The sequence below is a fragment of the Haemaphysalis longicornis genome, unplaced genomic scaffold (assembly GCF_048455015.1).
Source record: "Haemaphysalis longicornis isolate Haplotype H1 unplaced genomic scaffold, Haemaphysalis longicornis Haplotype H1 scaffold_10, whole genome shotgun sequence".
NCBI lineage: Eukaryota > Metazoa > Arthropoda > Arachnida > Ixodida > Ixodidae > Haemaphysalis > Haemaphysalis longicornis.
The window spans coordinates 7,575,316-7,719,494 of NW_027526204.1; positions in this window are offsets into that span (position 1 = coordinate 7,575,316).

The following is a 144,179-nucleotide window of genomic DNA, read 5'->3' on the forward strand; positions in this document are numbered from 1 at the left end:
ATCTTATGTTTAAAAACGGTGTGTTTCCGGAGGAACTTAAGCGAGGAAAAATTATTCTAGTCTTTAAGAACGGTAATCAATCGTTGCTTCCTAACTACAGGCCCAAATGCATATTACCATTTTTCAGTGGAATAATTGAAAAACTAATTGCAACCCGTCTAACAAACTATTTAAATAAATTTAATATCCTTTCTTCATGCCAATTTGGTTTCTGTCCTGGTTATTCCACTGATCTAGCCCTCGTTTCCCTTACCGACAAGCTAAAATCCTTTATTGACGATGGCTTCTACACTGGTTCAGTTTTATCGATCTGGCTAAAGCATTTGACAAATCACTTTATCCTTTTTACTAAACTTGAATTGCTTGGAATTTGTGGTCCAGCATTATTACTCATTAAAAATTACTTACGAGATAGAATTCAGGTTGTTTCCGTTGGTGACGTCTACTCGCAAGCTAGAACAACTAGCATTGGCGTACCCCAAGGTTTTATATTGGGGCCACTACTTTTTTTGTTATACATTAATTATTCACCGAATTGCCTTGCCTCTTCCAAATGTGTATTATATGCAGACGATATCACTCTCTACAACTATGACAGTACTGTTTCGTCACTAACGTCTAAACTAAATGTAGCTCTTCGTAACGTGTTACAGTGGTGTAATCTTAATAAGTTAAAAATTAATACTTCTAATACAAAGTTCGTTGTCTTCCATTCCCACCAGAGGGCCATAGCATCCACACCATCTGTCACCATTGACAATCAGCTAATTTTCGCTAGTGAATACTCCTTATTTTTAGGCGTCCTACTTGACTCCAACTTAAAGTATCATCATCATATTGCTAACGTAAAGAGGAAAATGGCTTATGGCATGCGAATCCTCATTAAAGCAATATCTTTCTTCAGTCATTCAATGCTAATATCACTATACTATTCATTTATTCATCCACATTTTACATACTGCATCTCATGCTGGGGCAATACATACGACACTCACCTTAACCCATTACAAATAATACAAAATCAAGCTATTCGAATTATCTCTTCAAGCACGTATGGCGCGAATTCTCATTCATTGCTTTGTTCAAATAATATTTTGTCTGTTTCCAAACTGGTGAGTTATAAGTTGGTATTTTTTTGTTTAAGGTGCTTTGCAATGAGTTTCCGTGGTTCTCTTTTTTGGCCGCTAGTCTTGTTAATACTAACACCACTAGGTTTGCTTTTAAACATAATTTCTATTTAGCGAAAGTGAAAACTAACTACGGCAAACAGACAGCGCAATTCTCCGCTATATGTCTCTGGAATTCTATGCCACCCGCCATTAAAGGAGCCATGAAGAGAAAACAAAAGTTTGTTTTATTCGAAAGATTAGGTGTTTCATAGTACCCCAAGCGCTTTCCCGGAAGCAAATGATGCTTTATTCACTGAGAAATAAGGCAATTTAAGCCAAAATTTTAAATCTCCCGCTAAAATTGAACATTCCGTGACGTGTACAATGGCGTCATAGAGCCGGTCCATGAAACAGATACTTAGTATGTCGACTCCATATAGCACCCACACGCGGGAGTCGATCGAGACGGCGGCCATTTTAAAAATACTAGTAAAACCTAGTGCACCCGCAGCCCTAGTCATGGAATCGCCTGATCCGGAGAACAAAACTCTCGCCGAGGAGCTCGGGCTTGCATTTAACAACCTCACACCACAAAAACGCTCAATGCTTCTAAGTGCACGAGCGGCAAGAGTTGTGGGATACGCGGTGGACGGGAAAGCGACCATTCCGCGATAGCCACAACAGACGAACGCCCAGCCGTCGGCACCGCTGCCTCGTCAGCGCCGTCGCGACGGACGAATATAGACTGGTACGTATGTGCCGTATTTTGATTACGGTTAATAATAGTTCAATTTCAGTAGCAGTATCACTTATGCCAGTTGGCCGGTGTCGTGTATGGAAAGCCGTTCGCGCGAGCTCTCTGCTTCGACCAGAAAGATACGAGCGTCAATGCCCGGTGTTTACAGCATTTTTTTCCCCAAGGTCAGAGCGATTTGACGAAGTCGGCTACGAGCGCCAGCATGTCCCAGGAGTGAGCTAACGTAAGGGTCCCTGCCGTAACTGAACAAACTGAAGTTTTCAGTGGTTGTAAACTGGAAACGAGCTTGTAACGACAGCAGCAAGCCAACACCATTCGAAACTTACGCGACGACTGGCACTATCTCGTCGCTTCTTGCTGTTCCTTACTCCCCTCGTTTCTATTTTTACCTTTGCTGGTTGGCGATATGACGGCCAACCTCCTGTGAAGGGATTACGATACGAAGCAAGGTCGCGGCTGTGCGTGCTGGAACGGTTCGTTGGCCTCGAAGAGCCTCGAACCCGAAAATTCGTCTGCGCGACGGCGAGATGTCGAGCTCGGCCGGCGCGCTAGTTTCGTACGCATTGGCGCACACGCTTGCGAGTTCGTTCGGACCTTCAACCGTTTACTCAACCGTTCTTTGTCATAAAATGAATTTGCAGTATGTTTCACGGGCATTTAGCTCGCTATGCAAGCTGTAAGCCCTGCCTAACATGCGTTTGCTTTTGCCAGCCTCCGCCAATCGCAGAGCTTAGCCCATGTGACGGCATAGGTTCTGTTGCGGGAAATGAGCTGGTGGGTCGCATGACCATTCCCGTTTTTCCTAATTATGTAGCTTATTTGAGCGAAGTTTGCGTTATAAGTGGTGTCGTTATGGTTCTAACGAGGCAATCTTTCGAATGAACCAAACTTGTGTTTTCTCTTCATGGCTCCTTTAAGTCTTCTAACACATTCCACAAAATCAAAAAAGAATTAGAATGCTACCTCATGTTCCTGCCTCAGACGTAACCAAGATTGTTTCTGATGCTTTGTTTTTCAGCTTTTTTCTTTTCGAAGTTGATTGTGTATAGTTATTGCTACCATGTAATTTACTTATTGACTCTGCTTTACATCATTCGCGTACACATCCCTCGTTTCCTTTGCTGCTATTATTCAGTGTATTTTAAAGGGGCCCTGAAAGGCGTTTTTAGCACACTAAATTGACTAGCGCAATCGTTAGATTGGGTCGTCAACATCATCTGTGCCAAGTATTACTCTTTTACGCGCAGCGGAAAGCTCACACTTTTGTTGCAAAGTTTGTCGCTTTTTTCTCACCCTTCCCTTCGTGTTTTTGGACGCCGCCATCTTCACATGTCTACGTCACGGATTCCCAGATGTTCGTCATGAGCTAGACATCCTGCTATTGGGCGGCTTTTTCACGCACTTCCGGCAAAGAGATGAGTCGTCTGCTCAGCGTCGGCCCGCCGGCTGATCTGCCAGCGGAGTGCCGGAGTGCTTGGACATTTTACGACAAACGAAACAAGTGTAAACAAACGCTTAACCGTTTGTATTGAATGCAACAGGGCCATAACACGACATGGATATTCTCTTGAGTACGTACCATAAAGAAAGCGTTGAAGCCCCATGGCACTTCTTTCTTACAATCGCAGAGGCCCTGAGCCGAATGCCCGGGTTTGACGCATACATTTTATTCAACTTCCAAACAATCCAGAGATGCGTTTCGAACGAACACAACGTCACAACATGCATTGCAAGTCCAAACCGCGATTGACAGACGATGGGTTGCCTCCTCCTGCCCCTCGTAAATTCGGCACTCACCTCGCGCGCGGTTTGCGGGGACGAACAGCAAGTCACTTAATTCTGGCGCACAAGCCGAGATGGCTTTCAGCCACGCACACTGCACATACCCCATGCCAGGTTGAGTCGTACGCCGCTCGAGAAAGATAATCCAGACCATGGGAAGCACTATCCACCCGCAGAAGCACAACGTCGCATTTCATCGCGAAACAAAGGCGTCCACAACACACACACAATCGCCTCCTGTAATGTCAAACGCATCTCGCACTTCAAAATGGGAGTGAGTAGTATGCCTGCAGTGCCCACATGTCGCGAGGTGGGGCCCCGAGCTGAACCGGGATCACGCAACCGTAACTGACTTCTAGAGCGGTTTGTGCTTTGTTGCCAGGGCAACCAATGTTTGATATTGTCAAAGAAATGGCGCTCGCTCCAGCGCTAGAAAGCTCAGAGCCGCGCCGGAGCACGTTTTGCCAACGTTGCCGCTCTCCACCACGCGTCGCCCCAAGCTGAACTGGCGTTTTGTGCACAGGTTCTGTATCGGTTTAAAATGTCTTCTTCACATGCCTCCGGCAGGGATGACCACCGCCACAAAATAAGACCCGGCACCAGCGGGGCCACCAGCGGGGCCACGCAGCGCAATAGCGGAAGTACGTCACCGCCGAGGCGCGCAGCATCATGGGAGGGAAGGCTCACTCGCCGTCAACAGCGGAGAGTAAGTTGAAAGGAGGAGGAAACGCGGCGCGACGATAAAGCGCGGTTTTTGATTTACGATTTCTCAGCTAATACTCATCGCTTTAACACAATTCTTGCGGGAGGAGATTGCTAATACATTGCTTTATTTGGTTACATGTACATCCACGCATCGGCGGAAGGTATTTCAGAACCCCGTTAAGTTATTCTGTACAGGAGGTCCCGCTAGTCTCCGACCTTGGGACCTCCTTCTGTATATTACCTTCATGTATCATTTTAAGATATTAATAAATTGATTGATCGATTGATTGATTTACTGATTGATTGACTGGCGGGAGAGGAGGGCAATACGTTTCCGGAGTTTCTTGTTGTGCCTTTGGTGCTTTCACCGTTTGGTAAGGCTTCTGCGGGCTTCCCAGATGTGAAGTAGGTGTGTGTCGGCTGCAGGATGATCACCGGTTAAAGTCGTCTTTAGTGTGTTGTTGTGCTTTTTTGTTCTAGGGCCTCTGTCCAAGCGGCGAGATTTTCAAGAATGGGTGGCAGTGCAGCTTTATCTTTCCGGAAGGATGGCCAGTCAGTCAGTTTGGCCGTTCCTCGGCGTGCAGGTCTCTTGCGCATGGGAAGTTGCAGCGTGATGAAGTAGTGGTCACTGCCGAGATTTTCTGAGTGGCAGGTCCACGTCGCATTTGGACAGTGCCGAGTCCAGGTCAGGTCGGGTATTGTGTCTCTTGTCACGCTGTTACCAGTTCGTGTGGGGAACGAGAGATCATTTTAAAGTACTAGGTTGTGGTTGTGAGTTGCTCTTAGGAGGGCAGTGCCCTTTTTGGTGTCCCTTGCGTACCCCCATGCTGGCTGCGGAGCGTTAAAGTCTCCCAGCACGATGAGAGGGCCCTGTTTTGAATGCCGAGTGGCCGCATGTAGCAATGCGTCAATTGCCTGGAGGCTGTTGCTGGGTGGGCTGTCGATACTGAGGGTGTAGGTGCTGGGATTACAAGGCTGCTGGGGTAGGAGCTCCACGAATGTGTTCGGTATATCTTGGCTCAGAGGATGGGGCTGCGCCTGTAGGGAATTACGTATCAGGATAGCCGTCCGGTGAAGTTGGTCGTGCGTATATGGCGCGTAACCCGAGAGGGTTGCATTAGGTGTATCCGTTTCCTGCAGCGCCATAACTTCCGGGGTAGTTGCAGTGAGATAGAGAGCCAGCTGGTTGCGTTTGCTATAGAAGGAGCGGCAGTTCCATTGCAACACAGTAAACCGACCGTTGGGGCGTTTAATCATAGCATGGATGGTGTTTGGGTTCCTTGGTTTCGTAGATGTTATGTATGAATTTCTCGAGTTTGTTCTGTCTGTCTGTCAGGCCTTGAAGTTCTTTGTATAAGGGAGCTATGGTTGCTGCCTGGGAGTCAGTGATAAGCTTGACAGTTTGTGAGAGCTTGTCTTCTAGGATTGCGTGTATGCTGTCTAGTTTTAGAGGTGCCGGTGGGCTAAGGAAGAGAGGAGACGAGACAATAGCATTGATTTTCTCAGTGATTTGGCGTTCGAACTCGGTTTGTTCTTGTTGAAGCTGAGCTATGGCTTCTATGTAAGGGGGCGTTTGTTGGTGGTGGATAGGGAGGAGATTGAGTGATCGTTGGTGGGGGGAGGGGAAACGGACGGAGCAGCGGGAGAGCGAGAAGCATTTGCTGACCAGCTCAACAGACGGTTGGCAGTCTTGGGGTCCCGCGGGGGGCGAGGCCCCGTAGTCTGCGGCAGGGCCGGGAAGTCTTCAGCTGTTGGATGAGGGCATCGTTTCTGTTGATGGTGGGCCGGTGGCTGTCGGTGTTTAGGAGCGTCAGGAAAGTGGCGTCTCGGGCACTCCTTCCCGGCCGTGATATGAGGCTCGTTCCAGAGTTCGCACTGAGTCCTGCCGTTTGGTAGTTTAGTACTTTAGTCGTCTACCATGCCGGATAAACTTTAAGGCCATTTGAAAGCCTAGCATTAAGAGAATTAGTTCCGAAGAATCTTGCGGGATGTTTTATGTTGGTAATCAGTATATAGTGCACAAATACCAAATGGTGTTATTCCAGAAGTTTCGCCAACCATCTGCTCCTGCAGGACAGAATGGCTCAGTATTTTGTAGATAATTAGTGCACTTCACTGTAATAGTCTGCTAATAGTCGTTCTGCTCTGTCAACGAAGGAGAAATTACAGTTAAGAGTTAAGATCTTTCTTCGAAGCGCAGTGAGGCCTTCAAGGAGCAGTTGCCGATTGTGCCTCTTCCACCAGAGCCCGTTGTTACACCTTCAGGAACTCGGCTGAGGGCGGAAACGTACGACAAAAACACTCACGTGGTATTAAAAGCTTTGCAGTTGACAAAAGCGCCGTAGGCCAATGTATTTGCACCACCGTACACTACACCCTGACACGGCACATTCGCGAGTTTATTTCGCATTCTTAGCTGAAAGAATTACACCAGCTGACAGTTTTGGTGCCACTCTAAGAATGCCGAGCTCATTTGGGAGGTCCAGGATTGATTCGCCACCATCCCCAAAGGACCGGTCGCTTAAGCCTGTCTGAAATGAAATTCCTGGATTCCCTGTGCTGAAATAACTGCCGAAGGGTCTGAGCAGCAAACATTCTGATATTCCAGGTGGAATCAGGTCATGGAGCGTCCCGAAGTGCAAGCACGCTCCTCCAACTGAGTGGACGTCGAGCGTTGTTTTTTCGCGCACAATTATGGACTTAAAGGAGGTACAACTTCAAGCCGCAAATCATTGAGATTGGTATGGTTGATCAATGCTTTCAAGCCTTTTTTTTTTTTTGGTGCCGAATTGCCGTAAATTGCACGTAAAAGTTAAAATAGCTACACTTGTGCGGCTCATTTTCCCGAAGAAAATAAAATTACTTTCCCCCAGCACACGATTTGTCCTTTTCATTGCATATTGGAGACGCCTAAAACCTCGATGTTTGGCGCCTTAAGTTCCGGTCTCTAGTTTTAACATTCCTCAGAAACGTTCCAAACAAACGATGTGAGTATTCACAGGTTTCCCAAGCAAACAAACATCATATTAAGGAAAACAGAAGCTCTTTGCGCACATTTTATGAATATGGCTATACGCGATCTTTGTTAAATCTACCACAAAGCCACAAAGGCTGGGCAAAATTTCCGGCCGTTGCCCACCCTCATAAAAATTTTTACCAACATTGAGTTCAATGTTTGTTGACAAAAGTCGACAAAAGCTACCAACATTGAGTAGACTGTCTACTTACTGTCTATAGACTTCCTAGCAACAACCTACCAACTTTTTGTCAACCATTGGCCACCGTGTTTGAACTGAAACGTTTCTGTAGACTTTCTACAGAAAGTTTTTTGTAGACTTTATACTCAATCGCTGTTGCTAACCGAAGCGTTTCTGACAGGATATTCGAAACGTGATGCAGTGAGAAAAGCCGGCCATTCCTAGACCGTGGTGTCAATACAGCTTAATGGAACGTCGTCATTATTGCCCTTTAAAAGATCGTTTAGTGGGAGCAAAAATGAAAAAAAAAAAAAGGAAGCAGAAACAGATTAGGCCTCGGGAACCTCGTCTGCGAGGGTTCACATTTTGCGGAGCCACACATCCACACGCGCACTTTCTGAAACACAACACAACAAACAACACAACCCCAGCTCACAAACGTACTACATCCGAAAAACCACAAGCGCTTGCAAGCAGGACACCGACACCGCACAAATGCTAGCAGTGCACTTCATGTATATATACCCGCCAGCCGCGGGATGCCGATGCCGCGGTGAGGCGCGCCTCTCATTGCATGTTTACAAAACTACGCGTTATTATTTCCAAAATATAATACCGCGAAACACTGGAACGTAAGCAATTGCACATATCTTCATGTTTACTTTATTGTTGCAAGCTGTAACTAAACAAACCGGAAATCTGGGATGGGTTAGCGCCGCGTTTCGGCTGCCTCCGGTGATTGACGCGTTTCTCCCGGAGGTACGCAAAGAGGGAGGGGCGCCGCTGGCGGTTGGCCGAGAGCGACCAAAACATCTGCGCCTTCCGTATTAGGTGGGCATAGCAGGCGATTTTAGATTATCGCCGTTGTTGGAGACACGTCCAGTAGTCTGTCGCGAAATATTTACTGGCATAATTCGTTCCTTTCAACCATGCATGGCACCAGAGTCCTTTGATGGCACTTAGCTTGCGCAAATCAAAACACAGTGACAAGCGGTTGCGCGTGGTTGATGCCGCTGGCTGGCGCTTGTTCGGAACCGCTGAATAGTCACGTTGATCACCGTGAAGAGTGAAAGCGAGCGGGTCGTGAAGTACCAACCCGTGCGGCTGAGGGACGAACTGGTTGTTCCGAGGGAGAAACTGCGCGGCTCGAGGTACGAACAGTGAAAGTTGCTCCTTTTTGCTACTTTTTTTTTCTCGGGCTGCACAAGTGTGAAGATACATGCAGAGAGAGAGGGAGATAGAAAGATACGTGTGTGTGTGTGTGTGTGTGTGTGTGTGTGTGAGAGAGAGAGAGAGTATGTGTGTCTGTGTGCGTACGTGCGTGCGTGCGTGCGTGCAGGCGCTCGGGCGCGCGTGTGTTTGTGTGTGTGTGTGTGTGTGTGTTTTAAAACCTGATTCAAACAAAGTAACGTAATTTGGTTAAAGTCAAGTAAATAGTTTGTCCCCAAATATTGTGAACCTGTCCTGGTATTTAGCAAAAACCAATATGAATTAATTGAAATCGGACTCCAGGACGAAGGAAAAAGATGTTTGCGTTAAATTCAACTTGAGACAAAGCGTGTCAAAACACTTTTAGTGGTCATCCTATAGAAGCTCGTCAACAGACAAATGTCAACAAAAATGAGGTAGACTTTCTATTTACAACCGTCAACAGACAAATGTCAACGTGAATTAAGTAGACTTTCTACATACAACAGTCAACAGACGGGTGTCAACATACATTCAGTAGACTTTTTACAGACGACTGTCAATAGAATGTAAGAGTATGTAGGATAGCAATAAAGTTGGTAGGATGTCAACAGAACGTCTACAGAATGTAAAAAAGCATTTTTGTAAGGGCAAAGCACACAGACATCGAGTAGGCGTACGGAAGAATGAAGATAAAGGTATATTAATATGTGAAGGGTCTTCCCCCGCGTTCGTTGCTGCCTTCGTCGTCAAACCAGCCTTGGGACGTGAAAAGTGACTCGAAAGCGCACTTGAATAAAATTGTGCGAGTTACTGTAAGTGCCACGGTCGAAGCTGTGGCGACTTAAATAGCACTGCGTGTGGTCGTTTGCTGGGTGAGCGGTTCTCTTATCACTGTGCCTTCGTCGTTTTTAAGTCTAACCCTGTCGGGAACCGGCGCTGCCCTGATGGAGGAAACACTCGTGGCATGCCATCCACAATTTGCAGGCAAAAGTTCCGACTTTGGCTTTTTCAGTCATCGTCGTCCCCAGTTCGCTTTGTTCCCAGACTTTTCTTCGCGCGGGCGGAAAACACGCCGTCCAACGCAAGCTGGTCGGCGACATCAAAGATGCGATGCAGCGGTCACTGTTGCACCCCGCGGCGAGTTGGCGAGGCTGTATCATCCACACTGCTCTTTGTGGTCGGCCAAGAGGCGGCACACGCTCGCAACAGGATCCATACTGCACGCCGAGTCACAGGCGACGGACACGCACCTTCCATTAGCGGAAGCGATAAGATCACCCCGGAGTCGTTCTCGAGATTCGGACCTCCTCCGCAGCATTCCTTCTTGCCGCCTCTCTGCTTCATTCAGCCGGGCTGTGAAAACAGTCCATTAGGCCAGCCCTCTCTCTCGTTCCCCCCGCCCACTCTTCCTGCTATTGTTCCTGCGTGCTTTCTCGGCAGAGCGCGATACAGGCGTAATCTCGCTTTGCCGCCAGGGCATGAGGCAGGTACAGTTCCGGTCGGAATGTGTGCCCGCGCACTCAGGACTCGACCGCGGGGTCGGCCCGCTCCGCTGAGGTGCACGGAAGCGGCAAAGTGTGCGGGCAAACAAATAAGAAGTGGCCAGTCCCAGGTGCGAAGCCGATCGTTGGAGTGGCTTCGCGGTGCTTGCAACCCACGCCTGACACTCGCATCCTAGTTGTTGACGTCTTACGCGCTTTCGCTACACGACGTTGCTCACGGGTCGGCGCTGCAGTTGCTTGGACCCCACACTAAGCGCAATCTTTCCCCGAATATTTGCAAGTGACCGTACAAGGCGCAGTATACATGTGTTTAGTTGTGGTTCCGCGTGCAAGCCGGTCGTCTGCACAGACATGGAAACGTTCTTATCATGCTCTCTGCATCTATACGCACGTCGCGTCTCAGGACCATGCGTCTTTGAGATGGGCACACCGCCGTTTCGGCAAAGTGGAGTCCACATTTCACGTCTCGGCACCGCTTCGAACACACTTTGCCGGCATTTTCCACCATGTACATGTAAGTGGGACGTAACGGCGACAGGCCGGACATAGATACCCTCGTGCCAATAAACAGAAACATACTACTGAAAGCTGACGAATAAAAACTTAACCCAAAAAAATCGCGCGCTATATTGGCGCTGCCTGCTATTTGTGAGTTCTAGAGAAAACGTCGTCTCTTTAACAGGCCCTGGCGCCGATATGACGAGGGATAGCGGTCGCGGCTTACTCGTGGATGGGCTTTTCTGCACAAGACGGTTCTGGAAAAAACACAGGTGTCACAAGCAGAATTCGGCGACTGCCACGTCCAAGTGGCTATCGGGAGGCAGGACGTAAGGCTGGAGGTGTGGAAGTAGAAAAGAGGAGGAAATGGAAAGGTTGTAAAATAAATCATGAGAGTTACCCAGACGCCGTTTTGACAGGTGGGTCGTACTGCCAGGCGAACAGCGCCGACGGAAGGAAATATGAGTAATTCGCAGACGTCGAAACATTCTCAACAGCTGTTCCTTTCCAGAATTGAGATTTAGCGCAGCAAAAGACACGGACGGTGAAAAAGACGGAACGGGCGTCCTTTTCAACATCCGTGTCTTTCGCTGCGCTAAATCTTAAAGGAGCACTGACACGAAAATTTTATGTTAAACTTTTATTGCTTTTATCGATACCTAATGGTCCGGCGAACCTGAAACAGCACTTCAAATACTTCAGCGCGCGAGAGGTAATTACATTGAACGGCCTAAAAATCATTTGTTTCAAATTCCCGCACTTTCATCCCGAACGGCGCATATGATATGACAGAATCCCGGCCTGACCTCAGCGCTTTGTGCGGAAGTCACCGGCGCCCGCTTGAGAGGGTGTTGCGCCCGCTCGCCGCTCGTGGGGCGTTAGGCGTTGGGGCTGCCGTGGCCGGGAATCAAACTCGCGTGCTAGAGAAGCACCAGCGCTTAACAACCACTGCAGGTAAAATATTTCAGCGCACGTACATACTCGTGGATTCAAATGCGGAGCAAAAAATTTTAGCAACACCCACTTGGGCCCGAGACAACCACTTGAAGTTGCCAAGAGTCTGGTCCTCAAAGGTGGTGGTGTCTAACGGACTAACGCCGATGCCCCGTTAGTCCTTTTTGGCTAGAAGTGTACACTCTTGAGTGTACATTCTTGAGTGTATAAAGATCAGACATCCTGCGATTTCAGCACGGAACGAAACAAGTAATGTGAAGCACTAAGTACACTCGAAGTGCACTTGAGAAGGACTTGCTGAGTTGGTGCGAACTTTGCGACATGGTTTTAGCGGAGCAAATAGACGAACACAAGAAAGAGGACGGGACAGACGCTACTAACAACTGGTCTTGTTGCCATGACGTGCAACGAAATGTATAGCAAAAGAAAGAAGCAAAAGAAAGAAAAGAAAGAAAGAAGAACCTATATATTTCGTTGCATGTCATGACAATAAAACCAGTTGTTTGTAGCGCCTCTCCCGTCCTCTTTCTTGTGTTCGTCCATTTGTAGCGTTAAAGCATGTCGCAAAATACACTCGAAGTGTTCTTATTCTTAATTTGCGTAAATTTTTGGTGTGGCTTTTTATTATTTCGTGTTTCGTTGTTTATTTTCCTTTTGCTCTAGTGACGTTTTACTTTTCCCTTTCCCTAGGGTGACGCGAGAGTATAACGTAGAAAAGAATACACCCGTCTAGAAGAACACTTAGCAGCGCTACACTGATAGGGATTGCGGAATTTGTTGGCGTTTCCTTTTATCGGTTGATGACACAAACGATCGGCAGGTGAATCAAAGGGGCCCATGTTTGAATAAGCCCCACTCGACAGTGTGCTGCACACCGTCGCTGCTTCCCCGGTGTCCTGTATCGTGTTCCCGGCCGCCCCACTTGTCGCTGCATTGGCGCCGACTGTTAATGCACGTCTATGGAGCTGTGATGTTGTACCCTGATCAGCCTGTATTTATGTTCACGACAGGAAAAAGGCCCGTGGATGTTTGACTGCGATTCGCATCGAACGGAAGCAGCATGCAGACAGGTAGTCGCCTTTTGCCTCGCTTATACCTTGGCAGCAGTGTGTATTTTCTTGTACTGTGACTGTAAACATTGTCTGCCAGAAATAAATTGAACTGAATCTAGCGCTACTTTGGGCTAGCTTGAACGAGAGCAGCAGTGGGAACAAAGGTACACGACACCCTGTTTGTGAATGCACATCCACCACTAAGGGGAATCGGGCCCCACGCCCGTCGCAGGATCAGTTCATCGCCCGCAGCCCTGACCCCGACGCCTGACCTCTCGTTCGTTTCGACCTCGATCTCCCGGCCGAGTCGATCATCGACACGGCGGGCGCGGCGGGGATGATAAAAGAGGGCATTTGCTAAACATGCTAGAAGCAGCTAAACACGCCGTCCCTAACAGCCGCTCACGAACTGCGTGCGCGTATGTACACATCGCTGCAGCATTAATGCGTCTGCAAGAACACCTCCATCACCCCAGCTGCCAGCGGCCGTGAATGATCGGCTGTTCCGCGGACGAACGCGCACGGAAGCGTGCATGATGGAGGCACTGTTCAGAATCGTCGGGCCAGTGCTGCGCAGGGGGGGCTGAATAGAAGCGACTATTAAAAGATGTACCCAAGGTACACAGAGGGCGCGGCGCGGACGTCGAAGTGGAAAGCGCTTGCGTCTGAGTCTTCCCCGTTTTCCTCGGCAAGAAACTGAAAGTGATCGATCTCGCCTTGGCGCTGTACGCGCACACGCGGCGCTGCCTCGGATGAAGCTCCGAACGGGACGGCACGTCCCGAAAAGTGGCTCCGCACGATACCGACGCCGGCTCACGCCTGACGGACCACGAAAGCAATAAACCGGGGAGAACTTCAACGCTCAGGACCCTCTCATGCATTCGGCGCTCAGTTTTCCGACGCGTCCTTCAGGGACTCTTGTTCCTCGCCACAGCTTGCGACATATCAGTGACATACCCTGCCATGGACTTACAGACCCTCTCACTTTTTTCGACTTTTTTTGAAATACACAATGCTTTCGGAATCTAGGAATCGTGCGTGCAAGAGAGAGAGAGAGAGAGATGACTTTAATGTTTTCCCAGGAAGGGGTTCGGGGGAGGGGGATGTAGCCATCGGCCAGAAGAGCCTGCTCCTTGGCAGCGGCCATCCGGATACCTTCACAGCGGGTGTTTCAGGTCAGCCCCTCTTGTGGTGTTTTTACATCTGTCGCTGTGCAGTTATGTATAGTAGTGACTGTACATACCGGGTCTGCAGTAGTCGCCACGCAACCGTTTCTTCTCTATCTTTTGAGTTGATCTGGGCGTTTTAGTCTGCTCAATGGACAACGATCTACGATCTCTCCGTAAGTGACCATACGTTCGCTACCGGTTCTCATAGGCGACGGCGGCTCTCAGGAGGAAAAGTTGGGCCCCTCCCCCTTCCTCTCGAAGTGAAGTGGCTCTCGTTCTGAGGACTACTCGCCTCAATCCCGTGCCGAATTTCGCTTCATTCCTCTCTCTCTCTCTCTCTCTCTCTCTCTCTCTCTCTCTCTCTCTCTTCTCGTCGTTTTTATTCCCTTCTTCATACAACGCTTCGTCTATTTTTCTCCTCTCGCTGTCCGCCCTTCGTTCTTCTGTATTTCTGTTCTCCCTTCTAGAAGAAGCAGTTGGACGTGACTAATGCTTTTCACACATGTTTTGGAAATTTGATAACTTTTACCCTTCTGTCAGAAGATTATAAGGATGAGTGAGCGATGATTTAGCGCTTCTCGGAGCCCATGACACTAACTGCTCACGCTGACCAACTAACTAAAGAAGTGCTAACTAGAGAATGGGCGGCTCGGTCCGCATGCGTGCGCGCCACGCTGATCGCTGGTGTTCAGCGGAACCCCTGGACGAGGATTGCGCCCACACAAAGCGCATCATGACAGAGCTACCCTCCGGTGTTCTGCCCGAGATTCCGTCATGATGGTCACGTGCTGCCGGGCGCATTCCGCGGGTGCTGAGGCTTCCGGAGTTTCGGAGACGGCAAACTTAAGCGTCGGTGTCGTTTCGCACACGCGGAGTGGTTCAAACAATTTTCCTGCACCGATAAGCGCCGTCGCGTGACTCCCGGCAGTAACGAAGGAAGCCCTAAACGGTGATAGCGCTGGGAGATCGCTTTCAATTCCCATGCCAGCTCACGCACGCAACACAAGGCGACGAGTTTATACATGCGTAGTCCTGCCTGCCCCCGAGGTGTCGCCTCCCGCCGAGACCAGCTGCAGCGGATAAGGGGGAGGGGAATAATGCCGCCTCAAGGGGCTTTCGAAACACCGCAGATAACGCCTCCATTTGCGATCTAAATGCGCCCTAATACCGGAGTAATCCGCTCGCGTGACAAGCAGCAGGAAAAACGGGTTGGAGCCATAAACGCGGCTACTCCTGCTGCAGTCTTTGGACGCACATGTACGCGTTTTCGCGCCCGGTTATCGGCGCTTCTGCGTAACGGCGGGGTCCGGTAGCGCACCGGCACCTGCGTGCAATACGGACGAGATTCTCGGCCGATGCCTGTTGGAATGCATCGGAAATGCGGCACATGCGACTCGGAGCAGGGGCAATAAATCGAAGCGCGGACTTAATTACACCCCTAATAAAAAAGGTCGTAAAAAGGTAGTAACGGCCGTATTTACTAACTCCTTACGAACCTTACTACCCCGCGATTTTGTACGAAGGCCCTGTCATTAACAACTGCATGGTTAGTAAATTAACTGAGTGTAGGAAGTAGTATGCACTAGATTAAGGTCGTGCTTGTGACTAGGTTGTGCTGGCCAGTTAGTAAACGCATGTAGCTCAGAAGAGTGCTATCGCTGGGACGTTACTAGTGGGGGTAGTGGTGCTTACTGCCTGCTTCGGTTAGTAATTCTGACAAGTGCTACATTTACTACCTCCAGTTACTAAGTACCTAGTGTATACTGGGACAAGTAACTTGTTTGTATTCCATTAGTGAATGCCCCGACCTTTTTTGTAAGTGGCCTTAGATTTTCCTACTAGCGTACTAGTCAGCGAAGTGTCGCATGTGCGCTTGTGCAGCGCATGTGTGAAGCGACCCGGACTTGAAGCTTGATACAGCGTGCAAACTAACAAACTAAACAAACGCACATTCTTCCATTCACAAATGTGTCGTGGCTTAATTTCAACTGAGCGAACGAATTGCGAGGACCCGTCGGCGGCTGGCGGACTAAACGGTGCACCATAAATGCTGGGCCGACTGACTCTGTCAGAAGGTCGGCGAGCCGTGCAGTAGCGCAGCCAAACCAAGTCATCTCTTGACGTCACACGAAAACGCCACAAAAAATGGGCGAGGATGCAGAGAAGAGGACAGCCTTTTCAAATTGATTTTTGTACTAAATAAATTCGCGGAAACGCACTCAGAAAGGTCGAAACATGGCCTGTGGTCTCCGTACTACCATTTTCGCTATAGCAATCCCGCAATGTTTACAAATCACTTCAGTGTCCCTTCAACGGAGACCGTGGCGTGTGCCAGTCTGCTTGCTGACGTAGTTCGCGCCTTAAGAAGAGGAAATGAAAGCGAAGAAAGCGACGATGATACGATGTGGCGGTAAAGAGGTTATTTTAAAAAGTTGAGCTGACATCTACGTTTAGGTCTTAAGACGTACGACGCGGTAGCGCTGCTTCTACGCCCAAGGAGCGTTTTGGAACGGAGTTGCTGCGTCTACAATGCCTGATTTCCATGAACCAAGCCCTACCTCAACAGTTTTAAATGACCGTGGAACCGGAAAGACGGATGCCATCTACGCTTCCCTTGCTTAAGATGTGAACTTGAAAGGTGTTGGTCAGTTTGAGCGAGAGAGCAATACTCATGTCCAAATGTTTTGATTTTTGCTTAGAGCGAGATAGAAATGGCATTTTTTTAGGAAGAAATTGTGGGAGTTTGGGCAGATGGAAAACCAAGCTCTGCAGAGCCTGGATACAGCAGCTCGTTCCCTGCCCTCAAAATCAACTCCATCTGTTTTTTACGTAACAAGCTGGGCAAGGCTGCCTCCCATTTCAGTATGTGAGTTCGCGTGCTTCTTAGTCGGCGGCCTCGATCCCTCACAGATCATGGCGTCCCGGCGCCCACGCAATTCGAACTGCCTTCATTGTGGATGCGAAAACCTTTCCTAAGCGTCTTAGGCATTCCGTTCGTAATGCTGCAATGCCAGTCTAGTTTTACTAATTGAATTGCCAGTGGGATGGCTCCAATTTCGTCTTTTTCCGTTGCTGCGTGTCGTGAGGGTCAGGGAGTCACAAAGATTCCGAAGGTAGCACACGGCGACGATTGCTGCTTTCGTACATTCCGGCGTCGGTGTTTCTTCGTATGGTTTTGGTATTCTAATCCGAGCAATTTTATACTGGCTTCTCGCCTGTCCCTGTGTAGGTTCCCTACTGAAATCCACTGATTTCAGTAGGGGAGAGTTTTTCCGAGGAGTCACCGAGTCGGTGGCATATGTACAACACGACGCCCTGTTCCTTTTCTGCGGGGCGCTTATCGTGCACACGATAGCCTGCCCCGAGTTTTTAAAAGCGAAGCCTTATAGTGTTCTCAGTGATGCGTCTGAAACACGAGAACACCCTGCAGGAAAGCCTCTGACGATGATTATTAATATCGCGGGTGACGCGAAAGAGAAAAGCGCTTGCGGCGGCCGGAATCGAACCCTGGCGTTATGAAGCATGCGTCTATCAGGTTACTCCATTTCTACAAGGTCGGAGCGGCTTTGAAAGCACAAACTACAGCCAAAGAGTCCACCACGAAAAAGCTTCGCGTTCAACCATCGTCGGCGTCTGATGAATGGGTGCATGACTTCCTCATTTTTTTTTTTTTTTTTTTTTTTACATCCGCTTCCTTTGCGTCGACAGAGTGGCTTTCCTGGTGTCTTCAAAGTTTGTTATAAAGACCCAATTTCGATTACCTTTACGGCCACCGTGAAAATTGGAAGGTTGAGGGCTGTCTTATACTGTAGGGTTGTTCGTTTTCGGGTAAAAACCGTATTCACTCTGTTTTGACTCCCCGAACACGTTTCAAGAGAATCGGGTTAAACCCGATTTCCGCCGACCCGGACCTTCTCAAAGTAGCCACCCGCACAGTCATGCGCTGACGTCCACCGTTCGCAACCAGACCTTGCAGGAAGCACGCCCGCCAAACAGAGCTTTCGAACTCATTGAGTATTGGCATGACTGTGGCTAGCTACCCCAGGCTGGCAACTGACCTTGCTGCGCCTGCAGGCGAACGGAAGCCGTGATGCCGAGAGAACCTTGGACTGGTCTGGAATGGAGAGTGACCTGTTGCGAATGCACATGATAAGTACGCAAACAAAGATGTGTGAAAAATTGACCACCAGATTTTTGTGCATAAAGTGCTTCATTTTGTAGAAGTTATCAATGTTCTGCACTGTCATCATTACTGATCTAGTTCCAAACAAACGCCACATTTTGGAGAGTATTTGCTAGAAAATCCTGATATCCCCCTTATCAGCAGCTTGAAACAACACGACTTTCAACGCGTTACAGTTGCGAATCTCGTGATACCTACTGATAAACTGAAACTGAATGCATTAGTACATCCGTGTACATTTAACCCGAAATATCCCGAGTTTCAGAATGGTTTTACGAAAAACCCGATTTCTCCCCGATTATCAGTTTGAAAAATAGCACGCGGTTTTTGCCCCTCGAATTATAAAGAAAATTTTCATAAAATGTGTCCTGATTGGGGGAGCATTTCGTTTTCTTTGGTGAGAGTAAATTGGCGGTACGGCAGGCTGTACGATATCCGGCTTACAATCTGTGCCTTCATGAGTATTGCCCTTTTCTCTTTCACTCTCGCTGCTGCCCGGGTTCGGAGATTTACAATGTGGCATAATTCGTTGTATATTTTCTGTATTTTGTGGACTGTGAAACCGGCGCTGGCGCTTCTCAGTGGGCACATGCCGGGGATTCTTGTGCGAGCGTTCTCTTGAATACTTTTGGACGATTCTTTAACTTGACCGCGTGGTTTCCACTCGTTTTTCCCACACACTTTGCAGCGGTGACCGAGCGCAGAAAATACAAAATGCAAATGAGAAAATATTAAAAATTCAGAATTTTATTTGTTACAACGAGACATTTTAGTTAGTTTTCTGCTCGTATACTATAGGCCTTCATAAGTTTTTAGAACACGGGCGATAATCGCGTGCCCCTTCTTAAAAGTTAGGTGACACGACGCTTGTGCCGGCTTTAGGTATACGGTGGGGTGCCGCTTTGGTGTGATGAAGGCAGTCTGCCGACCATTCTACCACCGGCCGCGCGTAGAGCAAGCTTTACTGGGGAGGCGCGGCGCCTGCTGTGTTCGTGGTTCTTTTTTTCGCCTCAGTATGATCATTGTCCTGCCCACTTTTCGGTAGCGCCGCGCGTATTCCAGGTTCAGGCTAGCCTTCGCATCTTCCCGCCTCAGCCGCAGCTTCCGGTTGGCAGCGGTGACGCATTTCCGCGGACGCTTGATGAGCACGACCGATAGCGGACGGATAGCTGGCACGGTAAAATCGAACAGTGATCCTAACAATTAACGCCATAGCGTTATTAAGCGTCGCCAGGCTTTCGCCTTCAAGCCGCGTGAACAGATTCAGGAGCCCAGAGGAATTCGAGTTAAAGCTGGATGTGACGAACCTCTGTGTAAGGAATTCCTGGATTTAACCAAGTTTTTCAATTCCCCATCGCCACCTCCTTTGTGTTTGCGACCTCCATGTAAGGAAGGCGTTGCCGTGGTTAACTGCTACGGACGTAACAAATGGATGAAGGCGTTATTTACAAGTCGTGCGGAGCCACAGGCAAGACGTGGTACCACAGATGGTCTTCATTGTAAGCGGTACGCTCATTCCTATTCCCTGCTCGAACCCAAGGCACCTGAGAGTGACTCTGGACGGCTTGCACTGTGCATTGGCGAAATACTGGGTCAGGAAGAGCGCACTGGTGAAAGCTTTTGTCACGGCACAAACCTTGCTGTGCGAGTTCTTCTCTAATGATGCGACGCACCACCGAAGCTATGTCCTCGGAAGTGGTCGAGCCGACGTCCACGCTGGCAACAGTAGTCACGTTTGCCAGGCGTCCAAACTTGGGGGTGATACGTCGCATTTTCAGGGTTTCGAACGCGCGGCAATGGCGAATCACATACAGAGCTGACGCCAGGTTTTCCTTAATTATGAGGTAGATATAAACATCCTCAGCGATACCTTTAAGCAGGTGACCTACTTTGTCCTCGTCTGGCATTGAAGGATTAACGAGGCTGCAGAGTTTGAGGACTTCTTCAATATATGTGGTGCAAGTTTCGCCCGGAACTTGAGCTCTCTGCGCAAGAGTCTGCTCTGCCGTCTTCTTTCGGGCAGCCGTGTCGCCGAAGCTCGCCCGAAATTGATTGACGAAACTGTCCCACGTATCAAATCTGTGCTCATGATTGTCATACCACACTAATGCAGTAAGGTCCAAGGAGAAGACCACGTTCTCGAGCTGTTCGCGAGCGTCCCACCTGTTATACTTGCTGACTCGCTGGTAGTGCTTCAGCCAGTCCTCCGTGTCTTCCTCGATAGTTCCATTAAACTTGCGTGGTTCTCTCTGATGAGGCCAGACACCGACCCTTCCAGAGGAGGTGGCACCCGTCGGCCCCGTTGGCATTGTCGCTTCTTCCGAAGGTAGCCCGGCAACACGCCTGCTGCGTAGAAAATAGGGTGGTTCCGCCTCGTCCAGGACGACGAATTACCCCGCACCTCCACCAGATGCTACGGACGTAACAAATGGATGAAGGCTTTATTTACAAGTCGTGCGGAGCCACAGACAAGACGTGGTACCACAGATGCCGGTCAGCAGTGAGCCGGGGAAAAACTCTTCTTCGCCCTCCTCTTCTACGTGCCAGCATACCCCCTGGATCCCGTTCCACTGGGACCTACCCTACCCAGGCGATTGACTGCCGACTAACGTAACAGACAACCTAGTGATTGTCCTGTACCTAACACTGTAACATTAACCTTGATGCAACGAAGTCGGTGAGCTAAGGAGTCATTGGTTCTTGCACTTCCGCTGAAGAATCAGCCGGAGAAATGAACGAACTTGGTGAAGATTAACCCCCTGTAAGGAGCAAGCCGCAACGGAAACGTCTAGAATCACCTAAAAACGAAATTCGTCGTACAGATGATGATGACGAATGGAGCGGCTGGATCCACCCCGTGGCCAACGTACACGCACTCCCTTCTCGTTTTGGCTGTGACTCCGCACCAGGCAGCAACCCTTGCCTTTTTTTCTGCCTCACTGGAAATACCGTGCGTTTCCGTGTGTGCGTGCGGTGTCGGTTCGAGACAATTTTTGATTTGCTAGGCCATCCTGTCGGCATGTACTCGCGCGTCTCCACTGCTATCTGTGGCATCGGTTGATGTGTTCTGCTGCCAGAAAACTCGAAACCTGCATTTAACGAAAAATTCCGAACTTTTGTCAACTTCGTTACATCCAGGTTTCTCTCTCTCCGCTCAGTGACCAATGACGGCAGCTGGATTGCAGATCATTGAAAATGTGTGTGTGCGTGTGCGTGTGGGGACGAAGGTCAATCATGCTCCACTTCTTTAGCGAACTGAAACTTCAAGCTTATTTTCAGGCTTCACCTTTTTTATATGCATACCTACTTCTTTAGTGTTCTCCCACAAAGCGGGGATTCTCCGAAACAGTAGAAAGAAAGGAAGAAAACTTTCGTCTTGGCTTGAACAGGCGAACTGTTGTGAAACGCCAGTTACGGCATCTACGCATGCTTCGAAAGCGCACGGACGACACATTTTTTTTCTCGCCTTGCTTTAATATCAAATCGGCCTCGTCCCGAGTTCTTTTATCCCCGCAGCCGGCTTCCTTCTTCGTTCCTCTCTGCAGCCGCCTTTCCCCACCCGCGGCTCCTTTGCCCCTGGAATCCGTTGAAAGTGTCCCAAAGATCGGGGAGGTAGGGCAGGAGGGGAACCCCGGCTGTGAGAGCCCGGCAACAGCGCGGATGCCGGTTCAAACTCCGCGCTGGAACGCGGGGTCGGGCATTGCTCACCTGTCGGCTGCTGCCCGGCCTGTGGGGGAAGCCGCACTCCCGATTTCATTCATGCCTCCCCGTCCACCGCGACAAGCGGCGTGAGTGGACCCGATTCTTGCGCAGCCCGAATGACCCGCCTATCGGTTCCCCCAATGAAACGGCCACCAACCCCCTCGAACCATCTGCCTTTTGCCTCCCCGCTTGTGTGCGGGAGAAAGCGGGGCCCCGTTTTATGTTCCCGCGCTGTGAACGAAAGGGCCCCGAATTTCCCACAGCAGGGACCGCCGCAGTTGCAAAGTGACGCGTAGCAGACAACACCGGTCGGGCAGGTTGTCCGCACTGGACGACCCGCGCGAGAGGGCGATGTTCGAAGAATTTGTTCGCCACCATGCATCGGGCTCGGGTTCCGCGCGGTCCACCCTCACTGCTTCCCTTATTGGCGCTGACTTCGTTTCGGCCTTTCCTTTATCTAGTTGGGGTTGCAATTTTACGCTAGCAAGCAGCCTTTACGCTCGCCCCTGGTCGTCTTGACATGTCTTGAAAATTACATTTTAAAGCGAAGCTTTCTTTGCCTCTCTGATGGTGACGTACGTAAAATTTCACTGCAGAAGAGTCAACCTTGCACAGTGGGACGATGGTACCTGAGAATGAAGGCGTTCCACGAGGGCGCATCACGCGCCTCAAAAGAAGAAAAAAGCGCTTCATGTGGCGGGAATCTAGCCTCTGTCCTTCGCATTTTGAAGCTGACGTCTGTCCGGTTGCGCCGTTCCGGCAGTTTCTCTTTTAATACACGGAAAACCACCCCGCAAAGATATAAAATCACAGGCTGTCTACAACAGCAGCACATTCACTAACATGCATTAACAACATATTTTCATCTGTTGTTGTATATGAATATATGTAATATAGATATTTTCATATTGACACATTTTCAAAAGTAAGGGAGACATACATACGCTTCGAGGGCGGGCAGCCAGTCCCGCGGTTGGTCGAAGCAGTTTGATCTCAAACTTTGACTTTCAGTGGCGGTGCGGACTTTCAGCATTGAGGCTTGGACTTCGATCGTTGGGATCTCGGACTTTGCTTTGACTAGGGTTGCATGCGAAGGAAGCTTCGCGTTCCAGCCACCTATGCCATTAGACGAGAGGGCGCTTGAATTTTCTTTTTTGCCTCCGTAGGTTCTGGCCCTAATCCGCCATTTAAGCAGTTTCTTTCTTCAGTGATTAGCTTTGAATTTGCTTTGGGGCAGCGTCTGCGTTGTTTGAGGATCTGCGATACATTAGCACATGCTGATGAACATGGACTCAGCTGTCTGCACATCGGGAGTCGGCTGCAAGCCGGCGGCAAGTGGTATCGCAGATCGCAAAAGACTCCAGTCCCTACACACAGTCAGGAAAAATATGATGAGTCCTATTTTCGAGAGTTTCCTTTATTGTGTACTCTACAGCTGAGGTTACCACTCTTGTCGGCTAGTGCACACCAATAAAGCATTACTGAAAGAAATGAACAAAATAAACACCCGAATTTGTTTTATTATTTCTGTTCCTGTGAGCAAAAACGTGGACGAATACTCATTGCTTGACTTATCGGCATCTGCAGAAAGCCCCACAAAGCTAAAAAAACGCGAGCTGAATGCTGCACGGTTTTACGCTGAATACTTTCCTGTCTTGTGTGGACTGCACTGCTGGGTGGTCAAGTGCGTGTTAGGGGTAGTGCAGTTCTGCCCAGTCGACTCACCAAAGTACACCATAAGAGATCGCCACCAACTGACAAAACAACTCAGCCGATTAAGCGAAGTTACCCAATCGCCTGCCAACACGGCGATTAAGAAACTTTGCCGACGACCGTGGGTGGCACTCGTATAATGATCGTAGCCGGGGTGTGCTCATCGTAATGCCCTGGCGTAACCTGTTACCGCAAAGTGAAAAGGAGCTCTCGCCTGGGAAGGGAGCGGCCACACACGCCGCCGACCGTGATTCCCGCCGTGTCTATTATTATTCGCTCACTGCTCTCCCTTTCGTATTTTCTTCAAGCGCGCCCCTGTCGATTCCCCCATGCGGCTTCTCTTTTCTGCCAGGTGTGCGGCAGAACCGCTCGGCGAGGGCCGTGACCCCCTGCGGGACGAGAAGGTGATCTTGGCCCAAATGGCGCCGCTCTCTCTCTCTCTCGATCGCTTTTTTGCTTGCTTAAATCCCAGCCGGTCCCTGGCTGAAGGGGGACGAAAAAAGAAACGCTGACTTTTTTGGCTTCCAGTGCAGCAGGAAAAGCCGGAAGTCGCCGAGAGGGTACCCATGCTGCCTGGTCGCGTGCACCAAATTTATTTTGCCGGACATCTACACCGCTAGAACCAGCTTTTCTAGGTTTTGTTTACGTCCCCTGATAGCCTGGTGCAACCTTCTGTGAATGTCGTTATGTCCCGCGAGTGAACATTTGGGATTACGCGAGGAGTGTCGGCTGAAGTTGCAGTCGTTGAAAGGAATTTGGCAGGACGTTGTTAGTTTTGGGGATGGATTGGCAGACACATGATGACTACTTTATTCTGAATCCCTCCTCCACTCCAGCTTCCGATCACAGAGACCCTTGATAGTGGTTTTCGCATGCAAAAGCACGGCGCTATAAATACACACCCTGCATACGCAGGCTGCCAGCTTGCTTCACGAGGTAGTGTTTGTCACGTGTCTCGACCGGCAGAGAAGAAGGACATGGGACAGCGATGCAAGCTTTTGAAAACGACATTTATCACAAGCGGAGCACATCCCTCAATAAACAAGCACAGCAAACAAAAGCACTCACACGCAAAAAGGACTACTAAAGAGAAAGTACAGTTGCGTCCCAAGTTTGATTAAATAGCCTCCTACTATTATCTACAAAGTCCTACACAAACCGTCCTTATATAAACACGCCTACCTAGAGACTGGCGCTGAAGTGAACCCGCAGAGTGGCTGTGGAGAGGTCGAAGAGGTAGCACCTTTGTCGTCACGATGTTGAGTGAGCGGCGGAGTGCGACTCGCTTCCGGAGCGTCGCCGTTGTGGGGGCCGTCGTATAGCGGACGACGACGATTCGATATTGCTGACCGAGAACACGCGCCCGTCGCCGCTGGAGCCGCCAAGGCGTGGGTTTGCGGGGCGTCGGGAGACCGGAGCCGAAGCGTGGTCGGCCAGCTCCCGCCCAGGCTTGTGTGGCGACGTCGGTGTCTTAGATCGCGTCTCCCCTGGCTGTTCCGGAACCCGGGATATTGGTTGGTTGGTAGGTTGGATCCTGAAGTCATGGCGCGTACCCACGCGGGGGATTGGCCAAGAAGCTGCCTGTAATGATAAAGCTGTGACCCGGTTTATTTTAGAGAGAGAGGGAAAAAAGGTAAGTACGAGAAAAATATTGAGCGAAGAAAAAGAAGTCTTTGGATAGAACAGGATCGTCAGGAAAAAAGATTGCGAATGAAGACACAGCCTGTCTAACAGGGCATCCGGCCTGTCGCCGCAACAAAGGAGGGAACGGCGATCACAACATCTCTGTGGCAATATCCTAGGACGGAAGCACCCAGGGAAAGAATAACGGTTAAAGGTAAAGGGAGATTCAGCCAATTAAACGTTGAGGCATAAAGTTGGGCTAGTTGGTTATCCTAGTGCCCTGTGTACTTCTTCTTCGTCCGTGTCTATTTTTCGCTAGTAAAATGCAGTCGATTAAACGTGTATTCGAGTTGCGTGTGTGGCATCGAGGAAAAGCTGCGGGAATTTAAAAGAAAGTGTTCTATAGTTTCGGGAGACTTGCAGAAAGGGCATTGAGGAGATAAAGCCTAACCAGCTTTGTGTAGATAAAAATTTAAAGGGGGGATTCTGCAGCGAAATTTTGTGATTGCCACCTCACATTTACGAAATTCGCAGAATTTAGGCTTCCATAAGTGAGAGAGGTGAATATAATCGGAGCATGAACGAAGGGCATCCTGCCGATTAATTTGTAAATCTTGAAGACGCCTGAACCTCGCCCCCAAAAGAAAACTGTCAATTCGGCAATTCCGACGGCAGGACCCCCAAGAGCCAAATTGGCTAATTGGCCTGCCAGTTCATTGAAGATTATCCCTGCGTGACCTGGGTCCCGCACTAACCGGATCTCACGAAGCTGGTAAGGAACGAATGAACGGAATGACCGGAGAAGGGAAGAATCTTTATTGTTTGGTAGAGCGGTGCACACGGGGAGCGAATCCGAATGGATAACCACCCCCGCAAATCTATGCTGTAGTTTATTAAGGGCTAAGATTATCGCCAATAATTCCGCCTGAAAAATCGGGGTATAGTCTGGCAGCCTGATTGAGAAGGACCAATCTAGAGACTGAAAATGCATTCCTACACCGGCCTTCTCATCACTTTGCGAGACATCTTGGTTGGTTGGTTGGTTCCTTATCTGTGGCAGGGACGGGGCCTCTTTCTCTCTTTCTCCTTTTCTTCCATCTTCTTCCTTGGGCGTCATTCCAGGGATTGACCTTGATTCATGACAGTGTTGCCGTGGCTACCTGGGCATTGTGGGGTGAATGGGAATGTGGTGGCGGACGAAACAGCTGGTGTGGCCCACACCCAATCTAGTGTCATCATCCCGATTCCTTTCTCTCGACGTGACGCCGCGACACTTGCGTACTCCGTGGCGCGGCAGTCACAACTCTCCATATGGACGGACGGAACAAAAAATTATCAGCCACTATACAGAATTGATCCCGCCTGCAGTTTCCGAGTGCCGTGTGGCCTGGGAAAGCGCGACGAAGCAGTCGTTCTCCGCATTCGCCTCAACGTCGCTTCTACCAGCCACTACTTGCACAAGACGCGCCGAGTTGCCTCCCCTCACTGTCAAGTATGCAGTGTCCGTGAGGACATAGAACATGTACTGTGTGTGTGTCCCCGTTATGACACACCGCGGCTAACCTGGAAGACAACTTTGGGACTGCGTGCTGATGCACCATTGAAGCTTTGTGACGCCATTGGTCCTTGGCACTCAACTGCCGCGGCAACACGGAGTACACGGGCTTTGGTGTCATTTTTCCGTGACTGCGGCTTGAACGAAACCCTGTGAACGTTTGCCTTAACTTCACTTCTGTTTGTGCGCCGTGGGCGTCTGTCAGTTTGTGTACTTATTTGCGTTTGTACTGTCTGTATGAGTTTTTGTGTCTTCGCTTCCTTTAACTTTCGCATATCTCATGTTCATGTGGAGTAGCAAGCCAACCTCGCTGCCAGGCTGACTTTTCTTCATCATTAAAGGCATTCCTCCTCCTCCTCCATGGCGCTATCCTCCACTGAGCGGGGTCGAGGAAACGCGTGGAGCGGAGGACGGAACACGACGATAAGGCACTCTTGTGAGTGTGATTACCAGGTGCCGCGCTCAAGGAGTAAATGTGCAAGCTGTTTGTCACCGTTGTCACACCGTCGTCATGCTGTTTTTCATTGCGCCATGCGTGCAACGGCGCGTTTTGCCAATTCCTAGGCGATAAAGACGCGTGCGAACAGACTGGTAGTCAAATCTCGTTACAACGAACCACACATTAACGAATTTCTCGCATTTACGAACATTTGCAAAATCCTGGTCAGACTGCCTATACTTTCAATGTAAAAATATTTCAGAACTACGCATTTCAGTATAGCGCGTATTTCAGAATAACGGACGTAATTTATTTTCTCCTTTACATTCGAGGAACATCAGTATTATGAATTCGGGTATTATGAATTCGGGCAACTCCCTCTTGAAACCTAAACCGCGGTTACCGTGTGTGTTCCCCCAAGTGTTCACCATCAATCATCCCCACCATGTTAAGTGCCAAATGACAGCGCCGCCACAGAGCTGTAGTTATTTGCCGCCTTTTCCCCTTTCTTCTCTCGTTGCTTTGTGTGTCAGTCGGTGGCCGGTCGGTGTTTCGTTTGTTTTGCACGCTATTCCCGTGTCAGGGCAGGTATCTCTTCGTTGTTGAGTTTGTGCGAGATCCAACGATGAATGCAGCTAGCGGCACAGCCAAGAAGAAGCGACAGTATACATCGTCCAACGCGAACGAAGACGTCTGTGGGTCACACAACACAGAAGAAGATGAGATAGTGTCAAAAATTGATGTTTCTCTGCCAACCAACGAAGCCTACACTTTCATGACTTGTTCTGAGGACGTACCGGATGAGTTATTGCGCAGAGTGGAATCTGTCCTGCGTGCTGCACTCGCCAGAAGAAAATAACTGATTTCTTCAAATACAGCTGCTTTGAAGTGGGTGCAACGTTTTGATTTGAGGGTTTGCTTGGCTGCACATTCGTATACTTCCAACGTTCGTCATGCCCACTCCTAGGTATGACCACTGCCTATAACCGCAAGTTTTTCATTACAACGATAATTCAAAATAACGAACGAATTTGGGCGCTCCCGCGTGATTCGTTCTTTTGGGATTCGACTGCAAATGCCACGCTTGCAGCAAGATAGCAGAACCTGTATAGGCGTTTAGCAAGCTGTAGGGCACGGGCCATGATTGGGAATGTTGCTGAGGAAATCATGCGGAGAATCTGCTCAGGATGCTCTTGTAAAAGGCAAGGAAACGCGAAAGAAGCCCGCGGGTCACACATAACGTTCCACATCAAATTTAGAAGAGGGCCCATAAAGCAGGCGTGCGAACCGTGTTTTCGGCCTCAGAGATCCAGGAAGCATGCATGCGTACGCTCCAGGGTCGTCGGGCATGCAGCCCGAGCAAAAGCCTGCGGAGCGCCGGGGCTCGAGGTGCTGATTGCGATTGTCCGCTTCAACGTCAGGGCTGTGAGGCGCGCCGTAGTGGAGGGCTGCTGATTAATTTTGACCACCTGCAGGGGATCTTGGACTTGCACGGTAATCTCGACACTCGGGCGTTTTCGCTTTTCGCTTCCACCAGAAAAGAGTCGAACCCGCTCCCTGTAGGGATCATCTGATGATCAGCAGCACAACGCCTCAGCCAATGCACGACGTGCTCCTATGAGATGCAGGTGCCGGAACGAGGGCCTGCTCCTGTCGAGCTGCCCCTAGAGCCAACCTGGCGGCACCACGACGTGAGCGGACGCGAATTTCTCGAAGCGGGGGGCGATAGAACAAGTCAGCGGACACTTAAGCACTTCTTAAGATGGTGAGTGCGAAAACGTGATTGTCCCGCAGAACGCCTCAAACGCATCCCTTTGCCTCGGGTCGTCGAAGGGCTTTGTTGGTACTGGGCCGCTTCCCAGGCTTTGCTTTGGGACCCGCCTAAAGGGGCCACGCAGACAAAATGCATGTTTGTTTTACTCGAAAGAGTTAGTGCCCCCAGTGCTTGTACGGCAGCAAACGATGTCGCATTCACTGAGAAATTAATCGGTTTAAGTAAAAATGCTTATTATCCAGCCAAATCGCGTGTTTTCGTGACCCGGTGCCATTAAGTCACAAGGACGGCTATTCAAACGAACTTTCAGTGCGTCACTAGGCTCTTCATCTTCAGCCTTGCTTACCCTCAGTCCTCCCAGATGGCTCTACCATATGGTGCCGCGGACTGTTGTCCGCCATTGCTTTGTTTTTTTACCGTATATGCACCTGGCTTGTTTTTGTTATGGTAGAAAGAAATCGTTTTCTTGAAAAATGGGGCATGCTCGACAAACAGGGTCACGTAAGACAACGTCGCTTAAGCCAATCGGAAAGTGTCGTGTAAAGCGGCGGTCTGCTGTGCAGCTAAAACAGGCATAGTGCGCCCAGAACCAACAGCAGTGCGCATGGGTACTTCTGTGTTTACGTGTATTTTCGTAACCTGATTATTTACCCCACATTCGTACTGCCGTAAAATGCAGTGCGCGTCGGTACTCCTATGTTTACGTGTATTTTAGTGACTTTAGTTGGTTACCCCCCGAGGTCAGCGGAATCACTCATGAGTTCACTCACTCATGAGTTCACTCACTCAGACGCGCTTACTCAACCTCAAACTCACACGTGAGTTTGAGGTTGAGTAAGCGTGAGGCTAGTGTGGCATGGTGGGTCTGAGCTTGAGTGAGTTTGAGCCCGACCGAGTTTGAGTACATCTTGAAAGAAACACACACAGCGCGAAAAACAACAGGACGAAAGACGGAGGGATGTACAACACAAGCGCTGCATCCCTCCGTCTTTCGTCCTGTTGTTTTTCGCGCTGTGTGTGTTTCTTTCAAGATGATTTACCAACTCGCCCAACTTTCGGTGTTACGTGAGTTTGAGTACTCCTGAGACCGAGTGAGTTATGAGTCCATTTTGAGTTTGAGTACATTTTGAGTACTGAGTACATTTTGAGCTTGAGTACATTTTGAGTACTGAGTACATTTTGAGTTTTGAGTACATTTTCGAGTACTGAGTACATTTTGAGTTTGAGTACATTTTGAGTACTGAGTACATTTTGAGCTTGAGTACATTTTGAGTACTGAGTACATTTTGAATTCTAAGTACATTTTGGGTTTTGAGTACATTTTGAGTACTGAGTAAATTTTGAGTTACGAGTACATTTTGAGTTCTAAGTACATTTTGGGTTTGAGTACATTTTGAGTTCTGAGTACATATGAGTAGCCTAGGAGGCAGCTATGGTTGGCGGTTAAGTTTCATGTGTCGCTTTGGGCTCGCAATTCAGGTTAGCTGTGGGTACGGCAGCATTCGCGATGCGCATGTTCGGTTGGCGGGGAGGAGGAGGCGGGGGGGGGGGGGGGTCTGATTTAGCGGCTGGGCGTTTGAATAATAATCGACTGGTGCGGTCATAAAAAAGGGTTATCGCACCTTTTCCTCTTGATGGAAACCGCTAAGAAGGTGGGAGAGGGTGGCGGGAAAGCACACGGCGCGCTTTCTTGCTGGTTGTTCGCCTGCTTCTCTTAACGGTTCGATTTGCTAGGGTAAAAAAGGAAGAGGGGAGCGCCGGGGGTAGGCGGCTGTCCCCTCCGCTGTTTCAAATTAGTTGCCAACTGAACTGATTGGGCGACGCCCATTTAGATAGAATAATAACCGCATTATGAGATAGATTGTGCGAAAATTGAAACAGATGTCGCTAAGGGCTGTAAGGTATTAAGTTAAATCCCAATAACGGAATCACGCGAGGTAAATTAGAAAAAATGCTCCCTGTGTATAGTCATCAGACAGTTATAATAAGTCATAGATTGGGTTAATATTCAAAGTGATGCCACGAGAACATCTGGGGAATCATATTCAAGGTTTAGATGAGGGAATCACGAGGGACAAAAATGCGTTATGGTTATATTATGACCTAGTCATGGCGAGTCATAGATTGGGTTAAAATTCAAATTCATAGCGCTAGGGTGTGTGGCGTATGAAAGTAAAGGTCTCGATGAGGGGAATCACGTGGGACAAATGCAGAAATGCTTCCTGATTATTATCATATGACGTAGTCATAATAGGTCATAAATTGGGTTAAAATTCAAAATGATGCCACTAGGGTGTGCGGGGCATGAAATTGAAGTTTGCGAGAGGAAAATCACATGGCACAAAAATGCGGTATGGCTATATCATGAAATATTCATCGTTAGTCATTGTTTGGGTTAGCATTCAACTTGATGCCACTAGAATGTGTTGGGTATCAAATTAATGGTCGCAATGAGTAGAATCACGTAGGACAAATACAAAAATGCTTCCTGGTTATAGTCATGCGATAGTCATGGCGAGTCATGTTGGGTTAAAATTCGAATTCACCTCGCTCGAGCGTGTAGGGTATCAAATTTGCGATCTTCATGAGGGGAATCACGTGGGACAAATAAAAAAATTCTTCGTAGTTCTAACCATGAGATAGTCATGGTGAGTCATAGATTCGGTTAAAATTCAAGGTTAGGCCGCTAAAGCAAACGGGGTATCAAATTCAGGGTTTCAATTAGGAGAATCACGTGGGGATATAAATAATGCGTCCTGCTTACAGTCATGAGAGTGATGGTTAGCCAGATTTGATTAAAATTCCAAATGATCCTGCTAGGGTGTGTGGGGTATCAAATTAAATGTCTCGTTGAGGGGAATCACGTGGCACAAATATAAAAATACTTCCTGGTTATAGTTATGAAGTAGTTGTGGTGAGTCATAGATTGAGTGAAAATTTAAAGTGACGCCAATAAGGCTTGTCTAGATGTCTAGATGTCTAGAAGCTAAAGGTCTAGATGAGGGAAATTGCGTGGAATAAATAAAGAAATGCCTCCTCCTTACCATCATCATATATTGCCATGGCCATAGAGTTTCTCACTAGCTCTATGGCCGTGGCTAGTCAATGATAGGGTTAAAATTCAAAGTGATGCCGATAGGGCGTGTAAGGTATCAAAATATTTGTCTCGGTGAAGGAAGGTGAGTCGGATGCAACCATCGGAAATCATGGCACTGAATAATGACCAGTTCAGTAAAAAAAGTCTTATTGAGTGCCGCATAGATATAATTGTGCTCGGTAATTGTTGGTACGCCATCTTGAAAGCGTGGTGGGTTCGACACATTGCAGCACTCAACATCCGCCAACAAGCCTGCGTCCCCGTGAAACAGCTTAGGAACTATTGGGCTGATATACCTCCTACGTATACGCTAAGAAGTAAGTGGGTTGGCGCAATCAGTGAATGCCTCCGATCGTGCGCGATAGTGCAAATTGCCAAGCATGGCTTGCTGCTGTCGGTGCGCGAAAGTGTTGACATTTAATACGCGCCCCCATACCTCATACTGAGTTGGTTGTTAAACAAGGCCATAAAATACACCTTTTAACTGTGCAGGTCGTAGACGTACATGCTCATAAAAGTAAAATATTTGCCGCCTCATGACACTATTGCCTGCTGCCAAACAGGGGCAACTTATTTGATACACCGAGATTTCACCGCCGTTTGTTTGCTTAAAAGAACTTTAGCATTTCAGCGGCGGATGGGAACCGCGAACAGCTATTTCTTGACACAAACCGGCGTTCGCCTTTATTTCGCTTTCGGCTCAACTTTTTCGTATACCCCAGCTGCAGCACAGGTCTCCGCTGATTTTTGTCGGCTTCCCGCCAATGAGATGAAGAAAACATACCTCCAGAAGGAATTGACCATTAGGGGGAATCAACAGTCCTTCCAGAAACAGCGTACCACCGTACGTATTTTGGCAAATTTGCTTGGTTCGAAGTCTTTTCGATTCAGCACGACGACCAAATTCGCTGCGCCGGCGGCACTCAAGGGGCGCAGGAAACTTGCTCAGCGAATAGATTCTGCACATGCAGGCACTTCTTTTGTAGACACACGTTTGTTGCATGAGCCCTTTGCCCTAACGCGGAATGTTGGTGCAGCCAACAATGGCGTAATCACGCCCGGACAAGTAGCTGCTGCACATTGCCAAGTAAAGGCAGTGAGGGAAACCTGCCCACAATTAAGAAAATAAACATCAATTGGGGATCAAAAGTCGGGTGTCCTGCTTGCACGGTTAAACGTAGCCTCACATGTAACCCCCGTCAGGATAAAGCACTTGTGGGGTGGCCCGCCGCCTTGGGGGGTTGGGGACGGAATTTATGGGCAAACCTGACAGCTCTCATACGCTTTGGACGTTCTCTTTAAAGCTCTTTAAACTTGTCGCTGCTGACGTACCGAATAAATGACACTTACCGATTTTGGGTGCCGCTTGGACGTCTGATATCCACGCGCGGCACGGAGCAACAGCGTGGGACTGACACGTCGTCTGCTCGCCCCGCAGTCCCTGAGAAATACCCGCCAGGTGGTGCCTCGATCGTTAGAAAAAGGCCGACCCGGCAAAGTTCTGGTCTATAGAAGTTATAGAAGCGCGGGACAGTGAGCAGTGGGTGGCTGCAGATGTTGACCCTTCCCGACATTAAAAAAAAAATGTTTCTCCGATTTCCATTTCCACCTTGCCCCTGTGGCTGTTCACCAGCGTTGTTTTGGTGGCTCCGCGGGCTTTTTTCCAGACATTGTGAGCCGGAGGGTGTCGACCAAGCCACGTTTTAAATATGGCCTGGTCAAATGCCGCACGCACGATTGATCCGTCGGAAGCAGCAGATAGGGTTTTTGAATATTGTAAGGGCATTGGGTACTCGGTGAAGTAGGGCGTTTATTCTACGACACAGCCGTCTCCAAACACGGGTCCAGAAACCTACGATGATGATGATCAGTCCAGAAGAAGACGAAGAGTTCCTCAAAGTGTTTGATGATGAGGATAATGAAGAAGTGAAATAAATGAATTTTCACGCCTCGAAGCTTCGCCCTTACAATATTGCCGTCATTCAAAACTGAACTTGCCATTACTAAGTAGCGTGTGTTCGCTTTAGCTACACGGGAATCCCGAAACGGAAACCAATAATTGTACAGCCCCGATGACATGAGCGTGCGACACAACTCCGAATTTTTACTTATGAAGTGAGTGCACATAATGATTTTACGATGCGGTCATTGCCTGGTTTAAAATTTCTCCCTCAAACCATTCCCTATGACCCCACAATTTCTTTTGTGCTACCGTTCTAGTATCTGCGATGAATTTGCTCAGTTTATCAACTTTTAACTAGTGATGATCAACGGGATGCCTTTTTTCTCTGTCCCACAGGATTTTATTCATCGAAACCTTTAATTTGACACCCAACACACTCTAGCGGAATTTCTTTGAATTTCAACCTAATTTATGACTTACCCCGACTATCCCATAGAATAACAAGGAAGCATCTCTTATTTGTCACAAGTGATTCCCCTCATCAAGACTTTCAATTTGATACCCCATACCTCGCGGCGGCATCACTTTGATTTTTAACCCAATCGAGGACTCACCATGACATGTCTTGATTATGACCAGGAGAAATTTTTATTTATGTCACGTGATTTCCCTCATTGAGACCTTCAATTTGACACCCCACATGCCCTAGCGCACATCACTTTGAATGTTAACCATATCTATCACTCACCGTGACTGTGTCACGATTAGAACCAGGAAGCATTTTTTGTCCCACGCGAATCCCCTCACCGAGATCTTCAATTCCATACTCCACAAACACTAGCGACATCCCAACGAATTTTAAACCATTGTATGTCCCACCGTGACTATATCTTGATTACGACCAGGATGTATTTCTTATTTGTCCAACAATATTTCCCTAATCGAAGCATTTAATTTGAGACCCCATACGCCTACGGGTCATAATTATGAAGTCCAACCTTAATTATGACTCACAATAACTAAGTCATGATTAGGACCACGAAACATTTTTTGTTTGTCCCACGTGATTTCCCTTCTCGAGACTTTCAATTTGATACCCCACATGCCCTAGCGGCCCATCACTTTGAATTTTAAGCCAATCTGTGACTATCCATGACTCCCGTGTTACACGGTTCGCCATGTTCGATATTTTTTCTTTATTATTTTCTTAGTTTTTTTTTTAATTTTATTTCATCGATTATCTACATTTACGCTTTTATAATGATTACAGGTGGAACTTCCGTGATATCTGCACTTTTGTGCAAATGCAGGGCGTTACACGATCCTGGCCAATGACGGGGAGGGGGTGCTCGGAAAAAATGCTCTGCATTAAAAAAGCAAACTTGCATATCAATGAACGTCTCGCGCTTCAGAGATTCATGGAGTTAGTTCGCTTTGACACAAGGTGTTTTTTTCAGGATGCAGAGCAAGAATGCACGGGGCCGTAACCCTAAACAGCTTCAACGTAAATGAACTGAGAAGTGAGCGCACGTCCCCTTGCCCAAGCTTGTTTGTTTCGCCCCAGGGCCACATCACACCATCGAGTCTGGACCGCCTCTGTCACGAACTCGAACACGGAGCCCCCATCAAGAGTTTGGTACCCAATATATACGTGCAATTGCTTGCAAGCAGAGCTAATCATCATGGCCACCAGGTATAGCTGTAATAAATCTGCAACGGAAATTGTTTCGACCTCACAGGACTTACGGTATCATGTCGTACCGAATCCAAGAGTTTGAGCTTGTAGTGGCGGTAACACCATCTGCGTTTAGCGCCACTATCATCATCATCCGCATCCTCCCGCAATCATCACCAGCGGTGCCTGGCCAGGTCCGCGGTTCCACGCGACACACAGACAGACAGAAGACAGACAGCGAACTTTATTGAGGTCCAGAAAATCTGTGGCAGTCTTAGTGACTGCGTCCTGCGGATGCGGGCCGCACTTGCGCAGGGGGCGGAAGTCCTTGTTCCTCCGCTCTCTTGCAAGCAATCTGGACAGCCCGGAGTTGAGTCTTGTACTCTTCACTTTGTAGGGCTTCTTCCCGCTCTTCTTCTGTTATAAAGTCACCGCACGGTAAAGCAGGGCATTGCCAAAGCATCTGGTTTAACGAGCATGTGGTGCTACTACATTTTGTGCAGTGCGGTTGGATGTCGTGTGTGAAGTGGCTAAATACGCTTCTCGAGGGGAATGTACCCGTTTGGAGCATTCTAAAGGCTGAAGTGATCGCTGAAGCTTGGTGTGCGGGAATGGATATTTCTTTCTCTCTAGCTTGTAGTGTGCCATGACCTCGTAGAAAGTTTGTAGCGGATCTCTATACTCTTCCCAGTCGCTGGTCGTTGAGCGTCCTACGCTGCCGCGGCGGGTGATTTGACGCGTGCAGTTGTGGGCCATCTCGTTGGTGTTGGGAATGTTCTCATGTATTTCATGTCCCATGTAGGCAGGGAAGCACGTAATGCAGTGATAGTCGTCCTCGCTTCTGTTGTTAATGATTCGCGCTGCTTCCTTGGCTATCGTTCCTTTGAGGAACGCACGGACTGCTGCCCTTGAGTCCGAGTAGATGTTCGGTCTCGAAGGGTCGGCCATAGCCAGGGCAATCGCCACTTGTTTGTGGAACACGACCGAGCGGGTTTGTGGAACACGACCGAGCTCCATGGGCGATCGCATGTCTACGCCACTCTGCATTTTCCGGCCGGGCCTTACGCACATTCACTGAATGTAGGAGAGCCACAGCGCATAACCGAGTCACGGCTCACTTTCCTACAAGCTCATTTATTTATTTATTTATTTATTTATTTATTTATTTATTTATTTATTTATTTATTTATTTATTTATTTATTTATTTATTTATTTATTTATTTGTGTTACCCTCAGGGCCCGAGGGCGTTACAGAGGGGAGTGGGAAATACACAATAATACAGACAAAAGCAGCAACAACAATAAACATTACAAATAACAGCTTGTTATGAAAACAGGTTGGTGATGGCTGAGCGAAAAGCAATCTCGTTGCCGACTTCAGCTACGGACCGAGGAAGGCGATTCCAACTTGCACAAGTGCTGGGGACAAAGGAATCCTGAAACAGGTTTGTGCGACCCGATGGAACGTGAACTTTGTGCTGGTGGTCGATCCGGGACGACATGTAAGATAGACTGGACAATAGCCTGCTTCTGAGGATGGGATTACAATGATAAATCTTATGTAACAAGCATAAACGAAACACTTTTCTGCGATTTTCAAGAAGAGGCAAAGATAGGCTTGCTTTCATAGATGTAACACTGGATGTGCGGTGATAATTTGAAAGTATGAAACGCGAAGCTCGATTTTGAACTCTTTCTAACTGAATATGCACCCGTAATATTTTTACCACGCGTGAAGTTTAGAACTTTGAATGCTAATGAAATCAGTGTCCACCTGAGCCCGGTAATTCAGTAAATTCCTAGCACGAGATAGTTGTGAGTCCATTTGAGTTCTGAATTCATTTTGAGTTCTGAGTTCATTTGGAGTTTTGAGTCCATTTTGAGTTTGAGTACATTTTGAGTTTTGATTACATTTTGAGTTTGAGTACATTTTGAGTTTGAGTACATTTTGAGTTCTGAGTACATTTTGAGTTCTGAGTACATTTTGAGTTTTGAGTCCGAGTGAGTTCTGAGTTTTGCGCTCCTGTGAGTTTGAGTTTGAGTGAGCGCAGATGTGCTGCTAAGCATTGAGTCTGAGTTTGAGTCAGTGGTGATTCGAAAACAAAATTTGTGAGCGAGTTTGAGTGAGCCGCGCCAACTTTGCCGAGGTATGGACTTACCCCACATTCTTACTGCTGTAAAATGAATACAGCTCGTTCGGCAAGCTGATAAGCCCGGCCTGATTTGCGTTCGCTTGTGCCGGCCTTAGCCAATCGCACAGCTGGGCCTACGACATCATAGGTTCCGTTGCGGGAAATGAGGTAGTTCGTCGCATGGCCATTCTTTTTTTCCCTCCTTTTTTCCCCTTATACAGCTTATTAGAGCAAAGTCTGCGCTAAAAGTGGTGTCAGTACAATTCTAACGAGGCAATCTTTCGAATAAAGCAAACTTGGGTTTTGTCTGCATGACGCCTTTAATGCTCCCGCATACACACCCGCTTTGCGACCTTTCTCGTTACTGCCGCCGTGTAAAGGGAGAGTTGAAAGCGACTATAAATTTGTGGGCTTTGTCCATTCATTCGTTCGGCTGCTTTCTGCCGCTCTCTCCATCTGCGGTACATGCGTAGACTTCTATACTCATACATACTAGAAGGAAATCTGGCGCCATGCACTGCCCAGACGAGCCGCGTTTCAGCGAGCGTTCCGTCTTGTACCGGGCAGGCACGCCCACTTGTCCTTGGCATGGCTCGTGAACAGGCTTGAAAGTTGCCTCTGGCTTTTGAAAAGCAACAATTTATTTAAAAAACATATGTAAGTGTGGTGACTTTATGTAGCAATGGAGTCCCAAAACATTTATTTGTCAACGATTACTTAGAAGGTTTATGCAGGGCGAAGAAGACGAAAGCTTTTTACCCTTCTTGGTTGATTTTGTCCTCAAGCGGGAAAAGAAGCCATGTGGGTACACTGTAATGTGGGTGGTCATCTTGTCAAGTGGGGAAGGGACATCACCCGCCGCTATGGCGGCGCCCACAGCGGCACGCGGCTGCAGCGACTGATTTCCCTCTGGTATGAAACTCTATGGGTACTGGCCTGGACGACCCCCTATACGGAATGTGTGGAAGCTCGCGGTGTGGAACGCCTCGTGGTACGCAAGGCTTCCGCATAAGGGAGTCGTTTCTTTTACGGACGCCGGCTTTGCTCAATGGGCCATTTAGGGCTTCCGCCTCTAAACCTCTCGAAGGCTGTTTCTGCACGCCCTTAGTTTCCCACCGCAAAAGTGAACCTAACTGGCTGGCTCGGGTGGCGATACTGATCCCGCACAAACCATTCACCTGATTGGCTTTCCTGTCGCCTTGGTAGCGACGTCATTGCCGTTTTCAGTGACTTTACATTATTACGGAGCAAAAGTGTGCGCGTGGACAAGGTGTTGAGAAAAAAGTCGTGTCGACAAAAATCAACCTTGCGGCAAAGCCAGCTTTCTGGTGAAAGCTATGTAACTCTCAGTCCATTGTAGGTACATTGTATACCATGGAAAAACTCATAGTGAAATACTCATAGTGGCCGCTAGGACGAGTTTGCCGTTTTTGCCGCTGCTTCCCACTGTCTTAAGTACGCTGTTGACAGCGAAGTTGGGGACGTTAAAGAATTCCCTGCTCTCTACGGAGTTGTTACAGAAAGCGGCCGTAGCTCATGTTTTATCGAAGCTCCAAAAACAAATAATATGACGATTAGTCGCTAAGGTGTAACATTCAGCCGAGTTTCATCTACTCGTCATTATTACGTAGTTCACGGTGAAGTGGTAAATATTGCGGAATTATCGTCCGAAATAACGAGGAAAACGGACAGCCCCATGCATGCCCGTAAGAATAAAATTCTACTGCGTTCAAGTTTCATTCAGCAAATTAACTAGCAAGAATGCTCAATCGCAAATGACAAACAACGTGTTTATTCCGTGCACCTCTTGGACTCCTCCCAGCTCCTCTGGACATCCTTCCCTTCCTGAATTCACCGAGCTACAAACAAGGAAGAACGCAAGACGAGACACACAGGCGTTGACTCTCAGCTCAACTAAGTTTATTGCGCTGCCGTCTGAGAGAAAGAGAGGGAGGGAGAGAGAGAGCCTTTTAATGAGAACTGTTGAGGTCAGCTCTGCTAGTGGCAGGGCTTGCTACGCCAGATGGGGGATGACTACAATTATCAGTGGTGAATGTTGAACATTAGGGGTACAGCCGGAAGAAGACAAATAGATGATGATGATTTGTGTTTATTGGCGCAAGGCCAGCTAGGGCAAAGAGCGCCAAAGACGTGGTTATTTATGATGCACTTGTAATACTAAACTGTTACAGTAAAGAAGACAAACAAGACACATTAGAAACGAGGAAAAAGGGAATACTGATATCAGAGTCCATAGGTAAAAAAAAAAATTGAAAAGGAAATTGTTAACGCAAACTCTGAATCCAAATACGAATTAAACGGTGTTAAAAGAAAAGGAAGTACACACGAACCCAAGAAAAAGAAATGGATAAACAGCAAAGCGCGGAACAGTGCATATCTTGAGACACTTGCGCTGTCTATGACCTAAAGAGATTTGTCCAGTTCAGAGTCTCGCAAGAACCGGAGCAGAACTTTTGTTACAAGTACTATCAGCACTATTGACCCAGGGCCCAAGAAAGTGACATAGTTCGAGCCTGCCCCCGTCCGTAACGTACACGAGTCAGGGAAGAATTGTGAATTCAAGAATATGGAAAACCAACATGCCCAAGCATCAACGCTGGCATCCTTGTTCACAGAGTGGCAGGAGACAGATTTTCTTCCTTCGTATTGACTCGCACCATGAAAGGTCTTCAGTCGTTCAGCGATAACGTTTGTCAGACTAATCGTGCCACTCTGCGTGTTGTTTTTGTGTGTGTGTGTGTGAGAATGTTGCATGTTGAGGTGCTAGGTCACGTCAAGACAGTGATCAGAGGACACGGAGGGGTACAATTTAGCTTTATCTTAGCCTGCGAAGAATTAATTAAGTAAAAGGGAGAAGTCTAAACAGTGCACAACAGTTTACTGTAAAGCTTTAGACAGACCACCAGACAGACATACCTAATCTTAATTGGCCACAGCCGGGGCGATTGGGCGGGCGACGTCTTCGCCGTCGTCCGTCGGGCAGCAGGGCCCCTTCTGGGCAGAGGTCCAGTGCCGTCGGCCAAGCGGGCCAGGTCTTGGGGGCTTGGGTCACGCAGGGCGGCCTCCCAGCGCTCCTCGCTGGTGATGGTAAAGAGAATGGGGTGGGATCGGTGCCTGGATAGAGGGATGCTATCACATGTAGGCCCATATGATGTGGGACGGCGATGCGTGAGGGGCAGAGCAATATGAACCATGCGTCTACGTTGGTGTCAGGCAATTTCGCAGACATGATGGCAGGAGTGGGGAAGGAGTGGGTCAGGAGCTGACGATAGATGACCGCGAAGGATCGGGATAGAGTTGGGTGAGGAGGTGGGACAATGGTACGCTCCAAACGGTAAGGGCCGAGGACATGTGCAGCCTGTCCCGTGGGGCGAATGTATCGCTATCAATGGCGACGCCGTCGAGTCCTTGGAAGATCAAATTTCGAGCAGCTCCGTGGCCCGCCGAGCTTCCAGGTAGCGCGGTATGGACGGTAGCCCAGACGAAAGTGATGTTCTGGGCCTTCAAAGGGACACATAAAGTCACTGGGGAAACTCCCCATAGATAAAATTTAGGATGGCAAATGTAGAGCCACTGATTGCTTAAGGTGGGGACTGTGTTCATAGCCAACGCGATGGCGATCTCTTCTGCCGCTGTGGGGGATGTCGTTGGTAAGGAGGCGGAAGCGATCTTGGCTTGTGTCGAGTGAACCACCGTGGCTGCAGCTGCCGCTCTGGTAGGATTGGCTGCTGCATCTGTGTATAGCATGGAGGGTACGCCTTTTCAAAGGCTTTTGCGGGAGGCAGTCCGCGGGAGAGGTTTGATTCGGATCGTCTGGATGATGGAAAGGGGATTGGAGGTGGGGGGTAGAAGGCCTATGGTAGTAAGCTTAGTGAGTCTCTCTAATTGGGTGGTGCGAACGATTTGGCGGTAATGGCGGAGATAGGCGCTGAATGGGACCATAATTACGGCAATCGGGAATGCTTCTTCTGTAGAAGGAACAGAGCACCGGCTGGCAGGAAATAGGCCGGTAAATCACTAGTACGCTCGCAGCCGGTCACAAATAAACCAAGCTTAGTTTTATACTGCAAAAATAACAACCCCTGCAGCAACGCTGAATAAGATCTAAACATGATATAAAATAAGATGGAACAATTATAAAATAATAATAATAATAATAATCAATCAATCAATCAATCAATCAACCTTTATTTTTGGTGCCCAGGAACAACCCTAGGGTCTTGGTACTGGTACACCATATACAAGCATTCATAAAAACAAACTAAAATCAAGACAACACAACACAGAAAACCGTATATATGAAAGAAACAATAAGATAAAAATAGTTACAGAGATCCCAGAAAGCAAAACAGCAAAACAGGAAAAAAAAAAAAAAAAGGAAGCCTAGTGTTAGAAGCCATGACACCCGGCCAGCAAAACGTTGAAGGCACGTGAAAAATTGAAAATACACAAGCAAATACTCAATGCACATGACGGAGATATATTATACACATAAAACAAAGGTTTTGTAACAAAATGTCAGGAAGTTTCAAAATGGAAAAACGAAGTTCAGCGTTACAAGCACTGACACTTAAACCGACAGAAATTCAAGCAACACAAAATCAGGAAAAGTGAAAAACAAACAAGCAAGATGATGATTTGCATAAAATAAATACGGAACAGAAATACGGCACATAAATGACATAAAGGCACTTAAGTTACAACAGTTTTCAATTCATTAGAGAACAAAGACAAAGAGCTCTGGAATATATCAAGACGATCGGAATATTCATTATATGCACATTGTATTCTGCAGATGGACGAGCATCGTTTACTTAAAGCATCTGTTCTGAAAGTTCGAAATCTTCGGAAAAGTTTGTTCGGCAAGTTGACATTGATAAGTGCAACCAAGTCATCACACAAAATATCACCATGAAGAAGTTTATAAAGAAAGATAATGTCAGCTCTCATTCGTCGACACCAAAGGGAAGGAATACTTTTGAGACAAGACGTGCTGCCGTTTGCGTCTTCTTGTACATGACGGAAACGGTGCCTAAAGATAGAAAGGAACTTATTTTGAACCCTTTCGATGCGGTCACTATTGGACTTGCAAGTTCCATTCCAAACAACAGAACCGTATTCGAGAAGAGGTAAGCACAGAGCCGAATACAACTTTAAGAAAGGAAGAGGACTTTTAAACTCTCTAGAATACCTGCAGACAGCACCCAGACATCGAAGAGAGCGTCCGGTAATTTGTGTAACGTGGGAAGAGAAAGTCAGTGAAGAATCAAATAGTACTCCCAAGTCCCGAATTTCGGTCACCCTCGGCAGTGCAGTGCTTGCTATTTTATAGGAGTATTGCAGCTGTTGAGTTTTCCTACTATAGGAAACAACTTTCGTTTTTGAGGGGTTCAAAATTAAGTAGTTTTTGGTGCACCAACGATGGAATGACACGATATCAGCCTGAAGAGAATTACAGTCCTGAACATTACGCACTTCTCTGAAGATTTTCACATCATCAGCATACAACAAAAAAGAAGAATTTTTAATGGCAGAAGCAACATCGTTAATGAAAATGGAAAAAAGAAGGGGGCCCAGAACGGAGCCCTGGGGTACACCACTGGTTGCTTTGTACCTAAATGATGTTTGATCATTAACACTTACATAGCAATATCGCTCCTGGAGATAGCAACGTATAAGACCCACTAAGGAAGCGTGAACATCTAACAGAATGAGCTTGGCAAGCAATAACGAGTGGTTGACTACATCAAAGGCCTTGCTCATGTCACAGTAGACCGCATCAAGCTGGCTTCTACCAATGACTGCTGGGACAGCCTGCTCCATGAAGCATGCGAGGTTTGTGGAAGTTGAGCGACCACGCATGAAGCCATGTTGATTAGGAATGAGGACGTGTTTAAGTGAGAAAGACAAGACCTTATGAAGAGATAACTCGAATATTTTAGAATAATAATAATAATAATAATAATAATAATAATAATAATAATAATAATAATAATAATATAATAATAATAATAATAATAATAATAATAATAATAATAATAATAATCAATCAATCAATCAACCTTTATTTTTGGTGCCCAGGAACAACCCTAGGGTCTTGGTACTGGTACACCATATACAAGCATTCATAAAAACAAACTAAAATCAAGACAACACAACACAGAAAACCATATATATGAAAGAAACAATAAGGTAAAAGTAGTTACAGAGATCCCAGAATGCAAAACAGCAAAAAAAAAAGGAAGCCTAGTGTTAGAAGCCATGACACCCGGCCAGCAAAAACGTTGAAGGCACATGAAAAATTGAAAATACACAAGCAAATACTCAATGAACATGACGGAGATAGATTATACACATAAAACAAAGGTTTTGTAACAAAATGTTAGGAAGTTTCAAAATGGAAAAACGAAATAATAATCAATCAATCAATCAATCAATCAATCAATCAATCAATCAATCAATCAATCAATCAATCAATCAATCAATGTTTATTATAGTGCCCAGGAACAGCGGAGGCCTTCGTGCTGGAGCACTCAGAGGGGAAAATGCAGCACTGTAGTACATCAACAATTTGCTAATAAACACTCAGTGAGCAAAAAAAAAAATAAAAGAAAGAAAGACCTACAAAAAACGGCAAAGAAGATTAGAAATAAAATAGTGCAATCCAACCGACTTTACACAATCAAGTCGTGCTGGCGCACAGAAAAGGTATAAGACAGCAATGAAATGCATCAACAGCTGGTAAAAGAACAGTGAGAGAGCAAAAAATAAGAAGAAACTACAAGTTCACAGAAGAGTAAAAATGCCATAGTGTAATTTTAGGCAACATTACACAATCAATAGAAACTGTAATGTCTGGTCAATTGCAAGAAGACATTTTACAATAAGCGTAACTATACGGAAGGGTGAGTGAAAAGAAGAAAGTTTTTACAAGATTCTGGAAGCGTACATTTTCAGTTTCAAATGGACGCATGAAGTGAATATGGCAACTTTTAATGATAAAAACGGCAGAAAAAGAAAAATTCTACGATAATTACAGTCGCAGTATCAGCACAATACATAAATAACCAGGAACAAGAACAAGCTCGGTGAAGTCAATGCACACGTTAGGACGATAAGTGAAGAAAAAGAGCACTGCCAAGATGAACCTAGTGTGTCAGAGCTGACAACCCGGCCAAAAACTCCCGAAGAGGACGCTGAAAGATATCGAGCTTCTCGGAGTGAACATTATGCAGATGCTGCATCCTTTGAAGAGGAGAACGTGTGCTGAGAGCTCCAGCTGCTTTAAAAGGGTGGGCGAGCCTTGTAGCTTTTTGTGGAACGCGAAAACTGATTGATTCAAGTAGTTCCGGGCATAAAATAATACCATGAAGCAATTTGTACATGAAAAGAAGGTCTGAGTGGGTCCGCCGGGAACTTAGAGAAACAGTTATAGGGATAGGCCCCGAAGGAAAACGATGCCTAAATATTGATGAAAATTTGGTTTGTACACGCTCTATACGTTGACAGTTGGAACTACAGGTTCCATTCCAAACGACAGAAGCATATTCTAGTTGCGGAATACAAAGCGTTCTGAATAGTTTTAGGAATGAAGAAGGAAACCGGAATTCTCGAGAAAACCTGCATACAGCCCCAAGAGAGCGTAGCGCCCGCCTAGTAAGTTGAGTGACATGAGGTGAGAAAAAATAATAATAATAATAATAATGCCTTTATCTTCCATCCACAATGATGTAGGAAGATAGGGAAAAAAAGCTAATCTAGTTAGCTTAACGGCGCTCCCTCCTCCTCGAATAATACATAGATAATTCAAGATGCACTCAGCAAAGCACAAAGCGCAAAAAAAGTAAGTAACAACATAAAAGCAACGGCGCTGTATTTACAGGCCTTCCGAAAAAAAAGAAACAGAAAAGACAAGGAAAATGGAAATCGGCCGCATAATTCACAAACGCTTTCTTTAACACTGGAAGAACTAGCAGGCTAGTAAAACAGCAAAGCAAAATAGAATAAGAAACAAACAACGAAAAACACCTTCAGAAAAAAAAAACTCCCTTTCGCACCGCAACGTAGGGCAGACACGAACAGTTCAAAACTATAACTAAACATAAACAAGAAAACACTTTTTGCTTGGCCACGCAGCGTTGATAGTAGACCAGCGCACGGTTCAGAAATATAAAAACAACACTTGCAACATTAAAAACGCTTTTTACACAGAAAACCACTTTTGACAGTAAGATAGCGAAAAGGAACGAACCATCGATTGCACTCAATACAACAAAAACAGAAATAGAGAACAGCCACGATTAGCTTTCGTTACGGCTGCAAATAAACACTCGTAAATCCCTTTTCTTCACAGTATACAAATTTATATTTGAATTTATGCAAAAGTTTAAAATCTCCGGAATTTTATGTCTCAACATTTCTTGTCCGTAGTTTGTTCTAAACGAGGGAATGTTCCAAACACCACGGCTGCGTGTTGCGAGTATTGCGGGTCGTTTCTGTAAAGCGGCTAAACTGTGAAAGAAATTACTTGGGCTTTTTATTGCCATTTTATAGCTCATGCACATACGGTAGGCATAAATATTATAGACAGTCATTATTTCGTATTTTCGAAATAACAAATGCGAAGGATAATCATACGAGACGTTTGCTACGTTTCTTAGCATTTTTTTTCTGTAAGACATGTAATTTCTGTAGATTGACAGCCCCCGTATGTCCCCAAATTAAGCAGCCGTAATTTAGGTGCGAAGCAAACAGGGAGTTATAAATAAGAAGCTTCACTCGAGTAGGGAGGATCTGTTTGTTAACGAAAGTAAGGCCAGTAATGCGACATAACTTCGATACGACATACTCTACGTGCTCGTTCCATTTCATGCCCTCTGAGAAAATTACACCCAGTGTTTTAAATGATCTGACTATTTCTATGTTCGCACCACATAGCTCAAAATTCATAACGCGGTTAAGTTGCGTATTCTTAGTGCGAAACACAATAGCTTTAGTTTTATTAGTATTTATTTTCAGTTCATTGAAATCTGCCCATTTTCCTAGTTCTACAAGACTTACTTGCTTTCAATTCTAGTTCATTTGCCGATGAAGCGGAAAATAGCAAAGTGGTGTCATCTGCATAAATGACCAATTTCTCTTGGTTATCAATCTGTGGGATATCGTTAACAACAATATTAAATAAAAATAGGCCTAATATGCTGCCTTGTGGCACACCTGATAGGATAGGTTTCACGGCGGACGTGTGCTCATTTATCTGAACGAACTGCATTCGGCTGCTTAAATAGGATTTTAGAAGCATCAAAGGCGTCCCCCGGAAGCCGTAGTATTCTAGCTTTTTTCAGTAAGAGTGAATGATTCAGATAGTCGAAAGCTTTGGTAAAATCCACGTATATAGCAACAGACAACTTTCTTTCTTCAAAAGCGTTTAAAATAAATTATTTTTGCTCTAAGAGTGCAAGCTCTGTTGAGCGGTGCTTCCTGAAACCGAATTAAGCGTCGGTCAGTAACTTCAGCTTATCGCAGAAGTGAGACATTCTAGATAAAATTACCTTTTCTAGTCCTTTTGAAAATACAGGCAGTATTGACACTGGCCTGTAGTTTCCGATATCGTTCCTGTCGCCTTTCTTGAACAAAACACTGACCCTGGCGAGTTGAATATGTTGCGGGAAAACACCTTGGGATAGGCAAAGATTAAATATATGTGTTAGGATCGGTAGTATAAGATCTAACACAAACTTTACGGGTTTTACTTTAATTCCATAGGCATCGCAGCTTCCGCTGTTGTTCAATTCTAGAAAAACTGATTTCACCTCGTTATCAACTACCAGGCGCAAAAAATGTCTCATCACTCCTGAATTTAAAAGTATTCAGTGCATTGCTACTAATACCTCCTTTTACTAAATTAACAAAATATTCATTGAAAGCGTTGGCCAGACAACAACTTGACAGCTCGTTTCCATCTTTATTAATCTTTGTTACCGAATTGAAATTTGGAGCACGGTTTAAAACTCCGTTCAGTTTTTTCCATGTAACACCCGTCCTTTTTTAAGTAGCGTTAAAGTATTCGCAAAAGTAATTGTTTCTTGCGGTTTTCAGTTCTTTCGTGACTTTGTTACGGAAAGACTTGTACATCTTAAACTCGTTGGGATCGCGAGATTTAATAAACTTTTTATACAGTTTATCTTTCGTTTTAATTTTATTAAGAAGCTCAGGGGTGATCCAGGGTTTGCGGATCTTACCAGATTGCCGAATGTTTTTGAACGGAAAACACTCCTTGTACAGAGCTAAAAAAGTATCAAAGAAGGAATTGTAGGCGCGTTCCACGTCCCCTATATTAAACACATGTCGCCAGTCACAAGTACGCACCTTATCTCGAAAAGCGCACAGATTAGCATCCGTTACTGCTTGATACAATATTGGTGGCACGGACTGTTTCTTTTTTAAACTGGTTTTATAAAGGCATAAGTAGATGCCATTGTGATCACTTATGTCGCTGATAATTACACCCGATTTTGGTTTTGTTGCATTCACATTTGTAACGAACAAGTCAAGTAAGGTAGCGGTTGTGCCGGCTTCACGTGTAGGAGCCACAATTACGTTTCTGCATCCAAGCGACTGTATAAGTTGTTCGAACTCATTTTTCATTGGAGTATCAGCAAGCATATTGAATTAAAATCACCCCCTAAAACAACATCACATCTCATTTCGTTTGCATAGGCTAGCAAAGATTCGACAAAAATGTAAAAAATTACACAGGTTGCCATCAGGAACCCGATACACGACGGAAATGATAATGTGATTTGATACTAGGGTTAGGACTTCATAGTCTTGATTCTGACAACAGTATTGCGATAGTATCTCGCACGAGATATGTTTCCGCACCATCAATGATACACCTCCCCCGCGGCCACTAGATCTATTCTGTATGAAATTGTCGTGCGTTGACAAACTGAACACATTGGTATTGTCAACGTACCAAGTTTCAGTTAACAAGATTATATCAAATACTACTTGAGATTTATTGAAGACCACTTCAAGTTCTGCGGTTTTATTTTTAGCCGATCGGGTGTTCAAGTGAAAGAAAGTTAATGAATGTGCTAGTTCCTTCCGACAAGCATTTTGAAAATCCCTTGGCAGTATGTATTCACTGTCCATTTTACTGGAAATCACTGCCAAAGACGCATGCGCGAAGACTTGGGCTAGCGAATCTAGATCCCGTTCATTGCATACAATGAAAGCATTATCACCGTCACAAGTATTTTGTTGTTCCTGTGCCAGGCATATCGGTAGCCGTTGTTCTGAGCCCAGGCCTTTGCCACTGGAAGCAAATGCCGGCTTCTCTTGGTCAAGTTTTCTAAAATGAAGAAATTGAATTTTGATCGATTCAGTTCAGTCTTTTTTTTTCAGAAATAAGTCCTTCACAGCGTGATTTGAAATTCGAACGATAATGCCTGGAATCTTATCTGTACTTGCCGGTAGCCTGTGCACAGATACAACGTCATTAGAAGTAAGATGAGGAACGTTGATTTTAGTAGCGACTTCATTCACTTTTGCCAACAAGTCCTCATCCTCTGCAACAGGAATTCCATGAAATTCCAAGTTTAACTTCTTACTTTGCCATTCCAGGTCATCAATCTCTTGCGCAATCTGTTCAGCCTCACATGCGTGCCCTCGCATTTCAATTCCTGATACCCTCTTTCTGAGTGCAGCTATTTATTTATCCTGATTGCTCAGCTGTTCGAGAATTTGGTCATGCTTGTCTGACATGACTTGCACCGACTGCTCGATTTTTTTCACCGTAGATTTGAGCCTCATAAGGCCGCCCAGCTTCGAGTGCAAGGCCGCAAATGAGGCAGCAAAATCAATGGGCTCTTCGTTTTTCCTACCGTTAGAGTTCACGTGCTTGCAAGAAGGGCAGCGCCATGCTTTGCGTCACGACTCTGCTTTGGATCTAAACGTTTTTTTGGAAACGCCAGAGCAGCTGCCGAAGTGGTACCTATCGCAACAACCCCCGCACCTCAAGCCCTCATCTTTGGCGCACACTTCACTACAGCACGGGCAATCATCCCCCTCTTCGGACGACACGGTTGCATTAAATTATACAAAAAACAAAAAAAAAAAACGATCAAAATGCACATTAACAACAGAACAGGTGCAACAGTTATGGCAGCATCAGCGGCTAGTATATTGCAAAGTGCAGTCCAAACAAGTCTTCAAAAACTAACCTGCAACAGTGCAGTGTCGTTGATTAGGTCACGCCGATGTGCTGCCGCTGCTGCCTACTGCATCGACGCGGACGATGTTCGGCTTTTTGTAGTGGTTTCACAGGAATAGGTACCGCCACAGTCGATGTGCGGCTGTTGCTGTTGACCAAGTATGCGCAGAAGAGTCCGATGATCTTTCGAAGAAATTTAGCGTGCCTCCATCCTGGAAGTATGGGCGGCTGGATCCATGCCTGGAACAGTGCGGTGTCGTTGATTAGGTCACGCCGATGTGCTGCCGCTGCTGCGTACTGCATATGAATACGTAACCCAGGCGTGATCACAACCCGGAATCTCCCGATAGCAGGATGATGTCCATATAATTGTTCTACACGGGAGGCTGTGTACCCACATTTTCTGATTTATCGAGGTTCTTGTAAATACTTATCGTGATAGCTGGAGCTGATACGGCAATCTGCGATGGACATTCTGTTTAACCCGCGGTCATAAAGTGAACAGACTGCGATGTATCGGAAGCATGTCCACGGGCCTGCAGCCCTCTCACGCTACCTGTGGCACCAATGCAGACAGATCGCGCAGTGCGTGTATAGCGTGTAATAATTAGCGCTCGCCCACGTCCGCGTCCTTCTACTGGCATGAATTCGCACTTGGTTGGCTTTATTCGTAGGGAAAAAACGTAACGCGCTCATTACTTATGCGATCCTGGTTTGATGCAACTCCAATCGCTCTCCCATGTTCCCCCTCCCTCCCAACCGCTAGAAAAACGAAAACAAAATTAAACTGCTTGAACAAACCAGCTCTAGCTAAGGTATAGCAGGTTTAAAGCCACTCAAACATAAATCTATAGGGGTGAACAAACACCCAAACTGCAGTTTTATAAAGCCAGTTAGTGGATTGGCATAAAACCATGCGGAGTACCAGGGTCTTTGGCTCGCATGAAGGCTCGCACCTGTTTAATGGCGGAGGCAAACAAAACAGGAAAAGAAGGAAAGAAAGCGCCCCGGGCGTGGGGAATAGCACAGATGAGAAAACACAAAATGTGAAACACAAATACATCTCCAGCACTTTAAAGAGTTCAAGAAGCTGTCAGGAAGTGCATAAGGGTCTGTGAAGGCCGCGCTCGCAGTTGGAGGTGTGAAGTTGCATTCTTCCAACAGCGCTAAGATGACGGGGACAAAGAAAGAAAGGCAAACGCAGGCGCTGGCCCCGTGTTTCTGTCTTTTCGTTGCTGTGAGGTTGCAACCACGAAGTGCAGCAACAGTAGCGCCTCGCAGGACACACGTGAATCTAAGCACTGAACACGTGCTTGCAGCAAAGCGTATCGGCCCTCAGTGTGGCACTTATCAGAGGAAAATGGCGTCGAACCGAAGTAACCATGACCCAGAACTGCTCGCACGTGTTCAATGCCCGGAGACACAATGTTTCTCGAGAGGAATTCGCTTTAAGATAAATACACCAGGCCAAGGCATTCGATTCAACTTTGGCCGTGAGCCTGAACGACTGCTACTCCGGCGGCGGCTTCGCTTCTGTTCGCTCTAATTGACTGCATCCAGCGCAGACACCTCGTGTCACTGATGACTGCGGGGCTTCCTGTAAGGCTGGCATAAAAATGTATTTCTGATGGAGGTTGAGCACAGAACAGTCAGTGTATGAAGCAGGCTGAAAAACTCCCAGTCCTTGAAAAGGAGTTCATCAGCGCCTATTTCACTAACGCTGGAATCTGAATACCCGAGTGTGTGCTTCGCGCCAACGCTCCTAAGCCGCTTCTGTTCACAAAGCTCACCTTCCCTCAAATTGCGATTAATTTTTCTTCTTCTCAGTCATGATTACCCCTCTGTGGGATATGACATGACAGGTGTTCCCGTCTTCCGTGCTGTACCTGACCGCTCGCTCGGAACGATCAATGCACAAACCTCAAATAAAAGAAAGCATCGTTTCTGTGCCTCCCACCTTTTTTTGACTGCAAATGCATCTCGCACGTTTGCGCAGTTACCATAAGATATTCTCATCCCCATCGTGCTTCTTTAAACATACACGCTGCTCATCCAGTTCTGGGGAGATAAACAACCGTTGGAACCGGTATCAGGCGGGACAAAACAGGCTTACGCATTACGCAGTCCGGCCCCGGATGTACTTTTTTTGTTCACAGATGCGGTTTTCTTGCCTGTGAAAACGTACGTAGTCCATGTAGTACGTACGCGGCGTTCGGAGGAGGGCGGGGGTAAACACCTTATTCCTGCAGCGGCAGATGGGCACAATTAGGATTACATTTATTTATTTATTTATTTATTTATTTGGTCAATACTGCCAGCAGCCTTTTAGCTGCCAAGGCAGGAGTGTACAAGGCAGTGAAATGGATCTTGGAAACTGCGAGCACAGAAGAGGAACAAGAGATAACTTAGACATATAACACAAATATGCTGAATATTCAAAGAACGATAAAACAAAAACAAAAAACAAATATTACTGAATTCTGTAATGTGTGAGGAACAAGTTCGTAACAGTACCATTTGGCATGTAATTGCAAAGTACACTCTGGAAAAAAGTGTAAGACAGGCGTAGCACTAGTTGTAGCTTATGCAGAACAGAAAAAGCCAATAAAGTCACATATAGGCCATAACTGCTTTCAATGGCGTCAACACAAAAAATACATGAGCAGGGGAAATACAGGCTTAGAAAAAACAGCAGAGACAACAGCCAACACGTCGGAATAGATATTATTGAACCCGCCGCGGTGGCTCAGTGGCTAAGGCGTTGCGCTGCTGAGCACGAGGTCGCGGGTTCGATTCCCGGCCGCGGCGGCCGCTTTTCTGATGGAGGCGAAAAGCAAAAACGCCCGTGTGTACGAGATTTCGGCGAACGTTAAAGATCCCCAGGTGGTCAAAATTAATCCGGAGCCCTCCACTACGGCGCGCCTCATCGCCTGCGTTGCGTCGGCGCGTTCAACCCCAACAATCAAGATATTATTGACTGGTTCAGCGACACTCAGATGTACGAAACCAGAGTAGTGAAGCAGTTGTCGGGTTTCAAATAACACATGCAGGTTGAGTTCTGTGTTCAAGGATTAGAACCGAGCGTAGCCAAAAAAGAATCCAAGGATGACGCATTTACCACTTCGTACGAAAGAACGTTCCAGTCCCTAATCGTCCTTGGAAAAAAAAGAGAAACGGTGGGCGTTTGTTTTACTACGAGGAACCAGAATTGTCTTATGATGCTTCCTTCGTGTCTCGCGCGCTGTGTCATATTGTACATAGTCATTGTACATAGTCATGATAGTTTAGTGTAGTGTGCCCATTGACAATGTTGAACAGGGTTTTGAGGCGGTGAACTTTGCGGCGTGATTCAAGCATTGGGAGCTCGGACCTGTTGCGTAATTCCGTGATAGAAACGTGCAAATGATAGAAACATGGCAAGCAAGCCGGCCAGACATGCGCAAGAGGGATGCGCGCCACTGCACGCGGCACGCGTTACGACAGCACGGGCTTGCCCAGACGGAACCTCCAGTGCGGGCACCGATCCATAACGCTGATTGGTTTTCCTGAATCGCGTATTTACTACTACTTACGTATAGTTGTGGTCGTATTCGTGGTAAATTCGAGATTTTTGCGGTAAACTTTTCGTAGCCAAGAGAAATAAGGGAGAGTCGGCGGATGGCCGAAGCATTACCACCGCTCGATTCAACGCCCAACCACATGCACGCGTAAAACCGACGTACTCGCGCAACACCGTAAACCGGCGTAAGCACGTAAGAACCGGCGTACTCTGGCGTACGCCGAATGCATTGCGCCCAAGTCGGAGCCAGTCAGACATCGACGCAAACTTTTGGACGCACGGTGTTGACTTAGACCTCCGGCGGTGATGATATCTGGCGGCCAGATCGCATAACAAGAAAGCTAATTGATAAATAATCTACCTTTACTATTTTATATATGCGATAAAACGAAGTAATTTGTAATATACGGAGAGCAAACAACGGGAGAAAACACGCGACGCAACGAGCAACCATGGGAGCGAGGGAGTTTACGCCAAATGTGGCGGAGGGTTTTGTGCCTGCAAGTACGCATACTAATACCTTAACGTTTTTCGTTGTCCCAAGAACTGTTTTAGTTGTTTCTGTAATAAATGTACGTACTTTTGCGAGTGTAGGCCTTAATTACTTTGTTTCAAATAAAATGTAGTTGAACTGGCCGCAACAGTTTGAGTCCGGGGTAGTCTCGCCATACTGCGCGGCGCATTGGACTATAGAGCGTGAGGTCATTGAAGTGACGAAGAGGCGGCTGGAGTTTTGGTGGAAAAACTGAGCGTTAGGGCGAAGACTGTGAGAAGGACTACAGGCCTGGGGCGCTGCTCTGTGGAGCGATGACGCAGAGAGCGACCTTTCTCTCTCTCTCCCCCCCCCCCTTTTTTTGTTTTTCTTTAGGTTTTTTTTTTTCGGGGGGCGGGGGGGGGGGAGAGGCTTGGTTGCGCATTGAGCAGGGACCGCCCGTTTCAAGGGGCACAGCCACCATCACCAGGGATTACGCTGGGATTACGCCCGCGTTGTTGCGCCTATGTGGTTACTCGCCCTCTCCGGCGTCGTCGGTCGGCGTGAAGGCAGCGGCGGATGTCGCCGCAGGCGTACGTCGTTGCGCGAGTACGTAGATTTTACGCGTGCCTGTGGTTGGGCCTTTGAAGTTTTATAAACACAGAAGCGTCACATGGAAATTAGCTTCAACACTTTGCAGGTATTGCAAAGAAAAATAGCTGGAACGTCAACGAGGTTTTTAATCAAAATGTTTTCTATGTTTGCCTGAAACGAATGGCGAATTCTAGTGGCCGAACTGTTTTCAGCTGCGGAATTCTCAATGGAACAACCAAATCTAACACAGAGTGACCGAATATATGTCAATGAGTGCTACACAATCATGGTGTGACCCAGAGCCCGACGGAAGCCGCAGAACGGGAGACCGCAAAATTGTTATATATATAAAATGAAGCCTTTTTGCTCAAAATTCCTACCGCTCAGGAGCCCAGTAAAATCGCTCCAAGGAGATTATATTCGCATAGAGCAAGCAGTCCCCATGGGCATGAACAGTGCAAAATACTTTGATTCGTTGTCAAAAGTTACTGCCCATACGTTTCGATCGCATAGTTTCCATAGCTCTAGAACCCGGTAGAAAGGAATCCTTAACTTGCAATTGCTCCCAACGGTAGGCTTTCTCCGTGCATATTAGCTGAGCGAAACGAGTTTACACTACCTAGAATAACTCCAGAGTTATCACTTTGGGAAGAACTGCGATGATCCGGAAAGCTGCACGCGGCAAGCTCAGTCAGTCAACGACCACGCAAAGGACGCAAGTGGGAGGCAATTACCGTATTTACCCGATTCTAACGCGCACTTTTTTTTCCGAAAAAATAGTCCGAAAATTCGCATGCGCGTTAGAATCGGATACAAAACCGAAACTGCCGAAACAGCGGAATTTTCGTCCCACCCATCGCCATCGCCTTCTCAAGATGGCGCCAAAGCTTTTAGCAACGATTTTTCGGACGCAGCAGGTGTTCTGCAGCAGCAAGCCTAGGCGCCTAGGCTTTTCTATCGGCGTTCACACAAATCGTCAAATCGTTTCCATTGCGCGCTTGATAACAGCAATGCAGCAGCGGCTCCCACGCCTTAAAAACGAGCGGTCGGCTGAAGCGTGTACCTCTGGAGAAGCTCTCGGGATGGGCGTGCGAGGCGTGGGCCATGATCCCATCGACCATAGTTGAACGTTCGTTCAGAAGTGTGGCATCGCGAACGCGCTTGAAGTCACCGAGGCAGAGATGTTGTGGTCACCGGATAGCGACGAGGAGTGAGATGAGTGAGTTACTTCGGGATATAAATCGTCCGTTTCTCTCGCATTCATTTGTCTTGGTCACAAAGTCCCGGCCGTGCGCGTCACAATCGGAGGTGCAAGTTTTTTTCGTTTTTTTTTTGCCAGGAAAATCGGGTGCGCGTTAGAATCGGGTAAATACGGTATGGCATCAAAAGCTCCCATTGCACATTTGATGCCCCACACATTTTATCCCCGCAAACTTCTTGATCTCATCTGACCATCTAACTTTCTTCCGCCTCTGCAACGCTTGCCTTCTGTAGGGATCCACTTTGTTCCCCTAATGACCAGCGGTTATCTTCCCTTCACATTACATGCCCTGCCCACGTCCATTTCTTTTTCTTAATTTCTACTAATATATTCTTAACCCACGTTTGATCCCTTACCCACTCGGCTCTCTTCTTGTCTCTTAATGTTACACCTATCATCTTCCGTTCCATTGCTCGCTGAGTTGTCTTCAATTTAAGTTGAACCCTCTTAGTGAGCCTCCAAGTTTCTGCCCCGGAATTGAGTACAGGTAAGATGCAGCTGTCATACACTTTCTTCTTCAGGGACAATGGTACGCTGTCATTCATTATCTGAGAATGCCTGCAGTATGCACTCCACCCCATTCTTATCCTTCTAATTATCTCTGCCTCATGGTTAGGATCCGGGGTCACAACTTGGCCTAAGTAGATATATTCGCTTACCACTTCCACTGCCTCGCCCCCTATCCCAAACTGCTGTGCTGTCCCGAGATTATTGATGATTACTTTGGTTGTCCGCATAATAATTTTGAAGCCCAAGGTTCTACTCTGTTTGTCCAGTGCGGTAAGCATGCTTTGCAATTCGTCCCCCGAGTTGCTTAACAAGGCAACGTCATCAGCAAATCTGAGGTTACTGAGGTATTCTCCATTAACCCTTACTCCCACCTGTTCCCAATCCAATGTTATGAATACTTCTTGTAAACATGCTGTGAATAACATTCGACAGATTGTGTCTCCTTGTCTGACGCCCTTTCTTATAGGTATTTTACTGCTCTCTTTATGGAGGATGATGGTAGCTGTGGACAAATTGTAAATACCCTCTAATATTCCTACATTATGCTCGTCTACACCCTGGTTCCGCAATACCTGAATGACTGCTGAGGTTTCGACGGAGTCAAATGCTTTCTCATAATCTATGGAGGCTGGGTTGTATATGCTCTGCGCACTTCTCTATAACCTGATTGAACGTGTGAATATGGCCTGTTGTTGAATAGCCTTTACGAAACCCTCCTTGTTCTTTAGGTTCACTGAAATTTAAGGTGGCGGAAATTCTGTTGGCAAATTACCTTGGTAAGTACCTTGTAGACGACTGACAGTAAGCTGATCGACCTGCAATTTTTCAAATCCTTCATGTCACCTTTCGTATGTATTCGGGTGATGTTCGCGTTCTTCCGAGATTCCAGTCATTCCAGTCCTTAGGCATTGCGTGTATAGGTTTACCAGTTTTTTTAGTACAATTTGCCCGCCATCCTTCAAGAGTTCTGCTGTTATCTATTTATTTATTTTATTTAATGATTTGAAATACTGAAAGACACTTCGGGACCTCTTTCTGTATTATCAATCACCATGCACTGTACCTTTCTTATCGGGTAAAATAAACTGAACTGAAACTAAACTGAACAGCCTCTTTTTGAGACCAAGGCAGGCGAGCATACAAGGGTGTATACGGGTGTAGCCCGAAACAACCCATTCCCGTTTGAACCCGTCCCGCTTGAACCCATTCCCGAAACGCCCTTCGCGTTTACCGCTTTCTGTTTCAACTTTGAACCCGTTCCCAAAACACCTTCCCGTTGCAACCCGCTCCCAAAACGCCCGCCTCAAATAGTTCAGATAACTTTCTGAGCTCGCGCGCTTTTACGCCTCCAGAACTGTGCTGGGCAAGGTAGTGTAGGTTACCGAGAAAGAACTACAACATATTTTACTAATTTCTTTCCTAAATATTTAGCGCCGGGGCAAATTCTATTTCACCTTGACTCTTACTCTACTCGGTAGATGGCGCCACCGGCACGTTTTCTTTTTAAAGCTCAACAGGTGATGGCTACAGTATTCTCGAACAACTACAATCATTATGAACGCTTCACCCGAAAAGTGAAATATCGAAGCTACTTTAAGCGAAAGCACATACATATGTGCAACAAAATTATGCGTGATTTGCTTTGGGACTCATTCATCAGATTTCGCTACTTGCGACGCGGCGGCCTGAATACGCAAACCGCAAACGGTGTGCTGAAACGTATCCTACCGTTTTCAGTGGCAAACGGAAACTCCGGATCTTGGTAACACGGTAAACGGTGACGCGAACACGGTAACGATATGCTAAAACTACCGAGTGTAGACGGATAACTTTTTGGATAACGGATAACGGATAAAAAGACGGATAACTAGCTTTTGCTTTTCACCGTACTGCGTGCCCGCCTATGCATTATCTGTAAAAAGTACACGCAAAAGAATACGCTTGTTGTGCTATTAACGCCTGGATGAAAAACGTGTGCGAATTATTTCCTCCAAGAAAAAATTTGAGCTTTAGACTTCAGTGGCCATTCCTTTACAGACATTTGCATATAAAGTGACCGTTAGCCACGCATTAAAATGGATCGTATTACTGGCTTGGCCCATAATAGTTACCGCTTTCATAAAATACTTTTTTTTTCTGTAGTTAGCTAGATTTGGTGATTACATTCCACAAAATATTTTACTTGCGTAGAAATAAAACAGTAGCCCTGTACTACCACCAATAAATTAATAGATGCATTCGGTAAAACACTGAACTTCATTTTCGGCAAGAGCTACGGACGCTACAAAATTGCACTGCGACCACGGAAAGGTTTTTTTGTTAATTCTCGCCCTTTCTTTTTTTGTGTGTGTGTTGCATATAAGTACATGTGCATTCGTATGTGCAACCGTAGGGAGTGGAACCATCACCGCTGCCGCGGAGTACGTATGCGAGCAACACGTCCCAGACCGCTCGACCAACGCAGAAGCAGACGGAAGAGTGTGGTTTCTGCAGTAATTCACCAACGCTGTACCGAGTCGGACGTAACGCAGAAACCTACATGTTGTTTTTTAATTGGCGCCGCGTATCGTAAAACAGGCAATTGCAATAAGGTTGCAGGTTAATAGGGCGTCTCCATACTTTGGCTCCGCCAGCCGTAACGTTTTTTACGGTGAAATACGTTTTACGTAACTTAAATTTAATTTTCAGGTTATGATGGACGCAAGTAATTTTTGACTTTCGGTTACGTTGGACGTAACTCAAAGCAAGAGGTGAAAATACAGACGGACGCAACTTTAATTTCAAAAATCGCACGCCTCGGTCCGAGTCACCCGAGTCGCAACGGGGTTCGTTATTCCCGGAAGGGGCTAAATGGGAAAATACGAAACGGGAAGGGCGTTTTGTACCGGGTTGAAGAATACGGCTCAGAGCGGAACCGTAAAAAAGAGTCACAAAACCATGAGTAAGCCAGTAATTACACTGCGGGAAGTTTGTGCATGTGGGTATATAGTATTTACTACAAAGCAAAAAATAAAATATAAAGAACATTGCGAAGCAATTCATGCATATTCAATTTTGCGAAAAAATACATTACAGAAAAGTTAGTACAGTCAAAATTTGCAGTGACTGAACTTGGTGCTACAGTCGGACACGGATATATCGAACACGGATATATCGAATTATTGTCTATATCGAACTGTCTGAACACCCCCTTGGAAATCCCTTGCAAAAGTATAGCGCTGTTGTACGCGTATATCGAACTCTCGATCACGGGCACATTCGATATATCGAACGCTGCGCTCCAAGTGCCCCTGCAAGTGGTGCGCTTCTCCTGATGGCGTGGATGTGATGAGGATGGTGACTTCTCCTGCCGCGCTCGGTTTGTGGCATTTTTTTCTGCATGCTGGAGCGGTTTTCAGTGGTTGATCGCGAAGGGGGACCCATGTGGCGTGTTACGTGTTTTTGTCCACGGCCCGCGTTTCGGAGCCATGGTCACGGAAAAACGGAAGACTTTGGATTTAGAACAGCCTTATGACGCAGCAGAAGCAAGCGAAGCTTACAGATTTTTTGTGTGTGTTAAATTGTCGTTATCGCAGCGGTGTGGCTTTGAATTTACCGTGCTCTGAGGAACAAATCGGTAAAGTACCGCTTGTAGCGACTTGGAAAAGCTCTCAGTGATGTGCGGAGTTTTCAGATACGCTTCAGATGGGCATATTTTATTTCGAATTATCGATATATCGAACTATTTCGTGACCCCCTCGTAGTTCGATATATCCGTGTTCGACTGTATACGTTATGCAGACGCTAGTTTAGGTGTCCTCACCGTGCAGTGTAGAGAATACATAACATTCGAATCCACACTTCATAAACATTAGAATTGCACGTTTTATTTTCCTGTAATTGGTAATGTTAGCGAATCTGGACAAAAATCAGTTAGTGAATCCGTGCTTAGTAAGGGATGGGTCCAAGCGATTCCATTCTCGGATAGCAAGCGGGAAGAAAGAATATTTGAAGGCGTCATTATTGCAAGGATATTCAGTCAAAGTGTGCGCGTATTTTTGCCTTGTTTGCCGGGATTCTGAACAGTGGATGAATTTATATGAGTCAATTTTATAATAACTGTGCAACAGTTTAAAGATATATTTTACACGGGCTTGTTTAGCTCTAAGCTCAAGTGTATGAAGTCCACAGTCCAATAGCATATTAGTTGGTGAGTCAGTACGTTTATATTTGTTGCAGAAAAATCTTACGGCTTGCCTCTGTACCTTTTCTAGTCTTTTTATGTTAGTGAGAGTGTAAGGGAACCATACTGTGCGGGCGTATTCTAATACTGGTCTGATAAATGCGCTGTAGGCTAAAAGCTTAGTTGATATAAGTGCGAGCCTCAGACACCTTCTAATATAAAATAATTCGCGCAACGCAATGGACGTAATGTGAACGATGTGTGAGTCCCATTTAAGGTCTGATGGTAAAATTACGACTGAATATTTGTGTTGATGTAGTTTCACCAGTTGCGTGCCGTTAATGTTGTAAGGATAATTCATGGGTACTTTCTTTCTCGTTACGGTCATACACACTGTTTTTCTGAGGTTAATCTTTATTTGCCCCTTAGTACACCAGTTATCAAGTTTGTTTAGAGATTCCTGTAGTGCGACCTGGTCTTTGGAGCTGTTGATTTCTTGGTACATAATGCAGTCGTCAGCAAAAGTTTGATACTACAGGAAATGTTTCTCGTGATGCCATTTATAAATATAAGGAAGAGGAGAGTACCAAGAACTGAGCCCTGGGGGATTCCGGATGTTACGGGCATGCTATCTGATTGTACGTTTTCAAAGATTACACATTGCGAGCGGCCGTATAAAAAGTCTTCTATCCAGCTTGTTAGGTTTCCGGTTCCGAGTATACTTTCTTAATTAATTTAATTATTATCAATTTTTATGTAATACTGAATCAAACGCTTTCGAAAAATCTCGCAGTATCAAGGCCTTCTGCGAGCGGTTATTAATAGAAAAAGCGAGGTCATGTACAACTTCAGTGAGCTGCGTTGGTAATCCGTGTTAGTAAGCTGATAAGGTGCTTTTTGTCTCTGGGAATAATGTTATGTACTTCAGAGTGATGTGTTCAAGTAATTTACATGATGTGCTAGTAAGTGAGATGGGTATGAAATCGGATTGGTCTTCGGTGTTGCCTGTTTTAGGTATCGCTGTTACCTTTGGTTATTTCCAATCACCCGGAAGCTTTGAAGAAGATATAGACTTACGGAAGACCAGTCCTATATATGCCGGCTGCACCATTCCGCGTTGCGTCTGGGAAAATTGTTGGGGATATCATCGGGCCCGCATGCTTTTTTAGTATCGACGGTCAGCAAGAGGTTCAGAATTCCCCCATCAGTGATAATCAAGGGGTCAATTAAAATACCGTCGGCGAAAGGGAGGTCTGGGGTTTTTCTGTTTTCTTTTGTGAATACAGACTGAAAAAAAATGATTGTAACCGTTACAATCATTTTTTTTTACAATCACTTTTTTTCTTCTGGCGAAAAATCCGGAGTGTCTGTTCTAGGAGGGCGGATGTGTTTCCAAAATCCACATGGGTTATCTTTTATTAATGAAGGGAGCGTTATTTCAAAGTAGTTCTCTTTTGCTTCTTTTAATTTGGACTAGAAGTTTGCGATTGCGCGACTCAGGTTAGGCGCATTAGGATAGCTCGCTTTGTTTTTCTTCAAACATTTTCGAAACCTATTGACCTTTCTTTTGGCATGTATAACTTCGCGTGTGATCCACGGATTGTTTTTGCGGGGCCGTGTTAATATCAGGGGAATGAAGTTGTTCTTATAATGTGACACGATGTTCTTAAATTGAAGCCGAGCGTATTGACGTGTGTGCCGGGCTTTCCAGCCGTTTGTGAGAATGTGGGGAATTCGTGCGCAAGGTAAGTTAATATGGAACCGTCATCCTCTTGACTGAAATTTGCTGCCGGCATTCCGGTAGATCACATGCACAGCTGACCAGGTTGCTTTGCCCCCTTGTATTTCTTTCCAAGCCTTGCTTACTTCTTCTGCTCTGTTCTTCTGTTCTGTCTTACTTCTTCTTCTGTTACTGGTGGGATGCCTATCTCCTCAGAACAACTTTCGGAGATGGCTAAGTAAAAACACAGCATACCGTAGTTATAGGAGACTTCAATGCTAAAGTAGGCACGAAACAGGCTGGAGACAAGGCAGTTGGGGACTATAGTCTGGGCTGTAGAAATAACAGAGGGGACCTACTAGTTGAGTTTGCAGAACGGAATAACCTACGTATTATGAATACCTTCTTCGGCAAACGGGAGAGCCGGAAGTGGACGTGGAGGAGCCAGAACGGGGAGCATAAAAATGAAATAGACTTCATAATTTGCGATAACCTGGCGTCGTCCAGGATGTGGAAGTGCTCGGAAGGGTAAGGGTAAGGTGTAGTGACCACCGTATGGTAAGATCTCGAATTAGGCCCATACTTGAGGAAGAACCGTCACAAGCTAGTACGGAAGAAGCCGATCAATGAGCTAACAGTAAGACGTAAAGTTGAAGAATTCAGGATCGCGCTGCAGAACCGATATTCAGCTCTAACAGAGGATGTAGAGTTTACGACACAGGAAGCCAGTGACAATCTCACACGCATTATCACGGAGTGTGCAGTAGAAGTCGGCGGCACAATGGCTAGACAGGATACTGGTAAACTTTCCTAGGAGACGAAAGATCCAGTTAGGAAACGGCAAACCATCACAATTTCCACTCCAGCTGACAGAATAGAACGAGGTTTTAAGTTTAAGCGTAATACAGCTGGCATACGGAAGTACAATATGGAAAGGATTCTTGTAGTTCTTGTAATTCCTTGACCTGATTGGTGTCATTTCAAAGAGAAGCTTTATATGGTGGCTCCATCATTACTCTGGTGGCCTCCATCATTACTCTGTAACACACTGCAAAAATAGCACGCTTAGAATCACTAATGATGATGAACGTTCCATTGTCGCATTGCGCCTCAAGAAGAAAAAGACGCTTCCCGTGGTCCACATCGAACCTGGGTCCCGGGTGTTACGAAGCCGCCGTCTATGCTATTGCGCCATTCCGACACTACAAACGTCGCATTCGCGTCGCTCGCCATTTTATTTGTGCTAGTTGCGTGGTCGTTGGCTAAGGAACTTTGGTGGTGGGGGGGTTGGAACTTGACTTTGGACTTTGCCACTGCGAATTTTGGACTCTGAATTCGACTGAGCCTGCATGGGAGAAAGCTTCGCGTTGTAACCACCTTTCTTTAAAGAGAGGGGCTTTCACTTCTCTCTATGTGTGTGTACGTGACGGGCTATGCAAATTGAGGGCAAAGGACCGGGCGTTCACCAAAGGGAGTCCTCTTTCCGATGCCCCCCTCCCGGGCCGACGTGGCGACACAAGAAGGTGTGGCACAATGGAGCTCGCTGGCGCTTTCTTTCGCCTTGCTCCGCTCCTAGGAAGCCCACTCTGCTGACAGCCGGCGCGCCGTTTCTTGCGCTTGAAGGAAGCAGTCGTGCCGTGCTTGCTACGGGCATGGAGCGCAGCAAAACCAACACGGAGGAAAGCGGTCGATTATCGGCCTCCGAACTTACACGCGTGCATGCAAGGATATTTTTGTGGGTTCGGTGACATTCAGCTCACGCTTTAAAGGCCTACCTCTGCTTTAAGACTTGTAGTGTGCTTATTTTAGCATACTGACAATCCTCGCATGTACTATTGGCTTGTGACGGTTCGCGGTTAATGTTTAAACCATTCTAAACTAAGCTGTTTGTGTCGTTCACTAACCGCATATCTCGCACTGAGACATCTTACTTCTTAATTGAAGAACCGAACTGTTAAGGTTGCAAGCAGGTAAAAGTCAGCGCTGAAGTAAACGGAACACGAAGGCGGTAGAATCGGGTAGAATAAATCAGCTTATTTGAGGGCGCTGCTTTATGTGCCGGGCGGGAGCGCCGTCACGTGGTATTGTTCATATTTCGCGGGGTTTCTTTTTTAAGATGGGCGTGCCATATATGGGTGTGCCGTATATTCCCGTCATACCAGGGTCACAGCTCTCAAACTTCGCGTATACTTGCCAATCGCATCGCTTCGACGTGCTATCACTGCTTCCTTCATGCTGATATTTTTCTTCATCCCCTGCCATTTATTCGCCGACGTGATCATGCTTTTAAGATAAAGCGCGTAATATACCTCACTTGTAGCTATTCGCAGTCATTCATACAGCGAACAGTTGTCGATCGGAATACGCTGTAATCTCATCTGGCAACAGACGCTGATGCTGTCTACTTTCGAGAACTAATACGCGCTGGCTTCGGTTTTAACTTGAAGAAATCGTTTGCAGCTGTGTATACGAGTGTCCTTTTCAGCTTTCAGTTGCATTTTGTATTCAGCTTAGCAGCAGCAATTTGTTTTAAGACGTAATGACACCTTTGTTTTGCCTCGTTTGCTTCTACAGTGCTTCCACCCAGGTTCGTCGGCAGGATTTTGTCGTGAAGGGACAAATCCCTTGCATCGCGGGGGGAGAGGGTAAGGGGGGCAAGCGCCCCTTCACACCCCTTGCAGACGCCCTTGCCCCCACACCGTACGTAATACACTCCCAACGAGGGCCTTCAGGGCTAAGTTTATAAAATTCAAATCATTTCTGACAGACAACTTTTCCGGTAATAGTACATTCAATATACGCCACAGAAATACACATTCCTTCCAAATACATATAAATATGTGCGGCAGGGATGCAAATAAACTACCTCGGAGCGTGAAATATAATAATGCGGGTTTTCACCTGCTTGCCTTAACTAATGGAGTGGGCGTGCGTATCAGCGATTTCTGGACCGTTTCCGGGTTACGGCACCTTAGAAAATACAAAGGGGATTCAAATCACTCGCTAAAACCAGCACTCAATTTTGCGTCAATTGAATGGCGAGAGCAAGTCTGATGCAAGCTTTAAGTGTATATATGCGGGAGAAGGAGGAGGACGCCGAATTTAAGTGCAACTTTCTGAACATGCATGGTTGTGTACCACTTTACTTCTCCTAGACGCTGCGAACACGGCAAAACTGATAACGCCAACTGATAACACTACATTTTGAACACATTCTACGAACTGTATGCTGTGTTGGACAGTGCATTGAACCCCACGTCGCTTAACGGGACAGGTGCTGCTGGCCAACTGGGACAAGTAGTTCGTAGAATGTGTTCAAAATGTAGTTTATAGAATTCCTTTGGCGTGCGGCGCGAGCTACGTGGGACAGACTGGCAGATGCCTCAATGAGCGTCTACGCGAGCATGCCAATAAGGTGCGCAATGGCAAGGAAGGTTTTTTGGCACAGCATGTCAGCACGTGCAGGGATTGCACTGCGCAGTTCTCTAGCACCACAGTTGTTGAGATAATCAAGGACAAGCAAGCACGCTTAATCAGTGAGGCAGCTCAGATGGCGCGGGAAAAAAACGACTGAGTTAGCAAACCGTCGGTTGCGTTATCTCACCGTGAACTACATTTTCTGCGATGTGATGCTATACGCGACAGGCCACTGTGATTGTGAAGATGTTTGGCGCGTGTTGGGTGTACTCGATCTTTCTTTGTCAGTATTTTTTTGTTTTTGTTGTTGTTTTGTTTTTGTTTCCTACGCCTTTTTTGTTTCTGCTGAGGCTAAGTATATATATTTGTCGTCTTGTGAATAAAGAATCAGTTGGAAGTGAGCGCTCGTCCGTGTGTATTCTTTCTGTCCCTTTTTTTTTTCTGCTGCGCTACATTTGTTCACTATAGCGTCTTTAAAGGTGTCAAAAAACCAGGTGGGGAAGCTTCAGCCAATCGTTGTCTGCTGAGTCGTTTGAATCGTCGGTACTCGTGTTGCCAGTTGGTAGTGGGTACGTCTCTCTGGGCGGGCGCAGCGCACTCAGTGACGACGGGGGGGACCAAGGGAGGATTTTGTACACACTCCCGGGCAGCATTATGTACCAACCCTCTGTAAAATTTTGCGTGAAGGCTTTGTTAAGCTCCCTGAGTGCCACGTAAGAGTCTGTTAAGACTCTGAATTTCCTTGTTTGTAGTTGTTCTGAGTGATTATGAATTCTTTGCAGAGCGCGTAATATTCCAACGAGTTCCGCTTCGTCGGTCAGTCTACACGTGTTAGTAATAGTGCAAGACCCATCCAGCTGAGGAAGTTCTGGGCTCTTCCATGCGATGGCTGCAGCAGTGTCAGTAACGGCAGCATCGTTAAAAAGATCAACTTCGCCTTCTTCCTTGTCGTTGGACAGTTTTTGCACATATCTTTCCCTGGCCTCCGGGTGTCGCCGAGAAATGGAGCGCCGACGAATGATGCCAAGAAAGGGTCTTTCCCATAATTCACTTTTTAGGAGATCCCACCTTTGTATGGCACGCCCCTGAGGAGTATGCTCGAGATGGTTTTGAAATAGTAGTTGTGTTTTTTCGACCAAGTTAATAACAGGTGGTAGAGAGACAGGTTGCTCAAGGATGTCCGTTCTTGTATGCCTTGGAAGTTCAGTAACCGTCCTGATTAGTGTCCGGTTCAGAATGCTGCGTTCGTGGATTTGTCTTGACTTGAACTCATACACAAACTGGATCAAAAGAGATTCCAGTTTGTTACGGTATACGTATGCTTCGGAGGAAGCTTTTTACTGTTGAGATGAAGGAAGATGGGGAAATGGTCGCTACCCCAAGTGGAGTCTTGAGTCTGCCATTTCTCGATTATGCCAGGTGTAGTTATCGTGCGGTCCAGTGTGGTATCCCGCTGAGAAGTGTGAAGCCCAACTCTGGTCTGTACAAATGGTTCATTTCTTTTATCAAGGGAGCTGAGTTCCAGGGCTTGTTCTAAGAGTTTTCCTCGTACATCGGAGTGAGAGTATCCCCATAGGCTACTTTTTGCAGTAAATTCTCCTCCAATAATTATTGGAACAGAAAAATTCAGCAAAAAGAGGTGAGTTATCCAGTCGTAGGTGTCTGTAGTTTTGGAATTGCATTGTGGCCTGTAGTAAACGGAGACGACAAGCATGGGTTTGCCTCCCGGAGGTTGGATTCGAACGACGATAACCTCCCTATTAGAGTTGCTAGTGGCATTCCACCTACGTTGAACGGCCTGGCAAGATTTATGAACCACTACCGCAGCTTGTCCAATGGCAGTTTTTGGCTTTGCCGGATCTTTGGAAGCATGAGCAATTTTCGGGTCCATAAAGGTAGTGTAGCCAGGAATTTTATACGGTCCCCTAGTTTCTTGTAAAAGTAAAGCAAGAGGCCGCGTCGTAGATATCTGATACTTAAGCAGAGGTCCATTTTGGTTGATGCTATGGTAATTCCATTGTATGATCAACCGATTGGCAGCGGGAAGTGACGAAAGCGTCATTTAGTGGGTCTGCTTCTTGCCCTAACAACCTCCGGGTCAACCATTTGGAGCAATTGGCGCATTTGTTCGGCTACCTGCTCCAAGTCATTTCTAAGACAGTTAAACTGTCCCTGTAATTCGCTGATGCCATTAAAAGCTTTCTGCCATTCTTTTGAATTCTAGAATTTGATTTTGGCATCACGTTGGACGAGCATCTGTTCCGTTATTGGTTGTGAGCAGGCCCCAGAAGACTGCGATTGAGGAGCCTTGTTCTTTTTTGTGCGTGACCTGCTCCGTCTATGAGACTCCTGTTGAGAGGCTGGCGAGACTGACCGTTTCGCACCGTTGGATTTGCGGATAAAGTTCAGTTCCCTACGCAGTAGATGAAGCTCTGTTCGAAGTTCCGAAGTTCCTGCAGCTCCTTTTTAAGCTGGGCGTTTTCAAGCATAATAGGGTGGTTTTCCGGAATAGACTCGGTGGCGGCTACATTTTTATCCTCGAAAGCTTCCTTTTCATGCCTTCCAACAGCAGAGGCCCATGAGACACCACTTGTGGCTTCAGGGCTCGCAGGCCGACTTCCATTGGCTTTGGTGCCCTCCTTCTGCGAATCCTTTTCATCTTTTTTCGGCAGCCTGTTAGGACACACTTTGCTGATAGCAAGCTGTCCGGTTTTTTGGCAGGCGATGCAAAAGATCGTTGAGTCACATTCATCAACCTCAGCGTGCGGCCTACCACAGTCTATGCACACACTGGGCGAAGGACAAAATTTGGCCATGTGTCCCAGGTTATGACAGTTGAAACATACGATTCTCTTTGGTCTGTATTCATTCGCTCATACCAGCTCCATGTAATATTTGACAACTTTCGGAAGCGTAGTTGAGTCGAATATAAGGATTGCCCGGTCGGATTTACTGATTTTTTGTACTGAAAGTACGCCTGCCTGTTCACATCTGATCCAGCCTAAGATTGTCTCGTTGCTTTCGTTTGGGTCAACCTGGATAACACCTCTAATCGTGTTTTTGGTTGATTGCTTTAGTTCAACGACAACTTCAAGGGTTTCAAGCTTGCCATTTTGTCGGAAAGTGAGGTGGTCAATTTCAGTTAACTTGGCGGCGTGATTTTCATCATACAATACGATATTTGCACTGTTTGTAGCATTATCAAAGGTTACCGCGGCCATTTCAGCCAATTCAGCGCTAGGGGCCGTGAGGCCAATAGCACTAGCGATCGCATGTCTGGGTATCTTTCGGATTTGAATCTTTGCTAGTTGTCTGAGTTGTAGCAAATGACGTGACCGACTCACCCTGTCAGTTCTAGTGGGCCGCTTCTTTCTTGAAAGAGGGACACGTTGCCACCCCTCTGAACCGGCGACTTCGTCGTCGGGGTCGTCCATTTTATGGGTGTCCGTTGGTGTTCTCGATGCAGGAATCACTTCGCCGTTCGGTAGGCCTTGTTGTAGCGTCGACACATGCATGCTATCTTTCCGTCCTTCTTCAAACAGCGTACGCAATGGCGCCGATGTAGCGCCCTCCGTCGCACTCGCAGCTGTGGCAGCAGCCGCCGCACAAGCAGCCGCCGCCACGCCGGCAGCTGTGTTCGTAGTGGGACGTGGCTTGCAGGGCTTTTGGCGGGTTAGGCCTAACCGTCGTTCCGGCGGTTCCCAGGTCGCCTTTCGGTGCTGTGATGTCCCAAGTGGCCTAATTTTCGCTTCCAGAGGGGCAGCACATACTCAAGAAGATGATGAAGCACTTTGAAGGGGATTCGCGTCGCGGAATTAAGCAATCACTAGCGAAATTCCAGAGCGCATGCGAAACCCGTCTTCACCGTCTTCACCCGTCTTCACTTGGTGGTGAACACGCGATGCTCACCGTTACAACCATGCGAGCGTAATAAAGAGGACTGGGCGAAATTCCGGGAGCGCGGAATTGCGACAAATTACGGGAACTGAGGAAGTGGAAGGTCGGGAAAACGGAGCAGCAGTGCAAGATTGCTTCCACATTGCTAGGTACTTTTCAGAATTCCTGAAGCTTTCATCTGCGATTTTAGATGCCAAGCATCTCATGCTCGGGGCTATGTCCCTCCCTCCGCCGTGCGGAGTCCACACCCCTACTGCACATGCTCGGCTTGCTGAACGCCCGGTGGTGTCTTACCCTTTAAGGGCTCCTGTAGCGACAGTGTTGCCGGTGTCATCCTGGGCCGGCACGAGACGAGCACGCTTCACGCGCCTTCGACGTTTCATCGTCGGCGGCGGCGGCGGCGTGCGTCGGCGAGTCTCGGCGGGCCGTGATTACAAGCAGCCCACAACCAACTGGGGAACGTGCATCGACCTCATCTTCAGCAACTTTAGGGTTCATTCACTACAATAGCCCTTGACTTTGCATTTCACAGACAGACCATAAGGCGGTCATAATCAAAGCGAAACGCCAACCACAGCTGGACGTCACCTACGTTGAATATGATGATGATAATGCCTAAATAAAGACAAACTCATACCACGCACAACGTCTCTCTCTCTCTCTCTCTCTCTCTCTCTCTCTTTTAATGCCTCTCAACTCTAACACCCCCCCCCCTTCAATAAAATTACACCATCTTCCCAAAGGGGAACCATGAGTAGTATGCGAAGCAGCCATGGGGTCAACGCAATTTCCCATTTCGTAGTTCCGGTAAGTGAAAAGTATGGTAGTTACCATGGAAACCAAACGGTAAATATAACGGTAGCTACGTACCTCAACCTAACGGAAACGACGAATTGAAAACTAATGGGCACTTGAATCGACCCCATGGCTGCTTCGCATACTACTCAGGGTTCCCCTACGGGAAGTTGGTGTAATTTTTTCCTGCAGTATTCTGTGCACTGGTTGAGTTGAGATGCTGGCGGTATCGGCGATCACGGCGATTCGAAGGTCAAGCATATTAACATCCATGACTTTTCAAGCGCATCAATGGCTTTTTTTTGTTTGTTTATCTCTGAGTTTACCAAACGATGAAAGACGGACACCAAAGGCGGCCGAGCGCAGCCAACAAGCGGCATACCGGGACTACGCGAGCGGACGCGCAGGCTATTCTCCTGGGCCCGTGTCGAATGAAGGTACGCTGTGTTTGCGTCCCTCTCTTTCCCCTCCCGTCTTTTGTGAGGCGCGTTTCCTTACGATGCCACTCCCCTACAAGTGCCAGACGCCGCTCTCTTTCCCCTCTCTCATTTCGACGCTGTTGCGCAGGGACGGCACGCGGGCGAGCCCAGAGGTGCGCCTTTGGGGACACCGGCAGCCGGACAGCGCCAAGTGGCGGCAGCTGCACCTCGGACGCTCGCCGAGCATGTGCCAGTTCTCATGACACACTTGGCGGGGAGCGCGAGAATCTGGGTCGCGTGCCAGGCGTCGCGGGAAAGTGCCCAAAAGGGATGCCGCCCCTCCCCACTGCGACGCGGTCCGGCCGAACGCGGGAGCGGCGCCACGTGAACGACGACGCCTGGGCGGGGAACCGCTTCCTCGGGTCGGAGCGAGGATTCCTCTCCCGCGGTCGACCGGCGCTGCTTCCCCGTCAGGTTGCCTTTAGGACCTATAAGGGGAGACAGCCGGCGGGCGAGGAGAGCCGATCTTGGCCCAAATACGTGGCCCGGTCACCCAATTTCCACCGCGGGCTCCCGGCCGGGGATCAGCCAGCCACGAGCTGTAAGGTGTGCCTTCAACTGCGGCCGCCGCAGGGTGGGCGGCCAAAGCGGGTTCGCGCCCTCTTCCGGCATACGCGCATGCCACTTTGTATTGTGATTGGGTGCTCTCCTTAATGCACATCTGCCAGTACGGTCACTCCTTTGGGCACCGTGGGAATGGAGCGTAGCGCTGCTCCGATTTAATCATCGGTGTGGAGGATGGTTTCCATATTCTCGGTGCGGGTATATTAGTGAAGAATTGTGCGGCACAGGAGGTCGCTCAGTCACTTATTGGACGGCGACGTATACGTCGTCCTCAAAAGAGGTGGTACGATAAGGAAGCTCTGATTTATACGTGTATTACATGTGTCGGTTAATATTCTCGATGAAGTGGGGCAAGTGCGTGTTGCTGAGAGTATACTACAGGAAGGGCGGACATGGGGAAGCGAGCGAGTCTCCTCCTCCCCCCTCTAATGCATACTGCAACTGTACTGGAGGAGTATAGCAGAGAGTATTACGTGCGCATGACTGCTGTCGTGCTCACTCGTTCGCAGCAACAACGTTGTGGCCTCCTCATCTTTACAATGAACATCAGCATTACTGCCAAGAACACGAAGGAGTCCTCTTTCTTGAAAGGTTTATACGTCATATAGAAAGAAAAAAATCAGGGAAGCGTGCACTCACGCGCAGGCTGGTGTGGGTGAGCACTGCCGGACACGCAGTTAAGTTTCAGCATCGTGATTTGTTTGCATTACTGCTGTGCTAGCAATCGTCGCCATATGCACCGAAGAGGTCGTCGCCCGTCTTCGCGGTGAGTGGTGGGTGCAAAGTCATCCTCAGTATTGTACACTTCCACCAGCTCTTCGTCATCGACTCGAGGCAGTGGTGGCGGGATCTGCGAGTTGTCTTGGGAAAAACTGACACACTCATAGCCATGTCTCCAATTATTCATATGGCTTACGGCTTCTAGAAAGTGCGGCGGCCGCAGCGACCTCTCTCAAGCAGGGTGTCTGTTCAACTTTAGCATTGGCGCTGAAGAGAGAGAGAGTTGACTTTATTTGATGCCCGAGATGGGTTCTGAAGGGTAGACGACTTGGACGGTCTCCTTCCTTCATCCGTCAGCCAGGATTCCTTGGATCCTCGCGGTGGCTTCGGCCATCCGGACTGCTGTCAGTTGTTCCTCCTGTGTGGAGCTGAGCAGAACAGTCTCCCATTGTTCTGCAGTCTTACTTTTGTACCGTCTAAGTGTATTTACATCGGATTTACTATTATAGCCAGTTTTTTTTTACTTGTGCTGTTGCGCTTGACGACAACGATGGAGCTTTTTTTAAGTGCGAATGCACTTTATAAGCGACCCCAAACCATCCACCGCCGGCGGCGGCGGCGGCGTCGGCGGCGGCGGCGTCCGCAGTGCTCCTCTATATTTAAAAAAGAAACAGCATCCGGCGCCACGTTTCGATCCGAGGACTTTGCGGCCGCAGCGCGACGCGCTACCGACCAAGCCACGGACGCGACGCTGATATCAGTGTTAGTGACGCGCCTTATATCTTTAACGCATTCACACTACGTCGTCAGCGGCGTGCGTTGGCGACTCAGCGGCGTTATAGCGGCTTGATAACTGCGTGGTGTACACGTGATACTACAAACCCGATGGAAGAGATGGAAGAGAAGGCGGCGAGGCGGTGGGCTGCGGGGGCCGAGCGCAAGCGCCGCAAGCGGGCCGACAACCGTGCATTCGCACTTTCACATTCTCCCCCTCGGGGAAATGCGGGGGAATTTTTTTTCGTTTTTGCTAGAGCCACTGCGCGAGCCGCGGACTCGGCGGTCGCCACGAGGCACGCGCTCACGAGCGCTCGTCATTTTCTCTGTATTTTTTTTCTGCAACGGCGAACTCACGGCTTGCACAAGAGCTCCGCTGTTAAAAAGCGCGGAATATGCGACGACGCTGAATAACGACACGCAGGACGGCGTGTGTCCTTGTTCTGCGTCGTCGTCGTCTATTCCGCGCTTTTTTTTTTTCAGGCGTATCGCCAAGCCACTCAACTTTCAATCGTGCTCAACCTAATTATGTAGTAAGAAGTGGGGTTACTCTGTGCTTTCGACCACACATCTACGTTGCTTTGTGGGAATCGAAGCAGAAACCTACGGCTTGGAGAACCAACGCTCGAGGTTCCCCCCTCGGGTGTGCTTACTTCTGACGGAGTTGCCACGTGCCGACTGCGGTGGACTAGAACAGTACTATAGCTGGGACTGAAAGGCCTGCGCTGCAGAGTCCCCTTGTCGAGTCTATTTTGGCCACCCGATCGGCCCGCTGCTAGAGGCCTACTGTCGTCTGGAGGAGCTTTTCCAGCCTGTGTTTCTGACCGCCAAACTCTTATAAACAGGTGGGAGATATTTCGGCGTGTTCAGTGCCTCCTTTTTGGGTGGAACAAGCAGGCACCATGTAATTTTTGAACCAGGAAACTGCACAGGAGAGGGAAAAAAGAAAGGGCGAACGCAGCCCCACGGCTGGTTTTATTTCAAAGATGTGAATACGTGCCCTTTCTTGCACACGCGCACAAAGGTAGCCACTTTTATCGGTGCAAACACGCGTACTGCAAGAAAGGTTTATCGCTCACCTACCGACTGAGTGACTGACACTGAGAAATTAGACGAACAGCAACTTGCTGACAGAATGAACGACTACTTCTTGTTTGTATATTCATAGTGAACGCGACACCAGTACCTTGATTGCATAAATATTTATATGTCGAACACCGCTTTCCTCACTTCGTGAGAGGAAGTGGGGAGAGAGAGAGAGAGACATATTTTATGGGCAGGCGCGGTCCGCCTGCAGGCTAGCCGCCCGACTTCCTACACCAGAAGGGGGTGAAGGTGAGATGAAAAGATATGAAAAGAACTCTCGCTCCCACAAGAGTGCTCAAACACACTCACGCAGGTGCCGTAGCTTTCAAGCGCACGGAAGTCACGGAACCTGCAGACGCATTCGGTAGGAAAGCACGAAGAGTTATGCATGTACGTCACAGGCATCATTTGTACAATTTAACTTATTTTTACAACTTAGATCTAGATACCGGTGTATTTATTTTGGAAAAAAGGGCGCAAGTGTACGTCTACATAAGGGACGCTAAATATGTCCTTAATTATAGGACTATCTCTATTTTGAAAGAAACACACACAGCGCGCAAAACAACGGAACCAAAGACGGAGGGATGTACAACACAAGCGCTGACTCTCAACTAGTTTTTATTAGAAACCCAAAGAATATATACACGCAAGTGTGCACATGCGCAGAGGAACAACATACGATTAAAGCGACACATCACACCGTAATACGCTACAAGATTAAATAACAAGCAGCAACTCCAACTAAAAAGACGCACGTGCCGAGTAACTGACATTTCACGCAAGTATATGCCCAACTATCTTTGCTTCCTTTTCGTGGAGCGTGATGGAAGTCTGGCTAACGCAGTCATCTTGATAGAGGTTAATGTAGAAGGCCTCTACTATTTCCCGAACCTTCTGATTTCTGTGCTCGAAGAGCACTTCGGCATCAGCGAAAAGAGGTTCACATCCACGCGGTTCACACTTTTAAGTGCAATGCACTTCTTAAGCGACCCTGAACCTGCGTCCACCGGCGATGTCCGCGCACGTGGAGATGGGCGCGCGCAGCCTGGGCGCTGACATAGCACATACCCACGTGGGGGATTGGCCAGGAATCTCCTCGTCTTCCTTGGCAACGGGGGGAGATGGGCGCGCGCTGCCTGGCCGCTGACATGGCACATGCCCACGTGGGGGATTGGCCAGGAATCGGGCGTGAGAAGGGCTAATGCACCCGCTTAAAGGAGTACTGACACGAAATTTCAAAGCTGAGATCCGCTCTAGCAGTCAAGTACAACGACAACACAAACAGGTGTCTGTGAATAAATGCATCTTTCTTTCTTTGTAGTTGTGTGTGTGTGTGTGATCTCTCTTTCGCGAACATTACCGAACCGCGCAAATTCAACTCGTGCATTCGCACTTTCACATTCTTCCCCTCAGGGAAATGCGGGGAATTTTTTTAAAATGTGCGGGCAGATTTGCATGCGTGCAGTTTCTCATTGCAGTTTCTCATCACGCTCCACGGAAAGGAAGCAAAGATAGTTGGGCATATGCTTGCGTGAAATGTCAGTTACTCGGCACGTGCGTCTCTTAAGTTGGAGTGTGTGCTTGTTATTTAATCTTTTAGCGTATTACGGTGTGATGTGCCGCTTTAATCGTATGTTGTTCCTCTGCGCATGTGCACACTTGTGTGTATATATTCTTTGGGTTTCTAATAAAGACTAGTTGAGAGTCAGCGCTTGTGTTTTACATCCCTCCGTCTTTCGTCCCGTTGTTTTGCGCGCTGTGTGTGTTTCTTTCAAGATGATTTACCAACTCGCCCAACTTTCGGTGTTACTTCAGTCTATCTCTATTTTGCCGGTATTTGCTAAGGGCTTTGTACGACTGTACATTATTTTGTACGATTACTAATTTCCTTAAGCAATGAAATGTATTTACCAAAAACATTTGTCAGCATAGAATTCATCAGCCCCCAAGTTGCACTGCTAAAACGAAAAGAACTGTCTCTCGCGAACTTGGAATACAAGCTGATCACATTAGGGTTCTTTTCAGAGATTTCGAAAGCCTTTGACAGAATAAATCCTAGCCGTAGAACCTCTTTGAACACAGCCGCATCGCCATCGACCTATAGGCCTTGTGCAGCCAGGCATAGTCGGTAGTGAACTGAGGTCAGTCTCCCTTGGCTGGCGTCGTCGTCGTGTCTCACGCTGCCTAGCGCACGCTTTGCTTCTTCCTCTTCCCTCGATTGCCACTCGACGTTCCATTAAACACGGACCTCCCCCCTGACGCTCGGGTCTTGTCGTTGGGGGTCGACGGATCCCAAAAGAGTATTTATCGCTTAGAAATTTCAGTATATGGCATCAACTTAATTTTCATTACCTAACTAATCACGTGCAGCGTGGATAATTTTCCATGTGCTTACAAACCTCCCGAACAGGGGGTTCCTCACGGAAGCTTTCCAGTTCCTTTGCTCTTCTAGTGTCCGCTTTCAAGTGTCTACTGTCCTGGTTTCTCTATTTGTGGTAGATCAATGAATCCCGCCGGGCGACACGAGGTTCTTGGTTAGATACTGCGCACCCTTTGCTTACATACCAAGAGATAACGGAGTACTATAAGTACCAAGGAATGATCTATCCCCCACTCACGAATCTCTAAACAAATGGCGGAAGCACTGCCTCAGGCTATTCCAAACGAACACCTTTCCTCATCCGGCAAAGCTCCACTTGCTTCATCCAACGCAGTATTCCCCGCTGTGCAAATTTTGCGCTGCCCCGGGCAGCCTGTATCATATGGTATGGGAGTGTTCGGCAAACCTCAAAATTCGAAGAATCGCGCACCCTTCCCGTGAGCAGTGGAAGAAGGAGCTGTCCAGCTCCGGTCCCGATTCCCAGCTTAGGCATGGTGGAAAGGGCCGTGGCGGCCGGGGTCTGCAATAGGGTCCTGGACTGAGGACCCCACACCACATTACGGTGCTCTTAATAAAGTTTATTCTCTCTCTCTATGTCTAATGAAAACAAATAATGGTGTTGAGCACGTAATATATGCAGACGACAGGAGGTTTTTTAGTTGGTCTTAGTGTCTTAAACAGAACTCAAGGTCTACCAAAAATTCTATTTCGGCTAACTCAAATAAAACAAACGGCGAGTATCGCCAGGCTTTCGCCTTCAAAGCACGTAAGCAGGCTTAAGTTCCTCGAAAAATCCGCGTCATGGCACATAATGCAGTCACACTATTATGGCGGACATTCGACATGGGTCTTCGCTTCGTGCACAGTCCAGGTGGTTAGGCTGACTGTGTTTTCTCAACTTCTCCGAGACACTGCAACTCGCGGGAGTAACTATATATTGCAGTTTGACCACATCGAATGTGGTATTTTTTCTATTAGTGCACGCGCAGCCTTTCCGTCGTTTTTTTAACATGTCAGGCTGGATAGAGTTATTGTTGTATTTAAAAAGGGAAAGATAATTCCGGCCCCACCCTAAATCTTATTCGCATTTAAGGTTCATACGGACGTAAAACCGCCATGAGAACCCGATTAACCACCATTTAAATCACATTGAGTGACTCTTCCAGCAAGTACACGCCGTACTCTATAGATGCTCTTGCGACCCGTCGAACGCAGTCGATACATAGTCACTATCCGTACATGGGGCGACCTCGGGCTTTGCTTTTGCACTTTTGCTTATTTTTACCGACACGTACAAGCACTATTTGAAACGGAGTGTATGCAAACGAGATACTTTCGGTCATCCTAATCGAAAATTTGAGCCTAATGAGAGCCTAGAGCCGACAAAATAATTTTCTCACGGGTACAAAACTCACGTTTCTTTTTTTAAGTCAGGCGTCGAGTGCATCCACAATTTCTCGGACCATGGCAGAGTTACTTCGCAGCCTCCTATACCCGAAAAAATTTTCTAACGAGTGGAGCCGCAGCCGCTGCCAAGTGTAGACGTCTTGTAATATGCCACTTTGCGCCTCCGTGCACCGTGGCCTGGGCACACTGCCCGACATGCTGCGCATGTGACCGAAGTTGAAGCACAGACTACCCGCAGCGATACACAGTTACAACTCAAATACGCGCGAGGTGCTATCACAGCAGGTGCAAAAAATTTGGATTCAATACACGGCGCCTTCGGTGCGCGTCTTTCGGCGTGCCTTTTCGGCGAAGCGGAGTGCTCGAGCCTGACTGCAGCTGTTGGGAAGACGTCACCGGGCCGGACGTGGCTCACCTCGTGGCTCGGCGGAAACAGTCCCGAGACGAGCGATCATCGAGGCCGCTTTTCCGGAACGGAAACCAGCGGCCGCCGCCGCAGAAGGGGTCCAGGAAACCGAGCTCTCGTCTAACGAAAGCATGCCGCGTCAGCAGGAGCGGGCGTGGGAGCGCGGGCAGACACCACGCTTCTATTAGAGAGTTATAGCAGACCGAAGAACCAATCCCGGTACGGTACCCGGTACATCTGCGCATGCGCACAACCAGTTTTTCATACACTGCGCACGCGCAGTAGTGCCGATCGCCTACAGGGCGCCGTACCGGGGCTGTTTCTCCGATCTGCTATTATTGATTTCTGATACTGTTAGCCCTTACGGGCTGTTACAGGAGTGGGCAAGTACATCATAAACAACACTCACACGCACAAAAACTGCTCAAGTCACAGTGCAAATTTCGAAGTACAAGAAAAGAACTCATATCATTTTAGAAATATTTCCAAGTGTTTCACAAAGCTATCAGTGGTATTTGGCTCCACAAACACTCGCGGGTCAAGGTTATTCCAGTCTACAATAGTTTGACAAGAAAGGAATGCTTAAAAATATCAACCCTTGGAGAATAAGGCAAAACAACATACGGATGATTGATGCGAGGAGAGACTCGTGTGGGAATTTGCAGATATAACTCAGAACGTAAGTTTAGTTTGCCGTTGTACAGTTCGTGAAAGAATTTAAGTCTTGCCATTTTTCTACGCGAGGCCAGTAACGGAAGTTCTGCCTTGGCAAGTAAGGCCGTCACCGACTGATTTCTGCGATATTCTGCATAAATAAACCTGGCAGCTATTTGTTGATGTCGCTCAAGCTTATTTATTTGATACTGCTGATACGGGACCCAAATTATACTTCCATATTCGAGAGTTGGCCGCACGAACGTTTTGTATGCCATCAGCTTAATTAACCTCCGCAGTTGCATCTCTGAGCCTTCATCTCAGAAAACCTAGCTTTTTTTTTGGGCAGTACCACATGTATTGTGAATATGTTATTCCCATTCAAATTTGCAGCAGTTGTAAGACCAAGGTATTTTAGCTATCGCTCGCTTAGTATCTTATCATTCATGGAATAGTTAAAATTCAAAGGGGACTTCTTCTGTGTAACTGTTATACTAGCACTTTTTCCATAATTTATCTGCATATTCCACTGCACACACCAATCATGCACAACTTTCAAAGAATCATTCAACAGTTCCTGATCCCGAACGCTCCTTACGCGACAAAACAGCAAACAGTCGTCAGCGAATAATCTCACTTCAATAGATGGATGCGCAGAGTCCGCGATGTCGTGGGCATACAAAAGAAATAAAATAGGCCCCAAGACAGACCCTTGAGGTACTCCGGATGTTACGGGTAAACTGGATGACCGTTCGCCAGCAATTTCAACAACTGTTGCCAGTTATGTAAGTAGGCCTGAATCCAACGAATAATCCCCGGATTAATACCGAAATCATACAACTTATTAATAAGTTTCACATGGCAAACTCTGTCAAAGGCTTTCGAAAGATCAATCAAAACTGCGTCAATCTGCTCTTTCGAGTTGATGGCTTCGGCGAAGCAATGTGAAATTTCAAATAATTGTGTTACAGTTGAGAGTCGCCTGCGAAACCCGTGCTGTTTCGAATAAAAAAGGTTGTTGTTTTCAATGTATTCGACTAAATATTTACTGATTATGTGCTCTAACATTTTGCATACTGCACACGTAATCGAAATTGGGCGGTAATTTTCCACATGCAGTCGGTCTCCTGTTTTAAATATCGGCACGATTCTCGCCAGAAGCCATTCACTCGGCACAACGGCTTTCTGCAACGACACGTTGAAAATTCTAACAAGAAAATAGGACACCCATTCACAATATCGCTTCAGAAATGCATTGGGTATCATATGCACACACACAAATGTATGGTAAATTTCATGTTGAAATAAATCTTGAAATCTTGAAATCTTGAAATATCACACGAACGTACTCTCCAATGAAGCGCTGCACGCGCTGTGCACTCTTTCCAAGCCCCGCTTGTGCAGAGCCCCGGATAACCGCAGGTAACCGCAGATAACCGCGGGTTGTACAGGTAACCCCGGATAACCGCAGAAAGGGCACAGCCCAGCTATTTCGAGGCCCTATGTGCCTCGTCAAACGCGAGAACTGGTTGCCGTCGTTTAATGGTACGAATGTGGCTGCCGTTGAAAAGCAAAAATAAACAAGTGAAGACACATGTGCGTTCATGTGATGTTTCAACCCAGGTCGCTAGGAATGGCCAAGTGCGTCGCCACGGCGCCACAGGTTAAACACCGTGGTCAAGCAATGGATTCGGCCAGCGCTTGGTATAGGAGCGGCTGTTAGTCTGCGGGAGAGAGCTTTGTCCTGCAGTGGGCACAGATACATCAACACTCTAAGAAAAAAGGGTGTGGTATTTTCTCCCTTAAGGGTGAGACAGGAATGTATCATATATTGCTCTCTAAGAGGTAGAAACATTCTCCCTTTCAGAGGGAGGAGAGCGATCCTCCCCCTAGGAGTGGAGGAAGATTTCCCCCTTTCGTGAGCTAATGGAGGAGCGTTCCTCCCCTGGCGGCGCTACCCGACCGAGGCTTGTTATGCGAGACAGGCCTAGCGAGCTGACCGGTTCGAGGATCGAGGAAGTACAAATAGGTAGGTTACTCTGTTTGCGTGCACTTAAAATACGCTATGTTGTCAAAAACATTACCTACCGAGCACCAGAACTGCGGTTAAAAACCCATGACGCCAATCGTATATGCGCGACTTCTTGAATTCGTCCCGCCAAGCGCTCCATCTACGCGTTTAGCCCGAACGCGCCGCTAGAAACGTAGAAGTTATAACGCTTGCATTCAAAATGCTGTCTTTATTTCCCAAACACGTGTAATATAGCCGTTCACCGACACACGAGATCACAAGCATCCAATGCAGCCGTTAGAGAACTAGTTGTTAGTCGGCTTACCTCGCTACAACCGATGCATCAAAACGCGGATCGTGTGCAATCGTGCATATCAGCGCAAAGACGGCAGGGTTGCCACTGAGTTTGGAGTCAATTTCGCCAGATCACGAGCAAGAAGACGCCGAACTTAGCCATTTTTTCCTTAAATTTTTCCAAAAATGTCGCCACACTTGATATCTGCGGTATCACCTAAAATAAAAGCTTCTAATTTTGTATAATCCCTTAAAAATCAGCACTGTCCAAAACACTTGCATTATATTGACGTTTTTCAACGCCAGTCGCATCGTGCGCTTCAAAATACCTGCTTCTTCGACTAGCCCTTAGATGGCGCCGCAAGGCTAGCCAAGTTATCATCAACTAAAGTTCTTTTATTGCTTTTAGCCAAAGGCCAAAGCCTCTCCTAACTTTTTTTCCTTCGTGACTAGGAAGCCTAGTACCGCGGGGTGTGGTGTAACGTAGGAACAGTTGTAGGAAAGACTTAATAAATAATAATAATAATAATAATAATAAACATTGCAATAACCACGCCGAGGCGCCACCCTTTACCGTCAGCCATAGCGTTATGCAGGGGGCTTAGCCGATTAAGGGAATTTTCCACCGACGTAGCATGTGATCGTCATCTCGCAAACACAGAAAAAAAGTTGTGGCTGCGTTTGGACGGATAAGTACCTAAAAGTGCGCTGCAAGTTAGCTAGCTGTGCGGTGCCCCAGCCGCAGCGGTGAAAGATTTTCACGGGAGCCGTGACAGCTGCGTACGTCCCGCTTTCCGCTCCCCGATGCCTACCCCCGCCTACCCCCGCACGCCTCGGGCGAAATGAGACTAACAGCCTTTCGAACGCCGTTTTCTCGGTCCGGCCCGACGGCAAAGCTTTGCACTGCCGCCGAGACAGATGGAGAAAGGGGAAGCGCTTGAGAAGGACTTGCTGCTGGGCGAGTTGGTGCGAACTTTGCGACATGGTTTTAGCGCTATAAATGGACGAACACAAGAAAGAGGACGGGACAGGCAACGTTGGGACAGGCGCCTGTCCCGTCCTCTTTCTTGTGTTCGTCCATTTGCAGCGCTAAAACCATGTCGCAAAGGGAAAGCGGATGAGGGGGAGAGTCCTCAGCCGAAAATCGCCAGAAATTCGCCATGTCGCCATTCATGATTTTAGGTCGTCACGGGCCTCTCAAAGTCGCTAATTCGGCGAAAAGTATCCACCAGTGGCAACCCTGAACGACGGTGTAGGCGGCACGAAAAGCGGATCTGCCGCTTACGTCCGAGATGATGATGATGATGATGATGCTTAGTGGATTCCCCTTTGTAACGGGGTGGCATTGCACAGCGGTCTTAGTCGTAACGCCGCTGTACAATCACCTCGCCAAAAATTACAGACAAAATAAATAAAAAATAATAATATCAAAATAAAAAGAAAATACTTTTACGAAATTTTTGTGCTAGTCTGACTTCTTTGTTCACATGTCTTCCCAGATTGTTCTCTGCTCTTTTCCCACCACCATTCTAACCTCCTTTTCTAACCTCTACTGCTGCCCAATTCACTTTTCCGCTAACACCAAAGCCAAGGGCTTCCGGAAGTTGGATGGCTCCATCACTGAGGACTGGACGGATACTTTTGCACTCTGTTACAATATGTCGGATGGTTTGTGCCTCATTTCCAGAGTCTGCACATAGTTCTTCCTGTACCGGCTCGCGGATAATCGTTTTTGTCCGCAAGCAACCGGCCCGGGATTCAAAAAGCAATGCACTCCCTTTGGTATTATCGAATAATTTTTCCCTTGTGATCTCCTGCTTCCCGATCCTTCAAAACATATTTTGCTGTGCGCTTCTCTCCCTTCGAAGGATGCCCATCCCATGTCTCCCTGCACTGACTCAGTTGTTGTTTTACTGTGTGCTCCTAATGCCAATCGACCTACGGCCCTCTGATTTACTTCTAGCCCTGATTGAATCTCTGATTTGACACACACTACTGTGTTTGAAAAGGTGAGTGCCGGTACCATTACTCCCTTCCAGATTCTTCTCACTACTTCATATCTGTTATATCCCCACAGTGCTCTGTGCTTCATTGTAGAGGCGTTTCTTCTGCCTTTCATTCTTAAATGCTCCTCATGAGTTTTTAGATACGCCTGACCTTAGTTTAACCATATGCCCAGATATTTGTATTCTGTTACCCATGGTATTGCTGCTTTTAAAGACGATAGTCTTTCTTGGGCTGCTTAAACCCAGAAATTTTGGTCTGTCTGTATGTCTGTCTGTCTGTCCGTCTGTGACTCGATTCAGCCACCCGGTCAAAGTAAAATTGATATTGCGCAATAGTCTTATATACTCACAACCACATGTAAACGTCTAAGCCCGGTTTATATGTTCATACTTGTCAACTTTGTTGAACAAGAGCAAGACATTACGCAAATATAAGACAGGAAATCAGTACAAAAGGGATATTTACAGTGATCCTTTATTAAAAAATTCATGGATGCTTGGTTTTTCGATAGCAAATGATATTCTATATCTACTGCAGAAAACCGCCGCCTCCTGGCGGCATGTGAGAAATCACGCGGCAACGGCAACGAAAGGTTCCACTAGCTACACTCTTAGGCAAAAAGGACTAAAATAGGGACTAAAATACAGCCGTTAGTCTTCGCGGGCGACCGTTCATCTTCAAAGGGAGTATCTGCGGCAGAGTACGTGCCGTGTGCATAAATTCGGACTAACTGTTCGTCCCCGCCGATCTATAAGGAGTAACGGGAAGACGAAACGCATGCAGTTAGTCTCTTTGCTGCGTCGTTAATCCCCTAATGGCGTCGTCGTTGCCCTTTTGCGCATATGTCTGCGAACAGTTTTATATTTCCAAAACACAAGGCATTGCAGTCACTGGGTGCTTTAGATGGTGCCCCGGGAGAAAATATTGATGTTAGTTATGAGAAAATCGCCTAGGGTTAGTAGAGCGGCGGGTAATGGCAAGGAGCGGCGAAGCGCGATTGTCATACGCTTCTCGGCGAGGTTATGTTGATACGCTGTGTTGCATTCGATTCGTGCGAGATAATAACGGCCAATGAAAGCTTTCAAGTGCCTTAACAGTAACTCAAAAATTAGTGACAGTAGCAAAAGTGGATTCCTGAGCGTAATGAATATGTATATGTTTAACAGACTAGAAAAAACGCATATTGCTGATGACAACTGCAAAACAAAAATGCTCGCTACAGGTAAGCGTCTCGAAGTTATCTTTTACACTCGGTACATAATTTCCTTGGGCACCAAAGCTATGACAATGCTGCAACTGCTGTAAAACCCGCTTGCATTTCGCGGTCGCAATCGTCTAGCGACGCGAATTTGGAGAATTCAGGCTAAGCAACACCAAATTCGCTTTCGCCGATGCAGGAAAATATGGCATGTTTCCTTATTCTGACACTCACACAGACGACACCTTTCACATACGTTACATAGAGCACTTAACATATGTATCGAACACTAAGAAAGCACTTAGCTTGCGCTAATTTGTGCGGAAACAAATGAGTCGTCCGATCGCCCAGCTACCTATCCCAACTAGGCGACGACGAGTTGATTGTTATTTACGAAAAAACTATGGTTGTGAGGCTTACTTCGAATCGAACTGAGCAATAGTCCCTAAACCTAGCAAACCGCTAAGCGCAAGGCGCAAAACGCGGTCACGTTCGCTTGCACAGATAGAAATTCGGGCACCAGTTGCAATGGATCTGTTGCGTTATGCACAGAACTACACCCTGTACACTTGAATATTATCAGCCGCAGGAACCATCCGGCGGCGTGGTACAAAAAAAAAAAAAAAAAAAAATCCGGCGGCGTGGTCTAGCGGATAGCGCGTCGGGTTCCTTGTATAGAGTTCCGGGCGTCGGGGGTTCGATCCCTGCCGGTGCTGGCGTTTTTTTCTTTTTTCTGCACTCTACGCAGTTCGTCCTTGGGGAGTATCGGAACGGACCATCCCGGTGGGGGACCAACCGTTCGTCCCCTCGCAGTTAGTCCCCAAAGGGACTAATGATTGTGGCAGAGGCCGTTAGTCCCCGAAAGGACGAACTTTTAGTCCTTTTTGCCTAAGAGTGTAGGTTCCACGTTTTGCTTGGAATGCACGTGGGACACGGCCACGCGGCTCCATAAACCTTCTAGTCGGCCACCTCCATTCACGCGCGTCTCCGCCGTACTGCAACGCTGGCATCGAGGAACGCGGTCTGTAGCAGTGAAAAGTGGTAAATTCAAATCGTATTGCGCAAACCTTTAGTGTGTTTACCTTGGAATGAGCGCGACGGTACAGGAAGAGCATGAGAGGTGAGCGGGAAAGCAAAAGGGGGCATTTTCTTGGAAAATGTCTACAAAGACTATCGTCTTTTGACAACATTTGTAACAAAAGGAGCTGATACGCGGCCAATTTTTTGAATGAATATCGATTCGTTACGGGCGTTATCATTAAAAACTAGAACTCCCGACTTTGCTGTACTAAACTCCAACCCCAGTTCAGTGGCTTCTTCCCCGCAGATATCTGTGAGCTGTTACAGACACTGTTTGCTATCTGCTAGTAGTACTATGTCATCTGCATATATCGTCCCGGGATATGTTGTTCCACTTCCTGTCCTTTGCGGCTATAACATAGATTGAAACCTATTTTACTGCCTTCAAGCTTTCTTTCTAGTCTAGCCATGTACAGCATGAACATCAATGGCGACAGAGGACAACCCTGCTTTAAACCTCCATTTGTGACTACCGGTTCCGTGCACTTTTGGTCCTCCCAGGTACTTTGAGCTCGCCATCTAGCGAGCTCAAAGTAAAGCAATCATCAAAGTTTAAAAATGACCGATAGACGACGCGAAGAAAAAGTAGGGGCTAAGGTGCGGGCGCACGTCGAGGCACCCTAGTTTGTGCGGGGGAGGGCAGCTGCAGAGCATCACCATCAGTGGGCGCTTCCATCGCGGCGTTCTCTGTGTGGCCAATGCAGATGCAGCCAACATTACAGGGGCCACACCGGCCGCTCGCTGGCCGACACAAATGGGGAAGAAACATAGCACAGCACAGTGACATGCATTTCACTTAGGTCATTGTCCACGCACACTAGACTGCATTTCACTAGCGAAAAAGAGACGCGGACGAAGAAGAAGTACACAGGACACTCGCTAGACTACAATTGAAATTTTACTTGGCGTCCGTGAAAAAATAATGATAACATATCACCACGACCTGTTTCAATGATCTACCACATCCTCCCCTTTGCTTTCCGAGGTTTTCTCGACTGCCAACCCTTATTTCTGTGTTATTTTCAACGAGCCCCTCATTTCCTATTCTGATTCGCTATATATATATATATATATATATATATATATATATATATATATATATATATATATATATATATATATATATATATATATATATATATATATATATGTGAAAAAAAAGGGGGACACACGTCGAAAAAGGAATGGTTTTAACGTTTCGGTCGGAGGACCGGCCTTCGTCAGAATAACAGCCGTGGCTGTTGTCAAATAGCATATAAGGGAGTTCACTGAAGCACCACAAGAGGGCGGAAATGATAACATCCAAGTAACACAATGCAAATACAATGTATCAGGGCTTTGTGCGACAATCTGTTGGCTGAAGTACAACATCATTATAAATGCGACGCGTGCAATATTGGAAGTCAGCTATAGCATGCGTGCGCACGTGCAAGAAAAAGTGCGGGGGTAAATGGCAGTAATATTGAATACGGTCAATGATATAAGCAACTCAGTTTTCCAGCGCTTTCATTCAAACCACGTGCGCCTGCATTGAATTTAAATATAAGAAAAGATTCTCGCAGCTCCCTGTCATGATGCGTTCGGAAACCGGATTCAAGAATCGTGGCATTAATATGGTCGAATGAGTGGCCAGTGACGTTCGCATGTTTTGATATTGGCAGGTGAGGAAGTACGGAGATATGAGCTTTGTGATAGTTGAACCGTTGCCTGAAGGGCGTTTTTGTCTCGCCAATATACTGCAATTTACAAATGTCACACTCGAGGAGATAAACCAGGTTGCACGTGTCGCAGGTATAGTTTCCATTTATGTTTAAGCTGAAATTTGATGCAGTGCTGCTTGCGCTTAGTGAAGTGGTCATGTGATTGCAGACCTTGCAACGCGGTTTGTTGCAAGGGTGGCAGCCAGTTGTCATTTTAGGTTTGTTGTTGGACGATGTGAGCAGGTCACGTAAATTGCGGGATCTTCTGTGAGGAACCACACGCGGTGGTTCCTGGAAAATTGATTTTAATCGTTCGCTCTGTAGGAGTATGTTGTGATGCTTTTTTAATACGGCATTTACATTTTGCGCAGGCGCGGAGAAGGTAAGAATTAGGTTCGTATGAGAGTACCCCGGCTGTTTCATTTTGTTGCTTAAAAGTTTAAGGCGGTCATGGCTATCAGCACGTTTAATGGCGTCGTTAATTATTTGGGGTGGATACTTCTGTTTAACTAAAGCACTTCGAAGCTGAGCACAACTGGTATTAAAATCAGCTTGCTCGGAACATATTGTTTTAAATCGAAGCGCCTGACTGTAAGGAGTGCTCGTCTTGCAATGTTTTACATGATAGCTATTAAAATGGAGGTATTGTTGCCTGTCAGTTGGCTTCCTTTAAACTTTTGTAGTGAGTTGGCCATCAAACATCGTCACATTTACGTCGAAAAAATTGATCGTTTGCTCCGAATATATGTATGAGAAAAAGAAATAGACGGATGAGCGTTATTAAAATCATGAATAAATGATAAAAGCTGAGCTTCCCCGCGCTGCCAAATCATGAATATGTCATCGATGAAGCGCTTGTAGTATAACGGCTGCAGGGAACGGCTGGCAAGGAATTCATTTTCAAGTAGTCCCATGAAAATATTCGCGTAAGAAGGGCCGATGGGTGTCCCCATTGAAGTGCTGTTAATTTGTAAGTAATGAACGCCGTTAAATTCGAAGTTATTGTACTCTAGGACTAATTTTAAAAGTGTGGCTAAAGTGGAGCTGTCAATAGCTTTGTCGCAGGACGATTCCCTGTAGGAGTGAATTACTGATCTTATTCCATCTGCATGCGGGATGTTCGTGGATAGAGATGCCACATCCAAAGTAACTCAGCTTAATGATAAAGTCGTCTTAGTGGCTCATTGCAGCATAATTTTTTTCAATATACCTACATTAGATTGTGTGCTGCGAAGTATTCACCAGAAAGCAGGCCTTGTCGCATGCAAGATTAAATTTTGTCGACGCGACCTTTTTTTCTACACACCCTGTCGACGCATGCAGTTTTGGTCAGAACCTAATCTAAAAAAGCTCCGCGTTAAAAATGGTCAATCATTTCGCGTTGTTGCAACATGATTCCAATGGCGTCATTGGTTCGCAGCCGCGTTGACTAACGTGAGGGATCAAAAGTGCCGCGTCCCATGCAACGCATGTGGCACTTTCCTGGGCGTAGCCACGACAGGTCAAAAGATCGTTGATGGCTCGCCCTGACCTGCCGTAGCACACCCTCGGTATCTGCATGCACGGTGACTGTATATCGTTCACGTGGGACAAAAATTTTGGCCTGGTTTACTTTCCGACTGACTGCGCACAACGCGGTAGGCGTTGCTGAGCTCACCGCGAGCCAACAGCAGCCTGTAAATGGCCCATCTTTTGGTCCCCGCATTGGGGCCGAGGCGGAATAACGGCCACTTTATTGCATTGAGCTGCACTCGGACAATCTTCTCGCTTATCATCCTACACGGCTAGCCTCAGTTTCTCGCATGCAATCTACGGGAAGGCTGTTTTCTACTGCCAGCCTCGCGAAATCCCTGAAAGCTGAGGCAAATAGCACGGCTGCGTGATTTTAGAAGCGCTGAAGGCCGCAAGAGGCGGGCGCGCGGTTTCGAATAATCTCGCAGACTTCGAACGTTATTGACCCCATGGTCGCTCAATCGAAGAGTGCCTAACGTTTCTTAGAACGGTGGAAGTGGTGCAGATTTGTGCCTTTTCACGGAACAAGGCCAGCTACCGTGGGTGCCTTCAAACCTTAGCAGGAATTCAGGTAAAAATCAAACCCCTTGTTTAAGAGAAAGATGACAAAAACGCAACGCTTCTTCGACCGCTTCAAAATGGCGCAATCTGTAGACTTCCATTCCGACCACGGGAAGCGTTTTTTTCTCTTGGTGCGCGTCCGCTTTCCTGTCCTGCAGCAGGACCTTGTGGCGCGGCACTGAACGAGCAGGAGAAGGAAGACAAGCGGCAACAGAAGCGTGTCATTTCGTCTTGGTCACGCTGCGATGGTCGACCTTCACCTGCGCATGCAGGCTCCGCCATTACTGTAGGTGGCTCGCTCTTATTGCAAGGGCCGCTTTTGAGGAATGCTACATGGCACACGCCGGCCCGAACTTCACGCGTACTGCCGCTGACATTCGGAGGCCACGGGTAACACGCTACGTTATTGAATGGCGGCCAATCACTGGCATTGGAAAATGTGCTGAACTTCACCAAAACTGCACACAAAGAAAAGCGCGTGTAGTTGAAGAAGCGAAGCGCGACGTGTGCGCAACGCGAACCTCTCAGATATTGCACCCGGGCCCGCCGCGTAATTAGCAATATATCGACAGCGACACCGGCAGTCATGCTACAAAAAGCCACCAATTGTGATTGTTGTATTCGCCGCTGCTAGCACTCTTCTCGAAGTGAAAATAGGTTGCTGGCGGACGTGCGTGATTCGAGGCACCCTCCGTGGAAAAGGGCTCATTCAGTAATATCAAAAGAAGCTCACAACTGCGAATTGCTTTTTAAATAAATTTATTGGTTCATTCATTCAAACGTGACGTATACGCTGAAGCTTAAAGTACCGGTGATGGGCGGCGCTCGTGCTATGCTTCATTGAGTGGTCACGCTTTTCGGTTAGAAGCAGTCAAAGAACTCATTTTACTGCAAGGTATTCGCCGGTCTATATCTCCTGAGTGCGGCAGCGAGCGGCCGACGAGAGCCGCGGGCCGAGTGAGGTGGGAAGCGGGGAGGGAAAAGAGAGCAAGGATTGCCGGCCAGCTCGCAGATGACCAGGCGCCGGCCTCGCGCCCCGTTGTGGCGCATTCCTGGCCGGCAGGTGATGATCTGCACTCGCTGCCCCTTTTAGGAAGAAAGAGCTCGCAGGGGTCGGAGGTCGCGAGGTCGAGGCCAGGGGGAACCACTCGGCCACCGCTGTCCAGCTGCCCGTGCGCCCCGCCCTGGGCGCGCCTTCTGCCTCCTCCCGACCCCGCTGCACGGCGGCCCAAAGGGGACGCGGGAGGTGCGGCTCGCAAGAGCACGCCAGGCGTCGTTGGTGCTGCTGAGTACTTTCGGTGGCAACTGGTCAATAGCACACCGATGGCGAGATGCCCACAAGGTATACATAGTGCCAATGTTTGCAGATGTCCTCTTCGGGGCGAAGCCCCGTAGGGGCTGGGGCTGTTGGCGTCTCCTGTCGCCATCGTCGTAATCGTAGTCTCACGTAGTCACGGTACTAAAACACCTGGAAACTCGTTTACGCCTCGCGCTAGAAAGTAACGCGCACTAAAAAACACCGGGACACTGGTTTACGCCTCGCGCTGGAGCGCTTCGTGCTTCAAAGAGGAGGGACTTTTAGAGCAAAAAAAGCTGTATACCTCTACCCGCCAACGGTTTCATCTCCGTTGGTGTAAACGCCAAGGCGCACAGAATACACTTATAAACTGCATGCTTCACCCCCCTACCCCTACGCACGAGCCGTCGGTTCCACACCCGGCCACCCCTCGCATGATCATCAAGTGGACCGGGCCGCCACTTGCGGAACGGAGGCCGGCGAAGACGCTGGGCGCGTGGGGTGCGTGAGAGACGCCGGGCAGGGAGCAGCGTTCTGTGCGCCGTGTGACGTCACTGCTCCTCGCGCATGCGCAGCACGGCTCTCCAGGAGCCACTCGAAACTGCTCATTCTCAGCGAGTGTAGCTCACGCTACAAAAAAAAAAAAAAAAAGTGGCAGTGCAACGCCGGCACGTGCAAGCACAAGAAGAACAGAACTCTCGCTGGCGCTGTTTAAGGAAACGGTGCGCGCGATCACTACAGAGGCGGGAAAATTGAGTTGCTTTGGGTGGTAGCAGTGAGCGGAAAACGGCGCTACAGCCCATTATGGCGAATCACTTTCTCTGCCCTTCAGTCAGTTTTCACGTTGAATGAAACGGCTTCAATTTTTTCTGTATCATCTACACAGACGGATGCGCAGGAAGGCGGGTGTAGCCGATAGCTTTTAAACAGGACGCCAAATTTTTCGTTGTTCTAGGCCATCGCTCTTCGGAGTCACTCAGGGGGGCAACTGCAGGTAGGAAAAGAAGATGGTCCTCGCTTGGAATTGAACTGGCGTCTCGTGAGTGGCACAGGGGCGACTATAGACCACCACACATTCTTTTGGGCGCGGGGTTGTCAAATATAGGTCGGAAGCAAAAGCCGTATAAAAAATCGAAATGAGGCGTAGATCGATGACGATGAAAACAAGGGTAGAAGAACAGAATGTCATGAGAACGTTCGCATACACAGCTTCCTGATAAATTTGCTTCTGGAGCAAATGAGTTGGTTGAGCGCGAGGAATCAGCGTTGACGTTAAAGATACCGTGGAGGTTGATCAGAACAACGAGGTGCACGGGGTTCCCTTTGACCGTTTCACTCCGTAAGAAATCGCGTAGCGATGGTTACAAAGTCGTACAAGCTAGTACAAAGTCGTAAGTGCCTGCTCGCGGTCTCAGGCCAAACAATGCTTACGTAACACCCCTCTGTAATGCGAGATACGGTCGAATGCTAAGCAACTATTAAGTCCCCGCAATCTTAATTGTACTTCCCTGTACTGAAAACGCCAAGGCGCACAGAGTACGCTTATACACTGCATGCTTCACACCCCTCCCCAGGTTTCACGTTAGTCGAGATGGCCCGGGATTTCTCAAGTGCAGAGCACTTTAGGTCCCAGATATAGTCTCAGTTTTAGGCACAATAAAGAGTATTCAGATCACTCGTAATGTTGAAACTTCGGTTTCAGTATTATTTACAAGCAAATTGTTACTGGTGGTTTTGCAGATTCTACTAGGTACTGCCTTGCAAGCCCACTCCGGTTTGGCCCGTCTCTTTTTCTGCATTGCATTTACGCCATCACTGTATTTTAAGTTCAGAGCACTTTAGGGGCTCGCCTTGTCGTCGTAGTTCGCTCGCTGGACCCGAGTCGAGCCACATGGCGTTCCGTCGCAGCTGCTGTCGTCGCTGCGTCCCACAGAGGCTTCGAAAGCTACGCGGTTTATATAGCCATAAGCGTCAGAAACTCGAGAACCGCTGGCGCTTCCCACACATCTCCCCGCTGTTTAGCGCAAAGAAAACTGCAGGTACATTTGAGGCAAAATTACGTAATAAACCGGCAGCGCCCGCGTTCATTTAGTTAGCAACACTCGTTGAGCTGATTTTTACGTTAGTAAGCGAAAAAAAGTGCCAGTGCAACGCCGGCACGTGCGGGAGGAAAAGCAAGCACAACGAGAACATAACTGCCGCTGGCGCAGGGGGCGCGCGAGCACTACGGAGGCGGGAAATTTGATTTGCATTTGGTGGTAGCAGTGAGTGGATAACGGCGCTGCAGCCCGTTATGGCGAATCACTGCTCTGCACTTTGGACAGCCTTCACGTTGAGTGGAACGGCTTTAATTTTCATGCGTAGCATTCTTCCCCCCCACAGCCAGGACCGTGTAACGCCTTGCATTCCCACAAAAAATGCAGATATCTTGAGAGTTACATGTATAATCGCTATAATGGCGTAAATGGCGATAACTGGTAGTAAAAAAATTTCAACAATAAAAATAAGAAAAGTATAAAAATTACGAAACAGGGCGAAACGTATAACGCCCTGCATTTCCACAATAATGCAGATTTCATGAAAGTTTCACCTCTAATCGTTATAATAGCGTAAATGGAGACAATTGGTCAGACAAAATTTTGAAAATTTTAAGAAGTAATAAAAATATAAAATTATTATGGAAACTGGGGTACCGTGTAAACAAAGAAACATTCAAAGATCTTGTTTTCTCAGAAGTACGAGGAGGCAGGCTGGGACTAAAGGCTACGAAGCCTGACAGCCCCCTTTGGTACAGCACAATGAAGAGGCGAAATCAAACAAGCTAGAAATTCTAATGTGAGTTATAAAAATACAAGCAACATGTAGAGCACAAGACATTCCAGAACAATATGGGAAATGTAAAGTAAAGTACATTAGAGGGCAAAAGAGTAAATTAAAACAAAATACAAGTGGACAATCAGAGTAGAACTACGATTGATTCAGATGGCCAAAATGTTTCTGTATTGGTTGCCGCAGATTTAAAGCGTTTGGTATCGCTCTAATGCATGTGCTGCTGTAGCTTCCTGGGGAACGTGCAAGGAGGTGCGGCAACGTCCGCGTTTGGAAGGCAGGTGCAAGCAAACAGCGCACCGACGACATGCTGACCTCATTGTTTGCAAATGGCTTACATTTTTTTCGTTGAGGAGTGTTGTAGTAGATAAAGTTCTTACCAAGATACCTTGTGATCTCGATGAGGGTGTTTTGTTGATTCAGTGTTTTTATTGTCTTATTAACGTGTTCACACGTATATCGTATTTATATAATTTTTATGTAACAAACTTACTGTACAGAAAACAAACTTCTCACGTTTCCCCATTCAATGCTTGAAGCGGAAAAAGACTAGAAATCACGTAATCCTAAATGAAAAATGAAAATGCGGCCTGTGCGCTTATTAAGAACTCTCAAATACAGTAATAAATTCGTCTGCAGCGCTTATATCAAACGCACAAAAACAAAAACAAAAATACCTCCAATGCAGGTCACCACTGCTCCCAACGCGCCCCTGAAAACTCCCAGTTGGAGGAAACAATACACTCCCAATGGTACCCCTGAAAACTCCCATTGTAGTGGCAGTAAAATGAAACTCCCATATGCTGCTGAAAAAACTGCAGAAATAATGGGAGTAAGGCGAAACTCCCATTGGAAGGAGTTTTGAAAACTCCGAATTGGTACGGAGTTATGCAGCAAGCCATTTACTCCCATTCTGGCTTATTTGTGTTCTGTGTGTACGGCACTACTGTGTCAGCGTAAAATAATATGACCGCTACTGGAGTTTCAGCGTGTGGCCAAAAGCTCCCAATCCTTTTAAATGTTGTATTTTGTTTCGGCACATTGCGTTTTGTTTTATCAGAGTATGACCACTGGCGTTTTAAAAAAATGCTTATTTATGCTACCCGGTAAGATGCGAGCCACGGCAGCAAAAGTTGGAATCTCCATGGCGGGGCAGAGTGGCCGCACTTGCTGCTCTAGGTTTCGGGATTGCGCGGCTGCAGAATACGACGGTAGACGAGCGGGGAAGTCGCTTTGGTGCAACTGAGGTTCTAGAAACGTTTTACCTGTCTAGAGCTTCTCTTTTCGCGGACGCACTGAAAGTCATCGCTTTCATACACAAATTTGGAGCTGCCGCCAAAAAAACTGGTTTGAGATTGGCCGCTTGAGTTTCAGTAAAGCTACTTCAAGAGCCGGCTTGGCAAGATCGATTCAGCTAGTTTAAAAACAGCCCATTCCATTCCCATTCCGTTAAAGAAAAAACGCGCCTAATTCCATTCTCATTCCATTCCTCCAAGCATTGTCGGCATTCCAGGCCCATTCCGTTCCGGGGTCACGAAAGAGTTGAATGAATCCAGAGTCATTCCAATTCCGGAGTGGTAACTCCGCAACACTGTTTTTGTTTGACTGGTGAGGTTATTTTTCACTGTCTGTTGGCGTTTATATTGTGTGTTAATCGTTATGCATGAATTTGGCCAATTTTTTTCAAAAAGATTGCAATGAAATAAAAAAAGCTCGAAAGCACAGCCGTCATAACCTTGGTCTACTACGGTAAAAAACCAGGTTCAAATCCCAGCGCATTACACATGCGTTTTCTATTTATTTATTCTGCACAGCGACGACCTTTTTTTCTTTTACTTTACGACAACAACGGTGCTTTTTGCAGAATGAGGCACTTAAGGATTTCGCTTTACAGCCGCGCACCGTTTAAACTCCGATCTTTGTACGGCAGCAAGCAGATAGCGCATACAATCAGCCGCCCTTGCCTGCAACGCTGATCAGACCTTTGAGCGGTCTCGCAATCCTCACGGAGTCCGTGTAACTTCCCCGTGCCCTTCGAAATTGAGCTTTGCTATATCGGCCAGAAAGCACTGTGTAATGTCTCAAAATACCATTTCTAGCAGGCCTTTCCAGAGCGGCCTTGAACGTGCTGCGATGCCTGCACACGTGATGTTCTCTGAACCGCTCATACAGGAGGGTTGCAAGCTGGAAAGACATTCTTGGATAAAACCAGCGCTAACTCATACGAAGACGAAGAAAGTGTACCACAGCTGTCCTTGTGGTACACTTTCTTCGTCTTCGTCTGAGTTAGCGCTGGTTTTATCCAAGAATCGCTCATGCAATCGTCTCTTAAATAGCTGAGACGGCTAACCACATTGCGCGTTTCAGTCAATGCGGCTGAAATGTTTTTGCTTCTTCTATTGGTAAATTGATGCTGCTATAAGTGCAATGTCAGAATATCTGTTCCTATATATTATATGTTAGACAGTGGTCGCGCGAGACATTTCGGCCTTCTTTTTGACCCTTGGAGCAGCCCATGGAGCGAACTACCTTGTGCTCTGCATCACCTATAGGATGGATCAGCACGTAGAAACTGAGTGGGGCCTGTCAGAACTACGGCACGGCGAGGGAGGAGAGGTATGAGACTTTAAATGAAGCGTGATTTCAGCTCCGGACATGATAAACCCGCTAGGTTGAGCTCCGAAGGCATTCAGTTGAATGACTGCAGCAGAGGGGCCGCGAAAAAATAGACGCGCACATTGTGAAACTGTGCAAAAACTAGGCAGGCCAATTACATCAATAATGCACTTTCGCAAATGCATATATGAGAGTGCAAGTTAAGGGGTCATAATAATGTGTGAAAGAGCTGATTGTAGACTGAACGTTGTTTTCGCCACAAACACGGACCCAAACGACGGCTATAAAAAGCCGAAAAGTACCCGTTGTTTTGTATACTTGGTTCTTGTGCAGCGTCAATCGATGTCAGCAGCCCTCCCAAATTTAACGCCATGCTGTTTGCCACTCGTCGCAGGCAGCCGCTCAGCACACTCACGAAGAATACAGACGTGAGTAAACGTGCCTAAAGCGATGATTCACAGAAGCAACCCCGCCCTCCACCATGCACTAAACCGAACCGCCAACACGTCCCGGTGGTGAGCCTTCAAACACTTAAAAACGCGAGAGGGGGGCCGCCCTTAGTGTGCAAATAAGGCCGTATAGGTACGCGACAACACCGCGTCGTCCTTCCAAAGAACGTATATAGTGTACACGATCATGGCGGGGTCAGCCTCCACCCGTCCGTCTCACTACAAAGCGACCGCGCGGTGCGCGCAGGGATCAAAAGAAGGCTGACGGCCGGTGTTACACTGTGCCTCTGGAACGAACAGTAGAGTCCGGGGGAAAGGGGCAGAAGGCACAGTTGGCGACCATTGAACGAACAGGGTTGGATAGGGAGGAGTTTTAAAAACGCCTCGGGACTCCTTCAATGCGACGTGCTACTACGGGACTGGGGAGGGAAATTCATTGGAGGTGGTATCGAATAGACGGGCCAGGTATGCACCCGGCGACCATTGGACAAATCTTTCGCTTCGATGGCTCTGTATAGGCCACCGGAACCATGTTAGCGGAGGACCCTGGTTGTGCATGCTCTCTCCTTGGCGGCACGGTGAACTGCGCAGGTTCTCACTCCATTCGCTGCATTGATTCTCTTTCGGTTATCTGAGGGAAGATACAGATCGCCCCGCAGACGTCCTGCAGGTCCCCAGTCCCGCCATCTCTGTTAAGCCAATGCGTAATTGATTGATTGATTGGCTGTTTATTGGACGAGGTCATAAGACCCTGAAGAGGATGGGGGAGAGTGGGAAAAGGAGGAAGTTATGAAAATAAAAGTCATCAAAAACACATTTGTACTTGCCTCATTAGAAAGTCCGCTCGCGCTGGTCACAGAATCACTGACCCATGCAGGGCTGAGTCAATCTCGAATCAAACGGTTTTATAGAGACCAGTATGGGGAGAGATTTCTACAATTGCCTCTGATAAAGAGGGATCAGAGCGCATTTGATGAATTTGGTCCAGTTGGACTATATTCACACGGGATGGAGTGTAGTGTTAAAGGTTCCGATCGTCCTTGTGAAAAGGCAGAGCACATCCAGATAGGATGGTAAAGATTGGAGGCGACTAATTCTCCATAAAATGTGCGCTTTGAAGTATACGCTGCACGAGGATGGATTAATTTAAAAAGAATGTCGGGAGTACATGAGTTTGCGTAGATCTTGTTTGCAATAACTTCTCCTTTTCTGGGGAGACGTTCCAGAGCTGTGAGGAAACCCACAGGGGAGGACCGTCTGGAGGCGCTGGCGACTGAGGATCTTTGCTTTGCAGTAGTTTTCAGGCCAGGTGGCGTCCTCTGGGGGTGGGGCTGAAGAAACCATGGAAGGATGTGAGCGACTCTCCCATACAAGCATGTGGGCTAACTGGTTCCCTGTGACACCGTCGGTGTTCGCCGGGGTCCAAACCAAACGAACGGATAAGAATTCTTGCCGTAGCTCCTGAATCTTTCCCCGTATAGCAGTTGCGTTTGGGTGAAATAACCATTTAATTCAAGAAGTGTCACGTGGGAGTCTGTGATTACGTGTAGTTAGGTTTGAGGAAGTGACGGGCGATTCTCTTGGATGCTTTGTAGGGCACCTAGAATAGAGCACTGCACGGGCCTGATTTTAAGGCCCGAGCCCGGCCCGAGCACTCTTTGCGATGCCCGAGCCCGACTCGGGCCCGTAACACCTAGCACGGGCCCGGCCCGGGCCCGGGCGTTCATAAGTGAGCCTGGCCCGAGCCCAGCCCGGGCCCGTCGTCTCAAGCCCAGGCCCGGCCCGGGCCCGGTCATCTATTTTTGAGCAGAGGTAGGACCCGCGTGTGTGTGACCAGGCCTGGTCTTGGACGCTGAAGAAAAATGTACACCATCTTCCCGCGGGGGGAACCATGGGGTAGATGCAACGCATCGGAGGTTGCTGTTGCGTTTCTATTATGTTAGCGATGTCGGCGTGTGGATTGCTGTTGTTGTGTATCCTATTTACGCCATCCAACAGTGCATAAAAACGTGTTCTATGTTCTCTGGTTGTTTGCAAATTGTGCAGTCTGTACCCCATGGTGTCTCTAATCCCTTTTCTTTTAGCCATGTTTTCACTGTTAGTGTCCCTGAATGAAGTTTGAAGAAAAATGACTTCACCCTCGAAGGCACAGGCATCCTTTTCACTCTCTTGAGTACGTCCTGCCTTGGACCTGCACTGTACAGCGCTCTATAGCGCGGAACCGGGAGCAGAGTATCACACACATCCTTTTACAATTTTTTCCGCGACACTGTACTCAAGTACTGCATAGAAAAATAAATAAATAAATAAATAAATAAATAAATAAATAAATAAATAAATAAATAAATAAATAAATAAATAAATAAATAAATAAATAAATAAATAAATAAATAAATAATGCAATTTGGCGCAACGCCCCTTACTAGAAGCATTCAGGAGCTTGTAAGGCACTGTACACAGAAAAATAAATGACGCCGGAACTTTATGTAACTTTCAACATTCGTTGTCTCCAAGCACCAAAATTGTTTTCAACGACTATCTTTAATCTTCCCTACAACCGAAAATCACCCTTGACACTGACCGCAATGTTTTGTGACATTCCCCGCTGGACCGCCCAAGATGGCAGCGCCGCGAGGCAAGACGCGACGTGCGCCGCGGTGTTGTCGCATGACAGGGCCCCTTCCCGGAGCAACGCGTCGACAGCCCGAGGAACGCCCAAAGGCAGGTGTTCTCGGCATAATAAAGGTCGTCTTGCCAACAACCCTGCATAGTGGAGCAGAACGGTAATAAGCGAGCGGATAAAAAGAAATGTCTCCTCCAGGGAGCGTCGTCATTTGCGACTCAATTACAAATTCCCCTCAAAGGAAGGCCGGCCCGCAATTATCGCGCGCCCCGTCTCGCAGCCTTCCCACCGAACTGGCTCCGACTTTCCTCCTCTCACTCCTGGTTGCGGGGAGTCCGCCAGGGAACTTGGGTAGCTGCGATTTCCAGGCTGCGACGAAAAAGATGCCGGTCCACCTCGACAACCCCGGCCTGCGCCGAGACGGCGTCGTCATCGCTTCCGGGTGCTCCTCCGAGCCGCTTACAGAGCGCCGTAATAGTTTACACAAGGGGAAAAAAAAAAAAAGAAGCACGAGCACGACAGACAGGCGGCACATTCGGCAAACCCGGAGGACCGGTTAGATGGCGACGCCGCGGGGAGCTTTCTGCTACCGGCTTCTGTCTGCATGCGACTCGTGCCTGCACTTGTGCTCCTGCAAAGCGCAAAAACAGGCCTCAGTCACGCGCGGAGGCGCGGCTTCGCCCTGTTTCTCCTTCGTGAGTTAAGGGTTGGCGACTGGACCGGCCCAAGGCGCTCAATCAAAGCTGCAACGATCCGCAGGCACGAACAGGGAGGACCTGTGATCGTGCCCGTTGGCAATCGAACCTGCGGGCACGTGCGCAGCGTCGCTATGCATGGAAAGAGCAAGCAAGCCTGCTGATGGTCATTTGGTCTGCATGGTCCTTGCAGTGCACAAAGACGTCTGGAATCGTCGATGCTCATGCACATTCAGTAAGCAAAAAACCAACATTCCCTTCAAGGCGATACCACCCGCCACGAGTATGGTGATCCTCCGAGGGCCACACTCGACTGCAGTGCTCCTTCGAGTACTGATAAGCAAGCGAGAAAAAGAACACCGAGTGTTACCACGAGTAACGGTTCTATGGCACATGCTTACGTACGCTCACACATAACACTCGCATATATGAGTATGTCACCGGAGCAGATAACGCTCAACGATTCAGTCCGGTATATCGAGAGGGCCCCATGCCCTGGTCATACGGGCATGGGGCGTGTGCTTGGGCATCGTTCGGTAACAGCAACGGCGTGTATTTTGGGTAGCTTCGAAATCTGCAATAGATGTCATATATTCATACCGTCTCTTGGGCCTTAAAAGAGGTCACATAACTTGAACACCAAAAGTGCAACTACACCTTCTTTTCAGTGGCGGTCCCAAGAAGGGTGGAGGGGGGGGGGGGGGGGGGCGACGGAGGTGAAGAAGGCGATCGCCCCCCCCCCCCCCCCCCCCCCCCCTCAAAGAAGTACTCAACTTTTTACATTTGGTTTTGTTAAAGCATCCCACTTGTGCGAGGCCGTAAACGTGTGACGACCGTCAGAAATGCGGGGTCGAGCCAGCCGTTGTACCGCCTAAGCGGAGCCAAAAACCACTGTGTCGTTATGTGATTGTGCGCAAGTGAGTTACTCCGCGTACGCGCGCACGCTGGCGTGATTATCACCTCCTCCTAAAAACTGGTGCAAGGATGGAAGCGGTTCTTTATTCGCCCCCACTTCCCCCTCCCCCCCAAAATTCGCCCCCTCCAAAAGAAATCTCTTCTTTTCAACAAACAGCATCTTTTCAACAAAGGCTCGTGGGCGCCTAATCACGTTGTTCTTTTTAGAAGCTTGAATGTCCTAGGTTCCTTGATCCTCTGAAATGGCGGAAAGCACTTTATTTCTTACATATCTGCTTGGCTGCGGATGGACCACGTCACCGGCTGTGGACGCACGATGAAAAAAAGTACATTGCAAAACGAACTATTTTAAGGTTGTCGTTGTAGTTGTGCACTACGGAAGCTTCCGGCGTATTTGATCCAGGTAACGCTCACCTGCATCGGCTTCCACGCGCCTGCACCGCCGAACCACCACAGCAGAACTACTGCCTCGGGCATTCGCTCCGACAGAAAAATCCGAGCAGCAGGTGCGGGAGCTGCGTGGAAATCTCAAAGAAAGGTTGCCATTAGGGCAGCCCGTGCCAATGATAGTCATCCACCGCACTGCGCTGCACAAAACGCGCGAGGGGAAGTGACGCGGGCCATGAGGTTCAACAATAACATCGCTTTATTTGTATCGTTTTTCTTGCATAACAATGACAGAGGACGGGAGGAAAATTTGTGAGGGAATTCACGTTCGGAACGAATTTGCTAGCAGAGCGGAACGCTGGGCTCGTTGAAAATGGTTCATGAGTGCAGCTGCGCACAAAAAAATGGTACCAGGGAAGCAAACACACAAACTGGGCTGTGAGTGTTGTCTTCTCTAGTACCGTTTTTTTTTTTTATTCTTCTTCTCTGCGTAGTGGCAGTCATGAATATGTTGGGGCACGATGCAACGCGGCGAGAGGGAGAGGCCTTCGTCGAGCAGTGAACAGGCAACGCTGTGGATGATGGTGGTGGTCGCTATGATGAGAAAGGGCCTTGAGCGCGCACCCTGACTGAGCGGCCGTGAGGAGCGGACTCGCTGTTCGTGTCGAGCATGGTGACAGTGGTGCCGGATGACAAGCCTCGATCCTGCCCCTCGCTGAGGCCACTGTGACGATGCGGCTGGTGCGATGACCTGTGGCTCACGAACACGATTGTGGTCAAGCGATGCGAATAGTCCCAACATTGCACACCCGCCTGATAGCCAAGCCAGGATCCGGCCAGTCAAGGGGTCCAATTTGGGTCAAGAGGTCCAAAGGCTCCCAATATGCAGCCAGACAAAAGGTTCAATTTTGCCCATGGGGCTCAGAAGAATCAAAGACCAAGTTCAGAAAAAGAAACAAGAGGTTTATCGATCCTATCCAATCGAGGCAGCAGATTGGGCTTATAGCAACGGATACATGTAAACGTATAATAGTTGGGCTAAAACGATACGTATTAGGGCCCAAAACCATAAAAGAAATTTCGCGGCCGTGGACATGAGTATACACGCTTAAACGACGTCACTTCGTCTAAGTTCTTTTCAGTTAAGGCACTTCTACATGTACAAATGAAACGTGTGCGCGAAAATAGCGTGGTTTGTTTCCATGCAAGTGCAAATGACTAGTGGCTTAGTTGGGAAAACAAAGTTAGCTAATGTGGCTTTCCAAGTATGCCAATAGCGCGCCATTATTTGACCTTAATTAACAGTATATTTTCATTTTGCGTGTTCCGGCTCATTTCTTTTTGTTCGCATTTCATTTGTCAATGACTGTACAAGCCGTGCTCGTAGCGCTGCTTCTGGACACGCTAATACCGACGCCACCAAACGAACTTCTACGTATTTATTTTACCTGTACACAATAATGTACGCCCTAAATTTGGAAATGTTACAAACAGCGAAAAACAATAATTTAGGGCATAATCAGGTACTATTCCGGATTGATTCGCAATAAAACACTTCGTGGGAGCTCCCTAAGAATGGGGTTTGAATTGAGTTTGTTGCGAGAAGGTTGATATGGTCGTGCAATTCTCCTACGAGTTAAGTTAGAAAGGGAGAAGAGCTTTTTTTTTTTTCGCCCTGCTAGATTTATTTTATACTGGTGCCGCGGGTGCGGGTTGACACCCGCAAAACAAGCCGTTGAATCTCTTGTCTACTCGCCTCGGCCTCGTAAAGAGATTCGAAGTGGATTGCAAGATCGAACGACTCAAGGAATTCAACGAGTCAGGGAGTCCATGCGCAGAATAAACGGGCTAACGGGTTTGATTTGGGACGTCTTCCCTGTTCCTGTTTTTGCCTCTGGATCTGTGTAGCCATAATCCCCCCAATGGACTCATTCTTTCTTCCTCAAAGAGGCACCCGCGCATCGCACGTATAATGCTTCGTTTTCGTGTAAAGGGAAGGGTTGCAACACATTTCCCCTTTGAGTGTCATTTACAAAAATCTGGTTTTACCTTTTCTCCCAAGAAAATGCGTATTACAGAAAATATATTTATGGTCACAATATGGGCTGTAGAATGAAAAATAAATGATTCTGTGAAGGGAAGCGTTTCAGCTCCTGATCAAAAGTTTATCCCAAGTCCCAAGTAAAGATCAAGACTCTCCTAATCAACAGACTTCCTAATCAAGAAACAATCAAGTCGTCCTTATTTATGAATCACTTTATTGTGCAAGCTTTTATTTACATAACGGGCGGCCTACCAAAGCTTTCGGGGAAGCATAATGGCGGAACGCGACAACCGTCAACGGAAGAAGATGTCGCCACTGCAGTCAACGCCCCACGGACGCCGTTCATATGCCGAAGCTTAGAAACAGTGTGAGTTCGTTAATTCGTACTCGAAGGGCACCGTAAAATCGTTTGAATAAAGCGGAATTCGAATTAGCGGGCGGGAGCCAGAATGAATGGACGACTCACCTCACTGCACGGGCAGAACACACAGAAGCCACCTGTGCACTCTTTATCGCTCATTAAAAACTACTGCACGTTTTTTTGTTGTTGTTTTTGAGCACGGCACGTGATCGCCGGCGAGCCCTGCGACCGCGGCAATGCCCGCTGCGGAAGCTAAATAAGCGGTCGCAGCAGCACAGCGCGTGCGCTACGCTGTTGTTTTATGTCCAGAGCACTTGTCGTCGTCTCCTTGTCGTCGTAGCTCTCTAACGGACGATGTCAGGAGACTGCCGGAATCAGGCGGCGCGGCGAGACTCGGACCCAAGTAGAGCCAGGTGTCCCGTCGTCAGGGAGTCACGCTGAGGCTTAGAAAACCACGCGGTTAAAATAGTCATCACCGTCCGAACCTCGTGAAACGCTGGCGCTTGTCATACAAAGGAAACTGCACGTACATTCCAGGCAAAATCTGTGTGTATAACCGGCAGCGCCCGCGTTCATTTAGTTTGGAACGCTCGTTGGGTTTGTTTTAAATGCAGAGCATTTCAGTAACTCACGATGTCACCCGCGTTGACGTCCGTCGTAGTCCGCACCGTCGTCGTCCGCACCCCTCCCCCTACACTATATAAAAAAAATACTATCCGGCGCCTGGTTTCGATCCCTCGACCCTGCGGGCGGAACGGAATGTACATGGTGCTCTACCCACTGCGCCACAAAGTCGACACAGAATGGGAGGCTACGAACGCGCCTTATATCCTTGACTCATTCAAACTACGTCAAGAAGCACTGCTGATACAGCGCATTCACTACCACCAACTCCCCAAACACTAAACGTTAACGCAATACACCCAGCGCCTATGCGACGCATTTACTCGAGTCCCCCTCGCGGAGAGATGGGACCGCCAAAAACAACGCGTTGTGTTGTGGACTGCGCAGTAAGGTGCCGGCACGTGCGAGAACCGCTCGCGCTGTTCGTTCCAGGCAGGGGGCGCGCGAGCACTGCGAAGGCGGGAAATTTGAACTGCTTTGGACAAGCCTCCGTTCAATTCATCAAGAGAGAAGTGAGACAGGGAGGCGAAGAGCGTGATGGGTAGTAGCAGTAAGCGGATAACGGTGCCCCAGGCCGTTATGGCGAATCACTGCTCTGCATTTACGACAGCTTTCACGTTGAGTGGAACGGCTTTAATTTTTTACCATATAAGCGAAAAAAAGCGGCCGCGCAAGAAAAAAGGCGTGCGTTCCAAATAACGCAGAAAGGCTCCAGCCGCGGAAGAAAAAAAAAATGGCGCGTCCGAAATGCCGCAGAAAGGCTGAAGCCGCGCAAGGAAATAATTATGCGTTCGAAATTTTTATTTATTTATTTTTATTTATTTATTCAATACTGCAGGCTTGACAGCCCAAGCAGGAGTGGACAAGAAACTACAAAATACAAGAATACTTGAGTCACAATTGCAAGGAACAATACAAGGTATAAAGATAAAAACAAAAAAAAACATACAGGAAAGAACAATGCATTTAACAAGGGTAAGGCATCAGCTCAGCACAGTGGCATTTGGGCTAAAATAAGCATCGAGGGTTTCAACAGTAGAAAGTGCAGAAACGGGTAACGAATTCCATTCTTCAATAGTTCGGGGAAAAAATGAAAATTTGAAAATGTTAGTCCTAGCAAAAAATGGGGTTAGAGATTTGTCATGGGTGTGACGGGATCTGGTTGAGAGTGGATTCACATACAAACTACTATCTAATCCGAGCTTTTTATTAACTAGTTGGTGCAGAAACTTCAAGCGAAGAAATTTGCGCCTTAGTTCAAGAGTTTGGATTCGGATTGAAATGACTCAGAAGAGCGCCAGCAGACGAAATTAAAGCGAGCACAAGAACAACTCCCTCAGTTTCAGGCAGGGTCGCGCGATCACTGCGAAGGCGGGAAATTTGAATTGTATATTCCTCAAGAGAGGAGTGAGACAGGGCGGCGAAAAGCGTCATGGGGGGAAGCAGGGGGCGGATGACGGCGCTACCACCCATTGTGGCGAATCACTTCTCGGCACTTGCGACAGCTTTCACATTGAGTGGAACGGCTTCATTTTTTTTTTCTGCTTCGCGGTTTTTCATCTCAAGTAAATTTGGTGTGGTTGGGATTTGCCACGCATTTTAATCACTCTCGGCCGACTTATTCTACGAGCAGCGATGGAAACCAGGGGATCCCAGTTCGAATTAACCGTTCTCGATGCCGGCGCGTTCGAATTATCGGGAGTTTTCCCCCATTGAAATATATGGGGCTGTGCCGGGACCAGGGAGTCCGTCCGAATTAACCGTAAGTTCGAATTAACCGAGTTGAAATTAACGACCTCTTACTGTATCGGCGTTCAGTCACAGCACGAAGATGACCTGCACTAAACGCAAAAGAGATTTTGCCTGTTGCACAATCTCGTTTTCCAACTTTTAATATTTTTTGGAATGTATTACTTTTTCAAGTCGTTGTGGAGAAGATAACTGAATTTTGGTTATGACTAATATTACTTAAAGTTATATTAGCTTTTTTTTTGTTTTAAGCAGTAGCTTTAAAACAACGCACAGATTTCTGGTAGGGGCTTTTAATGAGCTCACTTCCCTTCGCTCCATCACTTTGAAAGTCGGAAAGATCTTTCCGGCCAAATCCGCAAGAATATGGATTAAGAAAACGAAGAAAAATGAGAAGAGAGCGTATTTTTTATTCGACTTGAAAGTGAGAGCAGCGCTGCTTTAGCTACACGAATAATGCGATGGCTCGCAGCCGCACGCAGAAGGAACAGCTCGGCGCCCGTAAACTGATTTGCGGATCCCCTGGCGACCCGTAACTGAACGCAACTGCGCACGCGAAACTTGCCCCGGTCCCGGAACAAAGAAGCTTGCCTTCGCTGCTGCCGTCCTTGCGCCCTGCATGCAGGGAACACCCGCCAAGGTGAATCTACCCCAGAATTTCTTCCTGCCGCAGGTCAGCTTGTACTCTGGAGTAAATAAGCCGTAACTGTTCTGTGGGCCGCGGTTAACACGCAAAAGTCACGGAATGACTGGCGTGCTGCCCACTGGGCCTAGAGGACACAAGACACTGACGTTTTGTGGCCCCAGCACATGCGACGAGGCCGTTCCCATGCCAGTGCTACCACAACGCCAGCAGCAGTGGCATGGAATTCGGGGTCTTGCAACGCGGAAAGGAACAAGCCGGTGCTTAGCGAACGGGAAAAGTCGTGCCCCCGGCTCCCCCCATCTCCCCCCGGCTGCGCCCGGCTCCCCCTGCGGCGCACCACGGCTTTCCTAGGCCCTGTCGAGTGACGCAGATGTTCGTGCATCGTGCACGGCGCGCTGGAGATCTGCTGTCGAGCGCGTCAATTTGTTTGGAGGGCGAAGGATCGGTTGACAGGTCTAACTCAATGTGGCGATTTCCTTCCTCACTGCAAAGCAATTCCCGCCTTCTTTATCGTCAGTCACTCAAATGAATGTTTAACGATTTCAGGAAATAGTATTTTGCGCTTCCTCTAAAATTAATGACGTCGGGGTTTATGAAACGAAAACACACGCCGAAGACAAACAAATCAGCGAATTACTTGATTGGGCCCCTGATTGGAGTCATGACAGCTTGTCTAAAATTATTGTCACATTTTCCGTCTTCGCTGTGCATGTTTTTCCTCGCTTTTTCTTTTTTGTGCGCGGGCGAATGGGTGCTAAAGTGTCAACGACAATGGTGTCGTGAATCGAAGTGCTCCCTATGTGCTCCGCACGGCGTACACTTAGCATAGGCGCCACGATGGCAACACACGCGTTTTCACTTCGCTCATATTTCTTTCTTCACTGCAAACATTTGCGTATGTCCCAAAGGCTGAACTAGACCTCGCGGCTGGGGCCACGCCTCCCTGTTGTGCTTATGGATCGGTCCCCTAACGACCACGCGGAGTGCAATTGCCGCCAAGCTCGGTGGGTCACGGAAATCAGGAGTCGCGGTTCTCAACTCTGTAAACAAACGTCTGCGGTCGGCTTTCGGGTCACTGACCTCGCTACAACCGTGCCTTCGTGTAAGCTGCCGGGACTTACAAGTGCGCCGTTATGCTTTACATCCGAGGCCAGCGACGCTCACGACGTGCGCCCGTAATTCCTCCAATTACTGCGAACGAGTAGTAAGAGGCACGTCACTGCGGCACAGTTAACCGCTCCCTCAGCTAATGAAGTGAGCCATTCGCGTGCCTCCGCACGCAGGGGAGTACTTGTTGCGCCAGAGCACACACACAATGATAGATAAAGACGGCGCTGCAGGCCGGAGCTCGAACAGCGCTTCAGCGCATACGGCCGCAGCGGCCGCACGCCCATGAAATGACTCACTCAGTCGCACTGGTCCGCAGTTGTCAGACAGATTGCCCCATTAGAGACCACGGCGTAACCTGGCGGCGCTGCGCTAAAACAAATTGCGCTCTTAGTACGCGTCCTCGCGTTGCCGCAGAGTGAGCGTGCGGCAAGCACCACGGCAGTTCGGGTAATGCTCGCGGCACGCATTTGCGGTCGTGGTATCGCTGTTTGAGTCACTCCCCACCGAAGCCGCCCATTTCGGCTCCAGCCTACGCGGAGGTTCAGCTTCCAGGTTCACTGAGCGTCGTCGTGCAGGGAGCTCAGCGCCGGTCACTGCGCCAGGTGGCTTTTGGCCGATCGTTTGCAAGATTAGGCTTAGTTTAGATAGAACAACGTTCCCTTCTCACGACACAGTGGTTACGAAACGGGAATGTGGACTTCACCATTCAGGGTGGTGGCAAAACTACAATCTAAACGGCACCACTGTTACGGCTGCAGCACGTGTACGCGTACTGACAGAAGCTCTTCTCCTTAAGGTCGAAGCAATTACTCAAGTTACGCTTTTTACGAGCAGTAATTGAAGCAACAACTATGCTGGGCTAATTTCACTGGTGCTTTGCGTTGTTTCCGTCTTGGGATACCCGTGGGCAATTTCAAAACAAAGAAAAAGGATGCTAAAAATAACGGCAGTACATTAGCGGGGTTTGAATGGAACAAGAGCGTAAAAACAAGGGCGCGTGGGTAAGCCGGCACAAGCGCCAGTGCAGTAAACCCCGTATGGTTGTTACTGGAAATTATTGCGAAGTAATCGCATGTGCCAGCCGGAATGCTGAATACAAACACGAAACCGGTGTTTATAGCTCAGGGTGTGCAATAATATCTCACTTTTCTTGTTTGGTGCACTTAGAATTCGAACGTTATGTCACTGACTTTTACAGATATTTATTTTAATTCTTTATGTGCATTTTACTTGGAAGGGGCTGATATAAACAGCGAGTGGATGCCACACTTGTGGGTTGTGGGTTGTATTACTGAAAGTAATGTTTGGTGTCTACCGAAAACGCCGACCATGCATATGAGGAAGGTGATAATTGAAATCCCTAAAAGGAAGCGATTAGTTGTTGCCATTCACTTCGTGTTCGATTCGAGAAGTAGATATCCGGTACATTAACAAATTCCTGGTTTTTTCAAGCTTGCATCTACTGAAATAATCGGCAGCCTAAAATCCGGCCTCCTAAAACGTATGCGGTAGCTTCACGTCGAAGGCCAAGTATTGGTTCACTTGGGGCTTATTTATTCAGTCCGACTTTATTCAGCGCGAGCGTACTTGGAAACGGCGTTGCGTGTTTTGAAAAATACGACGACATGGCATAAAATATTTGCCATTCAAGTCGATATTGCAAGACTGTTTATTTTTTATTCCCATTCGAATCGAACCGAAACTGTCACATTCTGAAAAGCGCGAAGGGGTGTCTCAGCGCCCTGAGCTAGTGCTTAGGAAGCGCACTATGATAGTGCTTAGGAATGAAGCAGAAGAATCAAACCATTTTTCTTCAAAGCCTATTTCTTTCTTTTTACCCTTTGAGCGCTGGGGTTCCCCGCGCTTCGACTGCTGCGTGCCGTCGATGTCAGTCTCGGGCACAGTTGCCAGATGCCGCCGAGCAGACAAGCAAATAGTCACCCCAAAAGAAGTCCGAAAGAAGCGGCGGCGCTCTGCGAATAAGCCAAAAATAAGTGGAAGTACAATAAATATCCTGACTCTTGAAAATTGCTTTGTAGTATGAAAAAATGGGACGAAGGTGAATAAACAACATTCGTTTCATTCATTTTGCATACTGAAAATTGACACGTGAATGATTGAACGGTATTTTTTCTCGCCGTACACACAGTCATCATCACTGGCATCTGACAGATCGGGGGAAGTCTCGGCTGCAGACTCCTAGAAACATAAGGCCATAGCGAACGTGCAGGATGTCCCTCTGCATTTTATTTCTCATCCTATTTCGGACGTGCGATTTGTCCAAGTTCATATGCGAGAATACACGCTTGACAGCGGCGTTTTGCAGGGCCATGGCCAACAACGACAGAGCGAACTCTGCTAATTCCTTGAAGCAGCTTTCACCGCTCGCATCCGTGAAATGCAGGACTTCTTCCCAGCAGGAAGCGGTGTCATGTTTGTCCACATTTTAGGGGCGAAGCTCCTCTTGCTTGGGCCCTGTCCCGTCCCTCGTTGCTGCTGTATACGGCACGGCACATTAATGATGATTGTGGCAGGATCCCCCTAGGGATTGACCAACCAAAGATTGGCCGAAGAGGACAAAACGTTAAACGCGTTCGTTGCTACCCAAGAAAGAGAAGAGGAAGAAGAAGAGGTTGTCGTTCGTCGCCTGCGAGCTCAAGACACGCACCGGGGGTACACGACACAAGACGCCCTGCAGAAGGCGACAGCCAAGGTGGCTAAAATGTCACACACCGAATTCGCCAACTTACACATGGAGATTCTCATCCTCCCAAACAAGCCCTACATAATCACCACAAACATCGATGTCGTCGACGGGCTTGTCAACGGAGCGGTGGAAAGCTTTACGTTTCGAGTCGTTATATGATGTGTGGGCGAATGTTTCACGGGTTTACCGATAAGCATTTTTGCTTCGCCTCTCTCATCATCATTCACTTCGTGGAGATGGCGGAATTTTTTTCCAGGGAAGGAAGCACAGCTGCCTATATTTCCCTTGAACCGTTTGAGGAGGGGCACATGCTGAAGCGGCGGTTTTTCTTGACTCAGTATGCAGTCAGGCGAAAACGATTTCATGGAATTTAGAAGCTGGATGTTAAGAGAAAGCCTGAGCTGCACTTGCCTTGCAGACTCAAAAATGAACTGCCGGCCTCTCAGCTTAACATGTCTTTCCTGCTCAGCGCTTGGTTCGGATGCTGCGACTTCCATGTTGAAAAGAACCCCGAAATCCATAGAAGAAAGTATACAAGGTGGGTTGCACTGTCCTCCAGATCGACTTCGAGAGGCTCCTCTCCTATAGCCGGTATCTGCGAAGGAATGCGCACTCTTGAAACCAGCGATCAAAAAAGTTCTGCAGTTGCATTTGATTTCCTATTCTCAGTTGGAACCGCTTGCTGACAGTTGAGAATTGCTGCAGCACTGGGTTCAAAAATACCAAGAACAACTCATTGACAGGATCCCTGCACATTTCGGACACGAAGTCAGCGTCATATCAATGGTACTTGTCCTTGCACATGGCGAAGCGAAGCTTAAGTTCATCCTATTGTTCTAGGATACGTTTAGAGCAGCTCTAGATGGAGGGCCACCACATTCCTGGTAGCTGAAACAACTTTAATGGTCCTTTGTCGTTGTTTATCAGTTGGTATATCTCTCTAAACTAATGAAGTCGGAGTGAACTTTGTGAAAACCAACTGTACGAGCAGCCAACCGGGAACTGGAGAGTCTGTGGAAGCACTTCCACTGCCCTGCTTGTGCATAGTTGAATGGAGGACACACGCACTTGACGGGAGCGAGTTCCTCATTCTTTCGGTGCAAGTGGGTGTACACAGAATTATCCTTGCCAACCGTTATGCTGCAACGGTCGGTTCCAATTCCAAGAGACCTGGTGACATCCAGACTGACCTTGGTCAAAGAAATACAGAAGGCCTTGTGCAATCTGCTTGGCGCTTGAGCCCTCTAGCGTGAGCAGTACAAAGAATGTAGTCAGCAATTTATTTATTGATGTGCTGAAATAGCGAACCACAACAGCCAGTTGCTTTTCGTTTGCTACGCGAGTGCTCTCATCAATCAATAAGGAATACTGTGAAGCACCTTCACAAGGTCCTCGAGCAGACAGTGGGAGGCACTTTTGTTATTAGTAGTCCGCATTTCGTTCGGTGAAGCTTTGCCTCGCAAGCTGTGTATAACTGCACCAGTTCGCCGAGACGATCAGCGGAGTTTACAGTGGCGTGACACGCTGAATAACAAGCGAGCTCGAGCTCCAATTCCGGTGTCGTCATTGGGGGCGAGAATTTGGTGAAATCCATGTTAGTCAAACGTGCACTATTAGGTGGCCGAGAGTTTCCCTCGCGTTTTTCTGCAGCCATGCGCTGAAGGAGGTCGGCCGCATGAGCGTTGATCTCACTCTTTCAATACTTGCATGCAGATTTTTTATCATTTCCGGTGACTGGCCGTAACCAGTCATTGAGCTGCGTTTCCTTTTCCCACCGTTGACAATCTTTTTGCAATATTTTGACCACTTTGAAGCCATGCAAATTCACTACGACTACGACGACTGTTTGCAAAACATGGAAAATGAGAAAGAAAACAACGGCAACGAGGCACGCACGTAGCCACAACCCATGGGCCAACCGATTACGATGATTATGATGACGACGACGACCAATTGTAGCCACTCAAGCCGTGTTTTGGGTGACAAATGCGCGTCAACAAAACGCAAGTCAACCTCCCCCCCCCCCCCCCCCCCCAGAAAAAAAAAAAAAACGCGACAAGCGACTGTAAGAATTTACAAGCGACTCGGAGAAGAAAGAAGCCGGAGAAATATTAAGCGGAACTGGCAACTCTGGTCTCGGAGGCCACATATCCTTGTGCAGAATTGCCTTCGCAGCTTTCAACTGGTATCAGCTGCGCGAACGACAGCCAGTTGACCCAAGAAAAAAATGTAATTCTCATGTTACTATGAATGTTATCACAATGGGCCAGCGGCCACAAGAACGCATCGGAAGCACATACCCTCTGGGAGGCTGGCCATAATGCCAACTACATATATTTACGTTACGGATAACACAAAAGCGCCACAATACTTCTGGACACTTGGGTCTCCACGCGCTGTGCATGGGTTCGTCCTGATGGCGTCGTTGTTAATTCTAGGTTTCGTTAACAGTCCACGCAGGCAACAGGCGTTCCGGACTTTCCTTTTTTTCTGTCAGGTTAGGCACAATTTCATTTCCTTCATTTCCCTCGTCCCTGCATGGGGGAGTGGCGTCTTCGCCAGAGCTTCAACCATCGTACGAGGCCGAGCTCTGTCTTGTTTGGCGACACCGCTAGCCCAGGCCTCTGGCGTTGACGCGCGGCGTCGGCGGTGACCTAGTACAGTTAAACCTGGATGTAACGAACCTTCACGTAACGAATTCCTGGATTTAACAAAGTTTTCCAATTCCCCATTTCCACCTTCATTGAAGCCCATGTGTTCGCGACCTCTATGTACCGAAGGAGTACCGACGGGCAACCTGGATGCAACGTATGCGCTACGTTGATGAGTGACGGTTTCTTGCCGTTTTCTGAAAAATTGGCGGGCGAAATGCACTAATTTATCGAATTTCGTCCGCAACCTCTCGTACGTGTGAGTGTGGTGTCGGTTAGGTGATAGGCCTGCCTGTCGGCGTATAGTCGCGCGTGTACCCTGATGCCTGTGGTATGGGCTCATGGATGATTTCTGCTGCCCGAATACGAAAGGATTTGTCTTCTCAAGACAAGCTCGCAATTTTAAATGCCGTCTCCGCCGGCGAGAAAGAAGAACGTCACAGCCCGTTAGAGTGTCCCAGCTAGCATCCCTTCAGCAATTTTGACTGAAGAAAAGAGCATGAAGTTCGCGAAAAGGCGCCCCTTCAGCATAAGTTTGGATGTTCAAACGCGGTAAGGCACCGAAAAGTATTAAAAAGCACCAGTGACACTTCGTTACGTTTGGGAATTCGGGGGCCGTGTAGTAGCAGCAAGCGCAAATGACGGAGCTTTTCAGTATGAAATATATCCTTGAACAAGGTTCAGTTCAATCGAGCAAATTTAGGGGAAATCCCCAAGGTGGAGTAAGATTCTGCTAAGGAAAGTTTGACATCGCCATACGGCTACAAAGGAGAGCTAGACAGCTTTCAGAAAAAATTCGCCCTGGTCCAGGATTCGAACCCGGGACCACCGCTTAACGGGAGCAGTCGCTCTACCAACTGAGCTAACCAGGAGGCTAGACGTTCGCAGCGCGAGAGCGAATTGATCAACAACTACAAGTGAAGGACAGGTGTTAATACAACAAGGAAAGTTTGACCATGAAAAACCCAAAACAGCGCCAATGAAACGGGACCGAAGAAAAAAACACGTAGAACACAAACGGGCGCTGACTACCAACTATTTATTTTTTCGCAGCGTACAAGCAAATTTACACACACACACACAAAACAATCAGAACACGGTTCTAAGAAAATGAGGTCGTGGATGGCAACAGAAAAACATGCTCAACCAGTTTTTGATTACAACAACCGTCTAAGAATTGAATTTCTTTACCAAACAGTGACAAGTATGGTGTGCTTATGCATTTGTCATTCACTTTTTTGATGTAATAGGCTTCTATAATCTCCCTCTCGGTTTTACCTGAAGCTCGCTTAAGGAACCTTGTTTCTTCGAGTAGTGGCTGACATCTGCATCTTTTACAATGGTCGCTCATGTGACCGCCTGAATTGCTGCGTACTGCAAGTCTGTGTTTTCTTGCAGGCTCATTAAAGCATCTGCCCGTCTGCCCAATATAGACAAGCCCGCAGTTCAGTGGTACCTCGTAAACCACTTCACTTATGCAATCAGTGAAACGGGTTGCATGTTTCTTTTTGCATTCGCCGCTGGATTCTTTCTTTTCCAACATAAGGCATATTTTTGACAACTTGCATGGGGCAGAAAACAGTACGTCCACCTGCTAACGGGCTGCAACCTTCTTAACATTGTGGGAAATGCGGTGTTCGTACGCTTGTCCTTTCTCTTAAACTTTTTCAGAAGAGTCTCACAAACATTTGTGACAAAAGCCGCAGGTAACGCAGCATCATTTATGCGCATGGTCTGGTTTCTAAAACTGTCATCGACCCTCTGCTGACACGACTTGACAAGAGCTGCTTGAAGGTAATTTGTAGCTATGCCCCTTTTTACCAACTTAGAATGAGCACTAACAAAAGGCAGAAGGCTCTTTTTTGTTCTATGTTTTGACATCCACCTGAATGCAGCCATGCGGCTACAAAGGAAATCTATACAGCTTTCTCAGAAACTTCGCAGTTGAAGAAAAATTCGTTTCGAAATTCGAAAAAAAAAAATCAAAATACAAGCGACATTTCCGGACTGCCACTGCGAGGGCTCTTGATCAGCAAACTATTCACGACACATGGAGAGCGAAGGCACGACTAGGCAGCCCCCGTTAGCGATAACCTCGAGAACGACCGGCGAGCGATAATTCGCCAGACAGCCTTGTGGAAATTCTCGTCTCGCGCTCGGCAGCAGCCAGCGCGCGCTCGTCGCGACCCAGTGGCGGCGGCAGGTGGTGTGCGCGTTTTCCTGTCCGCTGGGATTAGGTGGCGTTAGGTAAGGTCGCGTTTCGTCACCGCCCCGCGTGGTGCCAAGCATACACAAAGGGAGACCTTGGCTGGCAGCGCCATTCCGCCGCGCAGGCTGCGAAACTACATCCGGCGAAAATGAGTGCTGCTGTTTTGCTCGGTTACCCATGGGAGTCGCCGTTACGCGTGGCTCTTTTCCTTCTACCCTTTTTCGTCTGCTCACTAGGATTCGCAAAATGAGCGTGCAGTCGAAGAGGGGACAATTGACGCGTGTTAACAAGTGCTGGACGACGCACAGTTAACTCGCACTGCAGCCGCAACAAGAGACAATGGTGCAGAGATGTGCCTCCAGTATTTGCGTCGCTTTGTGCCGCACCTCCGAGTTCAGTCGGCAGTGTTCCCGCGTTCCTGTCAGCCTTCTGCAGTGCCCGTTGTTTGGGGACGTAATTCCTCTGGTTCCAGGTAGCGGAACACGGGAGGAACAGCTGAGCAAAATCTGGACAATTGCAGAAACTGAAACTGATTTTCACGCTCGCAATCCACAGCCGTAATATGATGCACGCCATAGCAGACAGGTATATACTATATTCATTTAAACCTCCCGGAACTCTTTCATGTGCACGGATATAGGAACACACGGTTGATCCCGTGTTCCGCCTACATACAAAAAAAAAAAAAACACTAAGAGAAGCGGCCACCTCGATCGGCCAGGCAATGTAAGCGTAACATCGTGTACGGTATTTAGCGGAACGCCTGAATAACTGCGGTGGGTGGAGAATTGCGAAGCTCATTCAGCAAATAAATTTGAGTTAAGGAAATGTGCTCACAAGTCGATTACCGCTTATATACAATCATATGGTGACTGTATTAAGCGTTAAGATTGTAAGATTGGATGTACCATGTGATTGTATATAAGCGGTGCTGTTTCAAAATAAAATATCAGTTGATAGTAGCGCTTCGTCTCGTCTATGTTGTTGTTTTCTTCTCTTGTCCTCGTGTCCTCTTGTGCTCGCTCAAGCTTCCGCACTTGCGTGTTGCAAATGTGGCATCTCGTCCAATGTGCGTGTTCTCTCGCTCCCTCCCCTCCCTCTTCCACGCGTCCATTCCCTTCCTGGGCGGAAAGACAAGCTTTCATGAGCTTTCACTAATTTGTCATTTTCTCCAACGCAGCCCTTCCGTTTCAGACAACGAGGACCACCTTACTCCGAGCAGCCTATATATGCTAGAAGCTCTTTGAAACTTCACAGCTTACTTTGATGTTCAAGGCTTGCTTTGCTTTCGCTGCCGTTATAGCTCTTCCAGACTTAACTGGCTCAGATCACAATTAATATGAATGAGTCGCATCCCTTCAACTGAATTAACATTCACCCCCACCCCCCTTAGAGTTGTCGTGAAGAAGGATAATTGCAATACGCTCTGCACACCGCATATGCGTGAAATTTTGTTTTGGTGACCGATAGCGTCCATATATTCCTAGAAAATTTAAGAAATCTCCGATGGGCGGGAAGGACGCAGAATATAACATAACCTTAAGTGTCACTCTTTCATGATGGCGCCAAATATTAACCTTAAGAGGACTAAACGAATTGAAGGTAAAGTAGACAAATCCTCCGCACAGCCATCGTATATGGCGAAGTTACCTCCCAGGTAATCGCAACGATTTAAAGCGTTTCTTTTCCTCTGCCTATTTATCTGTCCAATAGAGCCCAGCAAAAATTAATCGCAGCCTAAGGCGTTTGCGCAACCACTACCGCAGGTAATAAGCAGCTGAAGAACGTCGCGTTGCCACGCGCTGTTACCGAGCTTTGGTTGGCACGGGGAAAAAGCGAGATAAAACGGGGAATAAAAGTAACCAGAGATGGCAATCATCGCTAACCAGCTGCTCTTTTTGGCGCCTCGCCCGAGCCCGCAGGTTATACAGCTAACTCAGCCGTTACGTTAAAAAAAACATGCCACGTTCGTCGCGAAGTAGGATTGCGGCGTTCCTATGACGTCTGCGCCCAGTTTATACATACGGCTGTGCACACTTTTCCTTAAAAAGTAGGCACCTAGAAGCACAAGCGTTCACCGTTGCTGGGCTCTATCTTGCAGCCACGATCATTGTTCGTTTTCCACAAATGAATTCAGTGTCCTCAATCGGGCCTTTTTATTTCCCAGAGTTCTCATTGAGACTGCATGCGATCCGCAGACGACTCCCGCTAACACATAAGCATCCTCATCGTGGTAGTATCCATCATCATAGGCAGAGAAGCGTCGAAACAAAAGATTCAAGGTCGCACAGACCGTTGCTTTTGTACTGCCATACATTTCAGCTGTACTTGATAAGCAAAACTTAAAGTAATAAAGCAAAAATTAGTTCAATCCTATTCAATTTTATGTAATTAATTATTGCAGAAACACGAATGAAGTTACAGCACAGAGATGGTTCCGAAGTTAGGAACTCTAGTATAAATAGTGTTAGTATAATAACAACGCGACAACCTGCAAAATCATTATGTACGAAATGAACAAAGAATGACTACATATTTGGCAAAACAAGGCAATAAAATTCGTACATGGCCCCACATGGAGAAGATCACATGGCAAAATAAGATATTATGCGTGCTGATAAAGTTTAGCTAATGTTAAGTGTGGAAAGTATAGTATCGTTTAAAGACGGTGCGAAGCAAATGTAATACGGAACACGAGTTTACTTTAATCGCAATGTTGTCCCAGTCGTATACACCTGTATCTCTTGCAGATTATTAGATGCGACGCATCTCTTGCTCACGGGCATGTCCCTCCATCGGCGTTGTCGTGTGTCGCGGCGTTGTCCGCATGCTCACTGCACATGCACAACTTTCCTCCGTTCTTCTCTCCGAGAGATGTGCGCAACACTCTCACTCCGTCTCATCATCATAACAACAGCTGCGCGTGTGCGCTTCGCTGCTCTGGGTGCGCGCATGTGTGCGCGCATGTGTGCGCATGCGCGCGACTCCCCCCCCCCGGCTCCTCTCCTCTCAAAAGCGGGAATATAAGCCAGGGAGCGCACAGCACCGGATCAGTCCAGCGCTCGCTCTCGCACTTGACTTGACTTTGCTTGTCGATACCTCCGTGCAGCATCTTCCGATGAAGACGTGATAGAAGCGGGAGTCCCTTCAGTGAGTGGACTGACGCAATCCAATACCAGCGTCAGTCCAAACGCTTCCCCCTGATGCGTCGCATCACATCAGGGTTCCCTCGCGGGAAGATGGGCGCAATTTTTTGCGATTATTAATCGCAAGTGGAAAACTGTGTGCTGTTTTAGTTGATTGGAGGTCTAGGACTTCAATACATATTGTGGTAAAATAATTACCCGGGCAACTTACGTGCTTCGGGATCACGTGCTTTGACGGCGAAAGGCTGGCGATAGATGTTGCTGCTACATAGCAGAGGCGTCTCTTTCGCCGCTCTTGTTACTTTTCTTTTCGGCGCGAATTTCTCCGACTGGCTTCTTCTTTGCGACGCCTTCGCTTTCACTTCTTCGTCTTACGGCAGGAATGACGCCAGCGAGCAGACTGGCGCACGCCTGAGCTGTGTGCACAACAGCACACGGCTGATGTATTCTACGACTTTTAGGCCTCCTGTTCGTAGTTTTGTCAACTCTGTGAAGCGGGCGCATTAACTCCTCAAACTCATGGTCAACCACCGAGGTGTGTACGCGACACGGCAATAACTTTTGCTTTAACTTTTGCAATAACGTGCGGAGATAGCACAGTGGTAGCGAACTGGGCTGCTGCTGTGCACGCCCAGATTCAAAGACCATCACACCTCACAAGTGTTTTAAAGAGGCCCTGCAGCCCACGGCTGTTGATCGATTTCATTGATTATAAGGTTTTTCGCACCGACGGTACACAGACAATGAGGCGCGCCGTAGTGGAGGGCTCCCGATTAAATGTGACCACCTGGGATCTTTAACGTGCCCCAAAATCTCGCACACACAGGCGTGTTTTCTTTTCGCCTCCTTAGAAGAGCGGCCGCCGCGGCCGGGAATCGAACCCGCGACCTCGTGCTCAGCAGCGCAACGCCCTAGCCACTGAGCCACCGCGGCGGGCGGGCGCCGATATCTCGAATACACGGGCGTCTTTGGCTATTCGCCTCCATCAGAAAAGCAGCCACCGAGGCCGTGAATCGAACCCGCGTCCTTGGTATCAGCAGCACAACCCCTCGGTTACTGCTACTGCACCACGGCGGGTGCAGTAGCACGCTTTGAGCAGTGCAAATAAACCTGCGCGACGTTTAGATTACACTGCCTTATAGATATTACGTGTGCCCCTGAGGCGGTAAGCTCGCAAATCTGTATGAGAGAACCGGGAAAGCTAACAGCACTCTCTTCAATTTCCCTCAGGGTGGTCAGCGCGAACGGAAACAACGCACAAAGAAGAGAATAGACGACACAGGCGCTGACGTCTGTGTCGTCTCTTCTCTTCTCTGTGTGTGGTTTCCGTTCGCGCTGACCACCATGAATGCTATCCAACTCGCCCAATTTGCTGCCTTGTTTCAATTTGCCTCGTTACGCAGCGCCTTAATTAAGTCCTTACCTCGGTGGCTGTTGCTGATCAACGCTACGGTTTATTTCTGGCTTTTCCGGTGATGACCCACCGACGTCGGCGCTGTTCCGCTTTTACGCCTCAAGCTCTACGCACAGTTCTGTCGTTTCCTGTGTGTGTGGGTGCGTGTTTTGATTATGCGCGGAGTTGGAGTTACAAACTCAATTCTTCACGTTCAACCAGGCCACTCTACAATAAGCGTTTATTGCTACAAAAAACGCCCTACCACTCTGATCGCGCTGGAGCTGGTACCAATGCCTGCTCTGTTCGGAACCACACAGGAAATAGACTGCTCCATGTTATGTTGGCCTGCTAGCCACTATTTCATTTCATTTCATTTCATTTATTTATACTGTTAGCCCACAAGTGGGCCGTTACAGGGTGGAAGTACAAAATTATTTGCGAAAAAAAAAATGTACAGTACATGTCTTGAGATAATTTCTCGGTATTATTGTGAGCAGCAGCTCGAAGTTATACATAATAACAAGAAATGGAACACACATGCGGTGTAATACATACTGTTCCGTATCCATATTGATGTTCCGGAGAGAAAGAGAAAACTCCCCAGGCTGTGATATATCGAAGGCTCCCGCGTTGTCTTAGGTCGACTTTAGACCGGACGATCATGAGCGATTTTTTTTTTTGTCGCGCACCTCCGGTGATCCTCAACGGATTTTTATCATTCATGGAACATTGCTGGGAGAATAGACTTCGTCTCAAAATGCATTACGAATAGTGGGTGCTAAGTGCTGCAGGGTCCCTTTATGGCGAAAGACTTAAGTGCCGCATTGTGCTAAAAAAGCGCCGCTGTTCTTGCTGTTTTCGGGTCAAGAAAATTACCGCCGCTAAAAAACACGTGTGTGCCCCGATGGAATTCCAACCCGCGCCTCCAAAGTGGCCGCCCTGTGCTCTACCAGCTGCGCTATCTCCGCAATGTTCCGGCGTACAGCAAAAGTCATGGTTGTTGTTCGTTTCTTAAAATAATGACACGTATACATGGGCACACTTCAGCGATTGGCCGAGAACCGAAAGCTTTGAGGGGCAATGCGCCCGCATCACAATATTCCCAAACCTATGAATTGGAAACGTAGAACTGCAAAATAGTGCATTCCACGTGACACCTGAAGGCGATGGCACGTGAGTAGAACAGGTGCTGTGGCGTGCGCCAGTTTGCTTGCTGACGTAAATCGTGCGTAAGACGAAGAAACGAAAGCGAACAAGGACACGCGTACAAGATGTAACCAGAAAAAAAAGCCGGTTGAAGGGCCTCGTGCGAGCGGACGACAAAGCAAAAGCAAAGAAATGGATGCAAATAAGATGTAGCAGTGAAGAACTTGTTAATAAGTACTGCAAGGCTTTCAACTTCGAAGCACAAGAGAAGACTGAAGTACCCCAGAAATGTTTTCGAGGAGTAGTGCCTGAGTGGGTATGGGGAGATTGTGGGTGAGTATGTTTTCATCGCAGATAAATGAGAATACGGCAATTATGGTGCGCGTTTCTAGAAACAGCTGTCATAATCCCCTTGAGTGGGTATACGACCAGTCATAAAGACATTCGGAATTGTGTACTGAGAGACAGTCATGTGCATTATGATATCGCCACAGAACCGTTATGACACACACGCACGCGACGTAGCAGCACACTTTTCGCGTTCAGAGCACGTAAGCGGGCTCAAGCATACCGAAAGGCCATGCTATCGCTATTGGCCAATTTCCTTAAGTGGGCGTGTAACCAGTCTTAGGGTAATTCAGAGCTCCGCACGGAGAAACTACGAATCCGTATTTTGGTTCTTAAACCTCTGCTCATACCACCCGGATTTTCTCATTATGGGGCATATTATGCTTTCACTTTGATAGAGCAGACTCAGCAATTGCGGTAATGTCCCAGTTTCGTTGTACGCGTTAGTCGAAGCGTCGTATATTTTCTGCGTCTAGTGTTGATGTTTCTTTCTCTCTTGGCTTCAGCGCTGCACGTCGCTGTAGTTCGACGAGAAGTCTGTTTTGATGATCAGTGCTGCATGCTGTCCTGATATCGAATATTCCGCCTGACTTAAGCCCCTTCACTCTATGCAGTCGCTCCACCTCGGTTGGAAAGTCGAAATCAGAACCTCCGCTCTCCGGCCTTGTCCATTTCACGAAAGCAGTTACAAACACAGGGAAATCATTTGGAAAGACGTGACGAATGCGCCGCCTTGAAAGAAATCCCCACCCGCGTTTCACTGTGTCCAGTACGAAGGGGAATGTTATGTTTTAGCATTTTATGTGAAGTTGTAGATTACTATTCTGCAAACGAGATTTCTGAGCGGGAAATGATTGTCATGCAAAAACTTGTGACTCCGCTTATTCACTTTTGTGTATATTTTCACCAACTACATGGAAAAAATCTGCGTACAAAAAAAGTGAATAAAAAGCTGAATCTGAATGTGGATCTGTACCAATCGAGTGGCGGTGGCTGCGCCTTGTGAATGCGAAATGCACGGTCGGCCAACTTCTGCGAGAAGGCATCCTGCCGCGGTATATCTGGGCAGCTTCAACGGCACGCTCTTCTCGCTACGTCGGAAGCGCACAGTTTAAGCCAGATGGATCCGATCCAAGCACGCGCGAGCAGTGCTTCAGCACCGAGGAACCTTCCAACACGTGCCCTCCGGCGAGGTGGAAGGGCGTGCGCGAAGCAGTCGTCGCCGCTGGGCTCTCAGTCGCTTCTCCTGCCACGCTCCGGGCCTGGCAAGTGCCGGCGACGAGCTCGAGAGAGGCATGCGCTCTATCCGCGACCCGAGCTGGCCGTTGAGGCCCCTGTTATCTTCCTTTTTCCAGGGCCTCTGTTGAACCTGCAGCAGCCAACCAAATCCTCTCGACATAGCTGAAGCCTAGTGACCCGATCGGGGTCAGCTTGGCGGCAGCGCCGTGTAAAACCATTTTGAACTGCCCTATATTTGCTTATTTTTCCAGTACGCCTAAAGCCCCCTACCCTGGTCCCTCTCCACGTAGTGCTAAAACTTCATGATTCAACCTTCCGGACTCTGTACAGCCCGTGTTACCGCTGCCGGCATTCGACATCACATTCAGCTCGCACTACTGCTTTCAGAAAGTCGCCCGTGTTTGTGGTCTAACATGATCGTGAAACAGCACGGCTAAACTATTATACAAAAGTATGGAAACAGACGAGACGAATGTAGCATATCAATTGAGATTTATTGATGAAGGAAACACATATATGATATGAAGCTAATGGTTGCGCATGTGCAGTAGCGATAGAATAAAATATACGTATATACATAAAAGTATACAACTAGTGCAGCTTTCGAAGTTAATCAATAAGCGTAAGACAGCTGACATACGCAAGTATAATATGGAGAGGATCGAGCATGCTGTAAAGAACGGAGGCCGCCAGAAAGCAGTGAAGAGACGCCTAGGCATGGGGAAAAATCACATGTCAGACAAGCAGACACAATTGCTTCAATGTTATTCACAGCATGTTTACAAGAGGTGTTCAGAACATTGGATTGGGAACAGGTGGGCGTAAGGGTAACCTCACATTTGCTGATGACCTTGCCTTGGTGAGTAACTCGGGGGACAAACGGCAAAGCATGCTTACCGCACTGGACAAACAGAGTAGAACCGTGGGCCTGAAAATTAATGTGCAGGAAACTTAATTAATGGAATCATCAATAACTTCGGGCCAGGACAGCGGTTTGAGATAGGTGGCGAGGCAGTGGAATTGTTAAGCGAATATATCTACTCAGCCCATGTTGTGACCCCAGATCCCAACCATGAGGCAGAGATAATTAGAAGTATAAGAATTGGGTGGAGTTCATTCGGCAGGCATTCTCAGATAATGAATGGCAGCCTACCATTGCCCTTGAAGAAGAAAGTGTATGACACCTGCATGTTACCGGAACTGAAAAACGGGACCGAAACTTGAAGGCTCACTAAAAGGTTTCAACTTAAATTGAGGACGACTCAGCGAGTAATGGAACGGAAGATGATGTGTGTAACGTTGATGGACAAGAAGAGAGCGGATTGGGTCAGGGAACAAACGCGAAAAAAAGAAATGGAGAAGAAATGGACGTGGGCAGGGCATGTAATGCGAAGGCAAGATGACAGTTCGTCATTAAGAGTAACAGAGTGGATCTCTAGACTAGGCAAGCGTGGCAGGGGGTGGCAGAAGGTTAGATGGGCAGATAAGATCAAGAAGTTTGCGGAGATAAATTGGTCGCTGTAAGTACAGGACTGGGATAATTGTAGGTCAATGGGAGAGGCCTTTGCCCCGCAGTGGGCTTAAACTGACTGATGATGATTATGATGATGATGATGACGATGATAATGATGGTAAGCTCCTTCGATCTGTGGGACGATTACCTCAAGCTGAGGAACGTCTCCTTTTACCTCCACCTAATTTATTATTTATTTATTTATTTATTTACAATACGGCCAGTCTATTTTCGAGACCATAGCAGCTGGGCTTGGAGATTTTACATACAGGTAGTCTGCACAAACAGCAGAAAAATGCGGTAAGAAAAAGAGAGAAGAACTGCAATCTTAAACGCGGATGGTCTTTAAAGTATACACAGCAGAATACGAAATATGTTTCAGTATAGTTATACATAAAAATATTTACAGAACAAAGGATAAACACACAAACAACTAATTATTTCAAAACACCCATTTGTAGCCGGAAGTACATAAAAACACATTTCAAACCTCAGTAACACTGGCTGAAAAGGAATGTTACACGAAAAGGGATAAAACACTAGAAATAACTGCACACATATAGAGCCCTCGGCCACTCAAACAGTTCAACAGGAGGCTGTAATGCATCTACCAATGATGGCACGGTGGCCTAAGATGTAAGGCACGGTGGCCTAAGATGTTGCATTTTCTATTTTTGAGGCAAAGTCGTTTAGCGAATTTGTGTTAGCAACGGAGGGGTCTAAACTATTCCATTCTCGTATAGCTAGGGGGAAAAAGAGTTCTTGAAGGTGTCGTTCTGGAAAGAATATTCTTTTAGAGTATGGGGGTCTGTATGCCGGGTTGTACGGGATTCCGGTAGGAGAATGTACCTGGGTGTGTCGATTTTGTAGTGGTTGTGAATTAACTGAAAAAGAAATTTCAGGCGCGCCTGTTTTGCTCTAACCGCGAGTGTTGGAAGGCCACAGCTTGATAACATATTCCTCGGGGAATCAGTACGCCTATATCTATTGCAGATGAATCGCGCTGCCTTCCTTTGTACTTTTTCAAGTTTATTTACGCTAGTGACTGGTTGGGGAAACCATATTGTACTGGCATATTCTAGAACCGGTCTCACGTAGGTAGTGTAGGCTAAAAGCTTGGTGGATTGTGGAGCCATTCGAAGACATCTGCGAGGATAAAGCAGCTTTCGCAGCGGATTTGAAATTATTTTGTCAATGTGTGCATCCCACCTAAGTTGTGAAGTAATTGTTACGCCTAAGTATTTGTGTTGATTTACTCTTTCAAGTCTCGCGCCGTTAATACTGTAAACGTAGTTTACAGGATCTTTCCTTCTTGTTAGACTCATGCACACAGTTTTCTTAAGGTTAATCGACATTTCCCAATCGGTGCACCACTGGGCAAGATGGTTTGATGAATCAGCAAGCTCAAGGTGATCGGAATAACTGGTAATTTCTTTATAAACAATGCAGTCGTCGGCGAATAGGTTTACGTTACAGGAAACGTTCTTCGTGATATCATTAATGAAGATGAGAAATAACAGTTGCCCAAGAACGGAGCCTTGTGGTACCCCAGAGGTAACAGGACCGGTTTCAGACGCCACTTGCTCAAACATGACAAACTGTGAACGGTCACTCAAGAATTTTCTTATCCAGTGTGTTAGTGGGCCGTCCCCGATTGTGTGTCGGAGCTTCGCAATTAATTTATTATGGCATACGGAGGCAAAAGCATTTGAAAAGTCTAGTAATATTACATCAGTGTGGGAACAGTTGTTAATAGACAATGCTAGGTCATGAACAACTTCTGTTAGTTGCGTAATGGTTGATAATCTGCTGCGAAATCCGTGTTGGCAAGGTGACAGGATGCCCTTTGTTGCCAAGAAAACTGTTTAGTGTTTTAGGATAATATGCTCAAATATTTTACACGATGTGCTGGTTAGCGAAATTGGTCTACAGTTACAAGGGTCGTCGCAATCTCCCGACTTCGGAATTGGTGTAACTTTGCCCTTTTTCCAGTCGTGTGGAAGGTGTGACAAGGAGAAAGATTTGCGGAAAACCAGGCCATTCTGCATACACCATTGCATACACCATTCTGCATATCGCCGAAGAAATGCGTTTTGAATGTTATCGGGCCCCGAAGCTTTTTTAGGGTCTAGCTCAAGCAAAAGGCTACAGATTCCTTCGTCAGTTATATTTATTGGGTTGATTGTATCATTATTAGGCGATAGGAGCTGGGGCGTTTGTCCGTTATCTTTAGTGCATACCGAGTGGAAAAAGTTGTTGTAAGCAGTAGATTTATCTCTTTTCTCTTCCAATGATAGTGTGGGACGGCCTGCTTTCCTAGGGCGGAAATGTTTCAAGAATCTTTGGGGGTGACCAGTAATAAATGGCGGTAGCGTAATATTAAAGTAATGTTCTCTTGCTTTTTTGGTTGTGCTCTTGAAGCTTGCAGTGGCAGATCGTAATTTTGTCACTTTCGTATGCCCTCCGTCCTGCTTTACTGCCTTCCGGAGACTTTTAACCTTTCGCTTTGCGTGTAAAACTTCTCTTGTAATCCAGGGGTTCTTTTTCTGTGGGCGCGTAAGCCGTAATGGAATGAAGTTATTCGTGCAATGTGAAACAATGTGTTTGAATCGTAGCCAAAGCGCGTTCACAGTGGTGGAGGGATTATGGGCCAAATCGATGAAGTCGTAAAATTCATGAGCCAAAAAGTTAACACACTAGCGTCGTCGGCTTTGTTGAAGTCTGCGACAGGAGTTACTGTCGATTCGAACCGTAAGCCATAATAAAGTGTTATACTGCAGATTGGTACTCTGTGGTGAGATATACCCTCGACGACTTCAACGTGGGCGTCGTCAGGGTTTAGGTGGTTACATATAAGGACTAGATCCAGTATACTGGTAGCTGTTCCTTGACAACGCGTCGGGCAGGAAACAACTTCGCGGAGGTTGAAATTTAGCATCAGATCGATTAAAGCCTCTGAACTGGATGAGGTGTGACGCATGTTTGTCCAGTTTATGTCTGGAAGATTAAAATCACCCATCAGCATGACTGCAGATCTACGAACATGCTGTTGAAGAAAATCATGAATGGCAACTAAACACTCGGCACCACAAGATGGGCTCCGATAAACGCAACCTATCACCAAGCTTCACCCATTGCACAATATCTTACAGAACACCGCTTCAGTTTCCGGAACGTGGGGCATTAAAGTATAAGAAATTGAACGTCGGATTAGCAATGCCATGCCTCCGCCACGAGATGGTCTGTCTTTTCGGATAACAGCTTAGTTCGGGGGAGCAAATTCATGATCAAGAACATTTGGTGACAACCAGGTTTCCGTAATCGCTACAATGTGGCATTGTAGCGATTCATAAAGCAGTAACATGTCCTCGAGCGGTTGCACTTTATTAAGAACACTTCTAGCGTTCACGTTGAGTAGTGTTATTTTTTCCTTTGCGCTGCACTCGGAGTGTTCGGGCGACTTGGCACTTGGTCGTTTTTTGGTTTGTTTAATGGCACCCTTTCTTCTTTCTCCTCATCCCAAACAAAAGGGCGATCATTTATGAACAGTTTATCGAAAGATAAGGCAACCTTTTCCTTTTTCTCTCGATTTTGCTTCGCACTTTCCCAAAGCTTTTTTTTTGGGTTTCCCGAGTTTTACGACAGAAATCTTCACCAATTGCGTAATCGGTGTCTTTAAGATTCTTACCATTCTTTAGTATGGCTGCCTTCTGTCGCGAGTCTAGAAGCTTGAATATAACTGGCCTGATTTTGTTAGGAGCGGGCCTGCCTAGCCTGTGGATGCGTTCGATCGCAATTGGCTGTAGCTTAAGCTTACCCTGAAAAACGACCTTTTTTACTGATTCTTCGAGCGTTTCACATGTCTCATCTTCTGTTTCGGGCAGTCCGTACATGATTAGATTCGATCTTCGGCTCCTGTTTTCGAGGTCATCTATTCTTTTTTCCAGCGTTTGGATTACCGTGCTCTTGGAATTAAGTTGCGTCTTGCAATGCTCCAGTTCTCCCTCAAACGTCAAGTTTGTTATCTATGTCTACCAAACGTTTCTCTTTTATTTCTTTAATGTCCGTTGCAATATCCTTCAACTGGTTGATTATTTCTTCAAATTGAGGGCCTGGGTTGGTTTCAATATCCCCTCCCAAAAATAACAGTTTTCCAAGGAACTCAGCGCTGTTTGACATCATGACACACAGCCGAGGGCACGGCAACACCAGCAAAAAACGGTCGCTTGAGCGGAAGCATCTACCGTAGTCCGTGCTCAACTGCACAACTTAGAGAAACGGGTTCGTGAACCGCATTCCGCCGGTGAAGCCGTGCCCAGTGGCGGCCAGGCTCTTGGTGGGGGTCTTTATAGCCTCGCTGAGGGGGGCCGCTCTCAGCCGAATGTGCGCACCGGGATGCGCCGATGTCACCTTTGCCTGATGCCAGGAAAAGGCTCCAGTCAGCGGCAGGCTCGGCATGTGTGAATCGGTACTGCCGAAATTCGATGCGGTTTCACCAACCCTGCACCTGCCGGTATCGTCATTGCTGGCGGGAGACGGCAGGCAGAGGCAGAACTGCACAAGGTAGAGAAACGGGTTTGTGAACCGCATTCCGCCGGTGAAGCCGTGCCCATAGCGGAGACATGGTTCTAGAACAATGAGCACGGCTTGACTGACTGGCAGCGCTTCATATCTGAGCTGCGCCGAGTCTCCGGCACGTCCTCTACGCGTGCAGCAGCCGCCAAGAAGGAATTGGACGAGCGCGTGCAACGACCTGGTGAGTCCTCACATCCTACGTTGAGGACGTTATTGCATTATGCCGCCGTGCGAATAAAGACATGACGGAGGAAAGCCGAGTTCGCCATGTCCACAAAGGAATTTCCCCCTTGGCATTTAACGCGCTGGCCGCACGAAAGCGCACCAGCATTAACCAGATTGTCACGCGTGGAAGCGCCTCGACGACCTTCAGTCCCTCTGTCGGCAGCCAATCTAGGGGGATAGCCGCGCCTTGATGGACGAATCCGATCTCGCTCTTAGATAGGTTCTATCACCCGCGAGGAACTGGCAGTACAGACATAGCACGGCTTTTCTTAACCACGCCGCAAGGCATCGGTAGCGGGTCTAAGCGAGCTAATCAAGCAGGAAGTGGCTTGCCTTGTGCCTCCCTCGGAACTGACATTCACCCAGTATCGGACCATGCTACGGTGGCGGCCTGCGCACTCGCCAACCAGGCCACGGGAGGAGAGCCTGACCCCACCCCCTTTGTTTCCTACCGAGACATTACCAAGCCCTACAGGCTCGAAAGAAGGATCTATTCACCCCCACACCCCCAGTTAAGTAAACATTAAGGTCCCACGCTTCGACTGCTGCAAACCAACACGTTCCCTCATCCGGTTAAACTTCATAAGCAATACCCTAACCAGCATTCACCGCATTGCAAGTTCTGCGGACAAACAGGCTCCCTGTATCACATAATTTGGGAATGCAATCAAAACCTAGACATTCCACCCCCTTTCTCTAGCCCAAACCTCGAGCAGTGGGAGGCTGCGCTGTCCAGCGCACACCTCGCCGACCAGGTCATGCTGACGGAGAGGGCTGAACGTGCGAAGACAGCGTTTGGACTTCTGGACTGAGAAGCCACTCTCACGCATAAATACGCTAAATAAAAGTTGCTATCTCTCTCTCTCTCTCTCTCCGCTTTTGTGACGGAGGCGAGAAGCGAAAATACTCGTGTGATCGAGATTTCGGCGCATGTTAAAGATCCCTGCGCGAATATTGCAAAACTAAAAAAATAACCGCAGTAATTAAAAAATTTACAGAAATAAATACGCGTACTGCACATTAACTATAGATTCCCTCTGCTAATGTTAAGGCATATTTCCGGAGCATTCCACAAGTTTTGCGCAATCTAAGTCGGCAGAAACAGAAGTGCATGTAGGCACTCGAGAGTTCAGATCTCCATTGCAAACCTCTTGCGCTTCCATATTTTTCTCCAAACAAAACCTCTGAATACTAGTTATGAAGGAAGGAAACACAATGCTATGTAAATGGGAGATCTGATACGCCTAATTCCGTGTGTTACTACCCTCAAGCACCCTAAGAGTTCAAGGTTTAACGGTCTGCAATTCAAAGCGCCAACGATTCAGACCTCGCAAATTGCAGTATCGTGACGCACTGGACTTCAGTATATGTAGATAAAAAACGGGGGCAAGCGTCAGCGGGTCAGTGCTTACCTAAGAAAATTTTGTAAAGAAGCCTGTTATTTCCAGGGATGCGCCTTGTAGCTTCCTCGGCGGCACAGTGTCGCTTGTCCTGCTGGCTTTGCCCATAGCAACAGCTCAGGATGTCAGACGGGAATGAGCTTCCCCTCCGTCCTCTCGTGCGGCCCGTTCGTCTCTCTCGACACCTTGACGATACTCCGACATCGAGAGACTACGCATGTTTAATGTGCCTCGTATTTTCATCCTATGTTCGGGGGTTTTATATCGGGGTTTTATAACCTCTCTCATACAAAGAAACAGTTCACAGTCCAATGTTGAAGCCGAAATTTCTCTCGTCTGAAAGTCTAGTTGGTGTCCGTCGAGGTGTTCGGCCCGGGCTCATTTTCACCAATCACCCGCTGCACACCCGTCTCTCTCATGTTGACATTGGCCACCTTGGCTCCATGGTCACCTTTCTGGGTACCCATGGAAAGCAGGTGACTGCCTCCAGAAGTGGGTCTTTTTGTGGTACACTCGAAATTAGCAGCAGACATACTGCGTCTGCTCGCAGACAACCCTGGTAGTATGACAACCAAATATGTAGCTGTGACCCAGTTACTGACGAGAAGACTTAATAAAAAATCAACTGCCAATCTGTTGGAACGACAAAAACGGGGGATATGAAGCTTTCCAAAACCAAGTCCAACACCAAATTAACCAGCCAAGTACTGAGCACCTGTTTCTTATCGGGACGGTCTGCTGCACTGCAGTTGTGCTGTCTAGAGCTTTACTGATGCAGGCAATCCATGACCTTCCGTAGTGTACAACCATTGTCGTTAGATAGAGGTGTGCATTTTCTGTGTAATTTCCACGTCCATGCAAATACAAATTGCTTCGACTGTGCTGGAATGGCGCAATGGGATAGACGTCAGCTTCATAACATGAGGGACCTAGGTTCAGTTCAGATCATGGGAAGCGTTTTAATGTTTTTTCACTTCACCCATGACCGCCATCATCAGAAAAAGTTGGCTTTCCTGCAGCGCATTTTGTGTTGACTACTGATACATCAGGAAGAGACTGGAAGCTTCACTTTAGTAAATAAAACTGTGCCAAGTACAGTGTGTGCGTGAGCCAAGCCAGTGAGGAGTGGTTATAGGTTAAATCGTTGTCGAGAAAGATCACAAAAAGTTCGGTGTGAATCACTAAGCTTGCAAACGTTTCAAATCTAAATGTGACACTTTACTGTACCAGTCTTTCATGCTCTGCTGAGGAATGGTACAGATGGGGGCAACAACTGGCAGAAAGGGCCATCAGCATTAAGTTCACGTGTCTATGTAAATATTTTAAAAAGCACTGGTATGAAATTTTCGTGTTACATTTTTCCCATTTCTATGGCTGCCTACCTGCACAGGAATCATACAATGGAACATTAGATGGTCGACCGCAGGCAAATAAATAATTATTTTGAGCCTTGTTTATTCACGTCAGTTTCGACTTCTACACCAAGGCGGCCGCCATGAGAGAATGGCGCTGTTGATTTCACTGTTTTCGTTGCATCATGGTCAGACTGGACGCGTGCGCTAGAGTGAGCCAACACGACCAGGCTGGCCGTGGTTGCACGCGCCTGGGCCACACGATATCAGTCCGAAAACTGTGACATGATACACAAGGCAGTAAAGCGTGCACCATCAGCAGCCGGTGTGTTGGTTAAGTCACTGGAGCCCTGATGTCGACAGTTTGGGGCAACCGCGTGGTGCGTCAGCCCACGCGTCTTGCTTATGCCAGTGTCAAAAGGGTATTTATTCTGAGCTTTTTGATGCATGCAAAGGTTACATTTGATTTAAATTATCTTATACTGAAAGGTTTCTATAAAATCTTCATATACCAAGAAACTTTTTGCATAGTTATCTCAGCTTTGATATTTCGTTTCAGTACTCTTTTAAGTAGAGCCTAATCATGTTATGAACGTTTAATACTGGTGCTACTCCTTAAGTTATTTTTTAGTTGTTTAAGCTGACGTTTTGAGTTTGGAGTTAAGAGAGGCCGTAACATTCTGGCCGCCCATTTTTGGCCATCAGTATTTGTAAGTCGTTCTTCAAAACATTTTTTGCTCTGCTCTTCTCTGAAATGTTGAGTACACCTAACTGAACTTAGCCGTGATTAAGGCATTATCATGCAAAGTTGAAGCAATCTCTACCCTTTCACTCACCTGGCAGAGGATTACCCTTACATCAGAAAGGGTTTTGTTTTGCTGAGCCTTTGCCATTTAGGACCACCATAAAACTTGCTGCCCACATAGGACTGCTCTACAGCCTGCAGCCTTAGTTGTCACAGGAGTGAGACTAAGACCTTTAAAATAGTGTTAGAAAAAAACACTATGCAATAGCTATCTCTTTTCCAATGTGTTAACATGTCGACCAACCTCATGGCGACTGTAGGATATGACTTGTTTGTAGAGGGGAAACTCAGAAAAATAGAGACGAGCAAGTAAGTCATCGTTGCACAACATCTTCTGCGACACCTAAGTTAAGCTGCCTGCAATCAGTGGCGGTCCCAGTGGAGGGAGAAAGGGGCGATCGCCACCCCCCCCCCCACCCCCAAAGTAGGTCCTCAGCTTTTTACTTTTTCTTTTTTAACGAATCCCCCTTGTGCGAGGTCGCAAACGTGTTGTGGCCGTCACATATGCGGGCTCGAGCCAGCCGTTGTACCGCCTAAGGGGGGCCAAGAACCACTGTGCCGCTAAGTGATTGTGCGCAAGCGGGTTACTCCGCATACGCGCGCATGCCGGCATGGTTATCACCTCCTCCGAAAAAGTGGTGCAAAGAGGGGAGCTGTTTTTTATTCGCCCCCTCCAAAACCAATCTGTCGGACCACTACTGCCTGCAATTTACATGCAAACAAAATTGTATGCAAGGTGTTTGCAGTTTTATTACCTTGTTTAAAGACACTGGTATACAAAAATTTTGAGAAAATCTGGAGTTGGCCATGTTTTTATTTGTATTAGGGGTTTTCATGGAAATGCGCCATTTTGTTATTTATTTTATAAATTTTTAACTGCTACAGGAACGTTAATTTGTAGAAGTAGTTCCATCTATTTGGTGTTCTATGTTTATTTATTCAAGATACCCTTATGGTCCCACGAGTATATGAGGAGTGTGGTACCTGAGCAGATTGAACGAAGAATAATAGCATCAGAGAATACTACCAAGCGTGTACAAGAAAAAAATTACACCATCTCCCGAAGGGAACTATGTGGTGATGCAAAGCAGAATTGTTGGCGTCCATTCAACTCGTCGGACGGTGCAGCGTGTCTCAACCGAAGCAGCAACTGAGGAAGCGGCGCGCGTACCGGGTTTATTATATAGAGCAGATTGGAGTGGAGAGGAGGAGATGAGAGAGGAGACGCGCATGTGCGCTTATCGCGCAGCTGGCGTGTTGCCGTTATGTTGAGTGATGTGGTGTTTAGTAGCGCCAGAGGGAATTCCACGTCCGGGTCCACACCGGTGGCAAAGGCACGTAAGTACTGTTGTGTTACGGTGAGTAGGCGGTGGTGCTCAAGGCGCCGAAACTCGTCCATCATGTTCTTGTCGATGTTGTCGTCTTTGTGTTAGTGGTAGAATCGGTAGTCTCCGTCAGCGTTGGTGAGGTAAAGGTTGTTGACGTTGGTGCACCGGCTGAGAGCAACGTACACGCCCTCGTCTTCGCAGCTTTGTCTTCGTCTCGTCCTTCTTCAGCGGTTCCCCTACAGGAAGATGACGACGGTGGTTGAACACGAAGCTATCTCGTGATGGATTTTTCGTTGGCCAGTCTCTAGGGGCATCCTGCCAAAATCATCATCAGAAGCGCTGCGGACGATGCGAGAGCAACGTACACGCCCTCCTCTTCGCAGTTTTGTCTTATTCTCCTTCTTCGTCTTCAGCGGTACCCCTACGGGAAGATGACGATGATGGTTGGACGCGAAGCTATCTCGCCGGTTTCTATGGTTTGCCAGTTCCTAGGGGCATCCTGCCACAATCATCATCAGAGGCGCTGCGGACGGGGCACGGATGCGGGACATTCCCCAGAGCAAAAGACGCTAACATCCTCCTCTAAAGTTTTCAGTTCGTCGTTTCCGTTGACGTTCAGCTTCGCGTGCCTTCGTTTTATCAGTAGCTTCTTGACGTAGTTTGAATGAGTCAATGACATAAGGCGCGTTCGTAGCACTTGCTCCTGTCTCGGTTTTGTAGCGCAGTGGGAACCTGAAACCATTGATCATTGTTTTGTTTTGTGCCGGGATGCGGTGTTTTTCTGGGATGTGTTGCAACGAACTCTTAAAAAGGACATGGACATTACCCCTCATACAATTCGGTTCTTGCCTTTTAGAGATGTTACTGGAGTGCCCTATGATATATTTGTTGTGATTGGATTGTATAGCTTGTGGAAGTGCCGCATGACGGACAGGCACGCGGAACCCCCTCGCCCAACGAAGTCCATTTTTCTGGAGCAAGCTGCGTTGGTGCGGAGCATTTATGCGGCGCAAAGTGACCCACCAGAATGGCTGCATCTGTTGGACGCGTGCGTCTGATTGACAGAGTTTTAATGGACGGCTTATTTTAGCTGCAGTGATGTGCATCTTCTTGGATGACTCATAACTTTTGTGGGCTGTATTAAGGGCAGTTTTCCATGCAGTAAAGAAAAAAAAGTGCAAAGAGCGCCGCGTACTTCCCGTTGCGGCCACAGAGTCGTCGGATCAAAACCGGGCGCCGCTAACTATTTCTTTTTTTATAGTGTAGGGGGAGAGGTACGGACAACGGACGGACGCCGTAAATATCCCCGAGCAAGAGATGCTTTGCATCTAACAAAGAAAAAAATGCAGGGGAAATGTCAGTGTCCACACGCATACTACGAAACGTACACGCAAGGAACACAATAATAGTATACTGTGTTTAAGCTATTTGGTCATTTGAATTTAGAATGGGAGGCCCCTAATGTAGTGCTTGACCAGTTTTCAAAATAGTATTTCTTTTCTACTTTTCATTGACAGAGGTGGCAACGAGCATCTGAATGCACCTACAACGTTTGTGTTGGGCACCTCTGATATCTGTCATCTTGTATGGCTGTGGAGCTGGGAATAAATAAAACTAAAAAACTGTCTCCTTCATTTGGTATATTCCTTTTACATAGTGCAGGGACATGGAAATAGTAGAAATAGTGCAAGAACGTGGAAATAATGTGGAGGACACTACACGAGAACTTGCACGTCATCGTCCTCTGGTCTCTTATCTGGTATTTAGGCTGCAGTTTAAACAACGAACTGCCAGGCAGCCAACATTCACAACCATTTCAACTTGTACCTCTCAAGCTGAAAAGTTGTAATTCATTTTCCCGAGGAACATTTTAAAAGTCTTCACAAGAGCACATGATTAAAGATTGAGATGCTACACTGCAGGTTCACTTACAACAACAGGTTCTAAAAATTTTGCATGTTTTAATATTGGCCTTCACATCTGCTCTTGAAGCCTGTAAGTTGGCAGACATCTAACGCTTGCTCTACATCGGTTCCTACAAAGGGCAAGTGTTGTAGCAATCAAATATCTTGCAATAACAGAAATTTGTTTAGACTTAGAGCCACTAAATAAGCTACGCTACTATCTATCGCCAATAAATGTGCATTTTGAAATTACCAGATCTGGAAACTAATGAAGGGGCAGTATCTCATCCTACGTGTTTTTTTAGTTTAAAAGTGGCACACTGCACAAGTAAAAGTGCTGTTGCGATTACCGTTCTCTCCGACGGTACACGCGCGCGCTTCTAGGAAATCTCGCCGCTTTGCACGGAATTTTTTTTATTTTCTCATCGTTCTTGAAAGAAGCAAGGAACTTAAACGCAGAGGTAATTCTGTGTCAGAGAAATAGTGAAGAAGACGTCCTCCAAGTCTGATGATTGGTTGGTGCGGCGCAGCAGTAATATTAGGGCCACACAGAGGAGAAAAAAATGTTGAAGTTTTTAAGAATAAAGAAACAAGCGCAGGACAAACTCGGGGCGATACCATGGAAACGGTCAGGCAGGCACGCTCCGCATTCATAAAAAAAAATATCTTCAAGCAAGACACCCGTCAAAACTGAAAGGAAGCGCCAGTTCCAGCCGTTTTTTGCGTTGTCTGCTGCTAGACGCCGACACTCAGCTTCTTATAGGGAATTCCCTAGGAGGGGATGCGCGAGGCCACAACAAGCCTGCTCGCTGCAAGAAATTCGCTAAATGTCCCTAACTTTTGTCCCCGACTGACAGTGGTTTCAGGAGCTAATCAAAACGTGGAATATTTTCCTCCTTTTAGCCGCATGCCGCGCCTACTGTGGAACAGGGCTTTTGTACTCCCACGGTAGCTTTCCCTAAGCGGGCGGAACAATCGTTAGAGGCGCCAGGCGGTGGGGTCAAGCATCCCCTCGCGCCACTCCGCTCGTCGCCATCCGGCACCAAGCCTTTGCGTCGCCTTGGTTTGTTCGGCGGACTCTGCACACGTGCGCGAGCCGGACGTTGGAAGGCATTCCGTAAAGAAACCCTACAGCGGGTTTCTCTGCGGCAAGCAGAATTCTTACCGACAAACGCAAAAGCAGCATTTCCACGGAAACTAGTGCAAAACACGCTGTGAGTTCGGCTCAGGGAAGGAAACGGTTGAGCCACAAACACCAGGCATGGGCGACAGTATCCGCCGACACCACGGCGCGCTAGGACGGAGGTATTTGTTGAATTTTTAAAGACAAAACGTTTTCTTCCCCACCAAACCATATGAGACGCGAGCCGCTGAAACCGCCGCCCTTGCGAAACAAGCGATAAGTTGCTGCTGTCCGAGAGGACCCAAGCACCCACTGCAGACGAACAGGGTAAAGGGGGTGCCGAGCACGAAGCCAGTGTACTACGGCACTGGCTTGAGTGTGAACGGAGCAAACAAACCTGGCCTGCTTTTTTTTTTTTTAAATCCCACGCTGACCACCAAATAGGACGTTTTTTTTTCGAAATGAACATATTCAACAAACCAAAACTAAGTAAGATAAAACTGCACTGCCAAAAAAATCCCGGCAACTTTTTCGTAGAAAAAATTTGGCAAGAAAACAGTTGAGACAATGCCCTGCAAAAGTGTACGCAGATCTTACTTCGTATGAAAACTGAGCCAGACCCTGGTGTGGCACGGATCAAAATGAGCCAAGTTCATTTGCCCAATGGGATTTCACTTTTGGTGTGAATGTTCGAGCTGTTTTGTGGGTGTTTTCATCTTTTTTTTTTGCTTTTGAGAGCTGGCTTATGCGTTTAGAGAGGAATGAGGAGAACGGCGAATGATCTGCCGCCACACGTCTACGATAAGGCCAACCGAAGTGAACGAAATGAAACTGAGAGATGATACTATCGTTTTATCTCGTCTTCCTCGTGCTTACGATGTAAATCGGGTTATTATTATTGTTATTACTCCCATATTTCTTATTTACGTACTTAACAAATTAGCTGCCACTTACAAGCCATGGCAAATCCCCCTCCTCTCTGTGAGTTCGAGCCACGTCATTAAGGTGAAGAAGATGATATTGCAGTGAACCATGCATTGGGTTTGTTTATTTGTGTTTTGCTTTTACCGCCCGGCTGCGCTGGTCTGTGTTATCTGTGCCAAGGGAAGCGCGTGTTCCATTTTTAAATGCGAATGCATTTATTAGCCGGGGGTTGTCTTGCTCCGTTGGCCGGCGTGCGCCTGAATTCCTCTAGCGCGAGCGCACGTGAGCGCGCGCCTCGTAGTTCTGCCTTCGTCGCCGTCGTCGTCGTAAATGCAAATGCATTTCTTAGTCGGGGGTTGTCGTGCTCCGTCGGCGTGCGCCCGCAGGTGTTATCTCTCCGCGCTCCTCCATTGCCGCGCAGCTGGACGCGGCTATGGAAAGTGTGCGCGTGCGCTCCAAACCCTCTGACCCCCATAGTCTTGGTTGGCGACTTGAACGTTGACGTGCGCAAGAAGAGTGGCGAGTGGCTAGTCGAGTACATGCAGACCGGGCACTCTATGCATTGTCTCTCTGCCGGCTTCGACACGTGCCCCACTACCATTCACGGGAGTTGCATTGATCTATTCTTTACGCGAAACTGTGACGCGCGTATGCTTCTCAAAGACCCTTTGACCGTGCACTTTAGTGATCACAAGGCAGTGATTGTGGCCGTCAGGTACAACGATAACACAAACAGGTGCTGATGAATAAATGCTTACGTTCACACTCTCGTCATTAATTACGCCATTACTCGCAACACACTCATCGGTGCACCCAATGCATTCGCATTTCTGCACGATTCCCTTCGAGGAGGTGCGGGGGAATTTTTTTCTTTCTGTGACGCATGTGTTATCTGTTCTGATAGGGAGAGCATCCCGATCTAACGTGAACAGCCCGGAATAATCTTCTTGGATCTACAATGTTCTCGATGCGAATCGACGGTTCGAGAACCACGCGCGCCGAAAGATAAAAAGCCTGCAGAGCAGACGCCGGGCTATTCGATTCTTCTACGCTCGCCGACGCACGTCACTTTGTTGACCGCTGCTTCGCCGCCTCTGTATTCTTTTGAGTTGTTAGGGGAGCACTAGTTCGCTCCAATAAACTTGTTTCTTTTCCAAAATAACTGCGTAGTCCTTGGCTTCGTGACATCTGGTGGAGGTAAGGGGTACATGCACCCTACGCCCTCGTTAAGCCGACAAGCAAGTGCCACTCATGCCAGCCGCCGATATCAAGGTGTTGAGCAGGAGTTTGGACTGCTTCCGGATAAAGTGAAGAAAGAAGACGTCGTCACCCCCACCATGATCAACGCAGGCACCATGACCAGCTCTACCAATTCTGCCCTCGTTCTTCAACAGCCCCGGGAACCACCATCGTTCCGTGGATCCCACGGAGAAGACCCTGAGGACTGGTTGGAGAAAGTGGAGCGCGTCCGCATCTTCAACAGGTGGGATGACGAAGAGACTTTCCGCCATGTTTTCTTCTATTTAGAAGATACGGCCCGAACGTGGTTTGAAAACCATGAAAGCTCCCTAACCGACTGGGCTCTCTTTAAGAGGAAGTTCCTCAAAACATTCGCCACCATCGTGCGGAAAGAGCGAGCCGCCCTTTTGTTGGAAACCCGCGCACAACACCCCAACGAAGGAGAAATGATATTCGTTGAGGAGATGAAGCAACTATTTCGCCGCGCGGACCCCGAAATGACGGAAGAAAAGAAGAACTTACGCTTCTTGATGCGCGGTGTGAAGGAGGAGCTGTTTGCTGGACTTGTCCGCAACCCGCCCAAAACCATCGCTGAATTTGTGACCGAAGCCAGCACGATTGAGAAGGCTCTCGAAATGCGTGCTAGGCAGTATAGTATGACCGGAACTTTGTTGGCGCGACCAGTGCGAACTACGTCGACAACATGCGGATTCCGGCTGAGAGCCTACGTGAGACCATCCGCGCAGTAGTGAGAGAGGAGCTGCGGAAACTTTTCCCGACGACGCCGCAACCCCAAGTCGCTTGCATAACTGACGTGAACCGGGAAGAAGTTCAAAACGCTTTGGGAACTTCTGTGGCACCCGAAGTACACTGCGAGCCCCAAGCTATGACGTACTCCGCGGCTGTTCATCGACCCCGCCCTGCTCCAACACGTCGTGAAGAGGCACGGCGTCAAGAGGCCCCGCCCTACCCCCGACCACTGTCGCCCGCCCGACCCCCTGTAGCACGAACCCAGACGCCGAGGAAGACTGACGTATGGCGAACACCGTATAATCGTCCTCTGTACTACCACTGCGGAGAGGCCGGTCATATCTACCGTCGCTGCCCATACAAGAGACTCGGACTTCGTGGTTTCTCCCTCGACGCAATTGCATCCCTCGAAGAAACGCAAGAAGCAAGTTAAGTGATCGCGGTCGCTAACTTTGAATGCGCACGCGCAGATGCTTCCAAGCCGCCGCAACCTTTCGACGTAAACCCGACGCTGCCGCAAGAAAATCGGGACAGATTACTGGATTTGCTCCGTCGCTACAGCGAGTGTTTTTCGGCAAACTCAAAATTACGTCAGACACCCCTAGCGAAGCACCGAATTATAACCGAAGATGGAGCCCGACCTACCCGACAGGCACTGTACCGCGTCTCTTCCAACGAGCGGGAAGCCATCCGGACTCAAGTCGACCACATGCTCAGCGACGACATAATACAGCCATCGAAAAGTTCGTGGGTTGCGCCGGTCGTACTCGTGAAGAAAAAAGAGGGCACATTAAGGTTCTGCGTTGACTACCGGCGACTGAACAAAATCACCAAAAAGGACGTGTACCCCCTGCCACGAATCGACGACACCCTCGACCACCTCTGCCATGCGAAGTACTTCTCATCGATGGATCTCAAGACCGGCTACTGGAAAATTGAAGTGGACGAGAGAGACCCAGAGAAGACTGCATTTATAACCCCGGATGATATATACGAGTTCAAGGTGATGCCTTTCGGGCTTTGCACGGCGCCAGCAACGTTTCAAAGAGTCATGGACACTGTGCTAGCTGGCCTGAAGTGGCACACTTGCCTCGTATACCTCGACGACGTTGTCGTATTCGCCCGGACTTTCGACGAACACCTCGCAAGGTTGGAGTCTGTACTCGAGGCCATTCGTACGTCGAGGTTAACGCTAAAGCCTGAAAAGTGCCGTTTCGCGTACAAGGAACTCAAGTTCTTGGGCCACGTCGTCAACACATCGGGAGTCCTACCTGACCCACCAAAAACTTCAGCCGTTGCGAACTTCCCAAGGCCGAAAGACAAGAAGGACGTGCGAAGATTTCTCGGACTTTGCGCATACTACCGGCGCTTCGTCGCAAACTTCGCACGCATTGCAGAGCCGCTGACGCGCTTGACGAAGGATAGCACTCTTTCACCTGGGAAAACGACCAAGAAAAAGCATTCGGCGAGCTGCAAAAACGCCTGCAAAGCCCGCCCGTCCTCGCTCATTTCGACGAAAACGCCGAAACGGAAATACACACGGACGCCAGTGATATAGGCTTGGGTGCCGTCCTCGTCCAAAAACAAAGCGGGTGCGAAAAGGTAATTGCCTATGCCAGCCGTGGTCTGTCGAAGGAGGAGAAAAAGCACTCTGCCTCTGAGAAAGAGTGCCTGGCAATTATATGGGCGATTTAAAAATTTCGCCCATACGTGTATGGAAGACCATTCAAGGTTGTGACAGACCACCACGCGTTGTGTTGGCTCGCCAATTTGAAGGACCCCTCTGGCCGCCTTGGGCGGTGGAGCTTGCGCCTGCAGGAGTTCGACGTCACAGTCGTCTATAAATCCGGCAGGAAACACTCCGACGCCGACTGCCTGTCCCGCGCCCCGTCGACCCACCAGCACAAGACTCTGATGAAGACAGCGCATTCTTCGGAATCGTGACGGAGAGCGACCTAGCCGCCCAGCAGCGTGCCGACCCCGACTTACGCGTCATAATCGACTACCTCGAGGGATGCAACGTCGCCGTACCTAGGACCTTCAAACGCAGCTTACCAGCATTCAGCCTGAGAAACTCTCCTCGTGAAGAAGAATTTCAGCCCCGGAACGAGAACGAATTACCTTCTTGTCATCCCCGCAAACCTTTGTTACGAAATTTTGGAAGCGTGCCACGATGACCCGTCTTCCGGACATCTCGGCACAGGCCGCACAATTGGAAAAATCACGGCGAAGTACTACTGGCCCCGCCTTACGTCCGACGTCACCCACTACGTCCGGAGCTGCCGTGACTGTCAGCGACGAAAAACGCCACCGACGAGACCCGCCGGACTTCTGCAGCCGATCCCCGTCCCATTGATGCCCTTCCAACAGATTGGAATGGACCTTCTCGGGCCGTTCCCTACGTCAAGATCCGAGAACAAGTGGATTGTCGTAGCGACAGACTACATGACGCGCTACGCAGAGACCGCCGCTCTTCCGAGGGGGACTGCACAAGAAGTCGCCAAGTTCTTTATTAACCAAGTTGTGCTGCGACATGGAGCCCCTGAAGTCCTAATCATAGACCGCGGAACGGCCTTCACTTCGGAGCTTATGCAAGGAATCTTACGCTACAGCAACACGCATCACCGAAGAACGACGGCGTACCACCCCCAAACGAACGGACTTACGGAACGCCTGAACACGACGATCGCGGATATGCTGTCTATGTACGTGTATGTTGAACATAAGACTTGGGACGAAGTCCTCCCGTATGTCACGTTTGCGTACAACACAGCGACCCAGGAAACTACGCAGATGACACCGTTCGAGCTTGTCTACGCAAGACGGCCGACTACGATGCTCGACGCCATGCTTCCGCACGTAGAAGACGACGACCTCCACGCCGACGTCCAAGGATATCTTCAACCTGCGGAGGAGGCCCGCAAGCTCGCTCGAGTTCGTATAACGGACCAGCAGCTGGTGGATGCCGGACGCTACAATCTCCGTCGCTGAGAAGCCGAGTACCATCCTGGGGATCGTGTGTGTGTCTGGACTCTCATCCGACGACGCGGACTTAGTGAGAAACTTCTGCGACGGTATTTCGGACCCTACCAGATTCTACGACGTGTTGGCCAACTTACCTACGAAGTGATCCCCGATGGTGACTCCGGCACATCACGACGACGTACGCTGCCCGAAGTCGTGCACGTGGTTCGCTTAAAACCTTTCTACGGACGATGACGAATTTTATTTTAAATGCAGAGCATTTCAGTAACTCACGATGTCACCCGCGTTGGCGTCCGTAGTCCGCACGCTCACTGCGCATGCGCGTCGAGTCGAGGCGAAAGCGAACACTCTCTCGCGAGGGGCATTGGATTGGATTCGAACAATCTCGCGAGGGCATTAGATTGGTTTCGATTGGATTGGCTTGGATTGGATTGGCTTGGCTTGGCTTGGCTTGGCTTGGCTTGGATTTGGATTGGATTGGATTGTGTTGGATGGTGTTGCGTCATAGCCGCGGCACGTTGCGTCATAGCCGCGGCAGACGCGCTGGGGCCGGCGCATGTGCAGTACTCTCTCTTCCGCGGTTTCCTCTCCTTCGGGCGCGCTGCGCATATAACCGGTGTGCCGTTTCTCCGGCGAAGCAACATCCGCGCTTGGCTCAAACACCTAGGGTCCACGCCGCTTTACAAGAACGCCAACGTCGTCGACTGGGACCGGCTTACGCAGTCCCTTCAACGTATATAAGCGGCGGAGCAAGCGTTCGGAATTCAGTCAAGGGCGTCTTTGCTTGGCTTTCGCTTGACGTGATGCTTTGCTTGCCTCGAGTAGATGCGACGCATTTACTCGAGTTCCCCCCGTGGGAAGATGCGGGCGGCTTTTTTATTTTCGGACTATCACTTATGTTAGCATCGGGTCGATGCACTCTTAGAGAGGGAATAATGCAGCGAACCGTGCATTGGGTTTGTTTATTTGTGTTTTGCTTTTACCGCCCGGCTGCGCCGGTCTGTGTTATCTCTGTGCCAAGGGAAGCGCTTGTTCCATTCTTTCTTTCTGTGCCGCATGTGTTATCTGTTCTGATAGGGAGAGCATTCCGATCTAACGTGAACAGCCCGGAATAATCTTCTTGGATCTACAATGTTCTCGATGCGAATCGACGGTTCGAGAACCACGCGCGCCGAAAGATAAAAAGCCTGAAGAGCAGACTAGAGCACTGCACGGGCCCGGGCCGCCCGAAGTAGATTATCGGCGGGCCCGGGCCGGGCTCGGGCTTGAATTCATAGGCACGGCCGTTAATAGGACCGACGTGAAGTGTAGGAAAGAACATCAAAATGAATATTCTTTGTTTATTGTTGCGCGCTTCTTGCTGTTATTTGTACGCATTGTTTTAAAAACGTGTTTTGCTAGGTCTGATGGTCACTATACTGCAATTTTAATGACATTTCTTGTACTGCATCAAGATTTTATATTTTGGTGCATAACATACCGAAGATACGATTACAAGGAATGCCCAAGAGGGGAATGAATTAGTTCAGATATCCTGGAGCTTTGCACCTATGTCTATGTATGTACACGTGTGTTTTAGATGTCGCACCAATCAAAATGCGGCTGCCGTGGCCGGGAATCAAACTCGCGTGCCAGAGAAACACCACCGCTTAACAACCACTGCAGGTGAAGTATTTCAACGCGCGTACATACTTG